This window comes from Sciurus carolinensis, chromosome 5, assembly GCF_902686445.1.
Source record: "Sciurus carolinensis chromosome 5, mSciCar1.2, whole genome shotgun sequence".
NCBI classification, from domain to species: domain Eukaryota; kingdom Metazoa; phylum Chordata; class Mammalia; order Rodentia; family Sciuridae; genus Sciurus; species Sciurus carolinensis.
Window position 1 is genome coordinate 142723013 of NC_062217.1, and position 136041 is coordinate 142859053.

The 136041-nt window shown below is 36.4% G+C and overlaps 2 protein-coding genes across 2 annotated transcripts; both read left to right on the plus strand.

Annotated features, from left to right (window-relative positions):
• The first annotated feature begins 8513 nt into the window (after positions 1-8513).
• Positions 8514-71536, plus strand: LOC124985914 (cytochrome P450 2C9-like). Its single transcript, XM_047554550.1, has 9 exons — positions 8514-8681; positions 15496-15658; positions 15822-15971; positions 19701-19861; positions 23079-23255; positions 34222-34363; positions 37223-37410; positions 68911-69052; positions 70808-71536. Exons 1-9 carry the CDS (start codon positions 8514-8516, stop codon positions 70987-70989), a joined length of 1473 nt encoding a protein of 490 aa, XP_047410506.1. The 3' UTR covers positions 70990-71536.
• A 4936-nt stretch (positions 71537-76472) lies between these two features.
• On the plus strand, positions 76473-116565 carry LOC124985776 (cytochrome P450 2C9-like). Its single transcript, XM_047554390.1, has 7 exons — positions 76473-76489; positions 96886-96986; positions 97672-97829; positions 101421-101597; positions 113130-113281; positions 114759-114894; positions 116203-116565. The coding sequence occupies exons 1-7, from the start codon at positions 76473-76475 to the stop codon at positions 116563-116565; spliced, it is 1104 nt and encodes a 367-aa protein (XP_047410346.1).
• Positions 116566-136041: the final 19476 nt, after the last annotated feature.

Consider the following 136041-nt stretch of genomic DNA (forward strand, 5'->3'; position numbering starts at 1 on the left):
ATAACCTCAAAAGAATATTGGCTTGTGAATCAACCTAACAAAAGAGGTGAAAGACCTCTGCAATGAAAACTACAGAACATTAAAGAAAGAAATTGAAGCAGTCCTTAGAAAATGGACAGGTCTCCCATGATCTTGGTTAGGCAGAAATAACATTGTCAAAATGGCCAGACTCCCAAAAGTGCTATCCAGATTCAATGAATTTCCAATTAAAATCCCAAAGTCATTCTTCAAGGAACAAGTAAAAACAATCATGAAATTCATTTGGAAAAACAAGAGACCCAGAAGAGACAAATCAATCCTTAGGAAAAAGAGTCAAGAAGGAGGCATCGCTATCCAGTTTCTTCCACATCCAACATGCGTGAGGGAAAGGGTTTCTGTTGGAGGAATGGGCTGGCTGTACGTTAATCAGTAAGAAACTTATTTAGTAGAAGAACCACAGGAGACGATTATTCTTTGAAACAGGGGCATGATCCATTGAACCATACCAATGTGGCTCTAATAATAATGGAGGAGCCTAACTTCCGTTTTTTTTATAGTTGTACTGGTAAAGGGGGAGCCGGAGGAGCTTCTGCTGTGAGAATCAAAAGGATGGGGTGGAGTTAAGGAATCCATTTCTCTAGCAGTTCATTACAACAGGACCAGCAAATTATGGATGACCAGTCACTCTACACTGAAATCACATACTTCAGGTGATCGGGAACAATCTCCCAATGATTGCCTTTTCCTGAAAGTGAGACCTCTGCTTCTGATGGTTCAAACAAGACTGATTTTGCTAGTCATAGATGTGTCCCCATATATCACAATAACAGACATTGAACTATACTACAGAACAGTAGTAACACAAACGACATGGTTTTGGCACCAAAATAGACAGGTAGACCAATGATAAGAATAGAGGACACAGAGCCAAACCCACATAAATAATATTGTTATCTGATACTAGACAAATGTATAAGAAATAAACATTGGAGAAAAGATAGCCTATTCAACAAATGGTACTGGGAAAATTAGAAATCCCCATGTAGTGAAATAAAATTAAACCTCTATCTCACACATTGCACAAAAATCAACTCAAAGTTGATCAAAGACATATGCAGAATAATAGCGACCCTCAACTTAATAGAAGAAAATATAGGTTCAATCTCCACCATGTTGGCTTAGGTCCTGATTTCCTTAAGAATCCTAAAGCACAGGAAGTAAAATCAAGAATCAATAAATGGGATGGATTGAAACTAAAAAGCTACTTTTCAGCAAAGGAGACAGTTAATAACATGAAGAGAGAGCCTACAGAGTGGGAGAAAATCTTTACCACACACACCTCAGATGGAGCACTAATCTCCAGGATACATAAAAACAAAACAAAAACAAAACAAAACAAAACAAACAAAACAAAACAAACCTTAACACCAAAAAAAACAAACAAACAAATAACCCAATCAACAAATGGCAAAGAAGAAAAAAACTTTTTAGTTTGAATCTATCCAATTTATGGATTCTTGCTTTTATCTTTTGTGCTATGGGGGTATTGTTAAGGAAGTCTGGTCCTAGGTCAACATGATGGAGATTGGGGTCTACTTTTCCTTCTATTTGGTGAAGGGTCTCAGGCCTAATTCCTAGATGCTTGATCCTTTTTGAGTTGAATCTTTTACAGGGTGATAGATAGGGGTTTAATTTCATTTTTCTGCATATGGATTTCCAGTTTTGCCAGCACCATTTGTTGAAGAGGCTATCTTTTCTCCATTGTATGTTTTGGGCATCTTTGTCTAGTATGAGATAACTGTACTTATGTGGGTATGTCTCCATGTCCTCTATTGTGTACCATTGTTCTACCTGTCTATTTTGGTGACAATATCATGCCATTTTTGTTACTATTCCTCTATAGTAGAGTTTAAGGTTTGGTATTGTGATAACTCCTGCATCACTCTTCTGTCCAGGATTGCTTTGGCTATTCTGTGTCTTTTGTTCTTCCAAATGAATTTCATGATTGCTCTTTCTGTTTCTATGAGAAATGTCATTGAGATTTTAATTGGAATTGTGTTAAATCTGTATAGAACCTTTGGAAGTATTGCCATTTTGGTAATATAAATTCTGCCTATCCCAGATAGTGGAACCAACCGAGATGCCCTTCAATTGACAGATGCATAATGAAACTGTGACGTATATATCCAATGGGATATTACTCAGCAATAAAGATGAATATAATTATGGCATTTGCAGGTAAATGGATCAAGTTGGAAAATATGCTAAGTGAAATAGGACAATCCCCAAACCCAAAGGTTGAATGTTTCCTCTGACAAGTCCATGACAATATATAATGGGGGGGTGGCACGGGGAAGAGAAGAAAGAAGTAACTTTGGATGGTGTAGAGGAAAATGGGGTGGGAGGGGGTGGGGGACAGAAAGATAGTAGAATGAAACTGTATTACCCTATGTATATGTATGATTATAGGAATGGTGTCAACCTACACTGTATACAACCATAGAAACAAAAAGTTTTACTCCATTTGTGTACGATGAATCAAAATGCAGTCTGTAAAAATAAAAAAAGAGATTTTAATAAACAACAAAAAACAAAAACAAAAACAAATGGGCAAAGGAACTAAATAGACACTTCACCGCAAAAGAAATACATACAATCGATCAACAGACATATGAAAAAATATTGATCTTCTCTAGTTATTAGCAAAATGCAAATCAAAACTACTCTAATATTCCATCTCACTCCAGTCAGAATGGAAAGTATCAAGAATACAAGCAACAATAAGTGTTGGCAAGGATGTGGGGAAAAAGGTGTACTCATACAGTTCTGGTGGGACTTCAAATTGGTGCTATCACTATGGAAAGCAGTATGGAGATTCCTCAGAAATCTTGGAATGGAACCATCTTTTGACCAGTTATTTCACTCATTGGTTTATCCATGGAGGACTAAAAATAAGCATACTACAGTGACACAGTCACATCAATGTTCACAGAAGCTCAATTCATAATAGGTAAACTATGAAACTAACCTAAATGCCCTTGAATGGATGAATGCATAAAGAAAATGCAGTACATATGCACAATGGAATATTACTCAACCTTAATGAAGAACAAAATTATGTTATTTGCAGATAAATGGATGGAGCTGGAGAATATCATGCTAAGCAAAATAAGCCAAATCCAAAAAATATAAGGCTGAATGTTTTCTCCGATAAGTGAATGTTAATTCATAATGGGAGGGTGGGAAAGAATGAGGGAACATTGAATTTTGTGGAGGGGATTGAGGCAAGAGGAGGAGGTGTGAGAATGGGAAGAACAATGGAATGAGATAGACATTATTACCTTACATATAGGTTTGATTACACTACTGGTGTGACTCTGCACCATGTTCAGCCAGAGGAAGGAGAAGTTGTGCTCCATTTGTGTACAATGTGTCAAAATGCATTCTATAGTCACCTATAACCAATTAGAACAAATTTAAGAAAAGAGTTAGGACTTAATGGGTTAAACCTTGAAGAGACTACCCATGATTTCTATTTTCTTACTCTTGCCCAAATTATACCTCAGAGGAGAATATTTATTATTCTATAATACACCAATAACCCCCCCCAAAAAAAACAGAGAAAATGTGGTTTATATACTCAATGTGTATGCTTTGTACATGTATGAATACAGCTTAATGAATCCCAGTTTTTGTATAATTATAATGTACCAGTCAAGAAACAAAGAAAAATAAAACATACATCAAGAATAGCAACAACAACAACAAAAAGGGAACCCAGTAAAATGTAAAGGGGAAGTGCTGGGGGATGAAAAGCAGTAAATTATGTTATGTACATGTGTAAATATGTCACAACAAACCGTTCTGTTATGTATAATTATAATATACTAGTAAAAGCATAATAATAATTAAAAAACAAAACACTGATAGAAGGAACTTTACATACGCACCATAAAGCATGTACACAACAAGCCCACATCTAACATTATATCAAATTGGAATAAACTGAACGCATTTCCTCTAAAATCAGTAACAATTCAAGGTATTCACTCTCACCATTCCTACTCAATATGATATCTGAAATTTTAGCCAGAGTAATTAGGTAAGGGAAGGAAATTAAAGGATATGAACAGGAGAAGAAGTCAAATTATCATTGTTTTCAGATGATAAGATCATATATCTAGAAGACCCAAAAAATTCCACCAGAAATCTTGTAGAGCTAATAATGAAATTCAGCAAAGTTGCAGGATATAAAATCAACATTCAAATCTGATGAAAATAAATCAGGAAAATAATTCCATTTGCAGTAGACACACACACACAGACATACACACACACACACACATACACACACACACAAACACAAACCCACACTCCTAGTATTAAATACAACCATGGAGGTGAAAGATCTCTACAATAAAAATGACAGAACACTGAAAAAAGAAATTGAGGAAGTCACTAGGGGAGGGAAAGACCACTTAAGTTCATGGATAGGTAAAAATGATATTGTTGGAATGATTATCAAAAGCAATCTACATATTCAAGGCAATCCCCATCAAAACATCAATGACATTCATTACAGAACCAGAAAAAGAAAGTCCTAAAATTTATATAAAAAAATTAAAAAAATAAAAAAATTTGAAAAAACTTAAAAATTCAGAAAATTGAAAGCAAATCTAATGAAAACAATAGGAATGCAGGAGGTACCACAATAACAAATTTTAAATTATACAACAGAGCTATAGTAATGAAAACAGCATTATACCAGTATTGGCATAAAAACAGATATATAATCCAATGTAATAGCAAAGAAGACAGAGAGACAAATCCAGAAAGATGAACTCATCTGATCCTTGACAAAGACAATAAAAATATGTTGGAGAAAAGTTTAAATCTTCAACAAATGTGATCAGGAACTGGATAAGTATATGTACAATGAAACTAGATACTTATGTCTCACCTTGCCCCAAAAGCTGAAAATGACTCAAATTATGGATTTAATTTCATTATGCATTGTTAGTCTGTTTGGATTTTTAAAATGGTTACAGACAGTTTAAGTTTGGTAGTTATACATGTCCAGAAACTTACACACTTCTTTTAAATTTTCTCCTAAGTGGTCCCAAAGTTTTTATAAAAATCTCTAATATTATTGTGCATTTATGTGGTACCTGTTATAATGTGTCTTTTATTATCTCTAATTTTGCTGATTTGCTTTCTTTGTTTTTTCCTAGTCTAGCTAAATGTTTCTTGATTTTGTTCATGTTTTCAAAAACTAACTTTCACTAATTTTTCTTAGATGACTATATCATCTTTTTCTGATCTGATATTTGTTATTTTATTTCTTCTATTACCTTTAGTTTTCCCTTGCTTTACTAGATCCTTGAGATGCATCATTGTTATTTGAATTGTGTTTTTTTGTGTAGGCATTTATTGCTGTTCCTTCTTACAGTTACCCTTTCTTTATCCCATAACTTTTTATGTTGTGTGATTCTTTTTTTCTACGAAAAGAGAAAAGGTTAAGCGAGATCCTCTGTAGGGGGAGAGTATAAATATTCATTTTATAGGGAACAAAGTTAATGATGCAAAGAGAGCCATCAGGTGACTTTTATTTAAAATAAGTCAGTATGGTTCTCTCAGACATTAGAGCCCGATTTGATTGGTTTGGATTTCAGATCTCTCTGAGTCAGAAAGCAAATTAGTTTCTGCTTGCCCTGGAAAAAGAGTATATTGTGTCCTGGGTTTAAGCAAATTCTAAAGGTTAAAAAAAAATCAAACTTTTCTGATCCCCATTTCAACCAGTTTGATGCTGACCTTTTAGAATGAGAGTACCCTCCCATTCAATTATTTGTAATTATTTGAAAAAAAAATGTCAGTTCTTCGTGACAATTTGATAGAATTCAGCAGTGAGGACATTCTATCCTTAACATACTGATTGGAAAATATTTTCTTACTGACTTAATATTACTACCCATGTTGGTCTGTTTATTTTGCTCATAATTCATAGATTACTTTTGATAGGTTATACGTGTGCATGAAGTTAACCAATTCTATTAGATTTTCCATTGTTTGATTTATAATTTTTTATAATATTAATGATCTTTGAATTTCTGTGACATTAATTATAATGTCTTTTTTATCTCTAGTTTCATTTACTTGTTTTTTCTACTTATGCTTAGTTTAACAATTTTTTGATTTCTTCTCATAAAAATCTTTCACTGTTCTTTTATGATTTTTAAAATTCTCCCTTATTTCTCCTCTGATTTTTGTTATTTCTTTCCTTTGGTTAATGTTGAGTTTACTAACCTCTTGTTTTTCTTGTTTCTTTAGATTCATACTTAGGTACATACGTGAAATTAATTTTTAGCTTAGCAATTCATTGTTATAAACTTCCTTCTTAGTATTATGATTGCTGTATCCCATAATTTTCATATGCTCTGTGTGTCTTTCTTTCACTAAAAAGAGAAAAGTTCAGGCAGGGACATGATGGAAGAAGGAAGAGAGTAGAAATGTCTATCTCATAGACAATAAAACTGATGATCTCAATAAAGTCCATGAAATCAATTTTGTCCAAAATTGGTTCTATCAGAATTTAGTGACTGATAGCCACATTGAATTACATGTCACACCTTGTGAGTCATACAACAAATTGCTGTGTCCCCTTAACATGGATAAAGCGTTCATCAAGACTTGAGTTAATGGAAGTTCTAAAGGTTAAAAAATAATATTTTATGACCCACCTTTTAAACAATGAATGCTGCAATTATTGTCAGTGGCTCTTTCTTGTCACTGATTAGTATAATCAGAAGACTGCAAAATAATATATGCTCAGTAAATATTGAACTTGTTTGAACTACATGTTTTACTCTAGGAAAGACTTTGAGACTAGAGGCACAGGAGTTCTAGGCTGTGTTTTGCCACTTACCATCTATGTCTTTGGCCAAGGCATTGCATCTCTGAGGCCTGCCTTCTTCATTTCTAATGTGGGAATAATTTTACTTTAGCTAAAGGTAATTAAGAAAATCAAATGTGATATAATATGTGTGAAATTGCATGTTAAATTTGAGAATACATGTATATGTGTGCATTAAATATATGTAACTGGAGTCTTGACAGCAATTTTCCTTACTAAACACATTGTAAATAACAATACTTGCCAATTTGAAACAAGTACAATGGTCTCTTTATAGAACACATCTTTGTATAGCATTACCATTAGTGATCTACTAGTGTACCCCAATCCAATGACATACAACTCATGACTACCAAATAAAGTCTCACATTCCCATTTGCATAGTTTCTTCTGTGCTGCTAGGAGTCTGTGTGGTGTACTCTCTGCCTCCTATCCACCTCTAAATCACATGTCTGTTTATCTGTCTCTAATATTATTGGTTATGGTCCAATATTTTTCATTCCATTACACCTGACAAGACACACTAAGCAGCAACAGAAACAGTCCCATCTGGAAGAGGTGAAAGATTGAGAGAACCACGGTTTCTCAAGTCCTACCCTTTCAGTTCTCTGAGATCAACTCTTCCTCAGTTCTGCTGAATAAGTTTCACCCCTGTACTGATGGGTGGGGATCCCTCGTGTGCCTGTTTGCATGTAGAATGTATGACCCAGCTATCCTGGGAGTGAAATAATGGGTAGTGACTTGAGGGGAAGCTTGTTGGTCTATGAACAGAGCCAGTGTGGTGTTTGCTTTACTTTTCTAATGTGGCTTTGGAGGCAGCTCTGATGTAATCCACAGCACACCATTATGGGCATTAGATCTTCAAACTCTAGTTGTGAACCCTCTCTGAACTGTGGAAGTGAAGATCTCCCAGCTCACAGAATCTCAATTTCCCCACTTGTCAAATAAAAAAATATAATATAAATCTCTACCTCTGTTCTCCAGGATTTGGGGGTTTGGGGTGCTAAACATAAATGCTATGTATATTTACTTAGTTATATGATGATGTGTGCTTTCTGTTTCAAAATGTTTAAGTTGTACTACCTAGTGTATGCTTAGGCAATTCAGATGTAATTTCAGCATTTTAAAATATTTAAAAGACTTGATTTTCAAAGATAAATGATCCTTTTGTTTGACTAAGTATTAGAAATTCAATATTTATATAAAAGTCAGAGGTACACTTATTTCTTCCAAGTCATGAATTTCCTAACAGTCATCACTGTGAGAATCTAGCATGTTGACCAATGTTTTGTATCAAATGCCTCATTTTTTTGTTAATCTTATCTGCACACTGGTACCACCAGAGGTTGGGTGCTTCTGTGTTTTGTTGCTTGTTTGTTTTACAATACCTATTCTTGGACTGAACTAGATTTTCATGGATAGAGTTTCAGGAAGGAGAGCAAGGGTAAAAAAGTTTGTTTTCTTTCTTATCATGTGACCAATGTGACTCAGAATGGTTAAGAACTTATTTACTAGATTGACTCAGCACTTTATGTCAATAGCACACATTCTGATTAACAGAGCACTTTCAAGGTTTTCACTGATTGCAAGCTCACAGTTGTCTAAGGAAAAGGAGAAGGCTTCAATGGATCCAGTTGTGGTCCTGGTGATCAGTCTCTCCTGTCTACCTCTCCTCTCACTATGGAGACAGAGATCTGTGAGGGGGAAACTCCCACCAGGACCCTTGCCTCTGCCTATTATTGGGAGTATCCTGCAAGTAGATCCAAAAAACATCAGCAAATCCTTTACCAATGTAAATATGTTGATACTTCTCAAGTGGCTTGTAGTGGTAAATAAATCAATTCTTTGTTTTAAATTCAATGGTAAATAAATCAATTCTTTATTAAAATTAAAATTAAATTAAATTGCACAAGACAATTTATTAAAAGAGATTGTTGCACAACAAATACTCTGTGGATGTTGATGTTTCCATTTGTTTTTATAGTTTTCCATTGTTGGAGATAGTGTAATGAAACAATGCATCTGGAATAAAACAAGCATTTAAGTTTAATATTTTGATGGTAATATGAAAATATCAAAAATCTGGAGTACACGTGCCCTTCATTGTTTCATGGTCATTTGCTGTGATTTTCTATTTTCTGAACAACCTAACCTGTTTGTGATGCTCTGCATGAATTTTTATTTGTTTACTGTGTCTTTCATTTCCAGGAGTTCTGACTAGTTTCTTTTAAATATCTCTATTTTTTTATAGAAATCATCTTTCACCCCCTGATTTTTCTTTCTTAATTCATTTCTTAGGGTTCCTTTAATTTATTAAACCTTTTAATAATTATTTTTCTATCATCTCTCTCTGGAATTTCATGCACTTTCGTCTTTCGGAATCCTTTTTAGGAGGATTGTGAATTTCGGGGGAAGAATTGTTTATCTGTTCCCTCAAGTTTTCAGAGGTCTTGACTTGCAAGTTCATTGAGATTGATTCCCCTTTCTGTTTTATAGCAAGGTCCTTTTGTTTTGGGACTTCTCTCTGTGTTTGATATTTGAGATTGAGGAGTGTGACCTGAGAATCCTCTGGTGGATTCTCCTTGGGGCCTGGTTGTTGGTTTCACATTTTTGTCTCCTCAAGTCTATGTGTTGAAGTAATGTTGAGGATGAGGTGGTGCTAGACCATGTGTGGGGTGAGATTCCTTGTTACTGGACTGAATTGGGAGTGTTGTTTGGGAGCAGGATATCTAATCTGTGAACCTGAAGTGACCTTCTCACTTTCCAAGTCCCCTGAGAGGAAGTGGTGGGCCAGGAGCAGCACTATTGTTATCCACAGATTACAGCCTTAAGACAATGTCCAGCATCTATTTTGACACCTGGAACACTCATTGCCACCTATAGAGGAAGGGTGAGATAAACAATAAATAAAACTATGTCTACATCATGTACAACCATAGACATGAAAAGTTGTACCCCATTTGTGTACAGTGAATCTAAATTCAGCTGGTAAAATTAAAAAAAAAAAATAAAAAACTGAAAAACATAAAACGAAAAACTGTGAACAAGATCTTTCATTTGACAGCAAAGGCTACTACTTTGCCAGCTGTGTTAATAATGATAACATCTTGAATGAGTAAGGATTGCATAGAATATATAATTCTACATTTAGTGAAGTTATAGTTTTTTGTGTGGAGAGAAAATAGGGCAAAAATGCAAGAGAATGAATTGTTGTAAAATGTGAGGAGAGGAGAGACAGGAGATAGATCATAAGTTTTGATTATAAAGAAAGAGGAATAAAAAATTAACACTAAGTAGTTTACAAATTAATAAGAGGAACAGGGAAGAGGAAATTTTGACTATTACTGGGAGAAGAGAAAGAAGAAGGGACAGTAAGAGGTACAAAAATCAAGGTACAGTCAACAAGCAAATGTAAGATAAAAACAATTCAAACCATATGTGGATACACCCCTCCTATGCTAAATCAAGGCTAAATAACCACAGGCACAGAAGAAAGCAGTATAGGTGAAAACAAAATTATATGAATACATATATATATATATATATATATATATATAAAACCTATTCATGTGGTGACAACACACACACACACACACACACATTTCTTGCACAATGGAAAGAAGGGAAAACAATAAAATACAATTAAATTATATTTGAAAGTAAATTAGGTGTACATGACAGCAGAATGCATTTGGACTCATCCCCCATAAATGGGGTATAACTTCTCATTCTTCTGGTTGTACATAATATAAGATCACAAGGGTCAGGTAGTCATATATGCACAGAGGGTATTAATGTGTAATTTATCTACTATCCTTAAAATACCATACCCCTTCCCTTCCCTTAACTCCCCTATACTTAATCCTATTCTTCCCTAGCCAACCCACTCCCCTAGCCAACCCACTCCTCTATTGTGAATTACCACCTGTGTATCAGATAAAACTTTCCACCTTTGTTTGTTTGGGATTGGCTTATTTCACTTAGCATGATATTCTCCAAATCCATCCATTTACCGGCAAATGCCACAATTTCGTTTTTCTTTAAGGTTGAGTAATATTCCATTGTGTATATACAACACATTTTTAAACCAATTCATCTGTGATAGCGCACACACACAAATCTTTTACAATGGAAAGAAGTAAAAAGATAATAAAATACAATGAAATGATATTTTTAAAAATATTTTTAAAAAACTTTATTTGTTGTTTTTAAATATACATAACAGTAGAGTGTTAATTGGCTCATTATATGCAGTACATTCAATTCCAATTAGGACCCCATTCTTGTGATTGTGCTTGATGTGGAGTTACCCTGGTTGTGTATTCATTTATGAGCTAAGGAAAGTTATTTCTGATTCTTTGTACTGTCTTTTCTATTCCCTTCTCCCTTCCCTTCCCTTCCCTTCATTCCCCTTTGTCTAATTCAACGAACTTCTATTCTCCTCTCCCTACTACTATCCTTTGTTATGGGTTAGCATCCATATATCAGAAAGAACATTTGACCTTTGGTTTTTTGCTTCTGGCTTATTTCACTTAGCATGATGTTTTCCAGTTCCATCCATTTACTGGCAAATATCAGAATTTCATTCTTCTTTATGGTTGAGTAATATTCAAATCATTGTGTATATACTGCATATTCTTTATTCAGTCATCTGTTGAAGGGAACCTAGGTTGGTTCCATAACTTGGATCTTGTGAATTGAGCTACTATAAATAGTAATGTGGCCGAGACACTGTAGTATGTTGATTTTTAAGTGCTTTGGGTATAAATTGAGGAGTGGAATATTTCAGTTAAATGGTGGTTCCTTTCCATGCTTTATAAGGGGAGCTCCTTTCCAGAGTTGTTGCACCAATTTGCAGTGTCACCAACAATGCATAAGTGAAACTTTTTCCCCAACATCCTTCCCAATTGTTATTGTTTACTTGTATTCTTGCTAATTGCCATTCTGACTTGAGTGAGATGAAATATCAGTGTAGTTGTAATTAGCACTTCTCTAATTGGTAGAGAAGTTGATCATTTTTTCATGTACTTGTTGACCATTCTTATTTCTTCTGTGAAGTACTTGTTCAGTTCTTTAGCTCGTTTATTGATTGGGTTATTTGTGTTTTTTTGAGTTAAGTTTGTGAGTCCTTTAATTTTTAAAAATAAAGGAAAGAATGTATATAAACTGGGTGAGCTTGAGGTGGAAAAAAAGGAAAAATATTAAATGAAAATAAAAGGCTTTTTTCCACCAAGGTAGTCTGAATTGTTAATAGGGATGGGTTTTCATTCTCCATTTATATATATATATATATTTTGTGAACCTAGAGTTGAAGTTTGGTGTTTGTTAAGCCAAGCATTTTTGCATTCATAACTTAGTCAGCAGCCAGACACTGTGGCTAGGATCCCCATTGTTGTAATAGCTCTTAATTTCCATTCTTTCAGTGTAGGTGGGATCCACAGAGGAGTGGTGATGAATTCTAAATTCCTGTAATGGGAATCATGCAGAGTTCTAAATTGGAAGTTAGTAGTTGGGATTTAGTTTTGATCATTTGCTGTTACTTTCTGCTAAAGATTAATTATACTTACAGTGTAATCAGTTCATTAACAAAGTGATCTGCTTCATGACTTGTAGGTATTTTTATAGCCATCAAAATTAAATTTCTCTGAAGAAGACAACTATCTTCAGGTTAAGAAATACCTATGAGATAGACTGTGGTAAGATGGTGAAGTATGATATTCCAGTCTTCATCTCCTTTTTCACAAGAACAACAAAAGGAGAAATATCTACAAATGAAAAAAGCTCCAGTAGACTCAGCAGTCCATCACAGCAACACCACGATGTAAAAGACCAAAAATAGTTTCTCCAAGGCTAGGAAGAACACTTCTATTTTACCTACATCTTTCTGTGCTCCAGCACTTTACAGCGATCATCCACCATGTTCATGCAGGATTCATTCCAGACATCCAAGGATGATTCACATGCATTAATCAATAAATGTGACACATCATGTTAATGAAATGAAGGACAAGAATCACAGGAGTATTTTGATAGATGCAGGAAAAGCATTTGACATATTTCAAAGTCTTTCATGATGAAACATTCAAAAACACATGACACAGAAGGAAATTTTCACAGAACACTAATTGCTATGGGTGATTACCCAATATTTAACATTATGTTCCATGGTGAAAGTTGAAAGTTTTTCTCAAAAATTAGTGAAAAGTTAGGAATGCCCAGTGTACCACCCTTACTCAGCGTAGAACTCAAGTCCAGCCAGAACAATTAAGCAAGAAAAAACAAAACAAAACAAAACAAAAAACAAAAAAAAAACTAAAAGGCATACAAACCAAAAAGAATGAAGCAAAATACTGTCATGGAAAACTCTAAACTTTATCTGAAAACAATTAGAACTAATAAATGAATTCTAAATAAACAGGATACACAGATGACATACAAAATTCAGCAGCATTTTTAGTAATAAATAGATAATCAGGAAAGTCTTTTATAACAATATGAGAAAGAATAAAATATTTAGAAATAAATTTAAGCAAGGAGGTGAAAAATCTGCATGCTGAAATACAAAAAAAAATCAATGAAAGAATTTGTAGCAGACAGAAATACATGGAAAAATAATTCATGTTCACAGACTGGAAGAATACTTTTTGTCACTACTTAAAGTGATGTGCAGATTCAGTGCAATCCTTATGAAAAATATAATGGTGTCTTTCAAAGAAATTTTCCATTTCTTAAAATTTGCATGGAACCTCAAAAGATTCTGTATAACAAACAGTACCTTATGCAAGAAATCTGAGGCTTCAAACACTGTACAAAGCTATAGTAAATGAAACATGACCATGCAGGCATAAAGCAGACACATACACCCATGGATCCCATGGAGAGTCCAGGAAATACCCCTACTCACATACATTGACTATTTGTTCACCAAAGTGCCAGAAATACACAGTGGGGGACGGAAAGTTTCTTCACTGAGTAGCATTTGGAAAACTGTACATCCACCTGCAAAAACCAAATGAAATTAGACTCATTTCTAACACTACACACAAAAATCAATTCCAAATAGATTCAAGACAAATGGAAGCCCTGAAACCATAAAAGTAATGGAGGAAAACATGGGGAAGATGTTCCCTAACCTTGTTCTAACCATGCTTTGTGTACATTTCCTTTTTAATTGACTCCCAGGAGGCATACATATTTATGTGGCACCATTTCATGTTTTGATACCTGTGTACTTTGTGTAATGCTCAAATCAAGGTTAAAATTAGTTTCCCTTCAAACATTTTCTTTCATTAGTGATGAAAATATTCCAAATCCTTTGTTCTAGCTGTTTTGAAATGAGCAGTACATTATGTGTCATTGTCCAACTGCACAACACAATGCTAGGACTTATGTTTCAAATCCATACCTTAGTGATGACAAATCAAATTTGCCTCATCCCTCCCTCTTGGGGCTACACTCCACAGTCTCTGATATGCTTCTTTTTATTTTTTTAAAGTGTTATTTTAACGTGTTTTTATTTTATTTTACACCAAAAGCCCATATAAAAAACAAATACAAAAGACTAACTCATGCTACAAATATTTCTGCACACCAAGGAAAGAATGTACGAAAAGAAAGATCCCTATAGAAGGGAAGGAAATAGTATCCAAAAATGTATAAGGAAGTAAAGAAGTCAAAATCAAAACAAAATTAAACTGAAAATATATTAAGAATAACCTTATTAAAATGGACAATGTGGAAAATGGATGAAACTGGAGACCCTCATGCTGAAAGAAATAAACCTATCCAGAGAGTCAATTATTTAATGTTTTCTCCAAGATGCAGAAGCTAGACCAAAATAAGAGGCAAGAATTAATGTGGGGGTTCCACAAAAATAGAAGAAATTAGTGGAGCCGGAAGAAAGGATTGAGGAGAGAGAGAAGGGATGGGAAAATTGAAGACCTGTGGAATGATTCTGACCAAAATTCCTATGTATGTATAAGAATATATTACAATGAATCTACCTTTGTGTATATTCACAAGGCTCTATAGAAAAAAAAAAAAACCAAAAATAATGAAAGAAAAATCAGTAGAGTAGAGAGAAGGGAAAAGCATAAGGGAGAAGGGAGAGCAAGGGGAAGCACTGGGGACTGAAGTAGAACACATTACTACATGCTTTTAGAATTATGTCAAAATGAACCCTATAAAAATGAGACTGATAAATTATTCAAACTTCTGAAGTTGAAAAAATAAAGGTTCAAATTTGGAAGTCTGCCCTTTAGTAGACATGGTATACTGCAAATGATTTTGTAACTTTCTGACTTCATTTCCTATGCATGTAAAACAGGACAAATAAGCCCCCTAAATACATTGATGTGAGGATTAATTATAGTATAGATATCAATTGCCTGAGTCAGGCATGGCCCATCATAGACCATCCATAACTGACAACTATGATTGTCATCTCATTCGTAGAAAATATTCAGAAATATTTGAAGATTCTTGTGGCATAATAAAATGTAACAAATATAATGAGAAAGATCTGAATAACAATGTGAATCAGCCAAACATGTAGATCAAATGCTGATCTCATTCAGCTAATATTTGCATTTTCTTTCGCATTTCAGGTGTCAAAAGTCTATGGGCCTGTGTTCACTTTGTATTTGGGTACGAAGCCCACTGTGGTGTTGCATGGCTATGAAGCTGTGAAGGAAGCCCTGATTGATCATGGACAAGTATTTTCTGGAAGAGGCAGTTTCCCAGTGACTGATAGAGCTCATAAAGGATTTGGTAAGTGTGTGTGCATGTGAAATGTGAGATCAATGGTCATGGTGATGAGGAGAAAGGAAAAGAGAAAGCCAGGATGAGCTTGACCATCTCTGTGGCTGCCACTCCTGAACTTCCTCTACCTCGCCTGGGGTATCCCTTCTAGATTCTGCTATCCCTCATTTAGGAATTGCTTTCGCTAATGGAAACAGATGGAGAGAGATAAGGCGCTTCTCACTCATGACTCTGCGGAATTTTGGGATGGGGAAGAGGAGCATTGAGGACCGCATTCAAGAAGAAGCCCGCTGCCTTGTGGAGGAGTTGAGGAAAACCAAGTGTGAGTGACTCATCATATCACTGTCCTTAACAGACTGCTCTCTTCTGTGTCTAGCAGACACATTTCAGCAAGAGCCAGACCTTAATCATGGGTGCTGTCAGTCCTCATGTGGAGGAGGGATGATTTGAAGCAGAGAATCAGAGTCTGTGGATCTGTGCTGCCTGTGCACAGGCATGAGTGGGCAGCATGATGTGTGTAAAGGTCATATAATCCTCCTCTGACCAGCTGTTTCTGTTTTCAAATCATTGCATCATGAAGACAGAATGTTTAGAGATCCATTCCCTTAAAGAGTTAAAGAGCAGGATTTCCCTATGGCACATTTGTGAGATTCCCATTCCACAGCTTTCACCACTGTCACAGTGGAAACATCAGCCTTAGACCCTGTGGAACTGAAGCAAGTGAGGTGTGCTTTCACCTAATTGGACTCTGGTTGTAGAGTTACTTTTGCTGTCTCACATCTCTCAGGATTTCTTCCAAGGCCAGTGCCTAGTAATTATTCTTATATATGGTTTTCCGTTGATTTGCATATATCCTGGAAAGTCTCATTAATCATGCTTATGGTAATCACATACCTCTCCATGTCTTCTCTACTGACCCATGAAGTGTTTTTCAGTGTCTCTGATTTTCAGGTTGGAACCAGATTGCTGTTTTTAAATTTCTCTTCCCATTCAATGATAAAGGGAAGACTAAAAATTAGACTTTTTCAGTGAATGATATACATAAAGAAATTCGCAGTCTTCTCTAATTACCTTCAACTCCATAGCTAAAATAAATCTTTGTTGTGAATTCTCAGAATCCTGGAACACTTAGAGAGCCTGGTGGAAGAGTAGATAACTTCAAAAACTTGTTCTGACCCAATGCTCTATACTTCCTTTGCATCATTTTATCATTTATTTTTAAATTATTTTATTGTAGTTTTATTAACACCAATCAGTTCACATTAATGAATATCACTGTGGTATTCCCACACGTGTGCAGGAAATACTGTTAAAATCCATTCTTTTCTTAGCTCTACTCTCATCACCACCACCACACACCCTTCCCCATCTCCAGTAATCACATTCTACCCTCAGGTGCACATTCATTTTACCTTCCACACCTGAGAGAAACCATGCAATACTTGACTTTCTGTTCTGTCCTCTTACTTAGCACCAGTTCCCCCAGTTTTTTCTTCTTGGCAGCAAATGGCAAGATTTCATTCTTCTTTATGACTGAATGCAAATACATTGTGTCTGTATAACATATTGTTTTTATCCACTCATCTGTTGATAATCACATAAATTTTTATGATGGCCTAGCAATTATGAATAGTGTCATAATTATCCTAAATATTCAGGAATCTATATGGTATGTTGATTTTATTTCTTTCATCTGTGCACCAGAATCAGGACATCTGGATCCTATGGAAGATCTGTTTATGTTTGAGGAAACTCCATACTGTTTTCCATAATGACTTTCTAATGAAACATTCATACCAACAGGTATAAGGTGTCCTTTTTCTGAACACCTCTCCAATATTGTTATTTGTTGTTGTGGTTGTGGTGTTAAGTTGGGTTTCTTATTTTTGTTTCTGCATTTTGATGATAGTCATTCTAACCAGGGCAAGATGATATCTCATAGTAGTTTTGATTTGTATTTCTCTGATGTCTAATGATATTGGGCATTTTAAAAATGAATTTATTGTACAGTTCATTTCTTCTTTTGAGAAGTGCCTATTAAGATCATTTACTCATTTTTTATTGTATTACTTGAGGCCCGTTGTTAAGTTTTTTCATTCCTTATTGTCTATTTTAATCTTTTATGAGATGAATAATTAGCAAATATCTCCCATTCTGTAAGATGTCTCTTCAGTCTCTTGACTGTTGTGTAAGAGCTTTTCAGTTTGATGTACTCTACTTGCCTACTTTTGCTTTTAGGGTCCTATACAAAAATATCAGCAATTGTATCCATCTCCAGGTGTTTCCCCTATGTTTTCCTCTAATTCTTTTAGGGTTTCAGTCTTACAGAAATGTCTCTGAGCCATTCTGAGTTGAATTTTGTATGAGGTGAGAGATATGGGTTAAGTTGCAATCATCTTTATGGTCCATTTATTGAGGAGGGTCTCATTTTCCACCATAACTTTGGTAACTTTTATAAAAATCAGTCAAGTGTAGATGCATGTCTTCCCTGCCCCACTCCCCAGAATCTCCTCTCTCTTTCATTGTTTTATTTGCCTGTTTTTATACCAGTGCCATGATATTTTGCTTACTCTGGCTCTGTATTATGGCTTGAACTCAGGCATTGTCCTGCCTCCAGCTTTGCTCCTCTGCTTACGATTGTCTTGCTTTTTGTGCTTAAATATGAATTGCAGGATATTTTTTTAGTTCTGTGATAAATATCTTTGGTATTATCATGAGAATTCAATGGAGCCTGCAAATTGATTTGGATAGTAGGATCCAAATGCTCTAGTTGATGAGCATGGGAGTTTTTCCATCTTTGTGTGTGTGTCTTCTTCAACTTCTTTTATCAGTTTTTTTGTAATTTTCATTGTAGAGGTCTTTCACTTCCATGGTTATTTTTATTAAGTAAACTTTAAATCTATACTTGTGAATTTGGAGACTTTTATTTTCAAATGAAAGTAATTGATCACCTAATTGTAATCTCCTTTTTATAGAGTCCCACAAATAGAACTTTGCCCTACTATAATTTCTTTCCCTATAAAAGGACAGAATTGACTAAAATGATGGAGAGCATTAAAATCAACTAAACTATACTAATCTGTGGATGACTATATGATTCAGAGAAATGTTCTGAAGTTCACAAGGGGGCAGCATTGCTAAGTAGATTAAATTTTGAGGCATTTGAAAATGATGGTTTCTATTTTCTAAGTTGGCAAAATTTCCTTCTGTGTCTATCTCTCTCTCTGTCTTTCTCTCTCTAATGAAGAATTAAAGAGATCTATTCATGAATTTAAACTTTGTTTTATGCAGAATTTACTTAAAAATAAAAATTTCTCATTTTTATTTTCATAAGTGCATATCATTATTTATCTTGCCATTTGTCCTCATAAAACATGAATGTTTTCATTTGTTCCATAAATATAGAAATTTGTATATAGTTACTCGATTTAGTCTTTACTCCTGTTTTACACACAAAATTTCAGCTCAGGGCTGTTGCCCACATCTGTAAATCACAGTGGACCAGGGGGCTGAGGCAAGAGGATCCAGTTCAAAGCCAGACTCAGCAACAGCGAGTTGCTAAGCAACTCAGTGAGTCCCTGTCTCTAAATAAAATGCAAAATAGGGCCAGGGATGTGCCTCTGTGGTTGAATGCATCTGAGTTCATTAACTGATACCAAAATGAAACAGAAAAATTCACACAGGAATCTTTCAATGGTCACTCTACATGTATGTATGTATAGTGGTGTGATGACAACTATGATTCTGCACTGAAATCGTATTATCAGGTGTTTTTAAAGTGATATTTTCAAAAAATAAGGGATAGTGTGGTTTGAATGTCTTAAAAAGGCAGTGGAGTTGAATGGAGCACTATGAAAACTGGCTAGAAGGTAAAAGTCAATTCGAGATTCATGTAAAACTGATAATGACTTTTAGCATGTTGAATAGTTTTCATCCCAAAGGAATTTCTTGATAGATATTGCTTAGATGTTCTACAATTACCTTTCCCTGCTATCTCAAAGAGAAACACATTTTTATGTAATGTTAACTTTTAATGTTTCCATTTCTTTAGCCTCGCCCTGTTATCCCACCTTTATCTTGGGTTGTGCTCCCTGCAATGTGATCTGTTCCATTATCTTCCATAATCATTTTGATTATGAAGATCAGAATTTTCTCAAATTTATACAGAAATTAAATGAAAACCAGGAGATTCTGAGCTCCCCATGGATCCAGGTGAGAAAAATCCTATCCCTTCTTCCTAAGAAAACACATATGGTCTTTAGTCTGACCAAAATGGCCCAAGCAGTGAAGTGAGTCTAGACACGGAGTTGGGCATCATGAAGTATCAGGAAAATATGACTGAGTCATTTATGCACACGAAAACGAATGCCCTCATTAGATATGACATGTAAACACTTTGGGTCTCTGGCCAATGCTTTCCCAAGCAACCCCCAGAGCCTAATCTTTATAAAGTACTTTGGTGTTTGCATTTGAGCAAGGTAATGGCACTCAGTGGACATTCAGGCCCCTGTTGGGGACTCATCACTGACATGGCTGCACTCCAATCACCACTTAGAAATTTCACCACTTTATCTGGCAGAAATAGAGTTATCTGATACTTGACAAGGTTTCCAACAATATATATAGGAGAAAAGATAGCCTCTTAACAAACAGTTTAGGGGAAACTGCAAATGTATACATAGTAGAATGAAATTGAACCCCTTTCTCTCACCTGCACAAAACCAAACTCAACATGGATGAAAGACCCAGGCATTAACCAGAGCCCTGCACTTACTAGAAGAAAATGGAGACCTTTCTCTATCATGTTGGCTTATGAACTGACTTTCTCAATAAAACTCCTGAAGGGCAAGAAGTAAATCAAGAACCAATAAATGGAATGGTATCAAACTAAAATCTCCACAGCAAAGAAAACCATCAAGAACATGAAGAAAGTGCTACAGAATGGAAGAAAATCTTTGCCACATGTACCTCAGACAGAATGTTAATCTCCAGGATATACAAGAAAGTCAAAAAGCAAAACAAATAATTCAATGAAATTATTTGGTAAATAATTTATTATTTGGTAAATGGTAAAAAGAACTAAATGGACACTTATGCCAAGAAGGAATATGAATGTTCAACAAATATATGAAAAAAGTTCAACATCTCTAGCAATTAGAGAAATGCAAATCAAAACTACACCACGATTTATTCTCAAACCAGACAGAATGGAAATATTCAGGAATACGAGTCACAGGAGATGTTGGGGAGGATATGGTGAAAAGGGTACACTCATATTACGTTGGTGGGACTGCATATTGTTGCATTCACCATGGAAAGCAGTATGGAGATACCTCAGAAAACTTGGAATGGTACCACACTTTGACCAGTTATCCCACTCCTGGATATACGTATAAAAGGATTTGAAATCAGCATTCTACAGGGATGCAACAAGATCAATGTTTATAGAAGTGCAATTCACAGTAACTAAACTATGGAGTAACCTAAGTGACCTTGAACACATGAGGGGACAGAGAAAATGTGTTATATATCCAGTCACAAGGAAGAATGACTGATTGGCATTTGACCGTAAATGGATAGATCTAGAGACCTACCATTCTAAGTAAAATAAATCAGTTTCACAAAACCAAAGATCAAATGTTTTGTCTGATATGCAAAAGCTAATCCAAACTAAGGTGGGTCAGGAACAAGAAAAAGAATAGAAAAATGATCAGTGGAGCAGATGAAGGGGAATGAAGGAAAGGGAGGAGGAGTGAAGGGATAGAAAAAGACAGTGGATTGAATCTGTCCTAACATTCCCATGAACACATACAGATATACTACAGTGACTCTTGCCATCATATACATACAGAAGTCACTAATCTAAAAAATGATAAGTAAAATAGCAGAAAGTTCAGAAGAGTAGAGGGAAGGGAGCAGTGGTGGGAGGAAGAGTGGAGGAGGGTAAGTACTGGGGACTGAATTAGGATAAATTTTATTTGTGCTTTTATAAAAATGTGAAAATAAATTCTATTGTATGTATAACTAAAAGGAACCAATAAAATATCAGCCCTACACACACACACACACACACACACACACACACACACCATCACAACACAATAACTTCATTTCTAATATTAAGGAGGGAAAAGGGAGTATAGATGCTGCAAGAAAACTGAACTGGAGAGATTATTGATGTTTGTTTTAGTCAGTGTTTTGACAGCTGTGACCAAAAAGCCTGAGAACAGTTTAGAAGAAGAATAGGTTCTTGGAACTCACAGTTTTACAGCTCAGTTCATAGATGACTGGACGCATTCTTTGGGTCCTGAGGAGAGCACAACATAATAGCAGAAGTGCGTGGTGGGAAAAGCAACTCAGGACATATGACTTGGAAGCACACAGACCCCACTCACCATGAAAATAACACATACACCAAAGACACACCCCCTGTGACCACCCTCCTCTAGCCACACCTGCCCAGAGTTAACCCCAAAATAATCCCTATCTGTGGACTAATGCTCTGTTTAGTTTAAAGCTCTCATAACCATTTCACTTCTAAATCATCTTGCATTTTTTCACACATGAGTTCTTGGCAGTCAATTTTCATCTTAACCATAACAATGCTTCATATGGCATCTGACCTGACAAGGTAGTAGGGCTAGGCTAATAAAATGATTGCATTTCAGTGTGTAGGACCCTGAACAAATAGTTTTACCCTATGCTTATCTTAAAGTAAATTGACTCCTAACTATTGTGCACAGTTACTTGTTCTGTAGAATGTCCAATTTCATTTAATGGTATTTTCAAAACCTCCCCTAATCTATGGTAATTACATTATTTATGAGACTGCATTGTAAAATGAAAAGCATAGGACAGCATTGTGCTCTTTATTTTTTAATTTACTAAAATTTTTATTATTTCTTTTTAGTATACATAACAATAAGATTCATTTTGACAGAATTATAAAAGCATGGAATATAATACATTGTAAATCAGCCCTCACCACTTGCCTGTTCCCTCACCTCTTCCCCCATCCTGTTCTCTGCCCTGTACCCATTGAACATAATTTTCTATTATCAAGAATTGTACTCTTTCTCTGGTTACCCAAAGTCCCTTAAACTCTGTTCTCATCTTCAAAGCATCAATCATGGTAAATCATGCTATTCCATGTTTACAGATTGTTAGAAAAAAGAAAATTTATATATTCCTATTTTTTCTCTAAAAATGATGTAGAGTAAAGAAAAGTATTATCATTTCTGATCCTGTGATCATAGTTCTCTCCCTCAAATCTTTCTATAGGCATGGGAGTTTTTAAACATGTACAATTCTTGATGAAGGTGGAGAACAGTTTTAGTTTTTCTTAAAGCTATCATTTCTACAATGGACTACAGATAATATGCTTGTTTATCTTACCTCTTTCTAACTAAAATGTATTTTTATTTTGTAGGTCTGCAACAATTTTCCTGTTCTCATGGATTATTTCCCAGGGAGTCATAAAACATTCTTTAAGAATGCTGGTGATATGAAAGAGTATTTTTTGGAGAAAATAAAAGAACACCAAGAATCCCTGGATATGAACAGTCCTCGGGACCTCATTGACTGCTTCCTGATCAAAATGGAAGAGGTAGAATGTGAACCACAACTCTGTTATCTGATTGCTTCTACATTTTGTGTTTCATTGATTAATTCTATGGTTACTAGGGCTAGTCACATGGTCAGGAAAGACATTCCTGACTAACTCTTTATGCATATCTTGTCTTTAAAGATCTATATGAATTATCATTGAAGAAATAAAATTGATTCATTAAATACCTAGAATACATGAACACTGTTCTAGAGACATTAAAAATCTACCTGATGAAAGACAATATTGACACCTGAGGTGAAAAGGAAATATTCATAAACAACTTAGAAAATATAAAATTGGAGCCATGAAATGCAAATTGAAATGATTGGGAGAAAGGGAAAGTACCTAATGGCCAGTCTGTGTAATGGCTTCTCCTTGTTCAAAATCAAGTGACCAAGGCATACAAGTGGGATATTTGTAGGAACAATCCCTGTTTCCTATTCTAGCACCAAGACGCAACAGGACTGTAGAATCTGTCCTCACAGCTGCCTGCAGTGGGTGCTGCTCTGTGGGGAATAGTAGCTGGTATGTGAGACACTGAGATTTTCCAGAACTTTCTTTATCAATTATTTCCCTGGATACTATTATTTTCAACTACATACCAGAGATCCAAAAGAGTTGCTTCAGACAGTTCATACTAGGTCAATAGTTGTTTCTCTGGAAGGACTGACCCTGGAACTTCTTACTCCACCATCTTTGGGTCATTACTCTTGTACTGTCATCTTTTTAAAATGATTTTTATTGATCCATTATAATTATTATAATATTGGGATTTATTGTACTATATTCATACAATGATATAGCACAAATTTGTCAGTTTCTTTCCCCCATTCTTCCCATTTTCTTCTTTTTCTCTCTTCCCCATTCCCTTTTTCTACTGTTCTGGTCTTTTATCCATTTTCATGAGGTCCCTTTACCTTTCATTTTCTGTCTAGCTGCCAGATATGAGAGAAAACATGGGACCCTTGACTTTCTGAGTCTGACTTATCTCACTTAGCATTATGTTCTTCAGTTCCATCTGTTTCCTTGGAAATGACATTTCATTCTTTAAGACTGAGTAAAACTTCATTGTGTGCACATACCACATTATCTTTTCCCATCCATCTGTTGAAGGATACTTAGGTGAGTTTCATAACTTGGCTGTTGTGAACTGTACTGCTATAAATGGGCATGCATGTATTCCTAGAGTATGTGACTGATTCTTTTTGATGGATACCAAGGAGTTGGATAGCTTGGTCATTTTGTTGTTCCAATTCTACCCTTTTGAAGAATCTCCATAGTGATTTTCTTAGTGATTATTCTAACTTACAATCCTACCAAGTGTGTGAAAGTGTTGTTTTCCCTTACACATCATATCCCCATTTATTATTGTTGTGTTCCTGACGACTGAAATTCTAATTGGAGTGAGATGAAATCTCAGTGTCATTTCAATTTGAATTTCCCTAATTGTTAAAAATGCCCTATAACTTTTTACATACTTGTTCAGCATTTGTATTTTCTCCTTTGAGAAGTGTGTGTTTATTTATGCAATTATTAGTTGGTTTATTTATGTTTTTTGGTGTTAAACTTTTCAAGTTTTTAACATATTTTGGATATTAATCTTCTTCAGAGTGAGTAGCTGGCAAACATTTTTTCCCCCCATTCTGTAGTTTGTCTCTTCACATTCTTTTCTATTTCCTGTGTTGTACTGAAGTTTTGTAATTTGATGCCATTACATTTATTAATTTTTTCAGTTTCTTTTTTGCATTTTAGGAGTCTTATTTTAGAAGTCAATGCCTACACCTATTAGTTAGAGTGTTCCCTTTCTGTTTTATTCCAGGATTTGCAGTGTTTCTGGTCTAATTTCTAGGTCTTGTTATACTTTGAGTTGACCTTTGAGCAGGATGAAAGAGATGAATTAGTATCATTCATTTACATATGGATATCTAGTTTTCTCAGCACTACTTGTTAAACAAAACAAAGCTGCTTTTCTCTAATATATGTGTTTGGCACCTTTGTCAAGGATCAGATCACTGTATCCATGTGGGTTTCTCTTGGTGATTTGTTTTCCATTAGTCTAGATGACAGAACAATGTAGTTTCTGTTTCCAGAGCACTATAGAAAATTTGACATTAGGTATTGTGGTATCTCTAGCATTGTTCTTATCTATCCATATTGCTTAAGCTATTCTAGGTCTTTTATTTTTCTTAGTGAATTTTAGGAACTTTACTTCTAGTTCCATGAAGAATGGCATTGTTATCTTGATTGGAATTTCACTGAATCTATAGATTGCTGTGGTAATATGGTCATTTTGATAATGTTAATTCTGCCTATTTAAGAATATGGGAAGTCTTCCTTCTTCTAAGGTCTTCATCATTTTCTTTCCTCAATGTTGTATAATTTTAATCATAGAAAATTTTCTCCTCTTTATTTAGATTCATTCCTAGGGTATTGGATTTGGGTTTCTTTGTTTCTAGGTTATTGTGAATGGAATTATATTTCTGATTTGTATTTTAATGGATTTATTTTTGTTCTGGTGAAGTTTTTTGGGTCTTCCAAATACAGAATCATATCATTTGCAATGAGTGATAATTGGACTTCTTTCTTTTCTATTCATATCACACTTATTTCTTTCTCTTGCCTAATTGCTTGTCTACAATATCAAATACTTTATTGAGTAGAAGTAAGGACAATGCACATCTTGTCTTTTTCCTGAGTGTAGGAAAAAATATTATCAATTATTTAACATTCACTATATGTTGAATTATAGTTTGTTATATACCACACTCATGATATTTAGGGAAGTTCTTTCTATCCTTTCTTTCTTCTTCTTTTTTAACAGGAATATGTGCTAGATTTTGCCACAGTGTTTTTCTGCACTATTGAGATTATCTTGTGATTATTATTCCTTAATTTGTTTTATGTAATGAATTATGTTCATGGATTTGTAGGTGTTGAACCATTCTTGCATCCCTGGATTGAAACAAACTTGGTCATGATTTACAATTTTGTTATTGTTCTTTTTTTAAAAATTTTAAAAATTTATTTATTTTTTCCATATGGGCATTTATGACTTTATTTGCATAAAGATAAATATGATCCATGTTGCTCTATTTTCATTTTTTTCTTCTGATTTTATTTAGAAGACACTAAAATGTTTTCATAGGTCCTTAAAATTGTCCCATTTCCTGCTTGTGTAAATTAGCCATTTTATTATTTTTTTTGGTTTATTTTGTTTTTGCAGCTCAATTTTTTAATTATTATTTTTTATTTAGCTTTTAATTTTTTACAGACAGCATTTTGATTCATTGTACACAAATGGGGTACATCATTTTCTTTCTATGGTTGTACACCTTGCAGATCCACACCATTCACCTAATCACACATGTTCATAGGACATCGATGTCCGCCTCATTCCACCATCTTTCATACCCCCTCCCTCTCATTTGCTTCTTCATGTTTTAAGTTTCCCCATTAGTCTCTCATTCACCACCACCCCCAACCCCATTATATATCATTCTCCACTTCTCAGGGAAAACATTTGGCAATCTTATTGTGGTTTCAATCATGATTTGTCAAAATGTTATTAAAAATTTTGGCCTTTATGTTCATCACGGTTATTGAATCCTAGTTTTCTTTCCATGTTGTGTTTTTATCTGTTTTGGGAATCATGGTGGTATAGGTTTTACAAAATGAAGTGGGAGTTATCCCTCTCCCCCCACACTTTTTATTTCATGCAATATTGTGAGCAAGAGCTGCACTAAACTTTAAAAATCTGGTAGAGCTCATCAGAGAACCCATCTGGTCTTGGGTTTTTCTTCTCTGGAGAGCTTTATGTCACTGCTTCAATCTCATTGTATACAACTGGTGTGATTGTGTTTTTTTATTTTGTTGTTTCAATTGTTGTAGTTCATATCTGGGTATAAACTTGTCCATTTCTTCTAGATCTTCTAATTTATTAGAATATGATATTTCAATGTAGTCCATAATAATCCTCTGGATTTCAGAGATTTCTCTGTCATTGCTCATTTTTCATTTGTAATTTTAGTACTTCCTGTCTTCTCTGTTTTGCTTATTTTGGCTAACATTTATCAGTCTTGTTATCTTTTCAAAGAATCAAGTCTTCGTTTCATAATTTCTTTGCAGTTTGTAAATTTATTATTAATTTCATATTGCATCTTCATTATTTCCCCTTTGTTCAGTATTTGGGATTGTATTTTAATTTTCTTCAGCTTGGAGATGCATTATTAGGTTATTTGGGAATTTTCCGATTTTTTAATGTATTTATTCATAGTTTATAAGCTCTCATCTTAGAACTAATTTCCTAGAGTTTCTAAGATTCTTGTACATTTCATCTCTATTATATTTTGAGTCTAGGAATTTTAAATTAGTCCCATCATTCTCTCAATGATGAATTCATCATTTAAGATTGCATTATTGAATCTCCATGTCCATATATAATATCTGTGGTTGTTCTCTTGCTAATTTCATTCCATGATAACCTGATATTTTAGATGGAAGTAATTACAGGAATTTAAGAAGAATATTTGCTAAGGCTTACTACTGTTTCCTATAATATGGGCCAATTGGAGAAAGTTCCATGAGCAGCTAAGAAGAAGTTGAATTTAGCTGTTGTTTAATAAAATATTCTATGAATGTCTGCTAGTCCATTTAATATATAATATTTTTATATCTGAAGGGTCTTTAGTGATTTTATGTGTGAATGACCTATCTCATGGGGAGTGAGGTGTGTTGAAATTACTCAATATTGTTGAATTGTGCCCTATTTGGATCTTTAAGTTGAGTAGTATCTGCTTTATGTAATTAGGTGCACTGATATTTGAGGTATAAACACTATCCTTACCTTTTCAGCAAATTATTTTCTACCTGTATGACTTGCCTGTTATTTTTTTCTCCATTTTCATGTAATATATTTCCAGTCTTTCACTTTTAGCCTACATATGTCATTGCCTTTAAGATGAGTCTCTTGAAAACAGTATATAGTTGGGTCTTATTTTTGAATCCAATCAGCCATGTGTATTATGTGTATTAATGTGAGAGTTTATTTACACTCATCTTTGTAGTCAGCTTTTTTGTTACTGGGATCAAAAGATCTGACAAAAACAAGATAGAAGATGAAATGCTTATTTTGACTCATGGTTTCAGAGGGACAACCCATGGTTGGATGACTCAATAGCTCTGGGCTCACGATAAGCCAGAACATCTTGGCAGAAGAGCATAGTGGAGGAAACCAGCTCAGGGCATGGCAAGCAGGAGGCTAGAGACCTCTGCTCACCAAGGACAAAATATAAATCCCAGTGGCGCACTCCAGTGACCTCCTTCCTTCAGCCTTACCTTGCCTGCCCACAGGTCCTGCCCAGTGAACCCACATCAGTGACTAATGAACTGATGGTTTTATACCTCTCATTTCTAATCATTCCATCTTTGAAAATTCTTTCATTGTCTCATATATGATCTTTTGGGGAATCCCTCAACTCTAAATCAAAGCATTCCACAACCAGCCCCCCAAATCATCATGGATTCTTTTAGATTCTTCTCATTTTGAAAGTTTTACTCTTTCTCTTCAATTCTGAAAGCTAATTTTGCCTGATCTGGTAATCCTGATTAGCAATTATTTTCTATCATGGCTTGGAAGACACCATTTCAATTCCTTCTCTGTTTTACATTCTCGGTTGAGAAATCAGGAGTAATTCTGCCTAGAATACTTCTCAATGTGACATAATATTATGTTTTTGACTTTTAAAATTCTTCTTTTCTGTATGACAGGTGTTGAAATGTGATGTGTTTTGGAGAGGTTCTTTTTTGATCTTGCTTATTTGGGGTTCTGAATGTGTCTATCTGGAGCCCCTCACACTCCATAGGTATGGAAATTTCTCTGAAATATCTCACTGAAAAGGTTATTCATTCCTTTAGATTTAATTTCAGTTCTCTCTTTAATTCCAATGATTCCTTAGATTGGTCTCTTAGAGTTGTCCCAGATTTCTTTAATTTGTGATCATGATTTTTATTTCTTTTATTTATTGCTGTCTGAGTTTTAAAGTTCATACACCTTGTCTTGAAACTCTGAAATCCTGTCTTCTATGTGGTCTAGTTTATTGGTGAGATTTTTGACTGGATATTAGATTTACTTACTTTTTTTTTTTCAGGATATCTGTATATTCTTTTTCAAAATCTCTATCTGCTCTTTGGAATGCTCTTTCATTTCTTATATTTTCTTTCTCCTTTCTTTTCTTATATCTTCATTTAGCTCATTGATCATTTTAACCATTAAAATTTTTAATTCTTTGACACTTCATCTGAATCTACATTGGTAGATTCAGCTGCTGGTAAGTTATATATATTTCGTAGATGTCCTGTTGACCTGTTTACTTATGTTATCTTGGGTCCTATTTTGTGGGTCTGTAGAGATGAATTCCTCTTCCTCTTTTAAGTGAAGTTCCTTTGTAAGTACTTACATCTCAATAATGTGCATCTGACTTAGTTTCAACACATCAAATTAGCATGTTATAAATTTTAATTCAATCATTGCTACGACTTTGAAAGGAGAGAGTAGCCACTTATGCAATGATAATTTAAGAGCAAACCATATATCAACCTAATGTTCACAGAAGTTATTATTACTGACCACTACACCTCTATTGACCAAAGAGTATCGATTTGCAATAGACAGGGAAAATTAAGATTTAATAGTACATTAAATTTTATTGAAAAGGGGAAAAATGTGCAAATAACAAATAAAGAAGTAGAATATATAAAGAAAAAGAAGAATGTGGTGCATGATATGGAGACACAAGTTAAAGTGGTTTAAATATAAAGGATGAATTACATGGGTAGGAAATGCACACCAAAGAGAAGAAAAGGTATATTAAGAAATGATTGAATTAACTGGCAAAATATATAAAATGAGATATAATTCTGACAAAACACAAAATTTGGGCAGACAGTAGGAAACAGTTTTTATCAAGTAGTTGATGCAATATTGGTCCTATTAAAAAAGTAATTTTTCTTTCTCAGGTTTTTTTAAATAGAGACCTTTCCTCCACTTCTTCCCTGTGCCCAGACTGAGTCACAGCTTGGGCCCTCACCAACCCAGTGAATAGTAGAGCATAAGTGGCTATTGGTCGTGTGTAGTCTAAAAGCCAATGTACCAATACCCAGTATTATATATAAGTGACAAAAGGGGGAAACATACTGCAGTTTGAAAAAAAAAAAAGTAAACTTCAGGGATTTCTAGTTTGGCACTTTAGAAGTTCAAACATTTTTTTTTATTTATTTATGTTTAGACTTCCTGGTTTCTCTACTTTAACTGTCTCTACTGGGGGATGCTGGGGATTTCTAATTCTAGCTTAGCTTGCTGTTGATGAGCTATGTGTAAATGTATGTGTGTGTATACACACACACACACACACACACACACACACATACACACACACGTGTGAACATGCTACATTGAATCCTGCATATACATGAACATTGTAGTATGGTTCATACATGAACATAGCATAATTTGGTAGATTTTGTGCTCCAGTAATTCACCATGTCCTCCCCTCTTTGATTCCTCTGGATCCTCTTACTCCATTATTTTCCCTTCTACTTCTTTTATCTCTCTACACTCTACTTATAAGCAAAACATAGATCTTCTGACTTTATGAGTCAGGATACTTTTTAGCATGATGTCCTCAAGTTTCATTCATTAACTAACAAGTGACACAATTTCATTCTCCTTCATGGTAGAATGAAATTTTATTGTGTATGTTCATCAATATTCATTACCAATTTGTGTATTGAAGACATCTAGGTTGGTTCTATAACTTGGTAATTGTGAATTGTACTGCTATAAACATCGGTATTCTTGATGGTTGACATACTAACTGGAGTGTAATAATATTTCAATATAACTTTGGGTTGCATTTCTCCATCACCAGGGATACTGAGAATTTTTATTATATATTTGTAGGTCATTTACATTTCTTCTTTTGAGGAATGTCTGCTTAGTTTATTTGCCCAGTTCCTGATTGTGTTATCTGTTAAATTCTAGAGAGTAATTCCCTGTCATAAGAGCACCTGGAATAGACATGCTTTTCATGCTCTTTTTTTTTTTTTTTTTACTGTGAAGAATCTTTTTAATTTGAAGCTATCCCTTTGATTGATTCTTGGTTTTATTACTTGAACTTTAGATATCTTATTAAGGAAGTTGCTACCTGTGACAATATGTTAAAATACTGACCTTATGTTTTCTTTTAGCTGTTGCAGAGTTTCTGATCTAATGCCCCTCTCATTGATCCAGTTTGAGTTTACTTTTGTGGAGGGTGAGTGACAATATTTGAGTTTTAATTTTCTACATATCAATAACCAGTTTTCTCAGCATCTGTGGTTAAAAATGTATCTTTTCTCCAACATATATTTTTGGCAGTTTTGTCAAGTACCAGATGACTATGTCTATGTGGATTTGTCTCTGTATTGTTGGATTTTAAGCCTTCTTTTTTGCCATACTATGCTGTTTTTATTATTAACAATCTGTAGTATAATTTGTAGTATGTATTGTGTTGCTTCCAGAATTATTCTTATTGCTCATTATTGCTTTGGATGTTCTGAGTCTTGTTAATTTTGGGACTGATTTTCCTAGTTCTGTGAATAATACCATTTGTATCTTGATTGAGATTGCATTAAACCTATATCTCATTTTTTATTATATCACCATTTAATAATGTAAATTCTGCCTGTCTAAAAATATGGATAGATTTTCCATCTTCTATGGTTCTCTTCAATTACTTTCTTTAGCATTCTAAGATTTTCAGTGTAGAGCTCTGCACTTCCTTGGTTAGATTTAGTCTTAACTCAATTTGAGTTTTTGAGGTTATTTTGAATGGAATTGTTTCCTGAATTCTTTCTCAGAAGATTTATTATTAGAGTACAGAAAGTCCATTGATTTTTGCTTGTTGATCTTGTATCCTGCTATATTCATGATTTAAAAAAAAAATCAGTTCTATACGTCTTGTTATATTTTGGTGATTTTATTGTTGCTGTTGTTTTATTTTATGTTATTTTTGGATGGGATGTACTTCTAAGTATAAGATCATGTCATCTGAGTTTGTTTTCTGCTCAGATGTGACTGTGTTAAACAATGATGTCTACTTTTCTTAAACTTGGTGAGAGAGATTCATTTGTCTCATGGAGGGGAGCTTCCCTTACCCACTGAGCCACTGCTCACTGAATGCTGCACCTGTCTGTTGCTTTTATTCATTCTCCTTTGCTGGAGAACATGAAATTTTTGATATTCACCTGTCTGCTAGCTCTATGAAAATTTCCCATAGTCGTCCTGCCTGAGATTTTCTGTGTAGAACTGATGTTTTCATTGATGCTAAGGAAACTACTACAATATTGTGGGTTCTCTGGTCTTCTATTTTACTTATTTTCAGTAGTTTGATCTTAACTATACTGAATGTTTTACTCCATGCCATGGAATATGCTCCTATTTGGGTCTTCTTGGAGATTTTGATTGACAATCTCAGAAAACTAGGTAAAGTCAATGTTACCTTGTCCAGAAAATATACCTATTGAGATAGCTGACTCTCTAAATGTTGATTATATATTATTGAACATCCTATAGCCCACCTGGATATTTTATAAGCTGCAGGAAAATGAATTTTGCCTATAGTGTATTTATAAAATTTCATATTTTATATATAATTCAAGTTTAAGGGTTATTCTAGGTTTTCAAGTTTCTGTTAGTCAATATTTAAAATTAATCCTTGCTGATGTCATGTCTGTGTCAAATAATACACTCAATCCTCAATCAAAATTTGTTGCTCTTATCAGGTACTTTCTATTTCTCAATTTGGAAGGTATTGGAGCTCTATTGATTCAGTCCCTTAACCTCAGAATGTGCATTATCCCTATGCTCTCCTTAATTCTAAATGAACAGTTAATACCTAAACTCTCTGTCTTCATGTTTGTCTGGCCTTGTTCGATTTTTATCTTAAGAGCAGGGTAAATATCAGGAGGAATTCACTCTTGTAATTTTTTCCTAAGCCAAGTTACCTGACACCTCACATCTGGAGTACATTCTGTTTTTGTAATTCATTCCCTTTTTGGTTATTTTATACTGTGCTGCCATATTAGCTTTTGTACATTTTCCAATTCTTAATGAATGTGTGGGAAATCTTGAGCCCAAGTGAATCATCATCAGAAGAAATGTGGATATTCTTGATTTGTTATTTTACCTTCCATGATATAGCCCTAATTTACCAATTTACCTCTTGCTATCAATCATGATTATCTTTATCTAGAAGTTAGAGAATACTCATTTTCCAGTGCTTAGGATAGTGAATTTATTCATCTTACATGCAAGGAAGTTTTGTGGTGGGCTATACTAGGGTTAGTACAATAGCCCAGAAACATTGGAGACTCAGGTACCTTCCATTTTCCTTCACCATATCTTATAGCTGCATTTAAATAGTCCCCCTCAAAACTCATAATGAAAGTTAGTTCACAAAGTAGCAGTGTTGACAGGTTGCTGGGACAAAATAAACCTCTATTCTTTATAAATCACCCAGTTTCTGGTAGTCCATTGTACCAACAGGAAATGAACTAAAACATTGTACTTAATATACTAGTTTTTATCTTCATGCTTAAATGTTGCAATCTGAAATATGTTTTTGTCTTTACTACATTATGTGTCTATATTTTACGTAGAATGAAGGGAAGAGAAATACTTTGCATGTCCTTCCTATTTGCAAAAAAGAATGGGGAACAGAATCTTTAGGCAACAAGGGGTAAGAGGGTAAGAAATGGACATTTGGACAATTAATTTGTAGTTTGGCATACCACACAGACTCTTTTTATAAAATTGTATTCTTTGGGTTTTATGTTGGTTTATGTTTATAACCATCTGATTTCTTTTGAAATTATTATAATTAAATGCTAAATTAATCGTGAAATAAGTGCATAGAACTATTCCTAGGAAAAGGACAATCCACAGACTGAATTTACCATTGAAGCCTTAGTAAACCTTGTGAATGATCTGTTTGGAGCTGGGACAGAGACAATAAGCACCACTCTGAGATATGGACTCCTTCACCTGTTGAAGAACCCAGAGGTCACAGGTATGACTGCTGATGGTGAGCAGGGTGAATTTCACAACAGAAATATGGGAAGACTCTGCTAGTGTCCTCATCTATTTCTCTTATATAAGTGTCCATATTGAAGTTTTTGTGCTTCTAGTTATATTTGTCCAAATTTAGTGAAGGGATATAAAAAAGAAAACATGGTACAGTAGGGGACAGTCACAGAGAAGTGAAGGACAGCATGGACAGTAGCAAAGCAGTGGAGCTCTGCTCATGTCTGGATTCCACTGGGAAGTGATTTGCAGCATGCAACAGCCAGCATGAGTTGGCCTAAGACTGCACATTGGTCTTTCCAAGGAAAAGTCACTTGGAATATTAGGTGTGTTCTTGCAAGATTTCTGTGGAAATCTTTCCTTATTCTGAAAACATGCTCTAGTGCTAGACAGGGAGAATAAAAATTCTTTATGGGAGTGTAAATAGAAACTTTAGAAATTGAATGTGGTTGCAGTTGTATTACTAGGGTCTGAAAATATTCTAAAAGGTTAGAAAAGTAACCTTTTTTTAAGTGTTGCTACTTTGAAGATATGCCTAAAGGAATTTTATTATTCTAGAAGTATGTTTTTATTAAGCTTATTTTTCACCAACAACTCAATTTAGGAATGTACCTTTAAAGAGTGCCAGTAATGCATAACAGAATAGAAGCAAAACACCATCTTTTCCAGTTTCAGGACTCCATCAAAGCTATTGTATAGTAAATACAAATGAGAATGACTCCTGCTAATGTGGGAGAAGAGGAGTAAAGGAAACAGCCAACAAAACTTCAACAATTTCTGAAACACAGAGGTAGAAAGAAGGGACAGAACTCTACAGAGAGGATCAAACTGTAGCCTGTATGTCAAAAGAAGTTTCATTAGTATGGAAAAATTAGTTTGAGTACCAAAATTTATCCATGAAGTTCAAGATTTAGAAGCACCCCATGTCATTCAAGGTAGGGGAAAATTGCAGAATTATATAGGAGCCCCTCTATGCTCAGGAAAAGGACAATCCTCAGACTGAATTTACCATTGAAGCCTTAGTAAACCATGTGAATGACCTGCTACAACTCCTTTGAGCAGTTGTTTTCCTCTCATTGGAAGAGAGGTTTACTCTCTAGAGGAACTGAAGCTAAGAGCTTGTGCAATCAATTTTAGAACATCAAAGTAAAGTTAAAAATTGCATAAACTTTCAGAATTAAATTCTGTCTTGTATAAGGAATTATGAATCAGAAGGGCATCAGAATTCTAAAAAGCAACTGTTGTTTTGTGTGTTAATGAAAAATATAAGAGCCAGTTGTGTTGGCACAAGCTTATAATCCCAGCTATTTGGAGGTTGAAGTAGGAAATTTAGGCAAATTCAAGGCTAGCCAGGCCAGCCTGTCTCAAAATAAAACAAAAGTGCTGTGGTGGTGGCTCAGAGGTAGAGGGCCTCTGGGTCAATCCCCAGGACAAACAGGAGGAAACAAAATACAAAAACAAAAACCCACCCAAACCAACCAACCAACCAACCAACCAACCAACCAACCAACCAACCAACCAACAAACCCAAAGAACACTGAAACAAAAAATCAACAAAAAGAAAGGAAACATGTTTTTAGATCCATGTTTGCTTCAAAATTTATTCCTCTTTTTCACTCTCACAGGAATATATTAGAGCATATGCTCCATCCAAATATTTAAAATCAAGGCAGAAGCAGTCACAGGTTCCAGGAATGAGGGGACCTTAGGTATAAAGATGGGAGCTGAAGTGAGGCTTCTGAGCAGCAGGTCTAGGAAAGAACCAATTGTCCATATTAAGTAGACACAGCAGATGTGATGGAAGATCAGGAAAATAAGAGAGTCTGAAGTTTAAACATTTAGAAAATTATTAATAAGTGTTTGAAACAACATAACAATTTGGATAGAATATAAAATAAGAAACTGGAAAAGTAGAATTTGGAATAAGTTGTTGAAATATAATTTAAGCATATGCAATTAACAAAACATAAATATAGTTACCGTACCAGTGAACACTGTTTATGAGGTTATAATGGTGTAAATAAAATATATTAGTATAATCAAAAATGGTGATATAAATAAATTGGAGTACAGAGGGAACGTATGTGAGGGGTGTGGGCGTGCATATTTATTCATGGTATGTATTTTGCATGGAGTAGAGACAGATCTTAATCTTTCTTACCATTCTGTCATTAGAAATTTTCTAAAATTGGATAAATCAAGAAACCAAGATAGAATATTATTTAGAAATATAAACATTTTAGAAGAAACTTCTTGAGTGATTCAAAAAGACTACATATGAGGAATGAGAAATTAAACAGTGTTCCAGTGAAAACCACAAACACTTCTACAAAAACACAAAAACACACACATACATGCATACAAATAGATCTATTTGTAGAATTTAATTTTATAATCATATTTTATTTTGGCATTAAAATTAATGTTCATACCTGTTTTGCTTTTGGCAATGATAATTAATGTTTTATTTGATAACCTGATATTTTGAAACATTTTATCATTTATATTTATATTTGATATATGCTAGAAAGTTATTTATATTAATTTGTAGGTATGTTTTAATACCTAATGTGTAGGAGAGTCATAAGTATATATGAATCATACATTTATGTAAACACATGTATTTATGTATGTGTATCATTATTTATTGATAGATCTTGATAAATAGATATAAATAGATAATATAGCATCATGGTGATCTTTTTAATGTCCAGAAGTACTTATTGCACATAAGTCATATTTCTAATAACGTTTGGATACACCCATGATGCTTCACATAATTCTGAATTATTTTAAGAAATGTACTATTTTCTCTTTTCCATTCGTCTTATTTATATCTTATCAGAAAAAGTCCAGGAAGAGATTGACCGTATGATTGGCAGACACTGCAGCCCCTGCATGCAGGACAAGAGCAGTATGCCTTATACAGAGGCTGTCCTGCATGAGATTCAGAGATACATTGACCTCATCCCAACTATTCTTCCCCATGCAGTGAACTGTGACACTAAGTTCAGAAACTACTTTATCCCTAAGGTAAGATTTTTTTTCTCACATTGAAGTCCACAAATTAGCATTATGGTCCCAATCCTCTGCCAACCCAAGGGAGAGAAGTACAAAACTCATCCAGTGAAGCACCTTGATGACCTCAGTACTGGACAGACTAGGTCATGAAGTTCCATAACTGTTCCTGATATCCAGCAGTGTGAATTTTCCATGCTTGTTCTGCTCCTTCAGCATTATTTTTTTTACTCTCAGCTCTTTCTTCTTTGCAATTGAATTTTGGAATCAGTTTGTTAATTTCCAAAAACTCTCCTGGGATATTTTTCAGCATAATATTAAATCTATAGATCAGCTTGGAAAGAATTGATATCTTAACACGTTGAATATTTCAGTTAATCAATATTGTATATGTTCTCATTCTTTTTGTGTTTTATTTTCTTCTGATAATGTTTTGTTTTCAATGGAGTGATTTCACACTTTCAGAAGTATTTTTAAAAATGTTTTGTATTATTATATATATATTTTTGGTGCTGGAGATTGAACCCAGTCCCTCCTGCATGCAAGGTTAGCACCCCACCAACTGAGCTATATCCACAGCCCTGAAAGATTTTAATTAGTTAATTAATGTTGAAAGCTAATATAAATTTTACAGTTTGAATAATACCTTTTCCAATGTGATGTTCCAGGCATTTGGATATGTTGCTAGTTCTATTTTAATGACTTTATATCTATAATTCTTAGTAACTTTTTAACTCATTGTTAATAATTTGTGTTTAGATCCATTTGGGATTTCTTATGTACCTTATCCTGCTATCTTGTTAGTATTTGTTTTATTTATTATTTTCCATTCCTAGTGACCTTAATTTCTGTTTCTTATGCTATTGCACTGGCTGAGATGCCAGAGAGTGTTGAGTAGGAGTCGTGCATTAAGCATGCATTTAATTGTTTTTTAACCCTAGCAGGATGTAAAGGTTTAGCATCATACTATTGAGTGTGATGTTTCATGTCCTTTTTGACAGATATTCTTGACCAGATTAGGGAAGTTTTCCTTTTCATATTTGTGTTTGATGTTTTCTTATACTATATCATTTTTTAAAGAGTAATGTACACTTCTATCAAATAGATTCTCTGCATCCATTGATCATGTGTTGATGGTCATGTATTCTGTTCTCTTCTCCACTAAATATGCATATTGTAAATAAAGACATACAGCAGTATTTGATCTTCTCCATTTTGATACAGGCTTTTTCTCTTCCCATATTTTTTATCAGTGCATTATTGTTGTAATGGGATTTGTTGTCACATATATATGCATGCACATTAAATAACAATATAATTTGGTCAATTAGCTCCCCAGTATTTTTATTAATATTTTTGACTGATTTTTCACCGACTTTTCCTCTTGATACTTCTTTGTCATATTTCTGTCAAATAATGCTGACCTCATAAAATAAAGGAGACTGTATTTCCTTCCTTGAGATGACTTATTATCTTTCTATTCTCCCACTCTCTTTTTTTTTGGTCTCTTAGTTGTATCTTTGGGATACCTAATAATACTTGCTTAAATACAGTTATATAAGCAAACCTGCAATTTCAGGTGATCCTTTCCTTTTTTCCAGAAAGAGTTATTTCCTTTCCTACTAAATAGTCAGAGTCTATAACACCTCCTGCCCTGATTCAGAGTTGTTGACTAACAGGGATGAAAAATGACTGCAGTTATCAGCCCATCTCTCAGTTTTCCCTAGTGTGTAATCTTGGAAACAATCTTTATGTCAGCAACTTTCCAATGAGTCTAACATAAAGTTTCTTTCTTTATTTAGACTTTCAGATCAGTATGGTCCTAGATACTCTATTTCCCTCAAAGCCAGAACATAGTGCTACTGAAATTTACAAAAGATACAACTAAATGTGGTGTTTTCATGGTGAAGAAAGAATTATGATTTTAGTAAGATTAGAAATATTGTTTTCTTCTTCTGGAGAAAATGGAATGGAGAACTTTCCTGAGAGGTGATAGGCTTGACCTGATAATGAAAGATTTCATACAAGGGTTAGATGTTTTTCAATTCAATTTGTTTTCAGCAAAGAATACAAGCAGGAGGTCGAGTTATGCCTAATCTCTGTAGAGTGTAGATATTCCAGAGCCCAAGGAAATGAGGTTTTCTTTTCTGCATGGTACAATGAAGGGAATTGCAACTGCATAGCTTACTCTAATGACCCCCTTATTGAGTATAAAAATAAGTTCTGCTATCATTCCATGAGGTGGACAGTTAGCTCATACTAGGCAAAGGTGCCAAAAACATACAATGGAGAAAAGCTAGCCTCTTCAACAAATAGTGCTGTGAAAACTGGAAATTCATATGCAGCAGAATGAAACTAAATCCTTTTCTTTCACCCTGCACAAAACTCAACTCAAAATGGATCAAGGACCTAGGAATTAGACCAGAATCCCTGCACTTAATAGAAAGAAAAGCAGGTCCAAATCTTCATCATGTCAGCTGAGGACCTGAATTCCTTAACCGATTCCCAAAGCATAAGAAATAAAAGCAGGAATCAATAATTGGGACAGATTCAAACTTAAAAGCTTTTTCTCAGTAAAGGAACAATCAGCAATGTGAAGAGAGAGCCTACAGAATGGGAGAATATCTTTGGCACACATACTTCAGATAGAGCACTAACCACCAGAATCTATAAAGCACTCAAGAAACTTTACACCAAGAATACAAATAACCCAATAAATGGGCCAAGGAAATGAGAAGACACTTCACAGAAGATCTACAAGCAGTCAACAGATATATGAAAAAAAAATGCTTAGTATCTCTAGTAATAAGAGAAATGCAAGTTAAACTACCCTAAAATTTTACCTCACCTGTTCCATCCAGTGGACCTGGCGCGGAGAAAGGAGACACTACTACTCTTTAGTTTGATGAGATTTATTGTGTCCTCCCTGTTTCTCTGTCTCCTGTTGCTTCTGCTTATTATCTTCCTTCTTCTCTCTCCCTCTCTCCTCCCCCAGGCTCCTAGCTTATCAGCCAATTATAGCAAAGCTTTCTCTCACACAGGAGAGCATGCAGAGGAATGCCAGCATAACACTATATAAATCACGAGCTGTCCACACGTGGCAAGATATTAGATAGCCAATCCTTGAGCCTGGCATTAACACGTCATAAGTCTCAAGCAACTAGTAACAGCAAGCAACCTTTTTAGGTACTTCCTTATTTTGCAGCCAGCGCCCTTTGTCTCACTGCCAGGCGCCATCTTGTCCAAGATGGCCCTCAACAGCTCCCCTTTTATTTTATTAAAAGAAAAGGACAGTGACTGTGTCTGTCTTAGGTGCCAGAGTCAGACTTTATCCTTACCTGTCATTGGGAGTCAAAGAGCTGTTGGCATGCTTTGATCCTCGTCTTAGGTTGGTATAAAGTCCACCCTGTGTTTACCCATCTTTGACTAATAGACCTGTAATTGGGAGAGCCAAATCTGCAGATCAGAGCCCTGATCCATGACCATAAGGGCTTGCCGTACCACTAAGACTTGCTGTCTTTGATGACTCCTTAAAGACAACAGATATCTGAGCAGGAATAATAAAAGCAAGAATAACAATCCCATCATAGCAAAACTTCCCATCCATTGTTACCAAATTGTAACGCTGACTGAAAGAAACTAATGGCTTCTGGCATACCCGGGACTTTGAGCTGAGTACTATTTATCACAAATATAGAATTTCCTAATAGGGTAGTCAAATTAGTAAACTCTTTAGTCCATGTCCCATTAAGCATGCTTCCAAGCTGTTTGGACAGATTTGCAGCAGCAGTAATATTAGAATAGGGTATAGGGGTAACACATAATGCTTGGGCATGTACTATACAATCTGTCTGTGCAGTAACAGTCAACATGTCCACTTGTTTTTGTAGTAAGTTCATCTTTGGTTTAGAATCAGGATTCCCATGGTGAGATGTGTATTGATGTTTTTCTGGGCTATCAATGCTTCAGCAGTGGCTTGTGACAGGTTGTTAAGTTCGTGACCTGTAGGAATAGCAGTTCGTAGGGCAAGTCCAGTAGCAGTGGCAGCAGCTGCAGCAACAGTGATGGCTATAATAGCTGAGATACCAAAATCTCTTTTTGCTCTCACGGGTAGAAAATTCCACTCATGCCAGGGTCCAGCCCTAGCAGGAGTCCATGGGTTCCACACAGGTAAATGGGGCACAGGGAGACAGCGTCGGCGATGGATGGAGAATAAAGACACAGACTCTAGTTCTGGTGCAATCAGTCCCACTTTATTCTGGGGAAGGCTGGGTTTATATACATTTTTCTTCAGGCTATAATGGCAGTCTTGTGGTTAATATTAAAGAAGTTTCCAAAGCATAGGCAGAAAACAGCAACCTTACAGATTATCCTTACCTAATCACAATTGTTTTAAGAATATCTAACTACGTCGATGAGCTAATACAATGTTTATTTCCTTAATATCTAAACTCTATGTGACCTAAGACTATTATTATTATTCGCTTTATTATTAAAGTGATAGACAAGTAATCTCATGTGACCATCTCTACTAGGTCCATCTGGTTAATATTTAAATTGCTGAATTAAGGGCTATAGGAAGGCAGCGGTCCCATTGGTTATTGTGTACCAACGTTTATTATAGGGGTGACATATTCTTTGTAGGAAGGAAGGAATGTTGTGAAACCTTATTTTTTTACCCCAGCACCACACATTTAAAAAAAAAAAAACCACCATTAGAATTTAACCAGCCTGTTGGAGACAAAGGCAAATCTGTAACTATTTTCTCCAGAGGCTTTCAGGGACTCATTGCACGGTTGCAAAATTATTTTTGACTTTGTTAGTGGTAAAGACCCATTGTTTTTCAGATTGTACGTAATATTTTCTGGAATTTTTGTTGTATTCCCCTCATCCCCTTAAGCAATCCGTTCAGACTGAAATGAGTAATATATTATCAGAAAAAACACAGCAGAAAAAACACCATGCTTCGGAGCAAAACATCCGGCAATTCCTTTTAGGATGAGCCTTTGCAATCATCCTCCAGAGGATCTTTGTCAAGCACTGGATGGAATTCCAGATGCCCCCGCAGGTCCCCCTTTTTTATTTTGTAAACTGAAGAGGCCTTCTTGAATTTTTACTCTTTTGACTAGTCTGAGGATTACTCGGAAGACAATTGGAAGACAAAGAATTAAAATTAAAATACATACTCCAATCAAGCCATATTGTAATATTGTATTTAGGAACGTACTATTAAATGTAGTTGTTTTTATATTATGAAACATTTGGGAGGCCAAATTATCTGCTGGAACAACCGAGAGATAAGCCTGACTTAACATTTTTATTTGTAGTTGTAAAGCATTGATATCTGGTACTATATTAGTATTATTACAAACTCCTCTAAGGTGAGTTTTAAGTTGTTCCCAATTAGTATTATTATCAACCTTTAAGGGAGTAATACAAATCCATTTGTAGTTAGCATGACATCTAGTGGTCATTCTAGTTTGAATATTTTGAATCTCATTTCCCAAAAAGAATAGCTTCTTCAAGAGCATTAATTCTTGTTTCTAATTTTTTATCAATTTGTTCTTGTGCAGCTAAAGCCACAGAGACATTATGAGATAAATCATTTACCTGTGAAGCAGTATGAATTTCCTGTACAAGCGCTGTGGTCGAGAGAGCTAAAGAAGTGATTATACTGATTAAAGCTGTTATTCCTAGGATCAAAGCTGCAACAAATCTTTTTGGTCTTAAAAGTTCATTAACTGTTTTTAAAATTTCAACACCTGGGTCATCATACCAAGATTCTGTAAGAGTGACTGGCAATATAACATAATTAGGCTGATGTACAATTAAAAACACCTTTAAATCTTTAGACATGGTTGAATTAATACAATTAGTAAGAACACAATCATGGCAATAAATGTTATAAGCTTCCTTATTTTTAGTGATATTGAAATTATTTATGGTAGACATAAGAATAGCATGAGGAGCATTTATACAAGCACGTACTGCAAAGTCATTAGGTTTACTTAACTTAGGTCTTTGTAATAATACTATATTAGTAGCTGCTAATAGTTTATACAAGTCAGGAAAGTAAGAGAATTTACCATTTATAAGGTTACTCTGATAGATGGGTGTTACCCATCTGGGAGTAAACCATCTATGAATAGGCTCATTGGTAAGAAAAAGGTTAAAATTAAAATGTAACATTTTATTCTGTCTTGTCTTTAACCTTAGTTTATAATCAAAATCAGGAGAAGACACAGAGCAATCTGTAATAGTAGTAGCAGAGCCTTGTGGCTTAAACTGTAGTGCAGTATGATGAAAACCCCATTCAAACCATTTTGGGAAATCTGTTTCTAAATTGAGTAGATTCCAAGATCTGTCGTTGTGACTATTAAAGTCGTCACACAGTTTAAAAGGAGGCGGTAAAGCCATTGAAATATTTGTATCATTATAATTAGCATATCCAAGTGAGGTTATCTCTAGGGACCATATATCTCTTTTGTTGTCTTCATCTCCTGGATAATCAGTAATGTAAGTCCTATAACTTAAAGGGAGACATCCCAATGGCACATGTAGAGTATCTGTACTAAAGCACATTGGTGTCTCTTCAGTAATTCCATGAAATGTAATTGTAAATGCTATTTTATGTGGTATTAAAGAATCTGAAATCCCTCCAAGTAATTGAGGCTCATTAACAAATACTTTAATATTAGATCTACTCCAAGTAGTTGGATGCAGTAAGGGAGGATTTGGAAAACAGGTCCAGTAAGCTTTCCCTTCATTATCATAAGCATGAATAGGCAGTACCTGAGTCAAAATGAGAGCAATCAAGGCAAAAAACAAAGCCTCTGGGGTTTTAGGTTTTCCGGAGCTGTTCACCATGTGTTCGGCAGTGGCAGTCAGGCATTTCACTTGTCCCCAAGTCGGCAGGTCTGAGTTGCGAGTTGCGGATGATTGTGCAAGACGCAACCTTTTCATCTTAAATACTAGCCCGTTTTCGTCCGTCTGATTGGGTTGGTAAGGGATCCAATACTCTTTGTTCTTCCTCCTTTGAATAGGGCTCATTGTAGTGACATATCAATCTGTCTGGAATCCACAAAGGTGTTTCAGCATCCTGTGGAAATACACAAGCATAGCCTTGACCAGATGTCAGCAAGACATCAGGTTCTCTCCATTTACCAGATAATAAATCTTTTTATTTTACTAAACTTTGTTTTGACCTTTTACTTTCCCAATGTCTCATCATTGCAGTATTTCCCTCCTTGTCAGTATTTAGATGATTTAAAACAAATAAACCATGTTGTAAAATATGATGTGGGGAAGAGTATTTAAGCTCTCCCTCTTTTAGCTTATTTATTTGTATTTTTAATCTTTGATGGCTCCTTTCTACTATTGCTTGTCCTTGTGGGTTATAAGGAATTCCTGTAGAATGAGAAATATTAAACCTGGAACAGAAATCTTTAAATGGTTTTGATGTATAAGCAGGAGCATTATCAGTTTTTAATTTTTTAGGCATTCCTAAAACAGAAAAACAAAGGAATAAATGTTGAATCACATCTTTGTAGGCTTCCCCAGTTCTGGCTGAGGCCACAATAACATGAGAAAAGGTATCGACTGTATCATGAACATAAGACAATTTTCCAAATTCTGATATATGAGTTATATCCATTTGCCATAAGGCATTAGGTAAAAGTCCTCGAGAATTAACTCCCATCTGTGGAGAAGGAATAAATTTAGGACAAACATGACAATTTTTAACAATAGTTCTAGCTTATTCTCTAGAAATATGAAATTGTTTTTGTAAGGCAGATGAATTTTGATGATGATTTTTGTGTGATATAATAGCTTCTTCTATAGCTGTTAAAATAAAATTTTTAGTTAAGTGATCAGCATGGTATTCCCCTGAGCAAGGGGACCAGGTAATCCGGAATGTCCCTGAATATGACCTATAAAGAAATGTGAAGTTCTGTTATGAATTAGATATTGAAGTTCTTGTAACCTATGTATAATTTTAGATGAAAAGGAGAGCATTGCTGTTTCTATGGTTGGAAACAGTTTAACAATGTATAGTGAGTCTGTGTACAAGTTAAAGTGTTGAGCAACAATCTTGAAAGCATAGATGACTAATTCTAATTCAGCTCGTTGTGCAGAAGTTTCTTGTGTCCATTGAACTGTGGGTTGAGAATTAATTATTGTAACTGCTTTTCCATTTGATGACCCATCTGTAAATATTAACATAACATTGTTAATTGGATTTGAGGAACACCATTTAGGAAATATTATTTCTGTTTGAAGTAAAAAATGTAGTAAAGGATTATTGGGCAAGTGGAAAGAAATTTTTCCTGTAAAATTTAGAAATGCAACAGACCATTGATCATCAATTAGTAATAATTGGTCAAATTATTCTCTTGTGTAAGGAATAATTATTTCATGCATTTCACAATCAAACAATTCTTTACTTGTAAATCTGGCCTTTAATACCAAAGAAGCTACCATAGTAGGATAAGACATTAATATTTTCTTTCCTGATACTGGTAAGTGTATCCATTCAAGTGGATCATTTTGCTATATGCAACCTGTTATAGTATGTTTTGTTTTTAGCACAATAAAAACCCAAGGCAAATTATAATTAACTTGTTGCAAGTAATGTTTTTGAATTGCAGTTTCAACAACTTGCAAGGCTTGTTCTCCTTCTTTAGTTAATACTCTACTTGAGTTAGGATCTGAGTCACCCTTTAGTATTTCAAACAAAGGTTTTAAATCATTAGTTGAGAGTTTTAAATAAGGTCTAATCCAATTTATATCTCCCAATAATTTTTTTTTATTTATTTATTTTTTACATTTACATAGGGTAATGATGTTTATTTTTTTCCCTTCCCCCTCCCCTCCCACCCCTCTTTTCCCCTACTGGTTCCACGATTGGAACTGGCTCTGTGCTGAAATGCTCTCACTGTGGGCCTGCACCATGCAGCTGGCCGTGTGGGAGGAGCCCACTGCCAGAGTGTGGAAGGCTACCTTGGGAAGACTCTAGCTGCCCTGCCTGGCTCCAATAAGCCACCTCTATCAGGGCCTGCCACCCGGGCCGAGCTTTACCCAGTGGGCAGACTCACCCGTGGCTCTATTTCAGTCCGAGTCTCTCAATGCCTCCCCTTCTTAACTCCTGGTTTCTGGAGTGACTGGGGGTGCAGTCTCCCTCTAGGCCGCCATCTTGGATCACCCCGTGAAGAGAGCTTGCAGCTGGAGTGTGCAGAGCCGCCTGAAGAAGTCTCTGGCTGCCCTGCCCTGATCCCAGAGGCTGCTTGCGGATTGAAGCTCTCTGTTGGTTCAGGGACTTGTGACTGGTTCTATGTAGAAAGACTCTCACTGGGCGGTCTGCTCCGAGAAGCTAGCCTTGAATGGCACCTCCCCCCGCAGGGGTCCAGGCTACTTGGGGAAGTCTCTGGCTGCCCTATCCTGTTCCCTGAATCTGCTTGCGGGCCGGAGTACTCTGCGCTGCACTGGCTCCGGGACTTGGAGCTTGTTTTGGTCAGAAAGGCTCTCACTAGCGGGCCAGTTCCGTTCCGAGAACCTGGAGAAGCTGGCTGTGTGGGCGGGGCCCATCTCCGGAGTGCACAGGGCTGCCTGTGGATGACTCTAGCTGCCCTGCCTGGCTCCAATAAGCCACCTCTATCTGGGCCTGCCACCCGGGCCGAGCTTTACCCAGTGGGCAGACTCACCCGTGGCTCTATTTCAGTCCGAGTCTCTCAATGCCTCCCCTTCTTAACTCCTGGTTTCTGGAGCGACTGGGGGTGCAGTCTCCCTCTAGGCCACCATCTTGGATCACCCCGTGAAGACAGCCTGCAGCCGGAGTGGGCAGAGCCGCCTGAAGAGGTCTATGGCTGCCCTGCCCTGATCCCAGAGACTGCTTGCGGATCGAGGCTCTCCATTGGTTCGGGGGCTTGTGGCTGGTTCTACGTAGAAAGTCTCTCACTGGGCGGTCTGCTCGAGAAGCTAGCCTTGAACAGCACCTCCCACCGCAGGGGTCCAGACTACTTGGGGAAGTCTCTGGCTGCCCTATCTGGTCCCTGAATCTGCTTGCGTGCCGGAGTACGCTACGCTGCACTGGGACTTTCCCAATAATTTTTGAAAATCATTTAATGTTAATAGTTTGTCTTTTCAAATTTGTAACTTTTGAGAGCTGACACAATCTGTTTTTATAGTTCTTCCTAGATAATTATAAGGAGGTTCCTGTTGAATTTTTTCAGGAGCCACTATCAGGCCCCACCTCTGTAAATCTTTAATTAAATCCTGTAATATTATTTGTAACAAATGGCTTTGAGAATGTGCAATCAATATATCATCCATATAGTGAATCATATAGCAGTCTGGATACTTTTGTCTACAATTAATTAAGGCTTCATCTACAAACTTTTGACATAATGTAGGACTATTTTCATTCCTTGAGGTAATACTTTCCATTGAAATCTTTGATAAGGCCTTTGTAAGTTAGGCGATGGTAAACTAAAAGCAAAATGCCATCTATCTAGTTTAGCTAAAGGAATAGTAAAGAAGCAATCTTGTAAATCAATGACTATAATATGATAGCCTTTAGGAACAGCCACAGGAGAAGGGCATTCTCCACTAGCTGCAGAGTATAAGAGGAAGTAGGTCCTAAATCTTTTACAGCTGCTTTTAGTTCTTTTAACATTTTAAAAGAGAGAGGCTCCCAATGAGACTCTCCTCCCTCATCTATAGCCCATACTGTAGGGCAACAAACACTAACATCTCCCTGTTTTTGTGCTTCACTAACAGCACCTAGAAATCCTACCTTGGACTTTCCTTTTTATTTTATCTGGGGGTTTAGGAAGGGCCGGCACAACAGGAACCACCAAAGGTGGATCCTCATTATGATATCTGAAAGCGGCTTCTTCCAGGTCCTCCTCATCAGACAGGGAGAGCTGATCAGGCAGACCTTTCTCCTTTTTTCCCGTCTTCATCATCATCTGATTCACTTTCACTTTCACTGAGTTTCCTCTGTATATTTTTTAACTGAGGCTGTCAGCAAAGGCTCCTTTTCTGACATTTTGTCCGGTGATCTTACCCTTTTACTTAGCTGCTCACTTTCATTTCTAGGGTCTAAACAGTCCCTAAAAAGATTCCACAATGCAAAAGCATCGGCAGGGACTCTTTCATTGCCATATAATCTATGATGCTCATACATAGCATCGCCTACCTTTTTCCAGGTTTTAACATCTAAAGTACCCTGTTCAGGAAATCAAGGGGCACATTCTTGCACAAAATGAAAAAATCTTCTTAATTGAGCGGTTCCTACATGTGTTCCTCTTTTAGTTAATAAGTGCTTAGCAATATCAATAAATAATGCTCTTTCTTTGCTTTCACTACCTCCCATGGTAGCTCTTCTGTCTATCTCTGCCTCTCCTTTCTCGGCCTTCTCTACTGAGGGATCCGTGGCACCCCAGGCAGGATCCTAGCTGTCTCGAAAAGGAAAGAAATTAATATTAAGAAATGGGGGGTTTACCAGAGTGCCCCACATTGGGCGCCACTTGCTGGGGTCCAGCCCTAGCAGGAGTCCATGAGTTCCACACAGGTAAACGGGGCACGGGGAGTCAGCATCGGCTATGGATGGAGAATGAAAGACACAGACTCTAGTTCTGGTGCAATCAATCCCACTTTTTTCTGGGGAGGGCTGGGTTTATATACATTCTTCTTCAGGCTATAATGGCAGTCTTGTGGTTAACATTAAAGAAGTTTCCAAAGCATAGGCAGAAAACAGCAACCTTCCAGATCATCCTTACCTAATCACAATTGTTTTAAGAATATCTAACTACGTCGATGAGCTAACACAATGATTATTTCCTTAATATCTAAACTCTATGTGACCTGACTATTCTTATTATTCTCACAGTTAAAGCGATAGACAAGTAATCTCATGTGACCATCTCTACTAGGTCCATCTGGTTAATATCTAAATTGCTGAATTAAGGGCTACAGGAAGGCAGCAGTCCCAATGGTTATTGTGTACCAACATTTATTATAGGGGTTGTCGGGGTTCCTAGAGCCCCCAGCCTTGGACATGGTCAAGATGGCGCCTGACGCTGAGCCAAAAGCGGCCAGCTATACAGTAAACAACCAGCGAATTCCAATGATTGGCTAGTTAACGATGTGATTAGAGCATGCCCCCCCTCGTGTACCCATCCTGTGCCTGCAGCTGTCCGCGTTTATCTCGTGTACTCTCCCCTGATTGGTTGAAGTGTATATAAGCCTGGTGGGTGGGAGAGTAGGGGGGAGAAGCTGAGGAAGGGACGGAAGAAGCGGAAGAAGCGGCGGCGGAGACTGGAGCAGAGCTGGAAGCTGGAAGGAGCTGGGAAAAGGGAAGCTGAGAGTGCGCAGAAGCTAGGGGTAAGAGAAGCGTAGGAAAGAAACTGTGCACAATAAACTTCCAAAGCTTCAGACGTTTGCCGTGTCTCTCTCTGCGGGCAGAGGGGACGCGACAGCTGGTGCCGAAACCCGGGAGGATAAAAAGGACAAGGTAAGATATCTTAAAATTTTTTTAACAAGCTAAACCGGTTATAAAGAAGTCAAAAAAGGTAAACAGGTAAAGGAGAGGCGCCTCGACGTTCGCGGTATAGCGACTATCCGGATACGCGGAATGCGGTCCAGTTAAAGGGTATCAGGACACGCTATCAGCGGTCCTGGAGGCACGCGGAATGCGGTCCAATTAAAATAAAAATAAGGACACACGGAAGGTGGTCCGGTATCGGGACACGCCATTAGCGGTCCTGGCGCGTGGAACGCGGTCTAATTAAAGTGAAAGTAGAAACACGCTTGGAGCGGTCCAATTAGGTAGTACGTGAAAAGCCGCTATAAAAATTTTAATGCGCACTTGATAGTTTTCCTTTCAGCAATCTCCTTGTTCCTGGCAGCTAGGCCACTGTTATTGTAATTACCATAACTAAAGCTATTCAAATTAGTAACAATGGGGTCTGAAACGTCTAAATTTAGAATGCAGTTACCCCTTAGGGAGTTATTGAAAAACCATGGAACACCATTGAAGGAGAGGACAGCTAAAGTATTTCTTGATACTGTGGAAAGGATTTCCCCTTGGTTTTTGGATGAGGGCCTTTTGAATACCCTACAGTGGGAACAGCTGGGGAAAGACCTTCGTATAGCGGATAGGCAAAATCCTTTGCCAGTAGGCACTATGGCTATTTGGTCTCTTATTAAATCCTGTCTGCAAGATAAAAACAAAAAACCTTCACTCATTGAACCTTTAGCTGAGGGAAGACAGGTTTTGGAAGAAATAAAAGAGGAACGTTCATATCTTTCTCAAAATTCAGAAAAAGGAACTAACTCAGATGAAGAATTATCGGAAGGAGAATTATCGGGAGAGGAATTGGAAAAAAGAGTACAAAGATTAAAACTAGATAAAAAGCCCCCTCTAGTGTCCGTGTTGCCTAGTGCACCTCCCATAAATAGGGAACTCCCTCATGAAGCGTCCGGCTTCGGGTTACGCTCAGAATGGAGTCATCTTGGATCTGTAGCGTATCCTGTTTTTGAGGATGCTCAAAATCAAAGATTCCACCAACCCCTAGACTTCAAAATAGTCAAGCAGTTAAAAGAAGCAGTTAGTACATATGGTCCTCAGTCAGCTTTTACTATAGCCTTGGTAGATACTTTGACATCATTAAACTTAGTGCCTCAGGACTGGACTAATCTTGCTAGGGCCACTCTGTCTGGGGGGCAGTACCTCATGTGGAAAACATCATGGCAAGAAATATCTATGGACACCGCCCGCCGAAATGCGGCAGCAGGAAATCCCCAGGTCGATAGGGACATGCTTATGGGTGTAGGACCTTATGAAACCCTTCAGGCACAGCTTAATTATCATCCAGCAGTCTATGCACAAATTGCCGTGGCTGCAACCAAGGCCTGGAAAACATTACAAGGAGCAGGAGATTTGCAGGGCCAGTTGTCAAAGGTAACTCAAGGGAATAATGAGCCCTATGCGGATTTCGTCGATAGGCTAATTCAGACGGCATCACGCATCTTTGGAGATGCAGAGCAAGCCATGCCCTTAGTAAAGCAATTGGCTTACGAACAGGCTAACAGGTGGTGTAGGGAGGCCATAAGACCATGGAGAAACAAAGACTTGTCCGCCTACTTAAAAGTGTGTAGAGATGTAAATGATACTTCGGCGCAGAGCAGTGCCTTTGTAGCAGCCATAGACAGACAAACCACCTTGTTATCTGCCGCACTAGCACAAGCCCAGGGGAGACCCCCTCAAAGAACTAATAAAGAGTCCTTAGGATCGTGTTTTGTGTGTGGACAGATGGGACATCTAAAAGCCACTTGTCCAAACAAAAGGCTGTTCCTTGCTCAAGGTGGGAACATCTATACAGGGAATAGTTCGGGAACCGGACCTGGGCTATGTCCAAGATGCAGAAAGGGAAATCATTGGAGCAGTGCCTGTCAGTCTATTAGAGATAGGGAAGGTAATTTTTTAGGTTTAAATCCTAAACTTCAAAAAAACAGGAGACAGGGCCCTCCCCGGGGCCCGCAACAAATATACGGGGTGATTCAACAAGTTCCCCGACGGTGGTATCCTCCCACAGAGAAGGGGAGCGCAGGGCCACCTCAGGAAGTGCAGGATTGGACATCTGTGCCGCCTCCAGGCTCATATTAACCCCAGATATGGGGTTGCAGATGATTGATACCGACTGGCATGAAAAAATCCCACAGAACAGTGTAGGACTATTATTAGGTAGAGGTTTCTCAACACTAAAAGGACTTATAGTACACCCAGGGGTTATCGATCCTGATTTCACTGGACAAATAAAAGCCTTGGTCTCTTCACCAAAAGGAATTACGGTCATCTCTCCAGGGGATCGCATTGCACAAATGCTTATATTGCCCAGTCAACATTCTTTGTGGCCCAGTAAAAATACAAATAAAAGACAAGGAGGTTTTGGATCAACAGGAACCACTTTAATAAACCTTACTATGGATATGGAACAGAGGCCCCTCCTAAAATTAAAAGTGGGAAATATGGAATTTACAGGTTTATTAGATACGGGAGCAGACAAAAGCATTATTAGCGCAATGGTCTGGCCAAAGCACTGGCCATTGATCACAGCAGCTCAGAGCTTGAGAGGCTTAGGAGTAGCAGAGAGCCCCAATCAAAGTGCTTCCTCATTATCATGGAAAGATACAGAGGGACACACAGGAATATTTCAACCATATGTCTGTAATGTTCCTATTAGCCTATGGGGACGAGATGTCCTGCAGCAAATGGATATGAAACTCACCACTGACCAGATTTACCAAGGGACTCCTGTAAGAAATATGTTACAAAATATGGATTATGATGATAAAAAAGGATTAGGAAGACATAGCCAAGGATTTACCCAACCACTGCCTTTACCTCCACCAAAAAATGATTCTCATGGATTGGGTTTTTCCTAGGGGCCACTGATAAACCATCAATCCCTATAATATGGAAAGATGATAAGCCTCGCTGGATTCCACAGTGGCCCCTAACAAAAGAAAAGCTAGAGGCAGCTTATAAGTTAGTACAAGAGCAGGTACAAGCAGGTCATTTACAACATTCTACCTCTCCTTGGAATACTCCAATATTCTTAACAAAGAAAAAATCAGGAAAATGGAGGTTATTACATGATTTAAGAGCCATAAACGAACAAATGTACCCTATGGGACCCGTCCAATGTGGACTCCCTCTTGTCACTGCACTACCAAAAAATTGGCCTACTATTATTCTGGATTTAAAAGATTGCTTTTTCTCTATACCCTTGCACAAAAATGATTGTTGGAGATTTGCCTTTACTTTGCCCTCTCTTAATCACACTCAGCCTGACCAGAGATTCGAATGGACTGTGTTGCCTCAAGGTATGGCTAACAGTCCTACTATATGTCAAATATACGTAGATAAAGCGTTAACAACTACTAGACAAAAGTTTAAGAGATTGTTGATTTATCACTATATGGACGATATACTTATTTGCCATCCAGAAAAAGAAGTTTTGTTAGAAGCATTACAATTTATAACTCAAGCATTAGAAAAGAGAGGACTAACGATAGCCCCTGAAAAATTACAATTAGAGGAGATCCAAGAATATCTGGGTACAAGGCTCACTGCTACTACAGTTAGACCAATAAGGTTGACCATCAGGACAGATCAATTGAATACCTTGAACGATTTTCAGAAACTCTTAGGTGACATTAACTGGATCAGATCCTATTTAAAATTATCCACAGGGGAATTAAAACTTTTATTCGATATATTAAAAGGTAATCCTGACTTGAATTCCCCTAGGAAACTTACTCCCGAAGCACGGATATCCTTGCAGCTAGTAGAGAATAGACTTCAGCAGTGTTACGTTGATCGTTGTGATCCTACTCAACCATTAAGTTTAATCATAATCTCGGAGAAACATACCCCTTTTGGCATAGTTTGGCAAGGAGGACCTCTGCAAAGTATAAATCTCCCTAGCTCTCCAGCTAAAACATTGCAATCATATCCCCAAGCTAATGCTCAGGTAATATTCAAGGGAATAGAATCTTGCATTACTGTTTTTGGAATCCATCCGTCTATTATTATAACTCCTTATTCCACTCAGCAAATTAAGTGGTTAATTAATAATGATGATGATTGGTCAGTATTATATTGTTCCACTTCAGCTCAGTTCGATAACCATTATCCCCAACATCCCTGGATTCAATTCTGTAAAAATACTCCCATAGTTTTTCCAAAAGTGACTAGTGTCCAGCCTCTTAAAGACTGTGTAACCATTTTTACTGATGGCTCCAAAAATGGAGTAGGTGCAGTACTTATCAGTAAACAACTTCACACCATAATAGTTCCACCCAACTCCGCACAGGTTATTGAACTTGCAGCTGTAATATTAGCCTTTAAATTAGCAGATAATCAGCCATTCAATCTTCTATCTGATAGCTTATATATCGTTAACGCTTTACAGGTTCTTGAAACTGTACCCCATATTTCTTCTATGTCCACGGTAGCTTCTTACTTTACTACGCTACAAAACCTTATCCTACAGCGTAAACATCTATTCTATGTAGGACATATTAGAGCTCATTCTAATTTACCAGGACCTTTGGCCAATGCTAATGACTTGGTAGATATGGCCACTAAATCAATTTTTGTCTTTTCCATAGAGGAACAGGCAAAACTCTTTCATGAAAAATTTCACGTAAATTCCACTACTTTGAGCAGAAAATTTCCTATATCTAAATGTATGGCTCGACAAATAGTAAAAAATTGTCAACATTGTGCTCCTTTAATCCCAGTACAATCCTTTGGAATTAACCCCAGGGGACTGCTACCTGGTCATATTTGGCAGATGGATGTAACCCATATTCTTGAATTTGGTACTGTTAAGTATGTACATGTGTCAGTAGACACTGCTTCAGGGGTCATTATGGCTTCTGCTCATTCTGGAGAAAAGGTAAAAGATGTCATTCAACATTGCCTACAAGCGTTTGCTGGCTGGGGCATACCTAAAGTCATTAAAACAGATAATGGTCCTGCTTATACTTCCAAAAGCTTTCAGTTGTTTTTACAAACATTTAACATCCAATCAGTAACTGGCATCCCCTATAATCCTCAGGGACAGGGCATTGTGGAAAGAGCACATCTTACTTTAAAAAATTGTTTAAATAAACAAAAAGGGGGAATAGGAGCCTCCTACAAGTCTCCTAAAGATAAACTTAATTTAGTTCTTTTCATTCTAAATTTCTTAACTCTGGATAGGGACGGCCATTCTGCAGCTGATCGACATTATAATCCCCATAATACTCCTCAAGTATGGGCAAAATGGAAAGATATCTTGACAGGTTGTTGGAAAGGACCGGATCCAGTCCTTCGTTGGGTCCGAGGGTCTGTTTGTATTTTCCCACAGGATCAACAGACTCCAGTCTGGATTCCAGAAAGGCTAATCAGAGTTTTACAGCATGCAAGTGATGCTGCTCCTCCTCACAATGGCGAGTCTGAGCCTTCCTCCAATAACGAAAACTCAGATGGAAAGGCAAACCCGGAACCTATGGGCCATTGTTAGCCTGGCCATATTTTTCATTTCAGACTAACATATTTTTTATCCTTTCTTTTCTTGTTTTTCACCAATTTCTCTACAAGTCTGTCAATTTTACTGATGATTTTTCAGGTCGTGCTGTTTTTGGTGACAAGGATATTTCTAGCCTTTCTTTGCTTTAACAGGAGGAATTTCTGTACTTTGCCGTTGGAATCATACTACAGATCAGACCCAGAGTAGAGCAACTCGTTCTGCTGACCCTGGCTGTGATATTGCTTTTCCTCCCACGTCAATTTGTGTATTTTCTCTTTTTTGTGTTTCTGCCAACTAACATTTCTAATAACACCCCTTAACTGTTCATTAACTGTATGCTATTTTTCATAATGCTGGAATGGTTCTTTTGCCACCTGTGCAATTTGTACATTTCTGTCTTCCTGCCAGTCCTAGTTTCTGTTGCAGATGTAGAATTGCCAGTGCTATTATCAAGAAGCAGGAGAGGCTTTGATATTGCAACAGCCGTGATCATTGCCACCACAGTCCTTGCAGTAGCAGCATTGACACAACCACAACAACGATCATTCGGCCGAGAATGCAGTTGCAGCCTTACAGACCATAGAGACTCTATCAGAGAACGGACTCATTATAAGAACAAGTGGATACCTTGCAAGAACTTTTGGGACTGAGATGCGTTTATTCCCTGAGAGCTGTTTTGTGTTACCCGTATTGTAACTCCATTGGGATGTATATTGTTTCTGTACTTAATATGGCTATAAGGTTCCTCTTCTGTTTATAGATTCGTCAAACAGTGGGCAAGCTTAGGGGCTATGGTGGTACCCCTCTGCCTTGGCCTTCTTCTCTTCATTCGTTTTGGCATGCATCTGCAAGCTAGCCAATAGAGAGATCAAATTATTTTTCATCAGGCCATGACCGCCCTAAAGGCCGACAGCCCCCCATTAGTATGGCTCTTGATGCTGGATCGGTAGTCAAGGACGGGTAATGAAGGAGGTGGCTGTGTACCGACCTAAGACAGGAGCTGCAGCATGCTCTGCAGGCTCTGATGACGGGTAAGGACATATGCTGACCACTCAGCCTAAGACAGACACGGTCCCGAGCCTTAGTTTAATATTAAAGAAGGGGGATCTGTCGGGGTTCCTAGAGCCCCCAGCCTTGGACATGGTCAAGATGGCGCCTGACGCTGAGCCAAAAGCGGCCAGCTATACAGTAAACAACCAGCGAATTCCAATGATTGGCTAGTTAACGATGTGATTAGAGCATGCCCCCCCTCGTGTACCCATCCTGTGCCTGCAGCTGTCCGCGTTTATCTCGTGTACTCTCCCCTGATTGGTTGAAGTGTATATAAGCCTGGTGGGTGGGAGAGTAGGGGGGAGAAGCTGAGGAAGGGACGGAAGAAGCGGAAGAAGCGGCAGCGGAGACTGGAGCAGAGCTGGAAGCTGGAAGGAGCTGGGAAAAGGGAAGCTGAGAGTGCGCAGAAGCTAGGGGTAAGAGAAGCGTAGGAAAGAAACTGTGCACAATAAACTTCCAAAGCTTCAGACGTTTGCCGTGTCTCTCTCTGCGGGCAGAGGGGACGCGACAAGGGGTGACATATTCTTTGTAGGAAGGAAGGAATGTTGTGAAACCTTATTTTTTACCTTACCACCAGACATAAAAAAAAAAAAAATTATTAGAATTTAACCAGTCTGTTGGAGACAAAGGCAGATCTATAACTATTTTCTCCGGAGGCTTTCAGGGACTCATTGCATGGTTGCAAAATTATTTTTGACTTTGTTAGTGGTAAAGGCCCATTGTTTTTCAGATTGTAGGTAATATTTTCTGGAATTTTTGTTGTATTCCCCTCATCCCCTTAAGCAATCCGTTCAGACAGAAATGATAATATATTATCAGAAAAACACAGCAGTAAAAACACCATGCTTCAGAGCAAAACATCTGGCAATTCCTTTTAGGATGAGCCTTTGCAATCATCCTCCAGAGGATCTTTGTCAAGCACTGGATGGAATTCCAGACACCCTGCACACTCACTATGATTTAAGGTCACTGGGACTGGAATAAATTTAGGAATCCTGGCAATCACAGCCAGAGGAAATAATGAAGCATCCCAAAAACTAAATACATAACACTCTTGGTTAGCACAGTTAAGGACCTCAGTATCATTATCATTGTTATTAGTAAACAATATTAAACTTAGAACTGTTAGAATGAACACAAACAGAGATGTGACACATATGGGAGTAGGGGGGAAAGATTGATAAAGGAAGTATAATTGGCCATGCACCCTGTATAACTATAAGTAGGGGTGTCAATTTCCTTTATATAGGCTTGCATTATTCTGCACCTTTGTGAAGAGATAGAGACTGCCTCCCTGTATCATACTAATTGGACTAATGTCCATACAAGCAGACGCACTACAAAGAGACCACATGGAAACAGAAGAATAGTCATTGGTAGCAAAATCAGTATCTATAGCGGCATATCTGTATGATGCATTTGCATTTTCCAATATTTCATTAATAGTTTCCCAATCTATGACAAACAGTCCAAAGGAAAAGTAAGGAGTCACCTTATAAGCCGTAACATCCCCTTGACACCTATCCCATTTAATAGATCCAACATTGCCTTAAGAAATTGGTGTACAAGTGGGACCCCATCTAGGCTGTTGTGTATAATTTCACTACCAATGGCCTTGGTTATATTTAAAGCAAGGCCATAGTATTCCTGTCCCTGATAATACCTGTAAGAAAGATTCCAACTGGAAGCAAGCTGCCCACAGAGCAAGGCACCATTGGTGGTTTCTGAGGTGGCTAACCAGAGGAAGCAAAGACTACCCCTTAACTTGAAGTTTAGACTAGTATTAAGTGGCTTTACAGTGGAATCAGCTAGTAGGTAAGGGATACCTAGAAGTTCTGTACTAGGAAATAATTGAGGGAAAACTTGTGCATCATGAGTGATATATCCCCAAAAGTTTTATGAAGAGTTAACAGCAGGCTTACCACCATCACCATCATTTTGTGTTTCGGTGCCATTTTCTTTCTTATGGATAGTTCTTACCAAGCGCTCCGGGACCCAGATAGGTTGTTGTTGGTCCTGAGGAAAAACACAAACAGATCCTCGCCCCCAAATTAATACTGGGTCAGGTCCTTTCCAGGACCCAGTCAAGATGTCTTTCCACTTTGCTTGTGGATGGCCACCAGACTTTGCACTAAAAAGTCTATCAGCTTCAGTACAGTCCATAGCATCCAAATTTAAAAAATTGAGGGTGAATAAAGCAAGGTTAAGTCTGTTCTTGGGATGGGCTAATGCCCCTTTTCCCTCTTTTTGTTTAGTTAAGCAGACTTTTAATATTTGATTAGCCCTTTCCACGATAGCTTGTCCTTGTGGATTATAGGGCAATCCTGTAGAATGATAGATATTAAACTTTGAGCAAAACTGTTGAAATGAAGAAGTATATGCAGGCCCATTATCTGTTTTAAATGATTTTGACCTTCCCATAGTAGCAAAGGCTTGAAGGCAATGACTGATTACATCTTTTGTCTTTTCCCCTGTGTGGGCGGTAGCAAATATATATCCTGAGTAGATATCTAGAGTTACATGTAAAAATCTTAAAGTACCAAATTCAGGGATACGGGTGACATCCATCTGCCATAGATGATTTGGAAGGAGTCCTCTAGGATTGACTTCAAAATGAGGAACAGATAAATGAGGTGCACAGGCACTATATTTCTGGCTTGTTCTTTTGTAATGTTATATTTTATTTTGAGAGTAGTAGCACTGACATGAAAATCTTTATGGAAATTAATTGCTTCTTCTACAATATTAAATACATGAGAATCTCGAGTAGCTGAGTCTGCAGTAGAATTTCCTTGAGTTAAAGGCCCACGTAAGCCTCAATGTGCTCTGATATGGCCTATATATAAAGGTTCTTTGTGAGTCCACAGAAGAGTTTGTACTTGATAAAAGCATTGTTGTAAGGTAGATTGAGGACTAATGGGTTCAGTTGTCTCAAGCCGTGGCACAAGCTGGGCAATATAGAAACTGTCAGTATAAATATTTAAAGGTTCCTCAGGAAATGTTTGTAAAAAGTTATTATTGCTTCTTGTTCAATTTTTTGAGCAGACTTATGAGAAGTAATAATAGTCTGTACTTTATCAGAAACTACTGTAGGTGTACCAGAGGAGGAGCCATCTGTAAAGATTGTTTTTGCTGCTGGGATAGGTTGATCCTTAACAACCTGAGGGAAAATAACAGGATGTCTTTTGAAGAAACTGACAATAGGTGAACTTGGCAAGTGATTATCAAATGTGGCCATGGTGGAACAATAGACAATTGCCCAATCTTTATTACTGTTAACTAGTAATTCAATCTGTTTTGCCGTGTACAGGACAATAACTGTCTGAGGATGAACTCCAAAAACTCGAAGGGCTGTCTTAAGTCCTAATGCAACTAGATTTGCTCCCATCACAGGATACGGGGAAACAACATTTTTTGGGGACACTGGCAAATGGATCCTTATCAGGGTCCAGTTTGCCACAATAGACCTGTAGGAGTATATTCAGAATCTAACACTATGAGGCTAAAAGGCAAGGATAGATCAACTCTATCACTATGAGCATTTTCTAAAGCTTGTTCTACTACCTTTAAGAATTTTGTACCTTCAGGAGTTAAATTTCTGGGGGATGTAGGGTCTGAATCTCCTTGGAGAATATCAAACAAAGGCTTAAGTTGACCAGTGATGATTCCCAAATTTGGCCTTATCCAATTTATATCACCTAATAATTTTTGGAAATCATTTAGAATTTTAAGCTTTTCTGTGGCTAATTGAATTTTTTGTGGCCTAACACAGGTATCTAATATTTGATGTCCTAGAAAGGCAATAGGGCTTCGGGTTTGCACCTTTTCTGGGGCCACATGTAATTTCCATATTCCTAGGGTTTTAATAATATTGTCAAATACCCTTAATAAAGTCTCCTGTTACCTATGAGCCAAAAGAATATCATCCATATAATGGAGACAATAAAGTTCTTTATAATTCTGTCTAATCTGTGATATAACCTTGCCAACATATATTTGACACATAGTGGGACTATTTGCCATTCCCTGGGGAAGGACTACCCATTGGTATCTAGTATTAGGTCCTACATTACTTAAAGAAGGAATAGAAAAGGCAAATCGAGGGCTATCCTCAGGATGCACATGAATGGAAAAGAAAGAATCTTTTATGTCTATAGAGATGATATGATAATGTTTTGGAATAGCTGCTAATGAGTGGAGACCCAGTTGCATCGGGCTCATAATCTGCATACTGGAATTTATGGCTCTCAGATCTTGTAAGAGTTGACATTTCCCAGACTTTTTTTTTATGACAAAAATGGGTGTATTCCAAGGGGAAGTGGAAGGAGTGATATGGTTTTCCTTTAATTGTTGACTAACTATTTTCTGGGTCGCCTCTATTTTTTCTTTTGAAAGGGGCCACTGGGGGACCCAGATAGGATTATTCAATTTCCATGTTATCTTCAATGGTTCAGTGGCCCCCAATTTGGCCCATGAAGAGCAGCAGCTATTACTTGTCCTGTTATGACTGTATCATTGATATTCCTGTAGACCTTTATATAGGTGTTTAAATATTTATTTTTTCATGGTCTTATAGCTTTTTTACACCATTTATTTGCTTGTTCATAAGCTAATTGTTTTATTAAGGGCATTGTTTATTCTGAATCCCCAAATACTTTAGCAGCAGTTAGGATTAATCTATCAACAAAATCTGCAAATGGTTCGTTACTTCCCTGAATTACCTTGGACAACTGTCCCTGTAAATTTCCTGTCCCTTAAATTAATTTCCAGGCTTTAGTGGCAGCAGCAGCAATTTGTGCATACACCCCAGGATCATAAGTAATCTGCTGCTGATTATCTTCATAGTTTCCTTCACCTGTTAGCATTTCTACATTTTTTTTTTGGGGAAAGCCTGTGGCAGCATTATGGCATGCCATTTCTAATGAGGCTTCCTGCCATGCAGTTTTCCACCCTAGGTACTGTCCCCCTGATAGTACAGCTTTACATAGCTTTTTCCAATCTTCCGGCACTAGATTCAGCCCTGCTACTGATTCCAACATACTAAGTGTAAATGGGCCTGTGGACTATGTAGCCACTGCTTCCTCAAGATTTTTTACTGTTTTGAAATCTAGAGGTTGGTGGAATCTTTGTCTATTTTGGCCCTCTAGCACAGAGAACAATTGTGGGACTGCTGAGTTTTCCTTAATGGGGGTTTCTTCTCCCCACGGTGAAAAACCCATCTGATTTATAGCATAATCTAATGCCTCCCAAGGGTACCTTGGGGGAAATAGGGGGCAGACTGCTTGGGGGGAGCTGCTGCCTCAGGGAAGGGATTGGTGTTCCTTCCTGACATAACTGGTGGGGGCGATCTTGTCCCTGATGCTCTTTCTAATTCCTGCCTGGTAAGCCCCTCCTCCTCTTCTTCCTCTTTATGAGAAGTTACACTTAGTTTTTCTTTTATCTCTTCCAGACACATATTTCCTTCTTCTACTAAAGTTTTTATTCTGCCTTTCTCAGATGTTAGACATTCCTTAATGAGCTGCCACATGGGAAATGTACCTCTAGGTAACGGGGATTGCTTTTTCTGCTTTGACAAGATCCTCTTTATGATGTTCCCATTGTGGAATATTTAGTACTCCCTCTTCCAAAAACCAAGGACTAACCTTGGCCAGTGTGGTTACATATGCTGTTACAGTAGATCATTTTATGGCAGTCCCATTAGCCTTAATTACATTTTGTATGATTCTTATCATTTGATTTTTTGACACTTGTGACCCCATTCTGGAGTTATGAGACCTCCCTTTACTGGGGTTATGAGACCTGCCTTTACCAGGAATATGTAGACTCCCTTTACTGGGGTTATGTGGCCTCCCTTTACAGGGGTTATGTGGCCTCCCTTTACTGGGGTTATGTGACCTTCCTCTTATACACTCTGGCCAGATATTTCCAGGAGGTTATCCTATAGTTTTCCTGTAGCTTACCTTAAGTTACTTAGTTTTCCTATAGCTTACTTTAAGTTACTTAGTTTTCCTATAGCTTACCTTAAGTTACTTACCTGGGAGGATGCAGAAGGAGAAAGAAGTTCCCCATACAGGCCACCATTTATTCCATCCAGCAGAACTGGCGTGGAGAAAGGAGACACTACTACTCTTTAGTTTGACGAGATTTATTTTGTCCTCCCTGTTTCTCTGTCTCCTGTTGCTTCTGCTTATTATCTTCCTTCTTCTTCTCTCTCCCTCTCTCCTTCCCCAGGCTCCTAGCTTATCAGCCAATAATAGCAAAGCTTTCTCTCATGCAGGAGAGCATGCAGAGGAATGCCAGCATAACACTATATAAATATAGTGTAGTGCAGTGACACAGCTATATTAATGTTTATAGAAGCTCAATTCACAGTAGCTAGATTGTGGATCCAACCTAGATGCTCTTCAATAGATGGATGGATAAAGAAACTGTGGTACATACACACAGTAGAATATTATTCAACCAAAAAGAAGAATAAAATTATGGCATGTGCAGGTTAATGGATGGAGATGGAGAATATCTGCTAAGTGAGATAAGACATTCCCAAATACCGAAAGGCTGAATGATTTCTCTGATACGTGGATGATGATACAAAATGGAGGATGGGAGGGAGACAATAATGGAAGAAGGATGGAATGTATACAGGAATATGAGGGTGGAGAGAGTGTGGGGAAAGGAAAATAATAGAATGAGACAAATATCATTACCGTATGATTACACAAATGGTATGACTCTACTTTGTGTACAAAAAGAGAAATGATAGTTGGTCCCATTTGTGTACAATAAATTAAAATTTTAAAAATTTAAAAATAAAAACAAGATTCATCATATAAAGAATTAATATTTTATTTTTTAGTAATTCATATGATTTTATCAAAATAATATTTGAATCTAAATATTAGTATTTAATGTGATTTAAAGGTTCTAATTCATCTTTGTTTTACTTCTTCCTTTTTCTTTTTGGTATTGGGGATTGAGCCCAGTTGTGCTTTGCAACTGACCTAAACCTGGCCCTTTTAATTTTTTATCTTGAGACAGGGCCTTACCAAGTTGGTTAGGTTCTCATTAAGTTGCTCAGGCTGGTCCAGAACTAGGGATCATCATACCTCAAACTTCCAAGTCACAGGAAGTACAGGCATGCCTCACCATGCTTGATTTCCTATTGCTTTATATTTCATAAGCATAGAACTCATAAAATAGAACGACCATTTAATTTTTAAAAATTGCTGTATATGAACAGGTAAGAGAATGAATTTGGATGGGTTGTGATTTTCTAATTCTTGGTCTGAGCCCATTCCACAGAAATTTATGACTGATAGAAATGTTCTATATATCTGCTGTTCAATGTTAATTTACGGGCTGGGGAGATAGCTCAGCTGGTAGAGTGCTTGCCTCGCAAGCACAAGGCCATGAGTTCGATCCCCAGTACCGCAAAAAAAAAAAAAAAAAAAAGTTAATTTACTTAAATTTGTTTAATTTTTTATTTAACTTAATTGTTCACTAATTAAACTTAAACGTGTGGCTTGAGGTCTTTGTGTAGGACAGCAGTTATCTCAGGATTTTCCAAATAGGATTCAGTATCTTTCATCATTTTTGGATGAAGGGCAACAAAATATTGTTAGATAGAGGCAATACATCCTAGTGTTCTATAGCACACTAAGATAACTTTAACGTACAGCCATTGATTTTATATATTGTAAATAATGAGGAGAGCAGTTCAAATGCAAGAAAAGAAAAAAATAACATGATGAAAATGCTACTTATCCTGATTTGATCTTTATATAAATGCAATACTTCTTCACACCATAAGTAAGTACATAATTGAAAAAGAAATCCTCCAGACCTAAAAACCTAGATTACACAAAATGCATTTTAGTGCTGTCTCATGGGAGTGACCAAAACTAATAGAATTGCAGCGAATCATTTTCTTTTTAAATTCCATTTTCCATGAAATATGTATTTAGTTTGCTAAAAATATTCTTTGTTTACTTCTAAGATATTATCCTACATTATGCCATTGGAAGTATCATGAATATCCACATTTCATGTACCATGATGCCTTTCTAAAATGTTAAACAGTGTGACAATGGAGCAATTGCACTTCTAAGACAGAGGTTCTTACTTGAGGACTGAATCAGACAGGTGGCATACAATAAAACTGCCCCCTCCAGACACACACACACACACACACACACACACACACACACGCGCGCACGCGTGCAATCTTGAAAAATGGCTGATGAGACATTTTGAGAAGGATGGTTTCCTCTGAGACATGGAAAGGTCAATGATAATTTGTGCAGTAAGAGCATGTCTTTTTTGTATTGGAGAGTTCTGATTTCTGAGCCATGGAAATGCAGAATCAGGATCACAGTTGCATATACAGGGCAGCAGATGACAGAAATGTCACTTGTGTGAAAGAGTACTTCCCCTTTGTCTTCTAAACAAATCAGATACTGTCTTCTGTCAACTGTATCCAGAAAATGGATATCAGGCAGCTACTTAGAAGTGCAAGTCACCTTGATCTAAGAATTTATCTTATCCAAGGGTCAGGAGGACCTCAGTATCAACTCTGGCTCTGAAACTCTTAACTATTATCTTGGGTAGATTTGTGATCTCTTTGAGCCTTGGCTTTCTCATTTGCACTCTGTTGATAATACCTTATTTGCTTCCTTATGATTCTGTGAGAGTTCGCCAGGTAATATCTGCAAAATAAAAGCTAAAACTAGGAGATACCATTTTCATTCAAATCTCTAATGCAAAGGCTGAGAAAGCATTATGTTGATGAAGATATGTATGCATCAATGAGCAGTTTCATGTGTTGTTGGCAGAATTCTAAACTGGTACAACCATTTTGAAGAACAATTTGGCAGTATCTATATAAGTAAAAATATAATGCAGTCTCAGTGGCACATACCTATAATTGCAGCAGTTCAGGAGACTGAGGCCAAAGGATTGCAAGTTCAAAGCCAGCTTCAACAGATTAGTGATGCCCTAGGAACTTAGCAAGACTCTATCTCAAATAATAAAAAAATAAAAAGAGATGTGGCTGTGAATGTGGTTCAATTGTTAAGCACCCTCAGTTCAATACTTGGTCTAAAAAAAAAAAAAAATATATATATATATATATATATATATATATATATATATAATGTATATTCTATGATGTAGAAAATCTAATTTTTGGTATATACTCTAAGTGCAAACAGGAATGTCCAATTTGTGCTCATTACAGTTGTTTCTCACAAAGAAATTTTGCAAATTGCTTAAAATCATCAGCAGTGTAATAGGACAGTCATAAAATTCAGCATGTAAAATGTGACTGTATGTGTAACATAAGGCAGTACCTGAATTTTTCTGTTAATGCAAAATAAAAACGCTACAGAATACCTTTAATTTGTGTGGAAAAAAGAGCAACACAAGAAGTTGCATAAAGCTGTTGAATACAGGGTTATTTGCCTTACATCCATAGAACAATTACGAAGGAACATATCACTGATGGGTTGCAACAATGGTTTCTGAAGAGTCCAAATTGTTTTCTGTGGTAAAGTGAGAGGAAAACTTAATTTTCACCATGTATTCATTTTGATACAGTTCCTTATTCTATATTTCTATTTATTTGTGCTTTTAAGTTATACATGACTGTAGAATGTATTTTGGGTGCTCTTCAACAAAAGAATGAATAAAGAAAATGTGGCATAGAAATGCAATGGAATATTACTCAACCTAGTTCTATTTTTGGTAGAGTTCTAAGTGATTCAATGTAAAATAAGTTCTCTCACTTTATTGCACTGGTTGTGATCAAACCCATGCTCTTGTGTGTGCTATGCAAGCACTCTGCCACTAAGCTACATCCCCAACCTCCCACTGAATCTCTTATGTATACAGTCCAATGAGTTGGGACAAATATATGCACTGCTGCAGCCACAGAAAAATTAAAATATAAAATATTGCTGGGCATGATAGGCCATGCTACTCAGGAGACTGAAGCAGGAGGATGACTTGTGCCCACAAGTTTGAAAGCATCCTAAGAATCACAGAGAGATACTTTGTCTATGGATAGAGTATTTCCATTACCCCATAAAGTTTCTTCATCCTCCTATGACAGACTTCCTCATGTCTAGGCCCTGGTGACCACTAGGGCATATCATTCTCATCCAAATTTCTGTACTGATTTCTGTACCTATGGTCCAGATTTATCAAGAAAGTCATACAATAGAATATGACATAGAACAATACATAATCAAATCATTTATCTCTGGCTGTTTTACCTTCATTTATTCTTTCTCCAATACTCTTCTTTATTGATCCAAATTTTTAAAAAAAATTATTGGCATATCATAATTGTACAGAATAATATGTTTCATTGTGACCAATTGATACTTGCACATAAAATAATTTGATAAATTTCATTTCTCAGTATCTTCCTGGGCCCTCCCCTCCCCTCTTCCTCCTTCTAATCCCCTCCCTATACCTTACTTCTCCCTTATATTTTAATGTTTCTGTTTTTTCTTTTTTTCTAGTGTAGAAGAATACATTTTGGATTCATTTTCATTTACATGTGTTAGTAGTTCATTCCCTTTTATTACTAAATAGTATTCCATTACAAAGAATACCTTGAAATTTTTATTCACTCATAAGGAGTTGGATAATTTTGGTTGTTTCTGGTTTTGATTTTTTAAATATAAGCAATATGAACATTTGTGTAAAAATGTGAGGTTGATTATATATTCATTTCTTTTAAGTAATTACCTAAGACCAATATTATTGCATAATTTTTTAACTTTATGATAAACTGACAGAATCAAGTTTTTCTTTTATAATTTACCCTTTATTTCCTATGTAAAAAATATTTGACAGCTCGAATTTCACAATTTGGTATTACATGTTTCCAAGAATTCTAATAGTTTTAGCTCCTACAATTAAATTGGTGATTGATTTCAAGTTAAATATTTGTGTCTTGGAGTAAATGATCATGTAATTGTTTCATTTCTTTTCCTTTTTTTCTTCAGACAAGATCTTTGTTTCACAATTTGGCTCCAAACTCCTGGCTTCATGCAATCATTAGGCCTCAATCTCCTTAGCATCTAGGGCTATAAGCACATACCACCATGCCCAGTCTACTTGTTTCTCTATGAAAAGTGTTGAATTCATACAATTTTTGCAATTATATCCATCTTTATAACCTCAAGAAACATTTGTAATCCCAGGATCCACTGCATAATTGAATACAACCCTCCATCTATTCTAAGTATATAAAGTCAGCATACTACAGTGATACATGCATATCCATGTTAATAGCAGCAATGTTCACAACAGTCAATACATGAAACAGCTTGGATATCCATCAACAGATGAAAGAATAAAGAAATATGGTACATATACACAATGGAGTTTTATTCAACCACAAAAATAAAATTAGGTCATTTTCAAGAAAAGAGATGGAAGTTGAGAGCATTATGTTAAGCAAAATAAGTCAAAATCAGAAAGTCAAGGGACACATGCTTACTGTTAAATGTAGAAATTAGGGGGAAATAAGGAAAAAGCAATCAGTGGGAAGTTTCATTAAAATTCAATAAAAATCAGTGGAGAAGACAAAAGGGACCAGGGGGAGTTTGGAGTGAAAGAAAAGGGGAAGAACAAGATAATGATACTAATCAAATTATAGTGTTATATTATGTGCAAATATGAATGTAAAACAAAAAAATCCCAGTATTATGTATGGTTGTAAAGTACCAAAAAATGTGTAAAAAATAAACATTTTCACATACTAATTTGAAACGAATATGGAACATTTAAAAAACTTTGGCCTTTATATATGATTGTCAAAATTTTTGAAAATTATTATTTTTTAAAAACTCATCATCCATTTTGCATTTTGGGGCACCTAGGATTCATCTAAAAAAGTGAGAGATTCACTCACAGTTCTAAGAAAAATCAAATTTTGTAATAATGGTAAATACATTAAGTTGGATTTGCTGTATGTGTTATTTGCCTAGAAAGAATTTCTAAACAATATCCTGGATATTTCAACAGTCAAGGAGACCCATTTCAAAGCAGAATCCTATACCAGATGTGTGAAATCTGATGTGATAAAATAGAGTGTTGATTAGGAGCAGACATCAGCATCTAAACATGATGATGAGGAGAAAAGAAAGTTTGGAGCTCAAGTACTCAAGTACTCCCTATGTCAAATGCTACTGGGGACATTTTAACAATGTCCTAGTCACTGATCTTAAACTTACATTTTATTACATGGTTGTCTAAGTGGAAATATCACTACTGTTCTTTGGAAAAGGGCTTCTTATCTATAGATCATAATGTTTGGACTAATTTCTAAGACTTCCTTACAACTTGGTTTATCTGTGTCTGTTCATTGCAGGAAACAAACATAATAACATCCCTGACATCTGTGCTGCATGACAGCAAAGAATTCCCCAACCCAGAGACATTTGACCCAGGCCATTTCCTGGATAAAAATGGGAAATTCAAGAAGAGTGACTACTTCTTGTCTTTCTCAACAGGTAATAGAAATTTATTTCCACTGGGTCTTTAGTGGACCAGACACCTTCATGGGGTCAGTTAAACCTGCTTAATGGTCATTTTGGAACTGGTAGAAATGTTCTTTGCACATGATCAAGAGCAACACTCCCAGTGCCCATACACTGTCCAAGATCAGGCTACAACATCAGTCTGCTTCCTGGGGCTTGGGATGAATTGACCTAGTTCTTCCAAAGTAAGAAAACAAGAGTGAGGGTCCATTGAGTCATTCCTCAAAATACAACACTGTGCTCCCAGAACACTTCTCAGAAGATGAAATTCATCTCTAATGTCCTCATCTTCCCTGTGACAAGTATCTAATTCCATAACTTTGGTGAGTACCTTCCATAATTTGCCTCTATCATAAGTATCCCCAACACAGAATAGGGCACCAAAGTGTCCCAATTAACCAAGCAGATTGATAAAGAGATTGTTGTAATCCAATATGACTAGTCTTGTGGGAGATAGAAGAAAAGATTGGCTGTTCATGATGGCAGAGGGAGAAAATGCCTCCTGCCTGTTCTCTCATACCACATAGGGAGGCATAAAATGGATTGAGTGACATTCAAATAGAAGAAAGGACACTAGAGCTCCCTAACAAGAGACAAAGTAAAAAGAAATGAAGAGAGGCAGGGCATTTTTACAGAGGTCATTGACCATAGGAGAAGGATATTTGCTTCTGGTTAAGGATGCCAGAGCCTTCTGACTGGTGAATGATGGTCAGCAAACCTTGTGAGTGAGGCACATTATCCTTTTAGGACACCAAAGCACCCTAATCTCCCTACATTCTTAATTGTTGGAACACAGGGCCCTCAAACCTAGGGTGTGCTGAATCTCTAGTATATTGTAGCTCATATTTATTCTTTGGCTCCTCAGGCTTGCTTTTAGGTTTTGCACTATAGATACTCATATGACAAAGTTTAGCCCCACCTTAATGGAACTCCTATTTCAGAAGGTTAGACAAATCATGAGTAATGATTTAAATAATAAAAGCTTTACTGCTGAGTAAGAACAAAGGGGATAAGACTCTAGAGCCTGGTGGAATCACAATCAATGTTAAAGAAAATAACATTTGATCTACGATCTGAGAGAAGTATGAATTGCAACCTGGGCAAAAGGAACAGAATGAGATAAAGCTTGAATCTGCATTCTATGTTTAAGGATGATGATACTCATTGGATCAGATGAATGGGAGGAGAGATCATGGAAATCAGACTGGGAACAGAAAACACAAGTAATCAATGTGTGTTTCTGGGAAAAGATTGATGGAAACATGAAATGTCAAAACAACAGTTTTAATGTGGGTATGGTTAACTTATTTCTTGGAATAGAGCTGATGCTCAATAAATATTGATGGAATGAACAGTGCTACTAAATTATTTGGTGGATAACAGGTGTGTCCATTCTATCTAATCAGCAGTCCTTAAATATAATTTACTCATTTAAAAACTTTTTAGTTGTAGATGGACAAAATAAATTTAATTTTTCATCTATTTAATTTGGTTACTTTTATGTGGTGCTGAGGATCCAACCCAGTGTCTCACAAGAACTAGGTAACTATCCTATTAATCTACAATACTTCCTTATATTTATTCTTGGTCCATCCATCCATCCATCCATCCCTCCAGTAATTCGTGAATAGTGACTGTGTTTTTCTTGTACCAGTCAGAAATATACTGTGCAAGGGAGAATTTATCATCTCTCACTTGTTTTTTTTTTTTTTTTTTTTCATTTTTCAGGAAAACGGTCTTGTGTAGGAGAAGGTCTGGCCCGCATGGAACTGTTCTTATTCCTGACCACCATCTTACAGAACTTTCACCTGAAATTTGTGGTGCACCCAAAGGATCTTGACACCACCCCAGTTTCCAGGGGACTTCTCTCTGTGCCACCTGCATATCAGATCTGCTTCATTCCTGTCTGAAGTAGAGCAGTCTTTTTGACTGCTGCTGTGGTGTCATCTGGAATCTCCTCTTCGGGGCATGCTCCACTTCCTTCCCTGTCAGGTGTCTCCTCTGATCTGCTTTTCACCACCCTATTCCTTTGATTTCCAGTGAACATCCAACCCCACTGAAGAGAGTGTCCTCAGTTTTCACAAAGGCATGTTTCCTGTTCCCTTACTCCAACGCTTTCATTAGCCACTCTGCATTTTAAAACATTAGTGGTTTTTCACTATACCATCACTTTAACCCAGGAAGAATCTGGGGGACATTATGAGAAGTGCAATAAGTCATGCACAGCAAGATAAAGTCACATAGTTTCAATTTTTGAATAATATAAACATGTCAAACTCTTAGATTAGTGATAAGTAATGGTTACTAGAAATTGAGACCGGGTGAGGGTATGAGTGGATGGAGAAAGAAGAGAAGCTAGTTAAAGGTTCAGAGTTTAGGGTAGACAGGAGGAATTAGTTCTGATGATACAGTGCAGAACATGGTCCCTAATATTAATAATGATTTGTTGCATATTTCAAGATACTTAAAAGGGGAGATATTACATATCATGCCCATAAGAAAGGACAAATTTGTGAGATAATGACTATGTTAATTATTTTGATCAATCATTGTTCCATGAATACTTATACCACAATGTGCCCCATAAATACATATGACACTACTTCTCAACTAAAAATGATGTGGAGTAGATTAAAAATTAAAATGCACATGAAAACTACATTGTTTCTATTTTTACCAATCTTCATTGGAAAAGGGCAACATATTAATGAGGTGTTGACAGAAGTGTGGAACAACAGGCAGAATTATACCCTGACAGAACAATTTCTCAATATTGCTACTCTAATTGTCTTACCAAAATTTATAATTTTCCCTTCACCACCATCTTCCCCATCTTTCAACTTCTTATTCCCCTGCCCTTCTTTAGCCCTTTCCTCTTTTTCTTTTACTTACTCTTTCTCATAATTCTGTGAGATAGATAGTATTTGTATGAGTCACCATTACTGCCTCAACAAGTGCCACAGATATAGTGACTGAAAACAACACACATTAACTATCTTAGATTTCTGGGGTTTGAGATCGAATATTATCTTCCCTGGGGTAAGTTGATTCTGTCAACCAGTACTGTTCATTTTTGAGACTCTAGGGGAGATCCATTTCCCTAATTTTTTCATCTTGTAGAAACTGCCTGCATCCCTTGGCTTCTGAGACCGTTGTCACAACAATTCAACCTCAGTGTCCACATCTGCTACCTCCCCATAACTTCTCATTTTTCTTTTATATAATCCCAGGTTTCAAGGATTCAAGAATTTTGATGTAGATGCTTTGGGGTGTGAGGTCATTATTAAGACTATGACATTATGATTATATCCTATTACCTCTGAGATAATACAGACAAGGCTTCGCAAAGTATTGTGTTTGGGTTCACATGTCAGAAGAAGGAGGGGAACCCCAGGGCCATCTGGCTATAAAATTAAACTTTCCTAATCAGGTGTTGTTAATTCCTTAACTGTCTTTTCATTTTAAAATTTTATTGGCAGATAATGATGTAATGATATGTTTGTTTATATTTAATGGAAAGAAAAAATATTTTCAGATTTCAAAGGAAAAAAAAAACAGACTTCATACCAAGGATCAATATTCAGGAAGGAATACAATTTCTTCAGTAGACTAGAATGTTGTAGAGGTAGATCTTGAGATTTTATTTTATTTTATTTTGGGTACAGGAGATTATTCCAGGGGAGCTTAAACACTGAGCCACATCCCCACATGTCCTGAGAAACTGGGATTACTGCCGTTCACCATCCCACCTGGCTGTTTCCAGGATTCTAAGAGAAACTATTTAAAATCTAGAAGTCCAAACCCAGCCAACTTTCAACTATTTGATAAGGAAAGATTGGCAAATTGATTTCCTGTATTAGTTTAGGAATCTTCAGAGAGAGAGAAAGAGAGAGAGAGAGAGAGAGAGAGAGAGAGAGAGAGAGAGATTATCAAAGTGATAGATGATAAACTGGTGATAAGGAATTTTTTATAGAAATTGAATCACATGGTTGTGAAGAAAAAAATCTCATGCTAGATGATTCTGCAGTCTGGAGAACAAGATAAACCAGTGGTGGTTTATCAGTCCAAGTCTATGCTCATGAGTATTGCCTGAATATTGCTCTTTTGGAAATACCCTCATAGACATACCCAGAAATTATGCTCTTGTGTATCACAATCCTGTTAAGTAGAAGTCCATAGTTAATCATTACATATCCCCAGCATATTCCCCCAACCGCGAGGGGAGTGTTCTTGCAAACAAGAGAGAAAAACAAGACAAAGGAGGAGCTGAATTCAGGCTCAGAAGTTCCAAGAGGGTGGTCAAAGTGAAAATCTCAGAGGATGTTAAGGTTGGTCATAGGAGGAGAGATGGGCTCTAGGCTTCCAGACCAACTAGAGACAGAGGGAGAAAAAGTGAAAGGATTGGAAGTTGCTAACCCCTTCCCCTTTTTGTGTTGCTCACTGATCTGTCAATTGGAGTGGCATAAACCTGAAGCTGTTGTAACTCTCAGCTTTCCTTCTCACTAGTACAAGATAGGATGAAATGGCCAGTACTGTAGGTTGAAGTTTTGTCTACACAGACATGATTGAGAAACTCCCAGGGTGGAGCTGCTGCAGAATAAAATGAAGGGAATTCCAAAGTTGTGGCTCAAGTCTAATAAGGCCTCTGTGGTTTTGTTGGGTGATATGGGCTCTGGAGAGATGAGACCAACACACCCTTAGGACCCGGAAAATGGTGATTTATGTTGGGAGTCTAAAAGTCTGGGGGCTCCCAAGAAATCTGTTCCTGTATGAGAGAAGACAATCTACAACTCTGCTTCCCACAAACAGACTTCCCAAATGAGTCCCTGAGTGTGTACACACCCTCCTGTTCAGTTCACCATCTCTCTGCAGCTGGTCATGTGAGCTGCCAAATTCAAAGGGAAAATGAGTTGGATTCCCCTTTGTATTTCTGACTTAAATCTCCCTGGTAAAATTTCTTGTGTCTGCTTCACTCTCTACAAAGTTAACTGTAGACCACTCATAGGCACTCATGGGAGCACTATGGCAATGTTGCCATGATCTTTCAGGCTCCTGCAACAGAAAGCTGCAGTGTGGCCTCCTCAAGATGGCTCCCAACCTCAGCTTTCCATGGCCACTTAACAAATACAGAACTTATCAAACACCAGCTTCCTCATTAAACTTTTCAACTAACATTATTGAGTGTGTGCCACCTGTTTCTTTAAAGGACTGTTAAAAAGTAAGAGAAAATGGTTATAGTCACTTCCTTAAAAAATGTTCCTTTACCTTCTGACTGCTCTTCCCTGCCTCAAAAAGGCCAGTCAGGAGTTCCTTTCTCGGGACTCCCATGGCAGCCTCTAGCATAGCACTGCCAGACTACAGTTTCATTGACTGTTAATTCATCTTCCTCTGTCTTAGAGGGAATCTCTGGTTCTCATTCACATTTGTATCCCTGGATGTGATTTTGGGATTGCTACACATAAGATGCTTGGTAATGCTATTGATTGAACTGGCTTTTCAGGTTCAATGAGAAGAGTCTTGTTAGAATTGGACTTCTAGGAGCTCCTAAGAATCTCTGCAGGTTCAGGAAGCAGAATTAGTGGGTGGAGGCTCAAAGTCACTGAGAAAAATAACTACCAACCTGGACATTGGAAATAGTGCTTCTGACCTCCAAGAAAATGCTGTGTGTATTGCCCAGAGTAGCCTCCATGCAAAGCTCATTCTCATCTCTTGACCACTTATGCAGAAATGAAAACAGAGCTTGCTTGCCCGCTGAGAAAGCCATGAGACAGTCACTCTCCTCACAGTTGTCACTTTCATCCAGAAAGAGGGCTGGGTCAAAATTCTCTAGACTGGGAAACTCTTTGTCATCACACAGGACAGAAATCATACAGGTTATTTTGTCTGCTCCCTGATAGAAGGAGAAACAGATGAATTTATAAAGTAATCATGGAACTTGAGAAAAAGTAGACTTCCCTCACCTAATCTCCATGTTTTATAGATGAGATGAGGTAAGTGAGACACAAAAATGAGAATTTTTTTTGGTCCCTGTCACATGATAAACTATAGCAAGCCCAACAAGTTTGATTTGTGCAATGCCTGGTACAAGGCACTGTTCATTGACTGCAAGGCCATTTTCACTAGGGTGTAAGCTGACACCAGTAGTTACTGTGCAGAAGATCAAGTTAACTTCCTGAAGTTCATTGCTCTACACATGTAACAGAGCTGATATCACTGAAAATTCAGCTTTTCTTTCTTTACTTTTTATTTTTTAAAAGTTTTAATTTTCATTGAATCAAGTTTGAGGCATTCTTCAAACCTGAATTGCTTGAATGGCCATATTCTTGAAAAATCTTTAATTCCCCTCCAATATGACAGAAACTGGTACACTCCCATTGCCATGTTCCCTTAATAACTACAACATTATCTTTGTAGAAAGCAGTTGTAATTTCTAGGTCTTTCTGCAATTTGGTGTTATAATTTGCACCTCCTAATTTTTAAATATAGATTCACTACTCTCAAAGTTCTCCTGTGAACTGAATTATATACCATTATTTTTTTACGTTGTGCTTTATGTTCCTCATCTTCCCTTTTTTCTAGTTTTCCTAGTGATTTCTTCTTTAACTTATTGGTTGTCTAAGAGTATGTTCTTTAAACTTCATATTTCCCTGTGTTGTTGGTTTTTAACTTCATTCCACTGTGATGAGAGAATATACATGGTTTTAATATTTTAAATACTTGAGAATTATGCATCATCTACATATGGTCTATCCTGGAGAAAATTCTTTGTGTACCTGAGTTGAATGTGAACTGTATAATTGCTAAGAAAAGTGTCCTGTTAAGTGTTAGTTATAGTTGATAACTGGTACTATTTAAATTTTGACATTTATCCAGATGCTTAATCTCTTATTTAAAGTTGAGTGTTGGAATGTCCCACTTCTATTTTACAACTATTTTTCTCTTCAATTGTCAATGCTTACTTTTTTACAATTTCAGGTTCTCTTGATTGTTACATATACAATTAAAATGTATGTTGTAGATACATTCACATTTTTTCTAATATAAAATATTCTCATTTTTAATGAAAATGTCTTTTTTATTAAATTTGTTCTTTTTAGATACTCATGAAGGTAGAGTACATTTTGACATTATATACACATGGAGTATAATAATGCAGGTCCCATTCCTGTGGTTGTACATGATTTGGAGATACACTGACTGTGTATTCACATATGAACACAGGAAGGTTATATCTGATTCACTCTACTGTTTTTCCTATTCCCATTCCCTCTCTTCCCTTCATTCTCCTTTGTCTAATCCAATGAACTTCTATTCCCCACCCCCACCTTATTGTGTGTTAGCATCTGCCTATCAGAAAACCATTTGAGAACTCCTTCGCTGGTGGGTCGCAGTCATGGAGCGAGCTGGCAGGTGAGTCAGGCTGCCTGCATCACAGAAGAAGGAGGTAGGCACCCATCCCACCTGCCTTGTAGAGCTAGGCAGCAGGCAGCTAACCCACCCAGCCACCAGGCCAAAGACAGAGGCCATCACTGAGCGACCCCATCTTTCCCCTGCACCAAGATTGGCATCATCACTCAGCGACCCCACATGACCACCACCATGCCGAGGTCTTTTGCCATCACAGAGCAAACCAGCAGATAAGCCAGCCTGCCTGCATCATGGAGTTAACCAGAGGCTTCTTTATAGGCAGGTGAAGGCATTTTGAATTATTTCTGAGGATGTGGCCATCATCATTGGAAGGGCAGCTCCCTTCCTGAGACACCTACAGGAGATTAGAGGACCTTTGACAAGAACAAGGAGTCAAGAGGAGGAGGTATTGAGACTCGGGAGCAACTCAGAGCCACCGGGTGAATCACTCCCACTGGTTGGGCTCACCGGATGTGGCAGTAGTCCCAAAATGCAGGGAACTTCATGGAGTAGAGCAGCCCAGTGAGACTCCCCTGATGGAGCTGAGTACCCAGTCAACCAGGAGCATTGCAGAGGAGGCCCACAGAGCAAGAGGCTTCCACACAGAGTGAAGGTTCGAGGCCCAGATGGTATCTCCAGTCCCCAGGGACCATAACAGAGGAGGGCTGCTCAGCGAGGGAATCCCTCTCAGGGCCTGGCTCCCCAGGCTAGGTGGTAGGTCAGTACCCTTGGGAACATTGCAGAGGAGGGCTTCCCAGTCCAGGTGGTAGTACTGGACTGAAGGAAACTTCTCGGAGGAGAGCTGCCCAGCAAAAATTCCCTATGTGTAAGTCTTCCCCACTGGGCGAGGGTTTCTCACCAGGACAGTAGAACCAGAGACAGAGGCCCAGATCAGACATGCCCCAGTCTGCAGTCTAGTTCACCTTTGATTGACCATCAGTCAACAAGTGGAGGGGCCTCTGTCCACTGACAGGGAATATACCCCACCTGAAGATCACCACCCCTAGAGGGGCAGTTTCTTGTGGAGCACCGCATTACCTAGTTCCTCCAAGATTTCAGGCTACTGAAGGCTAAGAGGTGAGTTATTGGAAATCTACAGAGACAATATTAGTCAATAGAGGATATCTGCAAAATCCCAGAGTTTCACTACTAGAGGGGAAGATACATGAGCAATATGAGAAAACAAGGGAAGAAAATGTCCCCAACAAACCTATATGGTATAGCAATAATACCCAATGACAGCATAGCAGAAGAAATGTCAGAAAGGGAGTTCAGAATGTACATAACTAAAATGATCAGGGAAGCAAATGAGGAGATGGAAGAGCAAATGAAGGCATTGAATGATGAGATGAAAGAGCAAACACAGGCATTGAATGATCGCACCAATCGACAGTTAAAAGAGCAAATACAGAAAGCAAAAGATCATTTCAATAAAGTGTTAGAGGTATTGAAAAAAACCAAACATATCCCTGAAATGAGGCAACAATAAACCAAATTAAAAACTCCATAGAAAGCATAACTAATAGGATAGGACACTTGGAAGACAGAACCTCAGACATTGAAGACAAAATACTTAATCGTTAAAACAAAGTTGACGAAACAGAAAAGATGGTAAGAAACCATGAACAGAATCTAGAAGAATTAAAGAATGAAAAGACCAAATTTAAGAATTATTGGGATTGAGGAAGGCTTAGAGAAACAAACCAAAGGAATGAACAATCTATTCAATGAAATAATAATCAGAAAATTTCCCAAATATGAAGAATGAAATGGAAAACCAAGTACAAGAGGCTTATGGGACTTCAAATATACAAAATTACAATAGACCCACACCAAAGCACATTATTATGAAAACACCTAAGAATACAAAATAAATTCAGAATTTTAAAGGCCGTGAGAGAAAAGAATCAAATTACATTCAGGGGGAAATCAATATGGATATCACCAGATTTTTCAATCCAGACCCTAAAAGCTAGAAGGGCATGGAACAACATTTTGAAAGCCCTGAAAGAAAATGGATGCCAACCAAAATCTTATGCCCAGCAAAAAATACCTTCATATTTGATGATGAAAAAAAATCCTTCCATGAAAAAGAAAGCTAAAAGAATTTACAAAAAGAAAGCCAGCATTACAGAACATTCTCAGCAAAATATTCTATGAGGAAGAGATGAAAAACAAATACATAAATCAGCAAAGGGAGGAAGTACCCTAAAAGAACAGTGAAATAAAGGAGAAACCAAGTCGTGCCAAAAAAAAAAAAAAAATGAGCCACATGACAGGAAATACAAATCATATCACAATAATAACCCTGAATGTTAATGGCCTGAACACATCAATCAAAAGACATAGCCCTTGGGCCAATACAAGATGGTGGACTAGAGGGTGACTGAATCTCCTGTCACTCCAGAACCCAGGAATCAGGAAGGGGAGGCATTGAGAGACTCGGACTAACATAGAGCCTTGGGAGAGTCTCCCCCACCAGGTGAAGCTTGGCCAGGGTGGCAGGTCTGGACAGTGGTGGCTTCTCAGAGTAGGGCAGGGCAGCTAGAATCTCCCTCAGTCAGCCCTGCTCCCTCCGGCAGCGGACTCCTTCCACAGCCAGCTTCTTGGAACAGGCCATCCAGTGAGAGCCTTTCTGCACAGAGCCAGCTCCAAGTCCCGGAGCCAGCAGTGAGCTCTGGCCTGCAGGCAGCCTCTGGGACCAGGGCAGGACAGCCAGACACGAAATAAGATCCTTCCATGATAAACAAAAGCTAAAGGAATTTACAAAAAGAAAGCCAGCATTACAGAATATTCTCAGCAAAATATTCCATGAGGAAGAGATGAAAAACAACAATGGAAATCAACAACAGGAGGAACTAGCCCAAAGGAATAGCCAAATAAAGGAGAAGCCAAATTATGTCAAAAAATAAAAGTGAGTCAAATGACTGGGAATACAAATCATATCACATTAATAACCCTGAATGTTAATGGCCTGAATTCATCAATAAAAAGACATAGACTGGCAGATTGGATTATAAAGAAAAATCCAAAAATATGCTGCCTGCAAGAGTCTCATCTCATAGAAAGAGACACCCATAGACTAAAGGTGAAAGGAGGGAAAAAACATACCATGCACATGGACACAGCAAAAAAGCTGGAGTATCCATCCTCATTTCAGATAATGTGGACTTCAAGTCAAAACTAGTCAGAAGGGACAAAGAAGGACATTACATACTGCTTAAGGGAAGCATAAATCAGCAAGACATAACAATCATAAATATCTATATCCTGAACATTGGTTCATCATTGTATGTTAAACAAATCCTTCTCAATTCCAGAAATCAAATAGACCACAACACAATAATACTAGACAATTTTAACACACCTCTCTCACCACTGCATAGATCTTCCAAACAAAAATTGAATAAAGAAACCATAGATCTCAATAACACAATCAGCAATTTAGACTTAACAGACATATATAGAATATACCATCCAACAAAGAACGAATACACTTTCTTCTCAGCAGCACATGGATCCTTCTCTAAAATAGACCATATTTTATGCCACAAAGCTACTGTTAGCAAATATAAGAAGATAGAGATACTACCTTGTATTCTATCAGATCATAAGGTATTGAAATTAGAAATAAATGACAGAATAAACCACAGAAACTTCTCCAATACCTGGAGATTAAATGATACACTATTATATGTTGAAGTGATAACAGAAGACATCAGGAGGGAAATTAAAAAGTTCTTGGAAGTAAACGAGAACAAAGACATATCATATCAAAATCTCTGGGACACTATGAAAGCAGTACTTAGAGGAAGATTTATTTCATGGGGTGCATTCAACAAAAGAAGTAAAAATCAACAAATAAACAACTTAACATTGCAGCTCAAAGCTCTAGAAAAAGAAGAGCAGACCAACACCAAAAGTAGTAGAAGACAGGAAATAGTTAAAATCAGAGCCGAAATCAACGAAAGTGAAACAAAAGAAACAATTGGAAAAATTAACAAAATAAAGAGTTGGTTCTTTGAAAAAATAAACAAAATTGATCAACTCTTAGCCACACTAACAAAGAGAAAGAGGGAGAAATCTCAAATTACTAAAATTCAGAGTGAACAAGGAAATATCACTATAGACACGAGTGAAATACAAAACATAATTAGAAGCAATTTTGAAAATCTATTTTCCAACAAAACAGAAAACCTTGAAGACATCAACAAGTTTCTAGAGACATATGAATTACCTAAACTGAACGAGGAGAATATACACAACTTAAATAAATCAATTTCAAGCAATGAAATAGAAGAGGTTATCAAAAGCCTACCAACAAAGAAAAATCCAGACCAGATGAATTCTCAGCTGAGTTCTACAAAACCTTTAAAGAAGAGCTCATTCCAATACTCCTCAAAGTATTCCATGAAATAGAAGAGGAGGGAAACAATATCATCCTGATACCTAAAGCAGACAGAGGCACATCAAGGAAGGAAAATTTCAGACCAATATCCTTGATGAATATAGATGCAAAGATCCTTAACAAAATATTGGCAAACCGTATTCAAAAGCATATTAAGAAAATTGTGCACCACGATCAAGTGGGGTTCATTCCAGGATTGCAAGGATGGTTCAACATTCATAAATCAATAAACGTAATCCATCATGTCAATAGACTTAAGGGTAAGAATCATATGGTTATTTCAATTGACACAGAAAACCATTTGACAAAATACAAAACCCCTTCATGCTCAAAAAAATAGAAAAAATAGGGATAGTAGGAACATACCTGAATATTGTAAAGGCTATTTATGCTAAGCCCGTGGCCAACATCATTCTTAATGGAGAAAAACTGAAACCATTCCCTTTAAAAATGGGAACAAGACAGGGATGTCCTCTTTCATCACTTGTATTCAACATTGTCCTCAAAACTCTAGCCAGAGCAATTAGGAAGATTAAAGAAATTAAAGTGATAGGATAGGAGAAGAGGAATTTAAGATGTCACTATTTATGGAAGACATGATTCTATATTTACAGGATCCAAAAACCTCCTCCAGAAAACTTCTAGAACTCATCAATGAATTCAGCAAAATAGCAGGCTATAAAATCAACACACATAAATCTACAGCATTTTTATATGCAAGCGACGAAACAGCTGAAAGGGAAATGAGGAAAACGACTCCATTTGCAATAGCCTCAAAAAAAAAAAATAAAATACTTGAGCATCAATCTAACCAAAGAGGTAAAAGATCTGTACAATGAAACTACAAAACATTGAAGAAAGAAATTGAGGAAGACCTTAGAGATGGAAAGATCTCCCATGTTCTTGGATAGGCAGAATTAATATTGTTAAAATGGCCATACTACCAAAAGTGCTATACAGATTCAATGCAATTCCAATTAAAATCCCAATGACATACCTTACAGAAATACAGCAAGTAATTATGAAATTCATCTGAAGGAATAAAAAACCCAGAATAGCTAAACCAATCCTCAGTAGAAAGAGTGAAGCAGGGGGTATCACAATACCAGATCTTCAACTCTATTACAAAGCAATAGTAACAAAAACGGCATGGTATTGGTACCAAAATAGACAGGTAGATCAATGGTACAGAATACAGGACATGGACATAAACCCCAATAAATACAATTTTCTCATACTAGACAAAGGGTCCAAAAATATGCAATGGAGAAAAAATAGCCTCTTCAACAAATGGTACTGGGAAAACTGGAAAACCATATGCAACAGAATGAAACTAAACCCCTCTCTCTCACCCTGCACAAAACTCAACTCAAAATGGATCAAGGACCTTGGAATCAGACCAGAGACCCTGCATCTTATAGAAGAAAAAGTAGGTCCAAATCTTCAACTGTTGGGTTAGGATCAGACTTCTTTAACAGGACTCCCATAGCACAAGAAATAAAAGCAAGAATCAACAACTGGGATAAATTCAAACTAAAAAGCTTTCTCTGAGCAAAGGAAACTATCAGTAATGTGAAGAGAGAGCCTACCGAGTGGGAGAATATCTTTGTTACTCATACTTCAGATAGAGTGCTAATTTCCTGAATATTTAAAGAACTCAAAAAACTCTACACCAAGAATACAAATAATCCAATCAACGAATGGGCTAAGAAATGAACAGACACTTCACAGAAGAAGGTCTACAAGCAATCAACAAACCTATGAAAAAATGTTCAACATCTCTAGTAATAAGAGAAATGCAAATCAAAACTACCCTAAGATTCCATCTCACACCAATTAGAATGGTGATTATCAAGAACACAAGCAACGATAGGTGTTGCCAAGGATGTGGGGAAAAAGGTACACTCATACATTGCAGGTGGGGCTGCAAATTAGTGCAGCCAGTGTGGAAAGCAGTATGGAGATTCCTCAGAAAGCTTGGAATGGAACCACCATTTGACCCAGCTATCCCACTCCTTGGCCTATACCCAAAGGACTTAAAATCAGCATACTACGGAGATATAGCCACATCAATGTTAATTGCTGCTCAATTCACCATAGCCAGATTGTGGAACCAACCTAGTTGTCCTTCAGTTGATGAATAGATAAAAAAATTGTGGCATATATATACACAATGGAATATTACTCCATCATAAAGAATGATAAAATTATGGCATTTGCAGGCAAATGGATGAAATTGGAGAATATCATGCTAAATGAGGTAAGCCAATCTCAAAAAACCAAAGGAGGAATGATCTCGCTGATAAGCAGATGATGATATATAATGGGGTTTGGAGGGGTTAGTGTTAGGGTTAGGGTTAGATTTAGGGCTAGGGTTAAGGGGGACAAGAACAGAGGAAGGAAGGACTATATAGAGGGAAAGATGGTAGGAGGGGTGGGGGGAAGGAAAGAAAATAACAGAATGAATCAACCAACATTACCCTCTATAAATTTGTGATTACACAAACGGTATGCCTTGGCTCCTTGTACAAACAGAGAAACAACATGTGTCCCATTTGTTTACAATAAAAAAAAAAAAAAGACATAGACTGGCAGATTGGATTAAAAAGAAAGATCCAACAATTTGATGCCCCAAGAGACTTATCTCATAGAAAGAGACACACAGACTAAAGGTAAAGGATGGGAAAAAACATACCATGCACATGGACACAGCAGAAAAGCCAGAGTATGCATCCTCACATCAGATAATGTGGACCCCAAGCCAAAGTTAGTCAGAAGGGATAAAGAAGGACATTTCATACTGCTTAAGGGAAACATAAATCAGCAAGACATGACAATCATAAATATCTAAACTCCACATAGTGGCTCATCAAACAAATCTTTCTCAATTCCAGAAATCAAATTGATCACAGTACAATAATACTAGGTGAGTTTAACACACCTCTCTCACCACTCAACAGATCTCCAAACAAATATTGAACAAAAATACCATAGATCACAATAACAGAATCAATAATTTAGACGTAATGGACATTTATAGAATATACATTCCAACAAAGAGTGGATATATCTTCTTTTCAGCAGCACATGGATCCTTCTCTAAAATAGACCTTATTTTATGCCACAAAGCTAATGTTAGCAAGTACAAGAAGATAGAGATACCATCTTGTATTCTAAGAGATCATAATGGATTGAAATTAGAAAAAAATAACAGAGTAAAAAACAGAAACTACTCCAATCCTGGAGGTTAAATACTATGCTATTTGCTATTGTATGATGAATGGATAACAGAAGACATCAGGAAGGAAATTAAAAAATTCTTAGAGGTAAATGAGAACAAAGAAACATCATATCAAAATCTCTGGGACACTATGAAAGCAGTACTTAGAGGAAAATTTATTTCATGGAGTGCATTCAATATAAGAAGAAAAAATTAACAATAAATGACCTAACACTACAGCTCAAAGCCCTAGAAAAAGAAGATCAGAGTAACACCAAAAGTAGTAGAAGACAGGAAATAGTTAAAATCAGAGCTGAAATCAACGAAATTGAAACAAAAGAAACAATAGAAAAAAATGACAAAATAAACAGTTGGTTCTTTGAAAAAATAAACAAAATTGATAAACCCTTAGCCACACTAACAAAGGAAGGAGAGAGAAAACCCAAATTACTAAAATTTGAAATGAAGAAGGAAATATCACAACAGACAGTGTTGAAATACAAAACATAATTAGAAGTTATTTTGAAAATGTATACTCCAACAAAATAGAAAATTTCGAAGACATCAACAGGTTAGACATATGACTAACTGAATGAGGAGGACATACACAATATAAATAGATCAATTTCAAGTAATGAAATTGAAAAAGTCATCAAAAGCCTACCAACAAAGAAAAGTCTGGGACCAGTTGGGTTCTCAGCCGAGTTCTACAAAACCTTTAAAGAAGAGCTCATTCCAATACTTCGCAAAGTATTTCATGAAATAGAAGAGGAGGGAACACTCCCAAACTCTTTCTATGCAGCCAATAATACCCTGATACCTGAAGTAGAGACACATTGAGGAAAGAAAATTTCAGACCAATGTCCTTAATGAACATTGATGCAAAAATTCTCAATAAAATTTTAGCAAATTTCATACAAAAATATATTAAAAAGGTAGTGCACCACGATCAAGTGGGTTTTATCCCAGGGATGCAAGGTTGGTTCAACATTCAGAATTCAATAAATGTCATTCACCATATCAACAGACTTAAAGTTAAGAATCACATGATTATTTCCATAGATGCAGAAAAAGCATTTGGTAAAATACAGCATCCCTTCATGCTCAAAACACTGGAAAAAATAGAGATAGTGGGTTTATTCCTTAACATAGTAAAGGCCATCTATGCTAAGCCCATGGCCAATATCATTCTAAAAGGTGAAATGCTGAAAGCGTTCCCCCTAAACACTGCAACAAGGCAGGGATGACCTCTTTTACCACTTCTATTCAACATTGTCCTCGAAACTTTAGCCAGAGCAATTAGACGGACCAAGGAAATTTAAGGGATACGAATAGGAAATGATTAACTCAAACTATCCCTATTTTCTGATGACATGATTATATATTTAGAGGAACCAGGAAATTCCACCAGAAAACTTTTAGAACTCATAAGTGAATTCAGTAAAGTAGCAGGATATAAGATCAATGCTCATAAATCCAATGCACTTTTATACATAATTGATGAATCTTCAGAAAGAGAAGTTAGGAATACTACACCATTCACAATACCTTTGAAAAAAATAAAATACTTGGGAATCAATCTAACAAAAGAGCTGAAAGACCTCTACAATGAGAACTACAGAACACTAAAGCAAGAAAATAAAGAAAACCTTAGAAGATGGAAAGATCTCCCATGTTCTTGGATAGGCAGAACTAATATTGTCAAAATGACCGTACTACCAAAAGTAGTGTATTGATTCATTGCAATAACAATTAAAATTCCAATGATGTACCTTACAGAAATAGAGCAAGCAATTATGAAATTCATTAGGAAGAATAAGAAACCCAGAATAGCTAAAACAATCCTTAGCAGGAAGAGTGAAGCAGTGGGTATCACAATACCAGAACTTCAACTATACTACATAGCAATAAAAACAAAACTGCACGGTATGGCACCAAATTAGACAGGTAGATCAATGGTCAGATTAGAGGACACAGACACAAACCCAAATAAATACAATTTTCTCATACTAGACAAAGGTGCCAAAAATATGCAATGGAGAAAAGATAGCCTCTTCAACTAATGGTGTAGGGAAAACTGGAAATACATATGCAACTGAACGAAACTAAACCCCTATCTCTCACCCTGCACAAAATTCAACTGAAAATGGATCAAGGACTTTGAAATCAGACCAGAGATCCTGCATCTTATAGAAGGAAATAGTAGGTTCAAATCTTCAGCATGTTGGCTTAGGATCAGACTTCCTTAACAGGACTCCCATAGCACAAGAAATAAAAGCAAGAATAAATAACTGGTTAGATTGAAACTAAATAGATTTCCCTCAGCAAAGGAAACTATCAGTAATGTGAAGAGTGAACCTACAGAGTGGGAGAAAATATTTGCCACTCATACTTCAGATAGAGCATCAATTTCCAGAATATATAAAGAATTCAAAAAACTGTACACTAAGAATACAAATAACCCACTCAGCAAATGGACTAAAGAAATGAACAGTCAATTCACAGAAGAAGATCTACAAGCAATCAACAGACATATGAAAAATTGTTCAACATCTTTAGTTATAAGAAAAATGCAAATCAAAACTACCCTAAGATTCCATCTCACCCCGATTAGAATGGTGATTATCAAGAACACTAGCAACAATAGGTGTTGGTGAGGATGTGGGGAAAAAGGTACACTCATACATTTGGCTAGTGGGGCTGCAAATTTGTGCAGCCAGTGTGGAAAGCAGTATGGAGATTCCTTAGAAAACTTGGAATGGAACCACCATTTGACCCAGTTTTCCCATTCCTTGGCCTGTACCCAAAGGACTGAAAATCAGCATACTACAGAGATACAACCACATCAATGTTTATAGCTGCTCAATTCACAATAGCCAGATTGTGGAACCAACCTAGATACCCTTCAATGGATGAATTGCTAAAGGAAGTATCGTATATAAATATTACTCAGTCATGAAGAATAATAAAATTGTGGCATTTGCAGGCAAATGGATGAAATTGGAGAATATCATGCTAAGTGAGATAAGCCAATCTCAAAAAGCCAAAGGATGAATGATCTTGCTGATAACCGGATGATGACACGTAATGAGGGGGGCAAGAATGGAGGAATGAGTGACTGTATAGAGGGATAAGAGGGATGGGAGGATGGGGGGAATGAAAAAAAATAACAGAATGAATCAAACACTATTACACTAGGTAAACGTGTGATTACAAAAATGGTATGCCTTTACTTTATGTACAGAGAAACAACATGTATCCCATTTGTTCACAATAAAAATGAATTATAAAATAAATAAATAAATAAAAAATATATAACCATGTACAGTTAAAAAAAAACATTTGACCTCTAAACAAATTTTCATTAATAACTATTGTGTGATATTGCTATATCATCTCCCTATTTGGTTACTAATTGCATGGGAAATCATTCATTGTTTAACTTTCAACAAAATTGTGTTTGGTATGAGGGAGTCTCTTTTACATTTCCTATTACTTCTATATCTTTTTTTAATGGTGTGCCTAATACTTTTCCAAATGAAGAGTTTAATGATGTTGATAATTTTGTTCTCCTGTAATGCTATCTTATTCTGTATGCCTTTTATACATTTTTCCTCATTCTTCTATTTGCCGGGGTCCAGCCCTAGCAGGGGTCCATGGGTTCCACACCGGTAAACGGGGCGCGGGGAGACAGCGTCGGCGATGGATGGAGAATGAAAGACACAGACTCTAGTTCTGGTGCAATCAATCCCACTTTATTCTGGGGAAGGCTGGGTTTATATACATTCTTCTTCAGGCTATAATGGCAGTCTTGTGGTTAATATTAAAGAAGTTTCCAAAGCATAGGCAGAAAACAACAACCTTACAGATCATCCTTACCTAATCACAATTGTTTTAAGAATATCTAACTACATTGATGAGCTAATACAAGGTTTATTTCCTTAATATCTAAACTCTATGTGACCTAAGACTATTCTTATTATTCTCGTGGTTAAAGTGATAGACAAGTAATCTCATGTGACCATCTCTACTAGGTCCATCTGGTTAATATCTAAATTGCTGAGTTAAGGGGTACAGTAGGGCAGCGGTCCCAATTGTAATTGTGTACCAACGTTTATTATAGGGGTGACATATTCTTTGTAGGAAGGAAGGAATGTTATGAAACCTTATTCTTTATCTCACCACCACACATAAACAAAACCATCATTAAAATTTAACCAGCCTGTTGGAGACAAAGGCAGATCTACAACTATTTTCTCCAAAGGCTTTCAGGGACTCATTGTACGGTTGCAAAATTATTTTTAATTTTGTTAGTGGTAAAGACCTATTGTTTTTCAGATTGTAGGTAATATTTTCTGGAATTTTTGTTGTATTCCCTTCATTCCCTTAAGCAATCTGTTCAGACTGAAATGAGTAATATATTATCAGAAAAACACAGCAGAAAAAACACCATGCTTTGGAGCAAAACATCTGGCAATTCCTTTTAGGATGAGCCTTTGCAATCATCCTCCAGAGGATCTTTGTCAAGCACTGGATGGAATTCCGGACGCCCCCGCATCTATTGACTTAAGTTTTATTTGATCACCTTTGTTTATATTGCACTTTTTGATTCCCTCTTGGTTTTTATCTGTATATTTTTTGAAGTTATTTTTTAGTAGTTACCATGGGGAATACTGTTACAAATATCTAATTTAAAATGATTCTCAGTTAGTTTTTCAAGAGCATATATTTATTCTGCTCTTTTCCAACAGATTACTTTGCCCTTTGTCTTCTTTTGGTCATAAATTATGCTTTTCTACATTTTGTACCCATAGCCTATATTTATAATTATTTTTAATGAAATTCATTGAAATAATATGGAAAATTAAAAACAGTTAAATAAAAATTAGAATGTTATTGATATTTAAATTGATTGGTAGAGCTACAGTTCATCAGGACTATTAAATTTGCAGCGATTTATTTCCTATATCATTGTTTTTGCTTTTTATTCTCCTTTTATTGGTTCTTTTTAGTTATACATGAGAGTAGAATCCATTTTAATATAATTATATGAACATTGAATGTATTTTATTCTAAATAGGATCCATTCTCTTGCATTTACAAAATGGTGGGATTTGCTGTGGTGTATTCCTATATGACACAGGAAAATTATGTCAGATTCCTGTTGTTTCAGCTACAAAACTGAGTTGTTTTAACATTTTTTGTAGGAAAGATGTACATATGATGAATTACCTTACCTTTTGTCTTATCTTGAAATATCTTAATTTTCCACACATTGTGAATGGATAGAGTTGGCAGGCAGAAAATTCTTCATTGACATATGTCCTGTCAGCACTTTAAATCCATATTGCCACAGATTAATGCCTTCTATCGTTTCTGAGGAAATATCAGCTGTCACTATTATGGAAGATCCTGAATGTGATGAGCCACTTCTGTCTTTCTACTTTCAACACTTTCAGTTTTTGTTTGTAATTCTTTTTTTTTTAATTGTAAACAAATGGGATACATGTTGTTTCTCTGTTTGTACATGGAGTAAAGGCATACCATTTGTGTAATCATAAATTAACATAGCGTAATGTTTTGATTCATTCTGTAATTTCTCCCCCACCCCTCCCAACCCTTGTTTTCCCTTTATACAGTCCTTCCTTCCTCCATTCTTGTCCCCCTCCTTAACCATAACCCTGAACCTAACCCTAACCCTAACACTAATCCTTTCCACCTCCCATTATATGTCATCATCTGCTTATCAGTGAGATCATTCCTCCTTTGGTTTTCTGAGATTGGCTTAACTCACTTAGCATGATATTCTCCAATTTCATCCATTTGCCTGCAAATGCCATAATTTTATCATTCTTTAAGGCGGAGTAATATTCCATTGTATATATATGCCACAGTTTCTTTATCCATTCATCAATTGAAGGACATCTAGGTTAGTTCCACAATCTGGATATGGTGAATTGAGCAGCTTTGAACATTGATGTGACTGTATCTCTGTAGTATGCTGATTTTAAGTCCTTTGGGTACAGGCCAAGGAGTGGGATATCCGGGTCAAATGGTGGTTCCATTCCAAGCTTACTGAGGAATCTCCATACTGCTTTCCAGATTGGCTGCACTAATTTGCAATCCCACCAGCAATGTATGAGTGTACCTTTACCCCACATCTCTCCAACACCTATTGTTGCTTGTGTTCTTGATAATCACCATTCTAATTGGGGTGAGATGGAATCTTAGGGTAGTTTTGATTTGCATTTCTCTTATTACTAGAGATGTTGAACATTTTTTCATATATCTGTTGATTGCTTGTAGATCTTTTTCTGTGAAGTGTCTGTTCATTTCCTTAGCCCATTTGTTGACTGGGTTATTTGTATTCTTGGTGTAGAGTTTTTTGAGTTCTTTATAGATTCTGGAAATTAGCACTCTATGTGAAGTATGAGTGGCAAAGATATTCTCCCATTCTGTAGGCTCTTTCTTCACATTGCTCATAGTTTCCTTTGCTGAGAGAAAGCTTTTTAGTTTGAATTTATCCCAGTTGTTGATTCTTGCTTTTATTTCTTGTGCTATGGGAGTCCTGTTAAGGAAGTCTGATCCTAAGCCAACAAGTTGAAGATTTGGACCTACTTTTTCTTCTATAAGATGCAGGATCTCTGGTCTGATTCCGAGGTCCTTGATCCATTTTGAGTTGAGTTTTGTGCAGGGTGAGAGATAGGGGTTTAGTTTCATTCTGTTGCATATGGATTTCCAGTTTTCCCAGCACCATTTGTTGAAGAGGCTGTATTTTCTACATTGCATATTTTTGGCCCCTTTGTCTAGTATGAGAAAATTGTATTTATTTGGGTTTATGTCCATGTCCTGTATTCTGTACCATTGATCTACCTGTCTATTTTGGTACCAATACCATGCAGTTTTTGATACTATTTCTTTGTAGTAGAGTTGAAGATCTGGTATTGCGATACCCCCTGCTTCTCTCTTCCTGCTAAGGATTGCTTTAGCTATTCTGGGTTTCTAATTCTTCCAGATGAATTTCATAATTGCTTGCTCTATTTCTGTAAGGTACATCATTGGGGTTTTAATTGGAATTGCATTGAATCTGTATAGCACTTTTGGTAGTATGGCCATTTTGACAATATTAGTTATGCCTATCCACGAACATGGGAGATCTTTCCATTTTCTAAGATTTTCTTTAATTTCTTTCTTTAGTGTTCTGTAGTTCTCATTGTAGAAGTCTTTCAGCTCTTTGTTAGATTGATTCCGAAGTATTTTATTTTATTTTATTTTTTTTGAGGCTACTGTGAATGGGGTAATTTTCCTAACTTCTCTTTCTGAAGATTCATCAATTATGTATAAAAATGCATTAGATTTATGAGCATTGATCTTGTAACCAGCTACTTTACTGAATTCACTTATGAGTTCTAAAAGTTTTCTGGTGAAATTTGCAGGTTCCTCTAAATATATAATCATGTCCTTAGCGAACAGGGATAGTTTGAGTCCTTCTTTTCCTATTGGTATCCCTTTATTTCTTTGGTCTGTCTAATTGCTCGGGCTTAAGTTTCAAGGACGATGTTGAATAGATGTGGTGAAAGAGGGCATCCCTGCCTTATTCCAGGTTTTAGGGGGAATGCTTTCTGTTTTACACCATTTAGAATGATATTGGTAATGGGCTTAGCATACATGGTGTTTAAATGCTAAAGAATGTTCCCAATATCCCAATTTTTCCAGTGTTTTGAGCATGAAGGATGCTGTATTGTATGAAATGCTTTTTCTGCATCTATGGAAATAATCATGTGATTCTTAACTTTAAGTCTGTTGATATGGTGAATGACATTTATTGATTTCTGGATGGTGAACCAACCTTGCATCCCTGGAATAAAACCCACTTGATTGTGGTTCACTATCTTTTTAATATCTTTTTGTATGTGATTTGCTAAAATATTATTGAGAATTTATGTGTCAATGTTCATTAAGGATATTGGTCTGAAATTTTCTTTCCTCGATGTGTCTCTGTCTGCTTTAGGTATCAGGGTGATATTGGCTTCATAGAATGAGTTTGGGAGGGTTCCCTCCTCTTCTATTGCATGGAATACTTCGAGGAGTATTGGAATGAGGTCTTCTTTAAAGGTTTTGTAGAACTCGGCTGAGAACCCATCTGGTCCTGGACTTTTCTTTTTGGTAGGCTTTTGATGACCTCTTCTATTCCATTGCTTGAAATTGATTTACTTAAGTTGTGTATGTCCTTCTGGTTCAGTTTAGGTAATTCATATGTGTCTAAAAACTTGTTGATGTCTTCAAGGTTTTCTGTTTTTTTGGATTAAGATTTTCAAAATAGCTTCTAATTATATTTTGTATTTCACTCGTATCTGTTGTGATATTTCCTTGTTTATTCCGAATCTTAGTAATTTGAGTTTTCTCCATCTCTCTCTTTGTTAGTGTGGCCTAGGGTTTATCACTTTTGTTTATTTTCTCAAAGAACCAACTTGTTATTTTGTTAATTTTTCCTATTGTTTCTTTTGTTTCAATTTCGTTGATTTCGGCTCTGATTTTAACTATTTCCTGTCTTCTACTACTTTTCGTGTTGGTCTGCTCTTCTTTTTCTAGGGCTTTGTGTTGTACTGTTACGTCATTTATTTGTTGATTTTTTCTTCTTTTATTGAATATGCTCCATGATATAAATTTTCCTCTAAGTACTGCTTTCATAGTGTCCCAGAGATTTTGAAAGGATGAGTCTTTGTTCTCCTTTACTTCTAAGAATTTTTATTTCCCTCCTGATGTCTTCTGTTATCCATTCATCCTATAATAGCGTATTATTTCATCTCCAGGTATTGGAGAAGTTTCTGTGGTTCATTCTGTCATTTATTTCTAATTTCAATCCATTATGATCTGATAGGATACAAGGTAGTATCTCTATCTTCTTGTATTTGCTAACAGTAGCTTTGTGGCATAAAATATGGTCTATTTTAGAGAAGGATCCATGTGCTGCTGAGAAGAAAGTGTATTCGTTCTTTGTTGGATGGTATATTCTATGTATGTTCATTAAGTCTAAATTGTCGATTGTGTTATTGAGATCTATAGTTTCTTTATTCAATTTTTGTTTGGAAGATCTATGCAGTGGTGAGAGAGGTGTGTTAAAATTGCCTAGTATTATTCTGGATTTGAGAAGGATTTGTTTGACGTACATGAATGAGCCAATGTTCGGAGCATAGATATTTATGAGTTTTATGTCCTGCTGATTTATGCTTCCCTTAAGCAGTATGTAATGTCCTTCTTTGTCCCTTCTGACTAGATTTGGCTTGAAGTCCACATTATCTGAAGTGGGGATGGATACTCCAGCTTTTTTGCTGTGGCCATGTGCATGGTATATTTTTTCCCATCCTTTCATCTTTAGTCTGTGGGTATCTCTTTCTATGAGATGAGTCTCTTGCAGGCAGCATATTGTTGGATTTTTCTTTTTAATCCAATCTGCCGGTCTATGTCTTTTTATTGATGAGTTCAGGCCATTAACATTCAGCATTATTATTGTGATATGATTTGTATTCCCATTCATTTGACTCATTTTTGTTTTTGATATGATTTGGTTTTTCCTTTATTCCTTTAAGGTATTTCCTCCCATTGCTTATTTGCATCATTGTTTTTCATTTCTTCCTCATGGAATATTTTGCTGTGAATGTTCTGTAATGCCAGCTTTCTTTTTGTAAATTCCTTTAGCTTTTGTTTATCATGGAAGGATCTTATTTCGTTGTCAAATCTGAAAGTATGTTTTGCTGGGTATAAGATTCTTGGTTGGCATCCGTTTTCTTTCAGGGCTTGGTAAATGTTTTTCCAGGCCCTTCTAGCTTTTAGGCTCTGGATTGAAAAATCTGCTGATATTTTTATTGGTTTCCCCCTGAATGTAATTTGATTCTTTTCTCTCATGGCCTTTAAAATTCTGTCTTTATTTTGTATGTTAGGTGTTTTCATAATATAGTACTTGGTGTGGGTCTGTTGTAATTTTGTATATTTGGAGTCCTATAAGCCTCTTGTACTTGGTCTTCCATTTCATTCTTCTGATTTGGGAAATTTTCTGATATTATTTCATTGAATAGATTTTTCATTCCTTTGGTTTGTTTCTCTGTGCCTTCCTCAATCCCAATAATTTTTAAATTGCCCTTTTCATGATATCTCATAATTCTTGTAGACTCTGTTCATGATTTCTTACCATCTTCTCTGTTTGGTCAATTTTGTTTTCAATATTAAATATTTTGTCTTCAATGTCTGAAGTTTTGTCTTCTAGATGTTCTATCCTATTGGTTATGCTTTCTATGGAGTTTTTAACTGGGTTCATTGTTTCCTTCATTCAGGATTTCTGTTTGTATTTTTTTCAGTATCCCTCACTCTTTATTGAAATGATCTCTTGTTTCCCGTATTTGCTCTTTTAACTGTTGATTGGTTTGATAATTTAATGCCTGCATGTGCTCTTTCATCTCCTCCTTCAATGCCTGCATTTGCTATTTCATCTCCTCATTTGCTTCCTTGATTGTTTTAATTATGTACATTCTGAACTCCCTTTCTGACATTTCTTCTGCCGTGCTGTTGTTGGGTTTTATTGATATAGTATCTAGGTTTTTTGGGACATTTTCTTCCCTTGTTTTCTCATATTGGTCAGATATCAGTGGGACTGTGAGATATTGCAGATTTCCTCTATTGGCTTATAGTGTCCTGTAGATTTCCAGTATATCACCTCCCAGCCTTCAGTAGCCTGAAATCTTGGAGGAACTTGATAATGCAGTGTTTCTGAAGAAAGCTACCCCTAGCCCGTTACTGGTTCCAGGCCTGGGGGCTGGTTCTGTGTGGAAATCCTCTCACTGGGTGGTCCTATTCCTAGAAGCTGGCTATAGACAGGGCTTGTCCCTGCCTGAGGGAACCAGGGTGTTTGGGGAAAGATTCTCCCTGTCCTGCCTTGGTCCTAGAAGCTGCCTGCAGGGTGATCCTTGCTGCTGGTTTCAGGACTTGGGGTTGGCTCTGTGGGGAAAAGCTCTCACTGGGTCGGCCTGCTCCTAGAAGCTCGCTGTGGATGGAGCCTGCCGCTGCAGAGAACAGGGCTGTTTGGGGAAGAATCTCGCTGCCCTGCCCTTCTCCGAGAAGCTGCCCCTGTCCGGACCTGCTGCCTGTGCTGAGCTTCACCCGGTGGGACTCACCCCGTGGCTCTACGTTGGTCTGAGTCTCTCAATACTTCCCCTTCTTGAATCCTGAGTTCTGGAGCGATGGAGATGCAGTCACTCTCTACTCCGCCATCTTGGATCTCCTTGTTGTCTCATGGTAGTTTTGATATGCATTTCCCTGATGGCTAATGATATTTAGCGTTTTAAAAATGTGTTTATCAGTCAGTTCATTTTTTCTTTTGAGAAGTGCCTGCTAAGATCATTTGCCCATTTTTTATTCTATTGCTTGGGGTCTATTATGTTTTTTCATTCCTTTTATATTGTTGATTGTAATCTGTCATGAGATGAATAATTGGCAAATATTATTGCCTTTTCTGTAGGATGTGATGTCTCTTCAGTCTATTGACTCTTGTGTAAGAGCTTTTCAGTTTGATGTAATCTACTTCCTACTTTTCTTTTAGTGTCCTATACAAAAATATCATCACTTTATGCATCTTGAAGCATTTCCTCTATGTTTTCTTCTAGTTCTTTTAGGGTTTCAAGTCTTACATTAATTTCTCTGAGCCATTTTGAGTTGAAATTTGTATGAGGTGAGAGATATGGGTCAAGCTGCAATCATCTTCATGCTCCATTTATTGAAGAGGGTCTCATTTCTCCACAATAATTTTTGGTAACTTTTGCAAGAATTAGTCAAGTGTAGATGCATATCTTCCCTGCCCCACTCCCTAGAATCGCCTCTCTCTTTCATTGTTTTATTTGCCTGTTTTTATACTAGTACCATGATATTGTGCTTACTCTGGCTCTGTAGTATGTCTTGAACTCAGGCTTTGTCCTGCCTCCACTTTGTTCCTCTGCTCACAATTGTTTGGCCTTTTGTGCTTCCATGTGAATTTTAGGGTTTTTTTTTTTTTTGTAGTACTGTGATAATTGTCTTTGGTATTATCATGGAAATTCAAGGGAGCCTGCAAATTGATTTGGATACTAGGATCTAAATGCTCCAGTTGATGAGCATGGGAAATTTTTCCAACTTTGTTTGTGTGTGTCTTCTTCAACTTCTTTCATCAGTTTTTTTTTGTAATTTTCCTTGTAGAGGTCTTTCACTTCCATGGTTAATTAATTTTATCAGGTAAACTTTAAGTCTATAGTTTTGAAGGATACTTTTTTCAAATTAAATTTGTTGATCACCTAATTGTAATTTCCTTTTTATGGAGTCCCACAAATAGAACCTTGTCCTACTTTAATTTCTTTCCCTACAAAAGGACATAATTGAATAAAATGATGGCCAGTATTAAAATTAACTAAACTATATTAATCTGTGGGTGACTATATGATTCATAGAAATGTTCCAGAGGTTCACTAGGGACTGGCATTGCTACGTAGATTAAATTTTGATGCATTTGAAAATGATGGGTGCTATTTCCTAAGGTGGGAAAATGTCCCTTAGTGTCTATCGCTCCCCCTCTCTCTTTTTCTCTCTTTAATGAAGAAATAAACAGATTCCATTCATGAATTTAAACTTTGTTTTATGCAGAATTTATTTAAAATAAAAATTTATCACTTTTATTTTCATAAGTGCATGTCATGATTTGTGAATATTTACCATTTTCCTCATAAAACATGAATGCTTTCTGTTTATTAGTTTGTTCCACAAATATACAAATTCCTACATAGTTACTGTCTATTTAGTCTTTACTCCTGTTTACACATTAATCTTTCAGCTCAAGGTTGTGGCCCAAGTCTGTAATCCCTGTGGCTCAGGAGGCTGAGGCAAAAGGATGAAGTTCGAAGCCAGACTCAGCAACAGGAAGTTGCTAAGCACCTCACTAAGAACCTGTCTCTGAATAAAATGCAAAATAGGACTGGGGATGTGGCTCAGTGTTCAACTGCTTCTGAGTTCAATCCCTTGGATGAAAACAAAACAAAACAAAATTCACACAGAAATCTTTAAGTGGTCACTATACATATATATGTGTGTGTATATATATATATATATATATATATATATATATATATATAAAATGAATGTTTCTAAATTTTTTTTCTTTCTGCATAATTCCTAATTATATACAGTTTTGTTGACAAATATGATTCTACACTGAAATTGTATTAACAGGTATTTTTAAAGTAATCTTTTAAAATATTTTCAAAAATCAAGGGATACTGTGTGTTAAAATGGCATAAAAAGGCAGTGGATTTGAATGGAGAACTATGAAAACTGCTATTAAACTGGCTAGAAGGTAAAAGTCAATTCAAGATTCATGTAAAAGTGATAATGACTTTTAGCATGCTGAATATTTTTTATCTCAAGGGAATTTCTCAATAGATATTGCTTAGAGGTTCCGCAATTACCTTTCCCTGTTATCTCAAAGAGAAACACATTTTTATGTATATTTTAATGTTAAATTTAATGTTCCCATTTCTTTAGACTCACCCTGTGATTCCTTTATCTTGGGTTGTGCTCCCTGCAATGTGATTTGCTCCATTATCTTCCACAATCATTTTGATTATAAAGATCAGCATTTTCTCAACTTTATGGGAAAACAAAATAAAAACCTGAAGATTCTGAGCTCCCCATGGATCCAGGTGAGACAAAATCCTATCCCTTCTTCCTAAGAAAACACATATGGTGTTTATTCTGACCAATATGGTCCAAGCAGTGAAGTGAGTCTGGACACCAAAGTCTAACCCAGAGTTGGGCATCATGAAGGGGGTATCAGGAAAATATGACTGAGTCCTTTACTTTATGCACAGGAAAATGAATGCCCTCATAAAAGATGACATGTAAACCATTTGGGTTTCTAGTCAATGCTTTTCCCAGCAACCCCCAGAGCCTAATCTTTATAAAGTACTTTGGTGTTTGCTTTTGAGCAATGTCATGGCACTCAGTGGACATTCAGGACCCTGTTGGGGACTCATCACCGACAAGGCTGCACTCCAATCACCACTTAGAAATTTCACCACTTTACCTGGCAGAAATAGAGTTACCTGATACTTGACAGGGTTTCCAACAATATATATAGGAGAAAAGATAGCCTCTTAACAAAGTTAAGGGGAAACTGTAAATATATATGTAGTAGAATGAAATTGAACCCCTATCTCTCACCTGCACAAAACCAAACTCAACATGAATCAAAGACCCAGGCATTAAACCAGAGCCCTGCACTTACTAGAAGAAAATGGAGACCTTTCTCTATCATGTAGACTTAGGAACTGACTTTCTCAATAAAACTCCAGAAATGCAAGAAGTAAAATCAAGAACCAATAATTGGGATGGTATCAAACTAAAATCTTACAGCAAAGGAAGCCATCAAGAACATGAAGAAAGTGCTACAGAATGGAAGAAAATCTTTGCCACATGTACCTCAGACAGAATGTTAATCTCCAGGATATACTGCAGTTTGCTGCTGACCAGCGGGACAAACAACACCTACACAACAGAGGTTCATGAAGCAGCTTTCGCTTTATTCAGATAACACCCTCAAAATATAAGCAGTCTTATGCATAAGCAATTGTAACCAGATATGTCCATCCAATCCTATTAAAGGTCAAGTGATCACCAGCTCAAGCATACATGTAAGATATATCTGTCCACGTGCTAGGCGGCTGAACTAATTATCATACAGCCAATGGTAAACGCTTCCTATTTTTCTCAAGGCGCATTCAGCACGCCATTTGGCTCTCTGCCAGTCGCCATCTTTGGATGCATGTGGCGTAACCCTGGGCCCCGGGTCTCGCCCGCCACAATATACAAGGAAGTCAAAAAACAAAACTTCAAATAATTCAATCAATAAAAGGTAAAAATAACTAAAAGGACACTTATCCAAAGAAGGAATACGAATGTTCAACAAATATATGAGAAAAGTTCAACATCTCTAGCAATTAGAGAAATGCAAATCAAAACTACACCATGATTTCATCTCACTCCAGACAGAATGAGAATATTGAAGAATTCAAGTCACAAGAGATGTTGGGAAGGATATGGGGAAAAGGGTACACTCATATGATGTTGGCGGGACTGCAAATTGTTACCTTCACTGTGGAAAGCAGTATGGAGATACCTCAGAAAACTTGGAATGGTACCACACTTTGACCAGTTATCCCACTGCTTGGTATATATAAAATAGTATTGTAATCAGCATTCTACAGTGATGCAACAAGATCAATGTTTATAGAAGTGCAATTCACAGTAACTAAACTATGGAATAACCTAGGTGACTTTGAACAGATGAGGGGACAAAGAAAATGTGCTATAAATCCAGTCATAAGGAAGAATGACTATATGGCATTTGCCAGTAAATGGATGGATCTGGAAACTTACCTTGCTAAGTAAAATAAATCAGTTTCACAAAACCAAAGATCAAATGTTTCCTCTGATATGCAACAGCTAATCCAAGTTAAGATGGGTCAGAAAAAAGAAAAAGAATAGAAAAAAGATCAGAGGAGTAGATGAAGGGGAATGAAAGAAAGGGAGGAGGAATGAAGGGATAGAAAAAGACAGTGGATTGAATCTGTCCTAACATTCCCATGAACACATACAAATATACTACAGTGATTCTCACCATCATGTACATACAGAAATCAGTAATCTAAAAAATAATAAGTAAATAGCAGAAAGATCAGAAGAGTAGAGGGAAGGGAACAGTGGTGGGAGGAAGAGTGGAGGAGGAAAAGTACTGGGGAATGAATTAGGATAAGTTTTATTTATGCTTTTATAACAATGTCAAAATAAATTCTATTGTGATGTATAACTAAAAAGAACCAATAAAATATCAACCCTACAGACATAACACACAGACACACAAACACACACCACACACACATACAAATACCTTCATTTCTAATATTAATGAGGGATAGGGGAGTATAGATGCTGCAAGGAAGCTGAACTGGGTGGAGATTATTGGTGTTTGTTTTAGTCAGTGTTTTCACAGCTGTGACTAAAAGGCCTGAGAACAATTTAGAGGAAGAAGTTTCTTGGAGCTCACAGTTTTAGAACTCAGTCTATAGATGACTGGACCCATTCTTTGGGTACCGAGGTGAGCACACCTTAATAGCAGAAGGGTGTGATGGGAAAAGCAACTCAGGACATATTAGTAGGAAGCAGCCAGACCCTACTCACCATAAATGCAACATATACACCAAAGACACACCCCCGTGAACCCTCTCCTCTACCACACCAGACCAGAGTTAACCCCAAAATAATCCCTATCTGTGGACTAATGCTCCTATTAGGTTAAGGCTCCCATAACCATTTCACTTCTAAACCCTCTTGCATTTTGTCACACATGAGCTCTTGGCAGATGACTTTCATCTAAACCATAACGATGCTGCAGATGGCATCTGACCTGACAAGGTAGAAGGGCTGGGCCAATGAAATGATTGAATTTCAGTGTGTAGGACCCTGAACAAATAATTTTACCCTGTGTTTAGCTTAAAGTAAAATGATTCCTAACTACTCTTGTGCACAGTTACTTCTTCCATGGAATGCCCAGTTGCATTTCATGGTATTTTCCAAACCTCCCCTAATCTATGGTAATTACATTATTTATGAGGCTTCTTCATTTACGGAAAAGTATAGGACAGCAGTGTGTTCTTTATTTTTTAATTTCCTAAAATTCTTATTAGTTCTTTATAGTATACATAACAATAAGATTCATTTTGACAGAATTATAAAAGCATGGAATATAATACATTCAATTTCAATTCCCACCACTTCCCTGTTCCCTCCCCTCTTCCCTCACCCTCATCTCTGCCCTGTACCCATTGAGCATAATTCTCTATTATCAAGCATTGTACTCTTTCTCTGGTTACCCAAAGTCCCTTCAACTCTGTTCTCATCTTCAAAGCATCAATCATAGTAAATCATGCTAATCCATATTTACAGATTTTAGGGAAAAATTGGTTTGAAAAAAGGAGAAACTTTATACATTCATATTTTTATCTCTAAAGATGATGTATGAGTACAGGAAAGGGTGTTCATTTCCCACACTGTGATCATAGTTCTCTCCCTCAAATCTTTTTATAAGCATGGGAATTTTTAACCATGTACACTTCTCCATGGAGGTGGAGAACTTTTTTAGTTTTGTTTTAAAGCTATAGTCTCTACAAAGTACTAGGAATAATATACATGTTTTTCTTACCTGTTTCTAGCTATAATATATTTTTATTTTGTAGGTCTGCAACAATTTTCCTGTTCTCATTGACTATTTCCTAGGGAGTCATAACACATTCTTTAAGAATGTTGCTGATATGAAACAGTATTTTTTGGAGAAAATAAAAGAACACCAAGAATCCCTGGATATGAACAGTCCTCGGGACCTCATCGACTGCTTCCTGATCAAAATGGAAGAGGTAGAATGTGAATCACAACTCTTGTTATCTGATTGCTTCTACATTTTGGGTTTCATTGATTAATTCTATGGTTACTAAGGCTAGTCACATGGTCAGGAAAGACATTCCTGACCAACACTTTAAGCATATGTTTTCTGAAAGATCTATATGAATTATCTTTGAAGAATTAAAATTGTATCATTAAATACCTAGAATACATGAACACTGTTCTAGAGACATTAAAAATCTACCTGATGAAAGACATATTTGACACCTGAGGTGAAATGGAAATATTCATAAACTAGTTAGAATATATAAAATTGGAGCCATGAAATGCAAATTGAAATGATTGGGAGAAAGGGAAAGTACCTAATGGCCAGTCTATGTAATGGCTTCTCTGTGTTGAAGATCAAGTGACCAAAGCATACAAGGGGGTTTTTTGTAGGAACAATCCCTGTTTCCCATTCTAGCACCAACAAGATGCAACAGGACTATAGAATCTGTTCTCAGAGCTGCCTGCAGTGGTTGCTGCTCTATGTGGAATAGTAGCTGGTATGTGGGACACTGAGATTTTCCAGAACTTTCTTTATCAATTATTTCCCTGGATACTATTACTTTCAACTACATACCAGAGATCCAAAAGAGTTGCTTCAGACAGTTCATACTAGGTCAATAGTTGTTTCTCTGGAAGGAATGACACCGGGAACTTTCTATTCTACCATCCTTGGGTCATTACTCCTGTACTGTCATGTGTTTAAAATGGTTTTTTTTTTTTGATCAATTATAATTATTATAAGATTGGGATTTATTGTGCAATCTTCACACATGCACATAGAACAAATTTGCCAGTTTCTTTCCCCCATACTTCTTGTTTCCTTCCTTTTCTCCCTTCCTCATTCCCTTTCTCTACTGTTCTGGTCTTTTTTTCCATTTTGATGAGGTCCCTTTACCTTTCCTTTTCTTTCTAGCTGCCAGATATGAGTAAAACATGGGACCCTTGACTTTCTGAGCCTGACTTATCTCACTTAGCATTATGTTCTTCAGTTCCATCTGTTTCCTTGGAGATGACATTTCTTTCCTTTAGACTGAGTAAAACTTCATTGTGTGTACATACCACATTATCTTTACCCATCCATCTGTTGAAGTATATTTAGGTGGGTTTCATAACTTGGCTACTGTATGTATGTATTGCTAGAGTATGTGGCTTTAATTTTTTTGATAAATACCAAGGAGTTGGATAGCTTGGTCATTTCATTGTTCAAATTCTACCCTTTTGAAGAATCTCCATAGTGATTGTTCTAATTTACAATCCTACCAAGTGTGTGAAAGTGTTTTTTTTTTCCCTCCACATCATATCACCATTTATTATTGTTTGTGTTCCTGATGACTGAAATTCTAATTGGAGTGAGATGAAATCTCAGTGTCATTTCAATTTGAATTTCCTTAATTTTTAAAAATGCTGTATATTTTTTCACATGCATGTTCAGCATTTGTATTTTTTCTTCTGAGAAGTGTGTGTTTATTTGTGCAATTATTATTTTATTGTGTTTTTTGGTGTTAAACTTTTTAAGTTTTTTACATATTTTGAATATTAATCTTCTTCAGAATGAGTAGCTGACAAAGATTTTTTTTCCCCATTCTGTAGGTTGTCTCTTCACATTCTTGTTTATTTCCTTTGTTGTACAGAAGTTTTGTAATTCAATGCCATCACATTTATTAATTTTTTATTTTCTTTGTTGCATTGTAGGAGTCTTTTTGTAGAAGTCAATGCCTACACCTATGAGTTGGAGTTTCCCCTTCTCTTTTATTCCAGCAATTGCAGTGTTTCTGGTCTAATTTTTAGCTCTTTGATGCACTTTGAGTTGACCTATGAGCAGGATGAAAGAGAGGAATCAAATTTCATTCATTTACCTATGGATATCTAGATTTCTAAGCACCACTTGTTAAAGAAAGTTGACTTTTCTCTAATGTATGTGTTTGGCACCTTTGTCAAGTATCAGATCACTGTATCCATGTGGGTTTCTCTTGATGATTTGTTTTCCATTAGTCTATGTGACAGAACAATGTAGTATCTGTTGCCAGAGCATATAGCAAAATTTGATCTTGAGTTTAAGTCTGTTGCTATGGTGAATTACATTTATTGATTTCCGGATGTTGAACCAACCTTGCATCTCTGGGATAAAACCCACTGATCTTGTCAATTTTTTGTATTGTTTCTTTTGTTTCAATTTCATTGATTTCAGCTCTGAGTTTAACTATTTCCTGTCCTCTACTACTTTTGGTGTTGGTCTGTTCTTCTTTTTCTAGGTCTTTGAGCTGTAGTGTTAGGTCGTTTATTTGTTGAGTTTTACTTCTTTTATTAAATGCGCTCCATGAAATAAATTTTCCTCTAAGTACTGCTTTCATAGTGTCCCAGAGATTTTGATATGATGTTTCTTTGTTTTCATTTACCTCCAGGAATTTTTAAATTTCCTTCCTAATATCTTCTGTTATATTCAGGGTGATAGATATAGATAGATGATAAACTGGTGATAAGGAATTTATTATAGAAATTGACTCATATGGTTGTGGAGAAAGAAAAGTGCAATGCTAGGTGATCTCCTCAAAGTATTTCACGCAATAGAAGAGGAGGGAACCCTCCCAAACTCATTCTATGAAGCCAATATCACCCTGATACCTAAAGCAGACAGAGACACATCAAGGAAAGAAAATTTCAGACCAATATTCTTAATGAACATCGACACAAAAATTCTCAACAAAATTTTAGCAAATCACATCCAAAAATATATTAAAAAGATAGGACACCATGATCAGTGGGTTTTTTTCTTTTATTGTAAACAATTGGGATACATGTTGTTTCTCTGTTTGTACATGGCGTAAAAGCATACCATTTGTGTAATCATAAATTTACATAGGGTAATGTTGTTTGACTCATTCTGTTATTTTTCCCTTCCCCCCCACCCCTCCCACCCCTCCCACCCCTCTTTTCCCTCTATACAGTCCTTCCTTCCTCCATTCTTGCCCCTCTCCCTAACCCTAACTCTAACCCTAAAACTAACCCCTCCCACCCCCCATTATGTGTCATCATCCACTTATTAGCGATATCATTCGTTCTTTGGTGTTTTGAGATTGGCTTATCTCACTTAGCATGATATTCTCCAATTTCATCCATTTGCCTGCAAATGCCACAATTTTATCATTCTTTATGGCTGAGTAATATTCCATTGTGTATATATACCACAGTTTCTTTATCCATTCATCAATTGAAGGACATCTACGTTGGTTCCACAATCTGGCTCTTGTGAACTGAGCAGCTATGAACATTGATGTGGCTGTATCTCTGTAATATGCTGATTTTAAGTCCTTTGGGTATAGGCCAAGGAGTGGGATAGCTGGGTCAAATGGTGGTTCCATTCCAAGTTTTCTAAGGAGTCATCACACTGCTTTCCAGAGTGGCTGCACTAATTTGCAGCCCCACCAGCAATGTATGAGTGTACCTTTCTCCCCACATCCTCACCAAGACCTGTTGGTTCTTGTATTCTTGATAATCGCCATTCTAATTGGGGTGAGATGGAATCTTAGGGTGGTTTTGATATGCATTTCTCTTATTACTAGAGATGTTGAACATTTTTCCATATGTTTGTTGATTGTTTGTAGATCTTCTTCTGTGAAGTGTCTGTTCATTTCCTTAGCCCATTTGTCGATTGGATTATTTGCATTCTTGGTGTAGTTTTTTGAGTTCTTTATAGATTCTGGAGATTAGCGCTCTATTTGAAGTGTGATTGGCAAAGATTTTCTCCCACTCTGTAGGCTCTTTCTTTGCATTGCTGATAGTTTCCTTTGCTGAGAGAAAGCTTTTTAGTTTGAATCTATCCCAGTTATTGATTCTTGCTTTTATTTCTTGTGCTATGGGAGTCCTGTTGAGGAAATCTGGTCCTAAGCTGACATTTGAAGCTCTGGACCTACTTTTTCTTCTATAAGATGCAAGGTCTCTGGTCTGATTCCAAGGTCCTTAATCCATTTTGAGTTTAGTTTCGTACATGGTGAGAGATATGGGTTTAGTTTCATTCTGTTGCATATGGATTTATATAATATATAATCATGTCATCAGCGAACAGGGATAGTTTGAGTTCTTGTTTTCCAGTTCGTATCCCTTTAATTTCTTTGGTTTGTCTAATTGCTCTGGCTAGAGTTTCAAGGACGATGTTGAATAGAAGTGGTGAAAGAGGGCATCCCTGCCTTATTCCAGGTTTTAGGGGGGATACTTTCAGTTTTTCACCATTTAGAATGATATTGGCCATGGGCTTAGCATAGATGGCCTTTACAATGCTAAGGAATGTTCCCACTATCCCTATTTTTTCTAGTGTTTTGAGCATGAAGCGATGCTGTATTTTATTGAATGCTTTTTCTGCATCTATCGAAAAAATCATTTGATTCTTAACTTTAAGTCTGTTGATATGGTGAATGACATTTATTGAATTCCAAATGTTGAACCAACCTTGCATCCCTGGGATAAAACCCACTTGATCGTGGTGCACTATCTTTTTAATATATTTTTGTATGCGATTTGCTAAAATTTTGTTGAGAATTTTTGCATCGATGTTCATTAAGGATATTGGTCTGAAATTTTCTTTCCTTGATGTGTCTCTGTCTGCTTTAGGTATCATGGTGATATTGGCTTCATAGAATGAGTTTGGGAGGGTTCCCTCCTCTTCTATTTCATGGAATACTTTGAGGAGTATTGGAATGAAGTCTTCTTTAAAGGTTTTGTAGAACTCGGCTGAGAACCCATCTGGTCCTGGACTTTTCTTTGTTGGTAGGCTTTTGATAACTTCTTCTATTTCATTACTTGAGATTGGTCTATTTAAATTGTGTATGTCCTCCTTTTTTAGTTTAGGTAATTCATATGTCTCTCGAAACTTGTTGATGTCTTCGAGGTTTTCTGTTTTGCTGGAATATAGATTTTCAAAATAGCTTCTAATTATATTTTGTATTTCACTCGTGTCTGTTGTGATATTTCCTTGTTCATTCTGAATGTTAGTAATTTGAGTTTTCTCCCTCTTTCTCTTTGTTAGTGTGGCTAAGGGTTTATCAATGTTGTTTATTTTTTCAAAGAACCAACTATTTATTTTGTTAATTTTTCTGATTGTTTCTTTTGTTTCAATTTTGTTGATTTCAGCTCTGATTTTAACTATTTCCTGTCTTCTACTACTTTTGGTGTTGGTCTGCTCTTCTTTTTCTAGGGCTTTGAGCTGTAGTGTTAAGTCATTTATTTGTTGATTCCTACTTCTTTTGTTGAATGCGCCCCATGAAATAAATTTTCCTCTAAGTACTGCTTTCATAGTGTCCCAGAGATTTTGATAGGATGTGTCTTTGTTCTCGTTTACTTCTAAGAAGTTTTTAATTTCTCTCCTGATGTCTTCTGTTATCCATTCATCATATTATAGTGTATTATTTAATCTCCAGGTATTGGAGAAGTTTCTGTTTTTTTTTCTGTCATTTATTTCTAATTTCAATACCTTATGATCTGATAGAATACAAGGTAGTATTTCTATTTTCTTGTATTTGCTAACAGTAGCTTTGTGGCATAAAATATGGTCTATTTTAGAGAAGGATCCATGTGCTGCTGAGAAGAAAGTGTATTCGTTCTTCGTTGGATGGTATATTCTATATATGTCCATTAAATCCAAATTGTTGATTGTGTTATTGAGATCTATGGTTTCTTTATTCCTTTTTTGTTTGGAAGATCTATGCAGTGGTGAGAGAGGTGTGTTAAAATTGTCTAGTATTATTGTGTTGTGGTTTGATTTCTGGAATTGAGAAGGATTTGTTTGATGTACATGGATGAGCCAATGTTTGGAGCATGGATATTTATGATTGTTATGTCTTGCTGATTTATGCTTCCCTTAAGCACTATGTAATGTCCGTCTTAATCCCTTCTGACTAGTTTTGGCTTGAAGTCCACATTTTCTGAAATGAGGATGGATACTCCAGCTTTTTTGCTGTGTCCATGTGCATGGTTTGTTTTTTCCCATGCTTTCACCTTTAGTCTATGGGTATCTCTTTCTATGAGATGAGTCTCTTGCAGGCAGCATATTGTTGTATTTGTCTTTTTAATCCAATCTGCCAGTTTATGTCTTTTATTGATGAGTTCAGGCCATTAACATTCAGGGTTATTAATGTGATATGATTTGTATACCCAGTCATTTAACTCATTTTTGTTTTTTGACATGGTTTGGTTTCTCCTTTATTTGGCTATTCCTTTAGGCTCGTTCCTCCCATTGCTGATTTGCATTATTGTTTTTCATCTCTTCCTCATGGAATATTTTGCTGTGAATGTTCTGTAATGCCAGCTTTCTTTTTGTAAATTCCTTGGCTTTTGTTTATCATGGACGGATCTCATTTCGTCGTCAAATCTGAAAGTAAGTTTTGCTGGGTATATGATTCTTGGTTGGCATCCGTTTTCTTTCAGGACTTGGTAAATGTTTTTCCAGGCCCTTCTAGCTTTTAGGGTCTGGATTGAAAAATCTGCTGATATTCTTATTGGTTTCCCCCTGAATGTAATTTGATTCTTTTCTCTCACGGCCTTTAAAATTCTGTCTTTATTTTGTATGTTAGGTGTTTTCATAATAATGTGCCTTGGTGTGGGTCTGTGTAATTTTGTATATTTGGAGTCCTATAAGCCTCTTGTACTTGGTTTTCCATTTCATTCTTCATATTTGGGAAATTTTCTGATATTTTTTCATTGAATATATTGTTCATTCCTTTGGTTTGTTTCTCTAAGCCTTCCTCAACCCAATAATTCTTTAGTTTGGCCTTTTCATGATATCCCATGATATACTATCTTCTCTGTTTGTTCAACTTTGTTTTCAAGATTAAATATTTTGTCTTCAATGTCTGAGGTTCTGTCTTCCAGGTGTTCTATCCTATTGGTTATGCTTTCTATGGAGTTTTTAACTTGGTTTATTGTTTCCTTCATTTTGAGGATTTTTTTTTTTTCAGTATCTCTAACTCTTTATTGAAATGATCTCTTGCTTCCCGTGTTTGCTCATTTAACTGTTGATTGGTGTGATCATTTAATGCCTGTATGTACTCTTTCATCTCCTCCTTCAATGCCTGCATTTGCTCTTTCATATCCTCATTTGCTTCTCTGATTGTTTTAAGTATGTATATTCTGAACTTCCTTTCTGACATTTCTTCTGCTGTGCTGTCATTGGGTTTTATTGATATAGTATCTTGGTTTTTTGGGACATTTTCTTCCCCTGTTTTCTCATATTGGTCAGATATCAGTGGGACTGTGAGATATTGCAGATTTCCTCTATTGGCTTATAGTGTCCTGTAGATTTCCAGTATATCACCTCCCAGCCTTCAGTATCCTGAAGTTTTGGAGGAACTTGATAATGCAGTGCTTCCAAAGAAAACTGCCCCTAGCGAGCTACTGGTTCCAGGGCTTGGACCTGGCTCTGTGTCGAAAGGCTCTCACTGGGCTGTGTGCTCTGAGAAGCTGCCCCTGTCTGGGCCTGCCACCCGGGCTGAGCTTCACCCAGTGGGGGAGACTCCCCCCGTGGCTCTATGTTAGTCCTAGTTTCTAAATGCCTCCCCTTCTTGAATCCTGGGTTCCGGAGCGATGGGAGATGCAGTCACCCTCTAGTCTGCCATCTTCTGTATCATCTGGATCTGTCTTCTGTATATTTTTTGAAGTTATTTTTTAGTAGTTACCATGGGGAATACTGTGATTCCCTCAATTAACAAATATCTAATTTAAAATGATTCTCAGTCAGTTTTCAAGCTCATACAGATTATTCTGCTCTGATCCAACAGACTACTTTCTCCTTTGTCTTGTTTTGGTCATAAATTACATCTTTCTGTATTTTGTGCCCATAGAATATATTTATAATTACTTTTAATGAAATTGAAATAATATAGAAGACAAAAAAGGGTTAAATACAATGTAGAAAGTTATTGATATTTAAATTCATTGGTAGAGCTACAATTTCATCAGCATTATTTCTTAATTTTGGGGTGATTTATTTCTATATTATTGTTTTTTGCATTTTATTCTCTTTTTATTCGTTCTTTTCAGTTATACATCATAGTAGAATCCATTTTAATATAATTTTATGAACATTGAATATATTTATTTCTAAATAGGTTCCTATTCTCTTGGATTTACAAAGTGGTGCGATTTGCTGTGGTGTATTCCTATATGACACAGGAAAATTATGTCAGATTCCTTTTGTTTCAGCTACAAAGTTGAGTTGCTTTAGCATTTCTTGTAGGACAGATGTACGTATGATAAATTACCTTACCTTTTGTCTTACCTTGAAATATCTTAATTTCCCACATATTGTGAATGGATAGTGTTGGCAGGTAGAAAAGTCTTCATTGACACGTTTCCTGTCAGCACTTTAAATCCATGTTGCCACAGATTAATGCCTTCCATAGTTTCTGAGGAAATACCAACTGTCACTTTTATGGAAGATCCTGTATGTGATGAACCACTTCTGTCTTTCTACTTTCAACAGTCTCCGTTTTTGGTTGTTAAATGTGTTTAAAATATGCCTTGATATGAGTCTCTTAGGCTTTATCCCACTTGGAGTTTAATTTCCAGCTTGAGTAGAGTCATGAATTTCCTTAAATGTTTAAGTTTTCAGCCATTATTTCTTCACACAGTATCTGCCTCCTTTGTCTCTCTTCTCTTTCTGGAACTTCCATTAAGGATATCTTGTCATAGTAGGTGGAATTCCATAATGCCCTTGGTTCTATTCACTTTCTTTTGTTCCTTTTTATTTATGTTGTTCATAAAGGATATTGCTCTTGTTCTTTCCTCATGGTTGGTAACTCTGACTTTCATTCAGAGAAGTCTGCTTTTGAACTTCTATGCTGAATAAATTATTTTATATATTGTATTTATAATTTTGGAATATCTGTTGGTTTCCCTTTCTAGTTTCTTTCTCCACAATTGATATTTTGGTCTTTTTCACACATTGATTTTTTGATTTTTTTTAAGTTTACTTTACAGAATACAAATGATTCTTTCAAGGAAGTTTGATATCTGATCTCCTGAGAGGTGGTTTTTGTCAAATACTTATTTTAGCTATTTAGGGACTTTATTACTGATTTTTTTCACTGCATAATATTTATAGGATATTTGAAACATTGGAATCTGTGAATTCAAAAATAAACTATTTTTAATCTTCCATTGGTACTATTAATATAAGTTTTCAAGAACTGTATTTATTTTCATCTGTGATCAACTGAATCTGCATCCCTTTATGTCTATAGTCAATCGAACCTGATAAATGTTTCCTTACATTTCTACATTCAATAAGAAAATGAATTCATTTTATTTCTTAAAATTCTTCACTTAGTGCCTCTAAGAAAGTTGCCTATCCCCATGATTATTAAACAATGATAATGTCTATTCCAGTCCACCAGCAAGCAAAAGTCACAATTTAAGCAGGACATGGTGACCAACACCTGTAATCCCAGTGGTTCAGGAGTTGTAGTCCTAGTGACTCAAGAGGCTGAGGCAGGAGGACTGCAAGTTTGAGGGAAGCCAGTGCATCTTAGGAAGAACCTGTTTCAAAATAAAATAAAAAAGTGTTGGGATGTAGCTCAGAGGGAGAATGCCCTGGGTTCTATTGCCAGTACTACAAAGGAAAAAGAAGTCACAACATTGATGTTTGAAGGAAAAAGTCCCCATTGCATAGTTGGAGGCCAGCAGTCTACACAGAAACAGTACACTATCTCCCACATTGCCTCCCATATTGCTAGGTGTGGGTAATGTTAGTTTTTGTGTGAGATGTCCAATGTACTGACATCTGTCAGACAGTTTCTTCATCAAGTACTTTCCAGGGAGCTGCACATATTAGCCCAGATCTTGGAGCCCTAAAATAATTTCTTCAGGTTGATTACACAAAGTCAGTGGTTGATATGCTGGAGAGACAAATTCCTGAACATCTGGATCTGCTATCTTTGTGACATTACTCTAGGAATACCACAAAATCATATGAATATTTCAATTTCTGGTGTGGAATAATGTTAAGTTTTCCAAATAGTTAAGTTTTCTTTATTTTCTTTCAACAAATTTGATTTAACCTAACTTAACTATGATAAGCTGCATGCCTGTAACCGTTCAATCTCCAGCTTCTCTTCAAGAGGTCAAAATATTAACCTTGGTTTGTAAATGTGCCACTTGAACTAATTTTATATTGATTTAAGTCTTCAGAAAAACTCCATGACCACAGAAAAGAACCTGAGGTTGGCATTACCATGAAAGATGACTGTCTCTCTCTAGTTAGTACACATTCGAAGAGGGTTTACTTCTAGCTAATGGTGCTGATTTACAAAACATTGGACACACTACAGGTGATCTGGAGGTTACAAAGCATTATCGGTTTAATGCTAGCCAAGGAATCTGTTTAAAAATTATATAAATATATATATACACACACACACTATATGCATATATAGTGTGTGTGTGTGTGTGTGTGTGTGTGTGTGTGTGCATGTGATGATAATCTCCTTTATTTAGTACTTAAATATCAGTCTTGTTGAAAATACTGTGTGACATCACCTTCTCGCTTCTAGGTATGAAACTTTGGCTTTCATGTTGGAATGACTTCTACTTATCACATTTGGGCAGCTAATGCATCAACTCCCTGTCTTCAACTTTGAGTGTCACTTCAGTCTGTATTTTCCTGTTTACTGTGGTACTTGTTCCCTGGACAAAGTAGCAATGTCATCCCACTGGATCATCATAATGCTGGCACATCTGTGTTTGTTACACCATTATTGTGCTCTCTGATTCCTTATAGATTTTGCTGCCCTAGTAGCTTGGTCACTATTTCAACTTCATAATGGGTTTGTAGGAAAGGTTGAGTCCACTGAAATTTTTGACAAAAGAGGAAATTTGCGGACACTTGATTCAGGCTTATAAGATCTAACATGAAATGTCCCTGTTTTTCCAAATCCTTGTAATTTAAAGCTTCTCTGAAAAAAAATATAGTTATTAATGTGCTAAGCAAATATTTGGCTTATTTACCTGAAATACATGTAGTCTTGCTATGGCTGCTTCTAAGAATAGAACATTAGCCCAAAGCATTAGCAAATTGAGTGCTTTCCATTTCTCCATACTTTCCAGATTTAGTATATAGATCTTCATTTTCATGATTAAAGTCTCATAATTCAAAATAATGTTTATTTTACCTCCTCATCATATCTATGATTTGAAGGCAAAGGAGAAATGAAGAAGGAGTGAACCCCAGTAGTTTTTAGCCTGCATCTGTTTTAGGAAATAAGTGACCTCATGAGACTTTTAGAAGTGAAGAGACTCATAAATGAAAATTTTAAGCAAAGAAGGAGTAAGGTAAATAATATGAACTCTGTCAACTGACAACAGTGTGTACCATAACATATAAATATTTCACCTGATCCTGGGATCTTCAGAGTCTGTATTAGCAAACTGTAAATTATTGTGACTCATTTTGGATTCAGTATGACTACATATGCTGGTAAATAATTTGACAAAATAAAACAAATTATTCCTAGGAAAAGCACAATCAACAGTTGAATTTTATTTATGATCATTTGGTAATCACTGTGGATGGTGTGTTTAGTGCTGGGACAGAGACAGCAAGCACCAAAGAGAGAGTTGATCTCCTGCTCCTAATGAAGCACACATGTCAGAGGTCTGACCACAGGTGATGAGTGATGTGAATTCCCCAGGGATGTGGGGAAGAGACACATAGTGTGTCCATCTTGCTTGCCTTAGAGAAGCTTCACTCTTCAACCTTCTATGCCACCAGTTATAATCAGGAGGTTGGCTAAGAAGTGAAGAGGGCGTGGCAAAAGGAGAGGCAATGGAGTTGTGGGGCAGAGTCTGGATTTCAAGGAGCATGGAGTGTGGCTGGCACAGCACCTGAATTGGCATGGGATTATCCATCAGGTTCCTTATGAAAATGCCACTTTATATAGCAGGTGAATTCTTGCAGATGCCTTTTCCCATTCTGATAATTCTAATTCTGGTTAGAAATAAAGAAACTCCGATGTCAAGATAATGCTTATAATTAAATTAGAAATGTTCCCTGCTGTGGGTCTTCTTACATTTCCTCCATCTGTGACTATTTTGTGATATCTTTGTGATATGAAACAATTTTTGTTAAGTTTCAGATATTATACATCAAACAAATGCAGACTTTCAGTTGTTGTTTATCTCCTTTCAAAATATCCTTCTCCCCGTGCTTTCAGAATGATGTCACACTTCTGTCCCTGGTTCAGAATTGAAGATGATTTGAATAAAATCACAGGTAGAATGTAGGCACCAAATTATCTCTCTGACATTCTCCTGTCACTGGAATACTGAGAACAATTGTTGTCTCACAGCTTGTGGTTGCTGATACATGGTATCTGGTGTTTAATTGGTTGGGGTCACATAAGAGGGGCAGTGACAATCAAGAGCAAACTATAAGGTGACTGAATCCCAGTTAAATACACTGAGATATAGATGGAATGTATCTTAACAACATAGGGATATGTTTTCAAACAAATACTAGAAAATATATATCACAGATCATTTCATTGGTTGATATCTGTAAGGTTATTCTCATTAGTTGTGTTGAATATTTAACCACTAGTACTAATTGAAGATCTACAATAAATGCAAAAATTGGTGTACCATTAGATTGAATATATTTTAGCACATTAGATAATTCATAATTAAAACATCAATGCTGGTTTGAAATGAAACTTGTACAACTTCCCTTCACTATAGCCTAAATGCCTCGGAAGCTCTCTGAAATAAATCTTTTCTTTTCCAAAAAAAAGAAAAGTAAAGAAGAGTGTGTACTTCATACCTTCCTCAACTGGTAATAGAAACTCATTTCCAATAGTTTCAGAGGACTAGAAATCTTTCTGGGATTGGTTGGAACTTATGTCGTGCCTCCCTGAATCTACTAGATTTTTTCTTAGGAGCATACTCCAATGCTGCTGCACTTCCCTTGCTCATGATACAAGCTCAATGATGGGTCAGAATAGTGGGACTTTAATTTTTAACATGAACATTTCTTCCAAATTAAGAAGCTCTTATGTAAAGTGTTTGTGTTCTTCAATTATATACATCACAGAGGAATCAAAGGTCTCCCCTAGAAGGTAAAACTCATTAAGGTTCTCTTCACCCAGCAGAAGAAGTGACCTCACTTCACAACTTGATTGTCTTCTGGGTAGTGTTGCACATATCCCAGGCTCAACCTTGGAAATAGAACTCTCCAGTAGCAGAGAACAGCACCAGCAGCCTCCTACCCAGTTAGGGAAGCAGGTGAGTAATCAGTCCATTGTGATGCAATAGAACTAGGGTCCTGTGAGAGCAGGGAGCACAGAATGCAGGGGTATAGGGAGGTCTGCATGAGAAGATGCCAGGTTTGCACCATTTCATACCCCACTATAAAAATATAGAATGGAGAAGCAACACTGTCACAGTATAAATGACAGTTGAGCTGCCTCAAAAGGGACAGAATGGAAGAGAAGAAAAGGCAGAGCATTTTGAGGAGGAAATGTATCACAGAAAGAGGATAGTAATTCTCAATCAGGATTGTCAGAAATTCTGTAGAAAACATGTGGACACCAGGCACAGTGGCACATGCCTATTATCACAGCAGCTTGGAAGACTGAGACAGTAGGATCATGAGTTCAAAGCCAATCTCAGCTTGGTGAGGCGCTAAGCAACTCAGTGAGATCCTGTCTCTAAATAAAATACAAAACAGGACTGGCAATGTGCTCAGTGGTTGAATGTCCCTGAGTTCAATCCCCAGTACCTGCCCCTGCCAAAAATACCATGAAGGTGGAAACACGGAAGATATCAGGGTATTTCAGGTACCCTGAAATAATAATAGAGCACACCTCTTCCAGTGATGGGCATGTGTCTTGCAAATTGGATCACCACAACTACATTGTGTATCCTGAAGTCTGACCTTGGAATCTCCAGCTTTGATTCTGTCACTTCAATACCTCCTGTATGTCTGGCATTGTAGATACAATTACAAGGTCAGAGACTTCTCTTCAAGTTCACATTTCCACACAACAGAAAGATAAATAAATGGAAATAAGTGTGTACAGATGACCTATGTATCAATGAGAACATGAATGTTATATTGAGGAAAACTAATGATGGCAATGTTTTATTGTTTGAGAGAATTACAAAGAGTGGAAAGAAGAAATGAAATTCGACCTTGGTACTGAGGTTGTGTAAGAAAAGGGCATTGCAGACAAAAGAAACCACATGATACCACACTCTAAACTACTTGATGTGTTGCAGATGGATTAAAAGTAGGTATACCTGAGATTGTGGATAGAGGGTATGAAAAATAGTGAAATATTTATGTATATAAATATTTTTTGAAAGGTGAAATGTTAAATAGTTAGGAATCTGTCATTCTTTGCCCTTATACCTATCTTACTGTCCTTCCATACATCCATTCATCCTTCCATCTCTCCATTCTTCCATTCACTTGTCAAATCATTCATCAAACAATGACTGTGTATTCTCTTAGAATCACGTTCATCATTATGTCACAGTTACATGTAAAGAGTAACTATTGTCTTTGTTGTTTTGTCTTCTGGAAAACAGATATGTGTGGAAGAGGGCCTGGGTCCCATGAAGCTCTCTTTATTCTGGATCGGTATTGTACGACACTTTAACCTGAATTCTCTGGATAAAGAACTTGATACCAGCACATTTGCCAATGCATTTGCTTCTCTGCCACACAGGTTCCTGACTGTCTGGCTGCTTCTGTGTTGCCATGGGCAGTCCTCTCCTCTGGGACGCTCTTCATATATTTCCCCTCTTTGGTATGCCTTCTCTGCCCTCTCTTCTCACATTTCCCCATTCCCACAGGATCCAGACAACACTCTGTTCATTTTAGAGTATTTCCTGGGTCACTGTACAAAGACATATGCTATTCCCTGGGTCCTGGTACACGAGCATGGGTGACCCCAAGTGCCAATAATTACCTAATGTTGAGTTGTTCATGTGTCATTTAGGTCCAACAGCAAAATGATTAAGATGTGATAATACAGGGCATTTCTCCTCCAGATGATCTCAATAATAATCATAATTAATTACTGGTTTCAATCTCAACTTTCAATTTGAGTAAATAATTCAGGTAAAATTGGGTCCCAAAAGGACATGCTGGCCCTCAAAATGATAAGCATAGAGTGTGGAAAGGGGAAGTGTTAGATAATCTCCATGGCAGGACAGGGGTGTAGCCAAGAAGTAGAACACTTGCCTATCATGTGTGCGTCTTACAGTCAGTAGTCAGCATGGAAAAGAAAACAAAGGAAAAAATTATATATAGAAAAAAAAAGTTCTTTGAATGAGGTTCACCTACAGTTACTAGATCTATAGATTTTAAACACAGAAATAACATCTGGGCAACTGCAAACCATAGTAGGATACAGTGGAGATCAATTATGGGGGGAAAGAAACATTAAGGTTACAATTCATGTCTCTGTTTTCTGTGTTAACATGAAAATAAATGAAAACTTGGTATAGTCTCTGTACTGCATGTTTCCAACTCAGAAACATGTATGAATTTGTTCTCCTATTACGAAGCATATATTCGGCTTTAGTCTTCTCTTCCCAACACAACAAATTCCCTGAATGCATGAGCTTTCCTATCATTTTTCTAGCTTCCACACGTTGTTTCACACTCAAAGAAATGTGATGGCAATTTGTTGTTATGTCTCTGAAGTCATTAGTCTCATTTCATCTCCAGAACACACACAATTGACCTTCTATTTCATATCTAATTCTACTTATTTCCCTTCCTTCTGTGAATAAATGTATGAAAGGAGAGGGTCACACACTACCCTTTCTGACCTCATCTCCCAGAGGAAATCACTTTGTCAGGTGTTTCAAGGTAATGCACTAGTGCCCAGATGCACAACTCTAGCTGTGCATAGGTACATCCTCAGTGTTTCAGGTCCAAGGCTCTTACTCAATTCCTCCCCCCCGCCCCATGCAGGGGCATCTCTTTCTGCCACATGGCTTAGAGTTGGGATTGGGGTTGATGCAGGCAATTCTTTCCTTCTCACCTTCTTTAATGTGTCTTTTTATTGTCCTAAACTCAGGCACTAAAGACTCATCTGGCTTTTGTATCTCCTGTGAAATTGTTTTGTTGCATGACTAGGTAGTCTTTCTGTGTGTTCACAATGTTTATATTGCTCATGTTTAAAAAACCCAAAACTATAAACAATCAAAATTATCGATCTCCTTATAAGTGTATAAAAATACCAGGTATACTTTGTAATGGAATTATTCAGTAATAAAAGGGAATGAACCACTAATACATGGCAAGGAAAAGTAATCTAAAACACATTCTTCTACATAAAAAAAGATACATGAAAATATAAGAGACCAGTAGGTTATAGGGCGAGGAAGAGGAGAGGGTACTGGGAAGAGGAAAGTACTGGGGAATGAAATTGATCAAATTATGTTATCTGCATTATGAATTGTCCACAATGAAGCATTCTTCCTGTAAAATTCTTATACACCAATAAAAATTTTAAAATGAAATTTGGATCTATATAAGAAGAGTATTGGAGAAGGGTGAATGAAGTTAAAACAGCCAGAGATAAAATATTTGTTTTTATTTTGTTCTATGTCATAGTTCATAATATGACATTCTTGCTATGTCAAAACCATAGGTACGAAAGCAGATCCATGGTCACCAGGGCTGCGAAGTGAGGAAGGATGATTGGTTGAATAGGAGGACAAAGAAACTTTATGTGGTAATGAAAATATTATATATATATAAAAAATATATTATATATATATTATATATAAATATATATGAATATATATAAATATAAATATATATATTAATATATAAATATATAAAATATATATATATATATATATATATATATAATATATTCTGCTTAGGCTGTGCCCAGAAATTCTCCTGCCTCAGCCTCCTGAGTAGCAGGCCTTACAGTTGTACACCATCAAGCCCAGCAATATTTTATATCTTGATTTTTGTGTGATTGCATCACTGCATATATTTGTCATAACTCTTTGGAATATATACATAAAAGAGTAAGTTGTATGTCTGGAAATGTAGCTCAGTGATAGAGTGCTTGCCTAGAATGCACAAGACCCCTGGTATGATTGCCAGCACTGAAAATTATTTTAAATTACATCACCTGGAACCCCATTAAAAATAGAACAAGGTATTGTATAAACATGAACATATGGTGGAAAGCAAGTCTCCCTCTCGCTTTAGCACAGAACACAGTTTGGACTTTTCAGACACATCTGCCACCATCAAATAGTAATATATCTCTCCAGGGAATATAATCCTTCATAATTACTCTATGCACGTAAGGCAAATAAACCTGAATGCAGCAGGTTTACACAATTTGTTGCTTTTCTCTTTATGTACACCCAAATTAAAGGTATTCTACAGCATTTTATTTTGTATTTAATAAATCAGTGTAGATATTGCCCTATGGTGACACATATATCCACACTATTTATGCTTAATAATATGAATACATAATTACACTGCTGATAAGATTTAGGCAATTTGCAAAATTTCTTTGTGACAAGCAACTATGAAATGAGAATATAGTAGAAATTTCTGTTCGCACGTGGGGTATATTTTTCTTTTTCTTTCTTTCTTTTTTCTATTTTAAACCCCAGGAAATGAATTGAGGGTGCTTAAACACTGAACCATATTTTCAGTGATCAAGCATGGTTTTCTTTCTCTGGTTACCCAAAGTCCTTCAAATTCTCTTCTCATCTTCAAAGCATCAATCATAGTAATTCATAGCAATCTGTATTTCCAGATTGTAGGGAAAAATTGGTGTGATAAAGGAGAATTTATATACACTTATTCTTATGTCTAAAGATAATATGAGTATAATCTTCTGATCATATTATCTCCCTCTGCGGGGGCGTCCGGAATTCCATCCAGTGCTTGACAAAGATCCTCTGGAGGATGATTGCAAAGGCTCATCCTAAAAGGAATTGCCGGATGTTTTGCTCCGAAGCATGGTGTTTTCTCTGATAATATATTACTCATTTCAGTCTGAATGGATTGCTTAAGGGGACGAAGGGAATACAACAAAAATTCCAGAAAATATTACCTACAATCTGAAAAACAATGGGTCTTTACCACTAACAAAATTAAAAATAATTTTGCAACTGTACAATGAGTCCCTGAAAGCCTCTGGAGAAAATAGTTGTAGATCTGCCTTTGTCTCCAACAGGCTGGTTAAATTTTAACGATGGTTTTGTTCATGTGTGGTGGTGAGGTACGAGAATAAGGTTTCATAACATTCCTTCCTTCCTACTAAGAATATGTCACCCCTATAATAAACGTTGGTACACAATTACAATTGGGACCGCTGCCCTCCTGTACCCCTTAACTCAGTAATTCAGATATTAACCAGATGGACCTAGTAGAGATAGTCACATGAGATTACTTGTCTATTGTTTTAACCACGAGAATATTAAGAATAGTTTTAGGTCACATAGAGTTTAGATATTAAGAAAGTAAATATTGTATTAGTTCACCGAGGTAGTTAGATATTCTTAAAACAATTGTGAATAGGTAAGGATAATCTGTAACGTTACTGTTTTCTCATAATTTTCTGTTCCTTGTTAAAAACAATTTCTGCCTATGCTTTGAAAACTTCTTTAATATTAACCACAAGATTGTCATTATAGCCTGAAGAAAAATGTATATAAACCCAGCCTTCCCCAGAATAAAGTGGGAGTGATTGCACCAGAACTAGAGTCTGTGTCTTTCATTCTCCATCCATCGCCGACACTGTCTCCCCGCGCCCCGTTTACCGGTGTGGAACCCATGAATTCCTGCTAGGGCTGGACCCCGGCATCCCTCAAACCTTTCTATAAATATCTCTCTCAAAGTGAACACCAATTTTTAAATTGTTTTTAAAGCTATTATTGCTAAGATAGCTAGGTATACTATTTATATGTCCATACTACCTGTTTCTAGTTAATAAGTATTTTTATTTTGTAGGTCTGCCAAAATTTTCCCCGTCACTGATTATTTTCCAGGGAGTCATAAGAAGTACCTTAAGAATTTTGGTGATATTAAATAGTATTATTTGGAGAAAATAAAAGAACAACAAGAATCCCTGGATATAAACAGTCCTTGGGACTTTATTGACTGCTTCCTGATTAAAATGGAAGAGGTAGAATGTGAACCACAGATCTGTTATCTGATTGCTTCTACACTTTGTGTTTCATTGATTAATCCTATAGTTACTCATAATAGTTAAGTAGTCAAGAAAGACATTCTTGACAGGCATTTCAAGCACATTTTTTCTTTAAAGATTTACAGGAATTATCATTGAAGAATTAAAATTGAATTATTAAATAGCTAGAATTCATGGATCCTGTTCTATAGATACTAATAATCTACCTGAGGAAACACAAAGTTTCCACCTCAGGTGAATAGGAAATAATCATAAACAAGCTATAAAATATAAAACTGGAGCCACGAAATTCAAACTGAAATGATTGTACTCAATGTGTGGGAGAATGGGAATGTATCAAATGACTAGCCCGTGTAATGGCTTCTCAATGATCAAGATCAAGTGATCACAGCAAGGAAAGGGGACTTTTGTAGGACATAATTCCTGTTGACCATTGTGAAACCAACAAGATACAACAGGACTGTAGAATCAGTCCTCACAGTTGCCTGCAGTGGGTGCTGCTGTACAGGGAATAGTGCTGGTATTTGTATGTATGTGAGACACTGAGATATTTCAGAACTTTTCTTTATCAAACATTTCCCTGGATATTATATTTTTCAACTAGATTCCAGAGTTACAAAAAATTTGGTTTAGAAAGTTCATACGAGGTCAATAGTAATTTCTCTGGACAAAAGTGACACCTGGAACTTCCTACTTCACCATCTTTGGGTCATTACTCCTTACTGCCATCTTTATAAAAAGGTTTTTATTGATATATTAGAATTATCTGTAAGAGTGGGATTTATAGTGCTATCTTCATACATGCATGTAGCACAAATTTGTCAGTTTCTTTCCCTTATACTATCCCTTTCCTTCCTTTTCTCCCTTCCTCAATCCCTTTCTCTTCTGTCCTGATCTATTTTCCATTTTGATGAGGTGCCTTTACTTCCTCTTCTCTGAGTTTCTGATTCTGGCTTATCTCACTTAGCATTATGTTCTTCAGTTCCACCTGTTTCCTTGGAGATGACATTTTATGCTTTAAGTCTGCGTAAAACTTCATTGTGTTACCACAATATCTTTACCCATCTGTCTGTTGAAGGATACCTAGGTGGGTTTCATAACTTGGCTATTGTGAACTGTACTGCTATCATTGGGCATGCATGTACTGCTAGAGTATATGACTTTAATTATTTTAGATAAATAATGAGTGGAATACCTTGGTCATTTTGTGATGCCATTTCTACTGTTTTAAGGAATCTTCATACTAATTTTCATAGTGTTTGTACTAATTTACAATCCCACCAAAAGTGTAAAACTGTTCCTTTTTTTCAGATCCTCTCCAACATTTATTCTTCTTTGTTTTCCTTTTTCCATATAATTTTATTGCTGCATTATAATTGTACATAATGGCTGGACTGTTGATATGTATTCGTACATGCACACACTATAACAATGCCATTCAGTCAATATTATTCTCCAGTACTTCCCCTTTCTCTCACCTCTTCATTTTCCCTAATCCCCTTCCTCTCCACTGATTAACTATTGGTTTTCATGGATTCCCCCCAACCTTCTTTTCCTTATTTAGTTCTTTAGAATAATTACTGAGGAGTAGTATAGTTGGGTCATATGGTGGTTTCAGTCTTAGTACTTGAGGAACATTCATAATGATTTCCATGGTGATTGTACTTATTTTCAACCACACCAACAGTGTTGGCTCCACAGTTTAGTTATTGTGAATTGTGATGTTATAAACATTGATGTGGCTGCATTGCTGTAGTATGCTGATTTTTAGTCCTTTTGGCATAGAACAAAAAGTGAGATAGTTGGCTGGTTCCATTACAACGTTCCTAAGGGATCTCCTTATTGCAAATCTGTATATTTGTTGATCATTCATGTGTCTTCCTTCAAGAAGGGTCTATTTAGTTCCTTTGCCATTCATTGATTGGTTTGCAAGTTTTTTTGGAGGGGAGGGTTTTAAATTTTATGAGTTCTTTGTATATCCTGTATATTGTTTCCCTTCTGAACAGCAGATAGCAAGGATTTTCTCTCATTGTGTAGGCTCTGCCTTCACACTTTTGATTAATTTCTTTGCTGTGAAGAACGTTTTAATGGATGACACCCCATTTATTAATTTTTTTATTTTCTTCCTTGCATTTTAGGAGTCTTGTTAAGGGAGTCAATTCCTTAAGAAGAGCTGACATGTTGGAATGTGGGCCTACATTTTCTTCTAGCAAGTGCAGGTTTTCTGGTCTAATTCCTTGGTCTTAGATTCTCTTTGAGTTGAGTTTTGTGCAGGGTGAGGAATAGGGGTTCAATTTCATCAACCACATATTGATTTGCAGGTTCCCCAGCACCATTTGTTTAAAAGGCTTTCTTTTCTCCAACATCTAGTTTTGGAACATTTGTCAAATATCACATAACTGTTTTCCTGCCAAGTAAAGTGATGAAATTTCTAACTGGAGATTAAATTGCAGCCCTTGTCAGTGATAAGTCCTCCATGGGGGCCTGGATGTGCAGTGAGTGCCATGACCTTGCTCAAATGCAGTAACCAAAGTACTTTATAAAGATTAGGCTTTGGGGGTTACTGGGTAAAGCACTGGCCAGAGAGCCAATGGACTTTGATATCATCTCTCATGTGGGCATTCATTTTCCTGTGCACAAAATAAAGTAAAGGACTCAGTCATATTTTCCTGATACTCACTTCATGATGCCCAACCCTGGGCTAGACTTTGGTGTCTAGACTCCCTTCACGGCTTGGATAAGTAGAAGGCTTAAGCATTCTTAAACAAAATATCACTAATTTTCAAGTACCTTTGAAAAGATCAATTTACAAACACCTACTCAGGTAAATATTAATATTGATTATGATGATCTGTTTGGAGTGGGTCAAAGAGGGACATTACAACAACAAGCTCAGTTGCCCACAGCCACTATGGCCCAGATTTAAACTTTAGTTTGTATAACATGGGGGAGGGTCCCAGACACTTGGGATCTTTCCAAGTCCTTTGCTGTAATTTTACATGCCTCAGGGGAGTCTTTCATTTATTTTTTTAACCAATTGACTAAAGCTATTGAAAGATAAGTAGACAATTTGGAGTCTGCCAATATTCTGACCAAACAACTGGCTTATGAAAATGCCAACCAAGATTGTAAGGAAGTCATGAAATCTATTTACCATAAAGTGAAAACTACACTTTCTGATTTAATTTGGAACTAAAACTCATAAAGCAGCTTTACTGGGTACTGATTTAAAGCCCCCCAATAAACTCTGTTACAATTGTGAAAACCTTGGCCATCTTCAAAAGGATTGTAAGATTAAAAAAAAAAAAAAAAAAAAGGCCACAAAAATGGCCCAATTGGAAATATCCAATGTGTCATAAAAGACTTCATTGTCCTAATCAATGCATATTTTAAACAGACTTGTTGGGAAACCCAATTATAGGTAACCTCCTGGCCCAGGGTCAAAGGAGGAGGAACCCTTTTCACCAGCAGATATAGATGTCTCCTTCACAAAAGTTTCTGATTCAAACAGAAGCTCCTTCCACAAATCCTTTCATGCCACAAGAGGGAATGCAGGGGTAGATTCGATCACTATTGAAGATGCTCAAATATGTTTCTTTGGGGAAGTGTGTAAAATTGCTACCCAAAATTTAAGACCTCTCCCCAAAGATGCCTTTGTTTTAATTTTGCCCCACTCCCATAGTGCTACAGAAGAAAATTTATAATACCTAGAGTGATTGCTTCTGATTATACTGGTATAATATGCATTCAAGTTTAGTCTCATATGTCCTTAAATCTCTCCAAAGGATCCTCCATAGCTCAAGTAAATGTGATTCCTTATATTGCTGCTCAACAACCCCAGGTATTGAAGCATGGTTAACTATTACTGAAAATAGACCAAACTTAACCCTTATTTAAGTGAGCAATCACAGGGTTATTGAACACCTGTGCTCATGTTATAACACTCTCAATGTGACCTTCAGCATGGACTGTATAAAGGGCCACCCTTGTTTGGGGCATAGGAAGCAATAATAAACAGGTGTCTAAAAGCTCTTTAGGGTTGTGATGCTCTGATACTTTTAACCCACAAGTAATTACTCATATTCAACTGTACATATGGCAGTACCTTTTCCTATCTGTGGCAGAGACATTTTACATAAGTTTCAAATGTCTATGAAGTCACCATTTTTATAGAGGCCTCTGTGAATTTGACCACCTTCTCCTTAAAATGGAAGGTCACCACTCCTCTCTTGGTAGAGCAATGTACATTATCTAAGGAGATGTGCCAGACACAGAGGTCCTCATTCAAGAATAGTTACAATTGGAACATATTAAGCTTTATATCAATCCATGGAATTCTCCCATTTTTATCATAAAGAAGAAATCAGGGAAATGGAGAATATTATAAGATTTAAGAGAGATTAATAAAGGTATACAACCTATAAATCAATGTGGATTTCCTAACCATAATCTAATTCCTCAGGATTTTTCCTTATAAGTAGTAGACCTAAAAGACTATTTTTTAAAACTATTCCTCTTTTTCCTGATGATTGAGAAAAATTTGCTTTCAGAGTTTGTTTTCAAACATCAAAATCCTGCTGATAGATATCAGTAGAAAGTTCTTCCTCAAGGTATGTTAAATAGTCCCACAATATGTCAACATTTTGTGAAAATGTCTCTTCAGTCTTTCTGACAATTATTCCCACATGTACTTGTTTATCATATGGATGATATTTTGATTGCTGGGCCAATACTTACAGAAGATACTTTTACTAAATTGCAACACATTTTATTGCAATCTGGCTTCCATGTGGCAACAAAAAAATTCAACAACTCCCTATTAACTAGGACATAAAATACTCCAAGGATATTCCATATCTCATGTTCCAAAATTAACTTTTCCTTCCAAATTTTCCTTAGTTTATTTTCAACAATTTTTAGGACATTTAAATTGGGCCTGAGATATATTATTTTAACCTCTAATGTGCTGTCACTTTTTTTTCAGCTGTTGAATAAACAACATAATCCCAACAATTTTTCATTTAACTCCTGTGCTGACTGCAGATCTTCAGTGTGTTCAAGAAAAATTATCTACAGATATTATAGACAGACTCCCAACACTCAATGTTCCTTTATCTCTAATAATCCTTAGAGGAAGGCCTCATGCCATAATCAAGACTTGTATATAATAGAGTGGCTATATTCTCCTCAGGACTTATTTGTCCTGTTTTACATGAAAAGGATGAAGTCAGACAGGTGGAAACTCATTTGTAATAAACAGAAGACCCATTTTGGACTTTTATTTTGTCCGCTTTGGAAATTTGAAGAATTTATCAGTTTCCAGTGCTTATCCACCTTTGCACCAATACCCAGCTGAATTGTTCCGGGTCATTAGCAGGGCTTATGTCATAGATGATTTGACTGAGTAAGTCTGTGATAAGTACTGGAAGTCTGTATTTTTAATGGTGACCCCAGATGATCTTAAGACACATAGGTTGAGACCCTAGATATCTCTAATGCAGCAAGAGATTGATTACCATGGAGACAGCATCAGGCCATGCAGTACAGCATGGAAGAATAATTTCCCTCACCTTGCCAAATTCATAGTGTACAGACTACAGCTTTGTGCAAAACACACAAGGATTCTGTAAACAGCCAGTGGACACTGAATAGTTCTTTCCCTCATTTTCTTATGCTGCTTCTCAGCCCATAGTTTTCTTTTATTAATTCCTTTTTGAGGTATGGTTGAAAAATTAAAAAAAACAATTATATATATATGTGTATATATATATATGTATATATATATATATATATATAGTGTGTAAAATGTGATACTTTGATTTATGTAGACATTGCCAATTGATTATGATGGCCAAACTAATAAATATGTACACTATCTCAGTGTTCACATTTTCATGTATGCATGGAGAAAACACATTAGCAAATTTCAGGTGTAAGATGTATTCGCATTTACTGTAGTCACAATGCTGTTCCTTAGGTGTCCAGTGCTTATTTGACAAGTAGCAGAAGTTTATACACTTGGACCAACATCTCATCTTTTCTCACAGATCCAAGCCCCCAATAACCACCAGTCTACTAACCGTTACTATGTGTTTGAGGCCTTCTGCTTTGTTTGGTAAGACTCCACATATATGTGAGATCATGTAGTGAACGTCTTTCTGTGTGTCTATTTCCCTTACCATAAAGTCCTCAAGGTTCATTTCATGTTGTAGTAATGAGTATGTGGTACTTTTCAAAATAAGGATTGAATAAGATTTTCTTTTATACATAAATCGACTTTGATGTACACATTCAGCCACTGGTGGATGCTTAGGTTGGTGTCCTTTCTTGACTACTGCAGATAAGGCTGTAATAAATATGGAGCGTGGATACAGTTTGCACATTCTTATTTCAACCCTTTGGACTTATACTAAGAAGTGGGACTACTGGATCATATGGCACTTCTATATTTCTCCATATTTTGAGGAAGCTCTACAGTCATTTCTGTAATGGCTATATCAATTTACATTCCCCCACGCCTGAACAAAAGTTTCATTTTCTCTGTATCTTTGCCAAAACTTGCTATGTTTTGAAATTGATAAAACATTCTTAATGAGACTGAGATGATATCTCATGGTGATATGAATTGCATTTTCTTGATGATAAGTAATGTGGGCATCTTTTCATATACCTGTTGACCATTTGCATGCTTTTGGAAAAATATCTATTCATATTCTTTGTCCATTTGTTTGCAAATGTAAATTTTTACTTATGAAAGTGACTGTAAATGAATGAGAATGAAATATTTCTGTTAATTAGCATCCTAATAAATCACTATACTATTTTTCCAATTAATTTTTTATTTTTTGATTAATTTGTATTTGTTTTAATTACTTATACATGACAGGAGAATGAACTTTGATGCTTTCTCATTCTTCTGGTTTTACATGACCAGAATACCACCAGTCATATAGTTATATATGTATATAGAAAAGTACTGTCTGATTCATTCTGCTATCCTTCCTACCCCAATACCCCTCCCCTCCCTTCACTCCCCTCCACCTAAGTAACTCTACTCTTCCCTAGCCACTCCCTCCCTTGTTTTGAATTATCAACCACACGTCAGAGAAAATGTTTAGTAATTGTTTTTGGGGTTTGTCTTGTTTCCTGTAGCATGATATTCTCTAACTCCATCCATTTACCAACAAATGCCGTACTTAAGTCTGAGTAATATTCCATTGTATATATATATATATATATATATATATATATATATATATATGTATATATGTTTGTGTGTGTGTATATAAATATATATCACATTTTTTTAAAATTCACTCATCTGTTGAAGTCTTATGTACTAGACCAGAGACCCAGAGACCCTATTCCTAATAGAAGGAAAGTAGTCCCAAAAATTCATCATGTTGGCTTAGGATCTGACTTCCTCAATAAGACTCCTAAAGCATCACAAGTTAAATAAAAAATCAATTAATGAATGGATTCAAACAAAAAGCTTCTTCTCAGCAAATGATCAATAAATTGGAGAGGCAAAATAATGGGAGAAAATCTTCGCCACATGAATGTCAGATAAAGCATTAACCTCTAGGATATATAAAGAACTCAAAAAACTTAACTCGCAAAATTGCAAATAACCCAATCAATGAATGGGCTAAGGAACTGAACAGAGATTTAACAGATGAAATGCAACTGATCAACAAATACATGCAAAAATGTTCAATATCTTTAGCATTTAGAGAAATGAAAATCAAAGCTACTCAAAAACTTTTTCTCACCACAGTCAGAATGGCAATTATCAAGAATACAAACAATAATAAATGTTGGTGAAGACATAGGGAAAAAAGCACATTCATACATTGCTGGTGGAAATGCAAATTGGTGCAACTTTTATGGAAAGCAGTATGGAGATTCCTCAGAGAACTTGGAATGAAACCCCCATTTGATCCAGCTATCCCACTCCTCAGTTTATCCCTTAAGGACTTAAAATCAGAGTACTACAGTGACACAGTAACATCAATGTTTATAGCCACTCTTTGTTCATTTTTATTAGTTGGGTTTAGTTTTACCTAATTAGTGCCTTGTGGATATACACAAAAGTAGATTCATTGTAGTCTATTTGTATATGTGCATAGGAATTTTTGTCAGATTCATTCAGTTCTTCAATATTCCCATCCCTTTTCTCACCCCACAATCCCCTTCTTTTCTTCTACCAATTTCTTCTATTTTTGTGGAATTGTTCCTTTAATTTTTGTCCCTTATTTTGGTCTAGCATCCACATATCAGATAAAATATTCAATTCTTCACTTGATTTTGATTTTGATTTTTGGGGTTTTTTTTTTTTTACACATTTTGTGTACTATTATCTTCCCTTCAATAGGGATATTTTCTTTTTGTAGATTATTTCCTTTGGTGTGCAGACATATTTTTAGCATGATTTACTCAATCTCAGGGTTGAAAGACCACTTCAATAAAGAAATAGAGATATTGAAAAAAATCATCAGAACTCGAGGAAATGAAAGATGCAGTGAAACAAGTAAAAATTCATGCAGAGCATCACAAACAGATTAGATTGTGCATGAAATAGAAAATCACAGCAAATGACCATGAATCAGTGAAGGACAAGAGTACTTCAGATTTTTGACATTTTCATATTGCCGTCAACATGTTCGACTGAAATATTTCTTTTATCCCAGATGCATTTTTTCATTACAATACCTCTAACAATGAAAACTATAAATAAAATTAAAAAAATATATAATTAAAAATTACAACTTACTGTCAATTTATTAATCCTTTAGAAGCCATGTGCATTGACACACTTACATTACTTAAGGATTTGCTGAAGTTTCAGAGTCTATCTGCAGATATTCCCAAGAGATGAGAGAGGGATGGGTCATGGTAGGAGATTCCCTCTCTCAGATCTCTATCTCCACAATGGTAGAATAAGCAGACAGGAGAGACTGATCACCAGGACCACAACTGGCTCCACTGAAGTCTTCTCCTTTGGCTGAGACAGCTGTGTGCTTGCAATCAATGTAAACCTTTATAGTGTTCTGTTAATCAAAATGTGTCCTATTGTCATAAATTGCTGAATCAATCTATTAGATAAGTCTTGACCTCTTCTGAGTGTACACTGATCACCTGATAAGTATAATAACAAACTTTTTAAATCTTGCTCTTCTTCCTGAAACTCTATCCATGAAAATCTAGTTCAGCCACTCTGGTATAGATCCCAGGAATTGGTATTTTAAAACAAACAAGCAAGGAAACACAGAAACACCTAACCTCTGGTGGTACCAGTGTGCAGGTAGGATTAAGAAAAAATGAGGCATTTGATACAAAACATTGGTCAACATGCTAGATTCTCACACTGATGACTGTTAGGAAATTCATGACTTGGAAGAAATAAGTGTATCTCTGACTTTTATATAAAATATTGGACTTCTAATACTTAATCAAAGGGATCATTTATCTTTGAAAATCAAGTCTTTTAAATATTTTAAAAGACTGAATTTATATCCAAAGTGCCTAAGTATACACTAGGTAGAACAATTTAAACATTTTGAAATACCAAACACACATCATCATGTAGCTAAGTAAACATACATAGCATCTGCTATTTAGCACCCCAAACACCCAAATCCTGAGGACCAGAGGGAAGAGATTATTATTTTTAAGTTGACAAGTGGGGAAACTGAGATTCTGTGAGCCTGGGAGACCTTCACTCACACAGCTTACAAGAGTCAGAAGTGGAGTTTGAAAGCGATCTAATGCCCATAATGGTGTGCTATGGCTTAATCAGAGCTGCCTCCAAAGCCATATTAGAAAAGTAAAGCAAACACCACTCTGACTCTGTTCATAGACCAACAAGCTTCTCCTCATTTCACTACCCATTATTTCACTCCCAGTATAACTGGGTCATAGATTGTAACAAAAGGAAGAGTCACAGAAGGAATTCTCTCCTCACCCATCAATGGAGAGGTAAAACTTATTCAGCAGAACTGATGAAGAGTTGATCTTGGAGAATTGAAGAGGAGGACTTGAGAAAATATGGCTCTGCCAATCTCTCACCTCTTCCAGATGGGACTGTTTCTGTTGCTGTTTAGTATGTCCTTGTCAGATATAGTGGAATGAAAAATATTGGACCATAAGCAATAATATTAGAGACAGATAAACAGGCCTGTGGTTTAGAGGTGGATAGGAGGCAGAGAGTACACCACACAGACTCCTAGCACAGAAGAAACTATGCAAATGGGAATGTGAGACTTTATTTGGTAGTCATGAGTTGTATGTCATTGGATTGCTGTGCACTACTAGATCACTAATGCTAATGCTGTACAAAGATGTGTCTTATAAAGAGACCATTGTACTTATTTCCACTTGGCAAGCATTGTTATTTACAATGTATTTAGTCAGGAAAATTTCTGTAAAGACCCCAGTTACATAATGTTGACAGGTATTCTCAAAATTAACATGTAATTTCACACTTACACCACTTTTGATTTTCTTAATTATCTTTAGTTGAAGTAAAATTATTCTCATTTTAGAAATGGAGAAGCCAGGACTCAGAGCTTCAATGTCTTGGCCAATGGCATTCAGACTTCAGGCGGTAGAGGTGAGACTGGAAATCATATCCCCTGGGGTCATAGAGTTTTCTCAAAGTAAAAATATAGTTCAGGGCCTTGGGTGGTAGCTTAGCAGTGGAGCACTAACTTCTCACATGTGAGGCACTGGGTTCAATCATCAGCACCACATAAATATAATGGTATTTTGTCCATCCACAACTTAAAAAAAGAAAGGAAAAATTAAAAAAAAAAAAAACAGTTCATACAAATTTAATGTTTAGGAAGGTGCTCTATTTTGCAATACTGCCTGATTACACTAATCGACTTTGGAAATAGTTCCTGACAATATCACAACATTCATTGCTTAAATCAGGGTCAGAAGAGTTTTATTTTTTAACCCTTAGAATTTTCCATAACTTACGTCTTCATGAACTTTTTATCCATGTGAAAGTGTAGCAGTAATTTGTTGTGTGACTCACAGAACTGTGACCTCTGAACTAATCATCTCAGACTCTAAACACAGATAAACCACATTTTCTTAATTTTGATAAAATAAACATTATCATTAGAGTACTAGCTTGATTCTCCATGAGATGAATTTCTATCCTGTCCTTCTTCATTCCATGAAACTCCTACCTTATCCATTCTCTTTTTATACATATAATCACATAGGAATTCAAAATGAAGGACCTAGCACAGTAGTACTAGGAAGGAAATTATAGCAGTGAATGCCTACATGATGAAATCAGTTTCAAATATATAAACTAATGATGCATGTCAGGGACCTAGTAAAGCAAGAGGAAACTAAACCCAAAATTAATAGGAGGAAAGAAATGGCCCTGATCAGAGTAGAAATAAATGAGGTAGAAATATAAAAATACCAAAAAAAGATTAATGAAAAACTGTGAAGATAAAATAATAAAATCCTTAACTAGACTAAGAATAATAAGAGAAGATATAAATAAAGGATGAAAAATGTAGACATTACAACTTACATCACAGAAATATAAATTTTATTCAAGAGTTTTCTAAAATATGTAAGATGATAAATGGAAGAGCTAATGAAAAAGATTAAATTTCTGAACACATGTTGCTTTCCCATATTGAATTATAACCCATGAAATCCACAAAAAGACCAATAATTGACAGTGAAATTGGAGTAATAAGTATTTCCCACGAAATAAGTGTTTGGATAGAATGACTTCACTATGGAAATCTATCAAACTCTCACAAAATTAACAACATTTTAAAATTTTTGGTCAAACAATTGAAAGTGAGGTTATTCTTTCAAACATTGTACAAGGTTGGCATCATACTGGTTAAAATGGGGTCAGAAATGTTTGATTGTTTAACCTTTGGAATTTGCATAAACCCAGTACACAATGAACTGTTTTTCAGGTCAAGAAGAAACTAACTTGCTTTCTGAATCTCAGAGAGATGAAGTCCAAACCAACCAATCTAATCTCTGATAGAACCACATTGACTTATTAAAAAAAAATCTGATTGCTCTCTTCGTATCATTAACTTTATTCTATATGAGAAGAATGTTTCTACTCTCCTCCTACAGAGGCTCTTGCTTCCCCTTTTCTCTTTTTATATGAGGAAATAATCACACAACATATCAAAAGTTATGGAAAGTATAAAGTGTAACTCTAGAAGGAATAGCAATGAATGCCTGCCTTCAAAATCTTACAAAATAACATCAAATAAATAACCTAAACATGCATCTTATGGACACAGTGTAGCAATGGGGAACTAAAACTAATAGAAGAAGTAAAATAGCAAATATTAGATCAGAAAAAGATAAAACAACAGTCTAAAAAAGCCAATGAAAGAAAGTTATGTTTAGAAAACATAAACAAAATCAACAAACCTTTAGCCAGACCAGGGAAAATGAAAGAAAACAAATAAGTAAAATTAGAGATAATAAATGACTCATTACAACTCATACTACAAATATAACATAGAATATTACAAATTTTTAAAGAGACTATATATTGAAATAGGGGAAAACTTAGAAGAAATAGGTGTTTCTGGACACATAAACCACCATAATTGAAATATATGAAGACATAAAAACAAAAACAGACCCTGGAAGACAGTGAAATTCAGCAAATATTTTCCTACTAATAAAGGTCCAAAATAGAATGATTTCACCGCTTATGTTAATTCTACTAAGTCACTAATTTAATTAATTAATTCTCCCAAACTCACAGAAGAACTAACAACACTACGTTTTGTCAAATAATTCCAAAGAATTGAAAGGGAGGAAACTCAAACTCATTCTTCAAGTACAGCATCATTTTGTTACAAAAATCACAGAAGAACACAACAAAACTTTATAGATCAGTATCTACACACATACACAGAAGTGATACCTGTTCTTACCATTTGAATACAAGTTGTTCCCCCTCTAAAAGTTTCTGTATTCTTGCCAGAATGTGAAGTGATTGGATTGTAAGAGTTGTAACTTAATTGGTTCATCTAGTTTTAATGAACTGCATTGTAATTGTAGGCAGGTGGGGCATAACTGTAGGAGGTGGTCACTGGGTGTGTGCCTTGATTGGCTGCCTGTTCCCTAAGGTCTTCCCTCCTTCCCTCTCCTGCTTCCTTCCTTCCCCCACCCTTCATTGCTGTCAGAAAAAGAACTAGCAACCTCCCTTCATGACACACTTCACCCAGCCTAGGTGTCTGCCCATGGATGAATGGATAAATAAAAATGATATATATACACAGTGGAGTTTTATTCAGCCATAAAGAAAAGTGAAATCATGCCATTTGCAGGAAAATGAGTGGAATTTCAAAAAATTATGTTAAGTAACATAAGCCAAACTCAGAAGATCAGTGGTCATATGTTTTCTCATATATAGAAGCCAGAGAGGAAAAAGGAAAAGAAAGGTGTGAGGAATATCATGAATATCAAAGGAACATCAGAAGAGGATAGGGACCAGAGGGAGGAAGGAGAAAAAGCTAAAGTAGGGCAAATAAAATGCTTCTGATTTCTCAACACAACCCCTTAAAATCCATGTGGTCATCCTTCCAAAAACTGAAGGAAAAGTATTGTCAAGTAAGATGGCTATATCAGGCAAAACTATCCTGCAGAATTAAGGAGATATAGCAAATCTTTCAAATAAATGTCATTAGAAAAGAAACTAATCAAATGAGAAACAGGAGAAAACGTAAGATTAGAAACACCAAAATGGCAGGAATTAACAAAAATTACTTTATAATATCACTGCATCTAAGCGTTTTTAATTCTTCAAATAAAAAAAATGAATAAAAAAACAGCTATATGTTCTTTGCAAGGCACTCACCTTATGGTCATCAAGAGTCATATGCTAAAATTGAAAGGGTGGAAAATGATATTTCACCCAAATGGCATCCCAAAACAAACAAGGTATTTACTCTCATATCTGACAATACAAACATCAAGTCCAAATGAATCAGAAGAAACAAAGATGTCAGTATATACTGGTAGGGACCAATCCAAAAAGAAGATGAAACTATAAACATATTTATTTCCCAAATGACAGTCAATCTGTTTACATACACTAAACTACTTGACATGAAGACTCAGATAGACTGCAATACAATAGTAGGGATTATTTCAACACATCTCTCCCACCAGATGAGTCACCCAGATATAAACTCATTAAGGACTCTTCAGAACTAAAAATATAATAAATCAAATGGTCCTAGCAGACATCTATAAAGTAGGTCATCGAGCTAAATTAATCTAAATTAACTTTTGAACCAGCTGCTCATGGAAACTTCTCCAAAACAGACCATATTTTTGGATCAAGGAAAGTCCTTGAAAATAAAAGAAATTATATAATTTCTTCAATCTTGCATGGAATGAAATTGGAAATCAATAGCAAGATTGTGAAAAGGGATGAAATTTGAAATCAATTGAAATAAAAAGTACAGAAACATGAAAACATGGATATTGAACAGCACACTTTTGAATGATAAGTGGGTGATAGAAGTAGTCAGGGTAGAAATATAAAATTTCTAATATTTAAGTAAGAATACAGATACGACATGTCATAATCTCAGACACTTTGCTTTTTTAGGCTATTTAGAGGAGAGTCAACATTTATCATTGACTACATAAAAAAATTCAGAAAATTTCAAATGAATTACACAGACCTAGTAAAACAGAAACAATACATTTCCAAAACCAGTAGAAGAACAGGAATCATTAAGATCAAAGTTAAAGTTAATGAAATACACAATAAAAAATACAACATACAAAATAACAATGTGATGAAGAGTTGCTTCCTTGAAGAGACAAACAAGTTAAACAAAACCTAAGTGATCATATAGACAGAAAGAAGGGGACCCAACTCAGTAAAATTAGAGATGAAAATGGTGATGTCCTCACAGATACTACTGAAATCCAGATGATCATTAGGGACTAATATGAAATTGTATATTCCAAAATATTGAAAATTCTGGAGGAAATGGACATAAATGTAGGCACAGAAGACTTCCCAACATTGATCAAAGTGGATCTAGAAACCAAGATAGAAAAATAACCAGCAATAAAATTAAGCAGTAATAAAAGCCTGGCAAACAAGATAATCCCAGTATCAGATGAATTCTCAACTGAATTCTACCAGACCTTTAAAGAGGTTCTAATGCCAATGCTCCTCAAA

What these genes read in the sequence shown, in the direction of transcription:
- LOC124985914 (XM_047554550.1), top strand. Translation starts at nt 8,514, where the DNA reads ATGGATCCAGTTGTGGTCCTGGTGATCAGTCTCTCCTGTCTACCTCTC. An exon ending in TAGAGCTCATAAAGGATTTG is followed by an intron (nt 15,659 to 15,821) that starts GTAAGTGTGTGT and finishes TCCCTCATTTAG; the next exon opens with GAATTGCTTTCGCTAATGGA. An exon ending in GGAGTTGAGGAAAACCAAGT is followed by an intron (nt 15,972 to 19,700) that starts GTGAGTGACTCA and finishes CCATTTCTTTAG; the next exon opens with CCTCGCCCTGTTATCCCACC.
- LOC124985776 (XM_047554390.1), top strand. An exon ending in CAAGGTTGTGGCCCAAGTCT is followed by an intron (nt 96,987 to 97,671) that starts GTAATCCCTGTG and finishes CCATTTCTTTAG; the next exon opens with ACTCACCCTGTGATTCCTTT. An exon ending in CTACCCAGTTAGGGAAGCAG is followed by an intron (nt 114,895 to 116,202) that starts GTGAGTAATCAG and finishes TCTGGAAAACAG; the next exon opens with ATATGTGTGGAAGAGGGCCT.